Source organism: Notamacropus eugenii, chromosome 1, assembly GCF_028372415.1.
Source record: "Notamacropus eugenii isolate mMacEug1 chromosome 1, mMacEug1.pri_v2, whole genome shotgun sequence".
NCBI classification, from domain to species: Eukaryota; Metazoa; Chordata; class Mammalia; order Diprotodontia; family Macropodidae; genus Notamacropus; species Notamacropus eugenii.
The window spans coordinates 654,792,968-654,937,146 of NC_092872.1; the positions used below are offsets into that span (position 1 = coordinate 654,792,968).

The following is a 144,179-nucleotide window of genomic DNA, read 5'->3' on the forward strand; positions in this document are numbered from 1 at the left end:
AAGAAAATCATGAAAAGTGGATCAACACCTTGCTAAAGGAGACCCAAAAAATGCTGAAGAAAATAATACCTTTATATATAGGCTAACTCAATTGGCAAAAGAGGTTCAAAGAGCCAATGAGGAGAAAAATGCTTTAAAAAGCAGAATTAGCCAAATGGAAAAGGAAGTTCAAAAGCTCACTGAAGAAATTAGTTTTTTTAAAAATTAGAATGGAACAGATGGAAGCTAATAACTTTATGAGAAATCAAGAAATCACAAAAAGAAACCAAAAGAATGAAAAAATGAAAGATAATGTGAAATATCTCCTTGGAAAAACAACTGACCTGAAAAATAGATCCAGGAGAGACAATTTAAAAATTGTGGAACTACCTGAAAGCCATGATCAAAAAAAGAGCTCAGACATCATCTTTCATGAAATTATCAATGAAAACTTCCCTGAGTTCTAGAACCAGAGGGCAAAATAAATATTCAAGGAATCCACAAAACACCACCTGAAAGAGATCCAAAAAGAGAAACTCCTAGGATCATTGTAGCCAAATTGCGCAGTTCCCAGGTCAAGGGGAAAATATTGCAAGCAGCTAGAAAGAAACAATTCAAATATTGTGGGAATACAATCAGGATAACACAAGATCTAGCAGCTTCTACATTAAGGGATCAAAAGGCATGGAGTATGATATTCCAGAAATCAAAGGAAATAGAACTAAAACCAAGAATCAGCTTACCAACAAAACTGAGTAAAATGTTTCAGAGAAAGAAATGGTGTTTCAGTGAAATAGAGGAGCTTCAAGAGCTGAAAAGAAAATTTGAATTTCAAACATAAGAATCAAGAGAAGCATGAAAAGGCAAACAGCAAAGAGAAATCATAAGGGACTAACTGAAGTTGAACTGTTTACATTCCTACATGGAAATACAATATTTGTAACTCTAAAACCTTTTTCAGTATCTACACAGTTTGTGGGATTACACATACATACACACAGACAGAGAGAGAGAGAAAGAGGGCACAGTGTGAGTTGAATAGGATGGGATCATAACTTTAAAAAATGAAATTAAGGGGTAAGCGAGAAATATACTGGGAGGAGAAAGGGAAAAATGGAATAGGGCAAATTATCTCTTATAAAAGAGGCAAGTAAAAGACTTTTCAGTGGAGGGAAAAAGAGGGGAGGTGAGGAAAAAACATGAAGCTTACTCTCATCACATTTGACTAAAGGAAGGAATGAAATGCACACTCATTTTGGTATCTTACAATACAGGAAAGTGGGGGAGAAGGGGAAAAGCAGGGTGAGGAGGATGATGGAAGGGACAACAATGGGAGGAGGAAGTAATTATAAATCAACACTCTGGGGGAGGGACATTGTCAAAAGAGAGAATAGAAGAAATGGGGGGCAGGATAGGATGAAGGGACATATAGTTAGTCTTACACAACACAACTATTATGGAAATCATTTGCAAAACTACACAGATATGGCCTATATTGAATTGCTTGCCTTCCCAGTAAGTATGGATGGGGAAGGAAGGAGGAAGAGAAGTTGGAACTCAACATTTTAGGAACAACTGTTAAGTATTGTCCTTGTGTACAACTAGGAAATAAGAAATACAGATAATAGGGTGTAGAAATTTGTCTTGCCCTATGGGACAAAAGAGAAGATGGGGATAAGGGAAGGGAAGGATGTTAGAAGGGAGAGCAGATTGGTGATAGGGGTAATTAGAATGCTTGGCATTTTGGGGTGGGGGAGGGGAGAAATGGGGAGAAAATTTGGAACTCAAAATTTTGTGGAAATGAATGTTGAAAACAAATTAAATATAAAAACTTTAAAAAAAAAACTAGGCCAAATGTTAAAAAAAAAAAAGGTAGAAAAAATCATTGAGAAAAGACATTCCTTAAAAATTAGAAATAGTCAAATGGATAAGGAAGACCAAAAGCTCACTCAAGAAAATAATTGGGAGCCAAGACAGTGGAATGAGAACAAATACTCCTACTGTAAGACAAAGTCTTCAGATACCTCTAAGAACAGAATATGAAGGAATTTTAGAGTGGCAGAAAACAACAGGAGATAGAGTGTGACAGATCTCCAACCCAGTACAGACTGGAAGGTTGACAGGAAGGATCTGCTTCAGAGAGCTGGAGAAGCACACAGCACACAGGCTGTAATGGAACAGACCCCACAATAGCAAAGCAAAAGAGGAAGCCTCAGGTCATCTGAAGCAGCAGCAGGTCTGTGAATTCTCAAACAAATCAGGCAAGGCCTGGAGTCTCGTGAGAGACAGAGAAAAGTGCAGAACCCCAGGTAATGGCAAAAGCCACCCCTGAGTCTATCAGCCAACAAATTAAATATTTGTAGTCACCCACTTGAACTTGCCAGAGCCAAGATGCTGGAGTGATCTGTATATGCTCTACTCCTCCCCTTGTTGACCTTGAAAAACCCAGGAATATTTCCCCAGAAAAAATCCTGGAATGGTGGGATCAATCAAAGGGGTAAATTCTCTTAGCCCTTGAGGCTAGGAAAACCACAAAGGAGGATCCCTCTTACAGTGGCTGCAAGGGACCATTGTACAAGCACAGTTGTCCCAGACATCTCCACTTCAGTGAATCAGATCCTGAGACTCGGGGTGTGGGGCCCATAGTTACCAACACCAAGACTCCAGGTTTCCTTCAGCACAGCCAGGGGAATCAGGAATACACTAGTGCAGCTGGGGTTCACCAATAACTGAGTTTACCTATGCTGTAGTTCAGGAGAGGAGATCTCCTGCAGCCAGAACACCCCTCCCACACACATAACACATCAAGCTCCAAGGTAACTCCAGGGAAACTCAGAAAAACTTCAACTGGCTTCTGATTTGGCACATCAGATAGCTCAGCACCAGGTAAGCTACAGCATTTTAGCTCCTAGCAGAAAGAACCAGAGGCCACAATACACAAAGCTTCAAGTTCCAAGCACAGGAAAGATGTGACAGAGCCCCCTATGTCCCAGAAGCAGAGATTCACTTTAAAAGTCAGGAAAAGGGTGAGTATCATGAACAAGAAGAAAACCAGAAAACGAATGACCATAGAATCTTTCTACTGGGACAAGGACCAAATCAGGAATACTAAAGAGGTCAGCATTGAGACTATGTTTGCAACTAAACTCCAGAAGGGAATATGAACTGGTCTCAAGCCTAAAGAGCATTCTTGGAAGAGGTCAAGAAGGATTTTAAAAGCCAAATTAGAGGAGAAGAAAATCTGATCAATGATTATAAAAGTATGAAAAAAGAAATCACAAAAGAATTTAAAAGGAATATTGGACAAATGGAAAAGGAAGTACAAAAACTAACTGGGGAAAATAACTTCTTAAAAGGAATAATTGGTCAGATAGAAAAGGAGATGCAAAAGTTAACTGAAGAAAGCAATCTATTAAAATTAGAATTGAACAAGTAGAAACTAATGCACCTATGAGACATCAGGAATCAGTCAAGCAGAATCTAAAGAATGACAAAGAAGAAGAAAATGTAAAACATATCATTGGAAAAACAACAGATGTAGAAAATAGATTTAGGAGTGAAAATCTAAGAATTATTGGTCTACTGGAAAGCCATTATCAAAAAAGAGCCTGTACACTATATTCCAAGAAACCAGAAAGAAAAACTGCCCAGAGGTCTTAGGCTCAGAGGGCAAAATAGTCATTGAAAAAACCCACCTATCACCTCCTCAAAGGGAAACCAAACTGAAAATACCAAGGAATATCATTGGCAAATTCCAGACCTATCCAGTGAAGGAGAAATTACTGCAGGTAGCCAGAAAGAAACAATTCACATATCATGGAACTACAGTCTGAATAAGAGGGGACCTTGCAGCTTCTACAATAAAAGGTCAGAGGGACTGGAATATGATATTCTGCAACTCAAATGAGGGGGACTATAAACAAGGATCAATGACCTAGCAAAATCGAGTATAATATTTCAGGTAAGGAGATGGGCATTCAAAGAAATAGAGGATTTCCAGACCTTTTTGATGAAAAGGCCAGAGCTCAATAGAAAATCTGATCATCAAACACAAGTCTCTAGAGAGGGATAAAAAGGTTACGGGGGAAAAAAGCAAAATTACTTGTTTTTCAATACGGGCAAAACTTTACACCCATATAAGGGAAGATGATACCTGCTAATCTTGAGAACTGTATATTTATCATGATATTTAAAAGGGATAGATAGATAGATAGATAGATAGATAGATAGATAGATAGATAGATAGATAGATAGGAGTGGGTATAAACTAAATGATGTGATGATAAAAATGTGATTTGAGGGTGAAAAGGGATTGTGATGGAAGATGTGAAAAATGAGGAGACAGAAAAAGGTAAATTACATCACAGGAAGAGGCATAAAATCATATTACAGCAGAGGGAAAGAGGAGAGGGAGATGAGCACTGTTGGATATTTACTCTCATCTGATTTGATTCAAGGACGGAACAACAAACTCAGATAAATATAGAAATCTAACTAGTTCTATAGGCAGTAGGAGGGCAAAGGTGAAAGAAAAGGGAGGGGTGGCTAAAGGAGAGGGAATAAGTAGTAAGGGAAAAGAGGAGTAAAAGGGAGAGGGGCTGTAAAAAAAGAGGGAAGACTGAGGGAGATGGTGGTCAAAAACTAAAACTCTGTTGTGGAGATGAAGGGAGAAGGGAGAAATTAAAGCATAAGTGGGGGTAAAGAGGATGCAGGGAAAGAAATAGATAGTGATTATAACTGTGAATATGAATGGAATGAACTCCCCATAAAACGGACGTGGGTAGCAGAATGAATTAAAAACCATAATACTACAATATGCTGTTTACAAGAAGCAAATTTGAAATATGGGAGATACACATAGGGTAAAGGTAAAAGGTTGGAGCAGAATATGTTATGTTTAAACTGATGTAAAAAAAGCAGAGATCACACTGCTTATCTCAGAGAAAGCAAAAGCAGAAATGTATCTAATCAAAAGAGATAAAGAAGGAAACTATATTCTGCTTAAAGGAACCATAGACAAAGAAGCAATTTAATTACTAACCATATATGCTCCAAGTTATATAGCATCAAAATTCTTAGAGGAGAAGTTAAGGGAGTTACAAAAAGAAATATGCAGCAAAACTATACTAGTGGGGGACCTCCACCCCCACCACCCCCGACCATTGCTGAACTTGATAAATCTAACCGCAAAATAAAGAAGAAAGAAGTTAAGGAGATGAATAAAACTCTGGATCAGGTAGATATGATAGATCTCTGGAGAAAATTGAATAGATATGGAAAGGAATATACTTTTTTCTCAGCAGGACATGACACATATACAAAAAGAGCTAATCCCATTCACATTCACAGTTCTTATTACTATCTGCTTTTTCCTCCATCCTCTTTCCTCTTTTTTATGCTTTTAGTTCTCCTTTCTCCCTTCCCCTCCACAATAGAAAACTAATTTTTGACCACTGCCTCCCTCAATCTTCCCTCCTTTCAACCACCTCACTTTTAATACCCTTTTCCCTTACTACCTCTTCCCTCCCTTTTAGCCTCCCCTCCCTTTTCTTTCCCCCTTCCCTTCCTACTGCCCATAGAGCTGGTTGGATTTGTATACTTAATTGTGTTTGTTGTTCCCTCCTGGAACCCAATGAGATAAGAGTAACTCTCAAACAATACTCATCTCCATCCCCTCTTTCCCAGTATTGTAATATATTTTGTGCCTCTTCCTGTGATGCAATTTACTTGTTTCTGACTCCTTCTTTTACACATCTTCTTTTACAAACCCTTCACACTCTTAAATCACATTTTTATCATGACATCATTTACTTTATAGCATTCCCTCTACATATGTGTATATATATTTATATTTATATATCTTTTATGTATCATAATAAATATGCCATTCTCAAGACTGACAAGGATCATCTTCCCTTATAGGGAAGTAAATAGTTTTTCCATATTGAATAATAAGTTATTTCCCCCTGTTTACCTTTTTATGCCTCTCTTGAGATCTGTGTTTGAATATTGAATTTTCTATTGAACTCTGGCCTTTTCATCAGGAAGGTCTGTAAATTCCTTATTTCATTGAATGTCCATCTCCTTGCTTGAAATATTATGCTCAACTTTGTTGGGTAATTGATCATTGGTTGCATACCCTTTGACCCAGCAATATCACTTCTAGGACTCTATATCAAAGAGATCATAGGAATAGGAAAGGGTCCTATATGTAAAAAAATATTTATAGCAGCACTCTTTGTGGTGACCAAACACTGGAAATCAAGGAAATGCCCATCAGTTGGGGAATAGCTAAACAAGTTGTGGTGTATGACTATAATGGAATACTATTATGCTATGAGAAATGATGAATAGGAAGACTTTCAAGAAACATGGAAAGACCATTATGAATTGATGCATAGTGAAAAAAGCAGAACCAGGAGAATTTTATACACTGCAACAACCACAGTGTGTGAAGAATTTTTCTGTTAGACTTAGTACTTAATTGCAATGCATGAACTTAAAAAATTTCCAGTGAACTCTTGAGGCAAAATGCCTTCAACATCCAGAGAATGAACTACGGAATTGGATCCCTGAAAGAAAAAGACTATTTTTTTGTACTATATTTTGTTATGTTTTATGGTTTCTCTCATTCATTTTAATTCTTCTATCTATCATGTATTTAATAGGAATGTATGTGTAGAACCTATGTAAGATTGTACATTGTCTCAGGTATGGAGTGGGGAGGGAGGGCGTAAGAAGGGGGAGGGGAAAAATCTAAGATATATGGAAGTGATTGTAGAACACTAAAAACAAATAAAACAATTTAATTTTTTAAAATGTGCATACCCTTTGACCCAGCATTATCATTTCTAGGACTGTATTCCAAAGAGAGCATAAAACTTGGTAAGGGTCCCATATGTATAAAAATATTTATAGCAGCTTTCTTTGTGGCAGTCAAGAATTGGAAATCAAGGAATTTCCCATTAATTGGGGAATGACTGAGTAAGTTGTGGTATATGAATATAATGAAATACTATTGTGCTATAAGAAATGATAAACAGGAAAACTTTACAGAGGCCTGGAAGGTCTTATATGAATTGATGCTGTGTAAAAGGGGCAGAAACAGGAGAACTTTGTCCACAGTCACAAACACAGTGTGTAAGGAATTTTTCTCCTAGACTTGGCCCTTCAAAGCTATGTAAGTACCTAAAAATATTGCCAATGGACTCTTGAGGAAAAAACCTTCCACATCCAGAGAAAGAACCTTGCAATTAGATTGCAGAATGAAGCAGACTATTATCTCTTGAGTTTTATTTTGTTTTCTTTTGTTTTTCATGGTTTCTTCCATTCATTTTAATTCTTCCCTGCAATATGATTAAGGTGAAAATGTATTTAGTAAGAATTGCACTTTGTCTTAGGGAGAGAAAATATTAGATTTATGGAAGTGATTGCAGAAAATTGGAAACTAATTAATTTCAAAAATGTAAATCATATCTTAAAAATTAGAATTGAAAAAAATGAATTCAACAAATGGAGACAAATTATATCATGAGAAATCAAAAAACAATAAAGCGAAACCAAATGAATGGGAAAAATGGAAAATAATGGGAAATATCTCATTGGCAAAACATCTGCCTTGGAAAATCGATACTGAGAGTGGGAATTTAAAAATTATTGAACTTCCTGAAAACCATGATCAAATAAAGAATGTAGATATCATCATCCTAGAAAGTATCAGAGAAAACTGCTCTGATATTCTAGAACCAGAGAGCAAAATAGAAATGGAAAGCATCCACAAAAAAATCTCCTGAAAGAAATTCTAAAATGAAAACTCCCAGTAGTAGTATATCCAAATTCCAGAGTTCCCAGGTCAAAGAGAAACATTGAAAGAAGCTAGAAAAATAATTCAGTTATCCTTGAGCCACAAACAGTTTAACATAGGCTTAAGCAGTTTCTCCACTAAGGAATCAGAGAGCTTGAAATATGATATTCCACAGGGCAAAGGAACTAGGATTACAACCAAGAATCATTTGCTCAGCAAAACTAAGTATAATACTTCAGGGCGTGGGGGCTGAATATTTGATGAAATAGTGGACTTTCAAGCATTCCTGATGAAAAAAACAGAGCTAAGTAGAAATTTTGATTTACAAATACAAGAATCAAATGAAACATAAAAAGGTAAAAAGAAAAGGGAACTCATAAGATACTTAATAATTTTGAACTGCTTACATTCCTACATGGGAAGGTTATACTTGTAACCTATAAGAACTTTCTCATTAGTAGGGTAGTTAGAAGGAATACATATATATGTACATGTTTCCATATGTGTATACACACAAAGCACAAGTGTGAGTTGAAAATTCAGGGATTATATCTTAAAAAATAAAATAAATTATTGATATAGGAAAGTGTTGGGAGAATTACAAAGGGAGGTATAGAATGGGATAAATTATCTCATATAAAAAAGACAAGAAAATGCTTTTACAGTGTCAGGGAAGAGGGGAAGATGTGAGGAGGGGTAAGTGAATCTTACTCTCATTGGAATTAACTCAAAGAGGGAATAGCATACTCACTCAATTGAATTAAAAAATCTCTCTTACCATACAGGAAAGTAGGAGAGGAAAGGAATAAGAGAAATGGGGTGATAACAGAAGGGAGGGAAGATTGGGGGAAGAGTTTTGAGCATGGGCATTGTTAAGGAGTGAGAGAATATAATAAACATGGGGAAATAGAATGGAGGGAAATACAGTTAGCAATCATAACTGAAAACATTTGAAACATGTTTGTCTGAAAAAGGCCTTGTTTCTCAAACATATAGAGAAAAAAGTCAAATTTATAAAAATAAAATCCATTCCTCAATTGGTAAATGATACAAAGGTATGAACGGTTTTCAGATGAAGTAATCAAAGTTATCTATAGCCATATGAAAAAAAAACTAACTCACTATTGATTATAGAATTGCAATTTAAAATATTTTACGTACTATCTCAAACCTATTAGACTGACTAATGACAGAAAAGGAAAATGACAAATATTGGAGGGAATGTGGGGAAAATGAGATGTTTATTCATTGTTGGTGGAGTTGTGAAGTGATTCACCCTAGAATAATTTAGAACTATGCCCAAAAGGCTATAAAACAATGCATACTTTTTGACCTAGCAAGACCACTGCTAGTTTTATATCACAAAAGAAATACAAAACAAAAAGGAAAAGGACTTCTATGTACAACACATTTATAGATACTCTTTTCTGGTGGCAAAGAATGAGAAATTTAAGGCATGTCCTTCAATAGTGGAATGACTGAACAAACTGTGGTATGTGATTATGATGTGATATTATTGTGCTATAAGAAACAATAAGCAGAATGCTCTCAGAAAAACCCGGAAAGAGAAGAGAGTATGTAAAGCAAACTGCTGTATACAAAGTAACAACAATATTGTGATATGATCACCTGTGAATGACTTAGCTATTATCAGTAATACAATGATCCAAGACAACTCTCAAGGACTTATGATGCAAAATGCTAAGAGAAAGAACTAATGGTATTTGAATACAGATTGAAACATACTTTTTTAAAACATTTTTTCTTTAGTTGTTTTCTATCTGTGTTTTCCTTTACAACTTGACTTGTATGAAAATGTTTTGCATGACTGTACATGTATAGCCTATTTAGAATTGCTTGACTTCTTAATGTGAGTTGGGGTGGGGAGGGAGGAAGGAAGAAAATTTAGCACTCAAAGTGTTAAAATGAATGTTAAAAATTGTTTTTACACATACCTGTGGAAAAATAAAATATTAAATAAATTTTTAAAAAATCAATAAAAATCCTCCTATGGGAATAAACTTCTAACATTTTTAAGAGCATATAAAACACTATCTCTTACCTGAAATTGTCTCTGTTATCCTTTCCTTGGGCTACTATTTTGCTTTGTTTGTTTCATGATTTCTTAACCATTACAACACTTCATTTCTTACCCCTCATTTTACCTTTACTTATTCCACATTTATTCATTAATTTAATACGTTAATTATTAATTTATTTATTCTAATTGTTGCATTAATAGAGGGTCTTATTTATTCTTCTGTGCATTCAAGTTTCTTTCATACTCTGAAGATTCTAGTAGATTTTGGAACTTCCATCTTAGAAGTCTTCTAGCATGTCAGCTTCAGAAGCTAAGAACTCCCTATACACAGATTTCCTATGTAGAAGAATAATTTCTTGAACACCCTGCTGTAATACCAAACATAGCAGCACACCTGAGGACTGCTGCTGTGAATAATTTCAGGGTCTAATAGCATAGTATGATGTAGTGTCTGTTCAGCAATGAATTAAACATTATTCAATAAAGTAAGAATAACATTCATAGGAACATTGCTAAGACTGTCTCATAACATGCAGTATGTCATATGGCACATAGCATATATCACTGCATTCGGCAGCATTCCTCAAAATACTTGTTTATACAATCAGGGAGTCATAGGCTAAGGTCTTCCCTAGCATGATGCATCCATAAGGGGTAGCAGAAAATACCACATCTTACACCCCTAGGTCATAGTAAGAAGAATCTCCATCCTCCTTCATCTTAATTTGTGGTTGACTTCCATGCCTTTTCCTCTTTGGACTGACCACTCTTGACTCTTGCTTAGATTCACATGCAGGCAACTCTGCTCCTGCTCCATGTGTCAGCTCATAGGGACTGCTCTAGTCCAAGCTCTCCCAGCTCCTGCCCATGGCTTCTGCCCCTGGAAAAACAAAGGTAAACAGGCCAAGAATACTGACACATCATCAGCACCATTATCTCAATTCACATCGAAGGTTCAGAGACTCAGTGATAACAGTTCAATTCATTTTAACGGTTCTCAAAAGAGGCTTGTAGAGAACCATGAGGGGTTTGAAAGAGCCCCTTATCAAGAGTTCCCCTCCTCCAATGGAGAATAATAGCTGACTTAAGAAGTTAAGTGATATATTGTTCTCAGGTGCATGTCCTTGAATTCAGGTGTTGAAGTTCCATGAAACAAGGCTCCTGCTATACAGGATAACATTCTGATAAAGAGGCTTTGAGGCCTCCCTTTCTACTTGTCACGATCTGTTCTATTTCATGCCTCAATCGCTACCCTTATGGTTTTTTACTATTTAAGCACCCTGATCCCCTGATTTAGTGACTCAGTATGTCTAGAATAAACTCAGCTTGTTCAAACTCCTGTGTCCCACCTGTTTTTTTCATTCTCACTCTGTGAGCCCCTCCCTTACCTGCCGGTTTGTGTGGCAAGACCAGAGGAGGACCCTCGGAGCTGAAGGGGAAAGTAATGTGCAGGAAAAAGGTGAGGGAAAGGCCTGAAAGGGGCCAGTTCTTTGGTGTGGTCACTTTCGCTTTGAGTTTGGCGAAATTAGTTTCACTTTAGCAATAGGCTAGAGCTCCAGCGTTTAAAAGAGACAGGTGAAGTAATCATGGGGTCATGAAGTAATTCATGAGGTGAAAGGCATGAAGGACCCAGAGGAAGGGACTATAAATCTTGAAAAGTGGAAAACAGTAGGCAATCCAATGAGTGAGTATTGTAGAGAGGTCAGACCAAGTGCTTCTCCTACTACAATATTTTCAATTTGGAATGTACGTAAAATATGTCTACAGAAACCCGAACAAGTACCATTACCACAATAAAGGTAAATGCAGCCTCTAGTACTAAAGAGAAGGAAGACGTGATGGAATGTGTCACACAAAAATATGCAAGAGAGTCTCCTCCTCCCACTGCTCCTCCATTATACAGGTCCAGATCACAAGTTTGTGAAAAAAATCCAGGAGCCTGAAGGGATTATACAAAAAATCCTTTGGCAAGCCACAGAAAGAGGAGAAGGAATACTTTTGGAAAAGAGGCTAACATTGGCATTAATAGAAACCCCACATCCCTATAACCCAGGAGCAGCTTATAAGAGATTTTAAATTCTCAAAGAAATTAATCAGTTATGGACCAGACAGTCTTTACATTCAGTCTCTTCTAGACAGCATTTCTCAGACAGCCCTATACCCCACTGACTGGTGCAATATAGCTAAACCACTCTTGAAGGATGACATTACTTAGTTGGAAATCTGAATTGTATGGAAGATGTTTGGAACACAGTGATAGAAAGTAAGCCAAAGGTATAATTTGTGCAGATAATTTCTGATAATTTTTTCTCAGTTTTTGGATTCTTTTTTTATTGTCTGTATATATGTTCTATCTTTACATGTTCTGTATGCCTGTGTTTGTGAGTTATTATGGCCAGCTCCATTGTAGCTGGAATTTGGAATGTTATCTCTTTCCCTCCCCCTCGTCCCTTTTCTCTGATGGCTGCAGCATCAGGAAGGAGAATGGGAGAGAGAAAGAGAGAAAACTAATTTTATATTATTTAGTTTATATGATTGCTAAATGCAGTTTTAGATAAGAAATAAAAGGAAATAATGTATGTCCAGTTTTAAAAGGGTTTTAATCAAAGCCCACTAGGAGAACAACATGGGTACAAAGTTTAAGGAAAGCATAAAAATTTTGGAAATTGTTGGAAAGTTGTTGGTAAAATTCTCTCTCACTTTCTACCTTCTAACCCTGGGCAGGTTGTGAAGGTGGAGAGAAAGAGAAGAAGAAATTGGGGAAATTTTCCCTCATATCAGAGAGGCAGATTGATTCACATTTTAATTATTTCATGCCTCTCCTAAAAGAGAAAAGTTTTTGTATAATGGGGTACAACCAAAAGGTAGTTCTTCTGGTCATATTTTAAGTGAAATATGTCACTCCTAATTCAATGTTTAAGATGGGTCAGAATTTTCTACATTATTTAGCACTAAGGCAAATTGAGAAAATGCATAAATCTGAAAATGAAAAAAAGACACCTCAGAGATAAAGCTTTGAACTCCTAAGTGGAAAGGAGGGGACTAGGCACCACTGGACTTTATTCCAGGGTCTCCCTCACTTCCACTTGCAGTTTCACAACTTTTTCTTTCAAAAACTTTTTTTAAGGAGTGGACACAGACGTGAAATTTTCTTGAGTAAAAGTTAGAACCACTAAGATTTTTATTTTACTCTGTAATCCAGAAATGGTGTTAGGGAAAGCAATGTGTAATCTGAATTTTGTTGAAACTAAAAGATGTTGGAAAAATTGTGTAAAGCCAGTTATGTTATTTAAAATTTTATAAGTCCTACTAACCTTATCTTAAAATGTTTTATAATTGCCATTTAGAAAACCAGGTATTTTCACCTTTGCCTGTTAAGGAAGTTATAGCTAAAACAATTTGGCTATCATTTATAAAAGTTGTAAGATTGTTAACTAAGGTTTTGAAGTTGCTGTTTTAATGCTACACCTAAAATTGTTAATTGATTACTGTGTGTGGAAAGAAATGAATGCAGTAAAAATTTTATTTAGACTGGTTCTGCCCATTCAGAGCAGTCCTCCTGTATGTTTGGGAGTTGGCAGGCATGGGATCCATGCCAATTCCTTTTATTTTGTAAAACTGCCAAGGCCCCTTTCATGTGGACAAGGTCATCAGTCCTAAGAAAGAAATTTGTTTGGCTTATATAATTCATAAACAATGAATGTGACTTGCTCAAAAGTTGTAATAGATAAAAAGGATTTTTAACAATTGACTTTTATATCAGGACAAGTTTTAAATTTGAGAAGGAAGGATGTTAAATGGCATCCCTTATGTGTGTGAGTCCTGTTAATCTTCATTGTTTATTGCAACTCCAATGGCAATACAAATAACTATATTTGGCTTTAAGTTGTGATTAGTAAAATTTGATGTTTAAGGTAAAAGCATTTGGGACCATAAATATTTTTGTTTAAGTTTGAATTTGGGTATAGTTGTTGGCATTAAATCAGTGTCTGAGAGAATATGCCACAAGGTACTCAGAGGATCTGTGATCCTGCATCCTGTACTGTTATCAGGTGAAATTTGTATCTGTAGAGGAAATACCGAGGGGACAATTCTAGACTCAATCTAGAATGGGATCCTCCTGGTCAGTTTCCCCATTGTGTCCTTTTTAAAAAGGAATGTTTCCTACCTCACTATTCCTGAGTCTGGCTATAAAACAGATACTGCATGATTGGAAAATTTCACTCCTATCTGAATTCAAGCAGAGTCAAAGATGTTTTATCCTGTCATATTTGCTATATCTCATGTCCCTACTTTTTCTTTCTATAGCAAACTTCTATAATAAGTTACAAGTAGTTAGTATAACAAGTGAGCACTTTTGTGTAATCTTACTGGAAAACTTAATATTATTTTTATCTGAAATTGGAACATGTTCAGAAATTTATGTAAATGACTTAAGACTCACTTTAAGATGTCCCTATTGTTTAAAAGGATTTTAAAAGCAGTAATTTTTTTTTTCTGTAATCAGTCTCTTACTGTTACCAATGTGAGATTCTATTATGCACTTTTACTAAAGCATTTTGTGATATCTAGGAATTCTGTAATACCTAAGAATTTGGTTTGTTACAATACTTTGGGAATTCATATTACTTAAGGACATTTTTATACCAACTAAGTTTTAATAAATTTTAATTTTAAAAGGTTTATTTTTGTTTCAAAGTGAAAAGACAACTATCATTTTAAGAGGTTTCACCTAATCTTCTTTATAGAAGTTTAGTAACTCTTTTAACATCAGGATAAAATTTCAACTGTTTTAAAAAGAACAAGAAATATTTTTAGAAGAAATGTTTTTGAAAATAAAGATAAAGCCTACTAAAATTTTCATTTTCAAGATAATGTATTGCTAATTAATATGTAATGATCAATAAGTCAGAAAAGATCTTGCTGTTTTAATAAGTAAAAGTTAAAATATATGTGAGAACTTATTAACAACTTAATTTCTAAAGTTTTTTCTTCCAGAGTGAATATAATCAGAAAAAGACAAACAAATTGGTGAAACAACGATGAACATCTGTTCAGTTGTGAGATTCAACTTAGAAATCTCTTTTGTTTAGGACAATACAGCTATGCTAGTGAACAGTAATAACTTATGCGCTATCTTGTCTATGGTAGAAATATAATAGAATATGAAACAGTCTAAATGATCAGTTCTAGAGGTTTGGAAAGCTAAATACAAGCTTGAACCAAAAATATAGGAAGCAGATAAGGAGGTTGAGGACAAATGAGAATCATCCAAGCCCCTCCTATCCCTAGATAGTTACTAAGTATGTCAAGAGAGGGTGAAGAAGTATGACAGTATTCTCACACCCAGCTCACTTCTAGCTATTTTCTTCTTACTCCTTTTTGGCCCTTATTTGTTTAATCTCTGTGTCATAACTGTGTCATATAGGTCTCTTTGTCCAAGACCATCACCTATCACCCTCTAAATTGTCAAGTTCCTCATACTGGCTAAAGACCCAACCCCTCCAATGTTGGGACCCTGTGAGTCAGGGTCAGTTCTATGTCCAGTCTCAGCAGGAAGCAGTTTCAGAAGCTGAGACCTTCATCCCTTACCCCAAATTATGTTGGGTCCCATCTGTTTAAAGGGGGACAGGTGGGGTGTTTGAGTATATGTACAAGGGCCCCAGTTCAAATATTACATTTCTCTTTACAAATCATTCATATTTCAGGAATACCATATAACCCTACAGGTCAGGCAATAGTAGAAAGGAAGAATAAAACTCTCAAACTCTTCCTTCAAAAACAAAAAGGGGGCATGCTTTGTAGGTCCCCTAGGGAGCAATTGGCACAGGTTGCATATACTATTAACAACTTAACCTTAGACTATGACAACCTTACTCCTTCAAAAAAATTCTTTTCATTTTTTGACTGTAATGGTATCAGAATTATTAGTGAAAAGCAAATTGCACCCCAGCAACAACAGGTGTTGTGGAAGGATGTCAATGAGGTGTGGAGAAGACCTGACAGGGTGTTAACTAGAGGGAGAGCATTTATTTCTGTCTTCACAGATGGTGGGGTCATCTGTGTCCGAGAAAGGGATACGAGATCTGTCCAAGCAGATACAGAAGCTGTGCCTGCACAAAAAGACCCGCCAGGGGTGCAGAAGAAGATGAAAGGCTAAAGGAGACACCAAACATACTCTCATAGGGCTCCTCTTTTTACTGAATTCACTTAACCTGGCTAAGGCTGACAAAAAGTGGGTTTTATGAAGAAATTCCCCCCTGGGTGGAAGTAGTGGGCATGGATCAATTTATGCCAGAAGTCATATTGCATGGTAAGGGTAATGGTTTCTTTTTCCTTAATCAGGAGTTTGCAACCTCTGATGAAGGGGGCTTCCCAGTCCTAAATAAGTCCATCCCCTTCAATTTTAGTGGTCTTGTAGAGACTCCTCCAGCTGGCTTCAGCTGCCAGCTGAGTAAAAGCACAGACTGTTTTTACCTACAGAACATTACTTATAGATATGTTGCTGACACTTACTTTCATTTTAATGAAATTGGCAGTCAACTATCTCTCAGGAGATTCGGCAGTAGCAACAGTAATGATGGATACCAACACTTCCAAAACTTGACCACCACCTTCCTAGGACTCCAAGGGGATGTGTGTAACACAACCCAAGGAGCATCTCAGACATATTGCACAGACAGAGAATTTTGGCCTGAGGGCATCACTGATCCACCATTCTTGGACTGTAGGGGTAATTCTCCCCAATGTGTACAATATTGGAATGCAACCTGTGTATCTTGGCATAATGACTCCTCATGTACTCAACATGGGTATATACAGAAAGCATGTTCTTATGGGGGATACCCCAAGACTAATTGGATAAGGTCTAAGGGGTGGCAAAATAAGCAGTTGTGAAAAATAGCAACAGCTCTAGGTCCAGTCAATGGCAATTATAAAGTAGGACCTAGAACATTAGCATATAATACGATGTTTGTTGGTTGCTTGGAAGGAGAGAATGCATTTCTGTGAGGTAATGGGACTGTGACAGCATGAGGGGACAACACTTTCTTTTTTTTAATGTATTTTTAACACAGTTTATAAAAGATAAAGCAATTCAAACTTTTGGTCAGGTGATACATCTTTTTAAAGCATTTACAATATGGACCACAAAAGGATTTCTTTTTTTAAACGTTAACCAACTGGGACACAGATAATATTTATGTTGTTACCTCACAAGCTGTTGACCTAATTCTCTCCACAGTATTACTAAGAATTAAAGGACCCTAACTTGATGTTGTTGGTCTAAAGTCCTGTGCCTAATAGCTTCATTTTAGATAACCTCAGATGTTCCCCTACCTATAATCTATAATTGAATAGATCTGGTATTAAGCGTAAAAACCTTTTGACTATAGGAAATTGCCACTAATAGTAAGGGTATTTCAGGGATACAGCATCTCCCCAACTTCATGTCAATCCCACTCAGGATTAGATTATCCACTTGCATTCAGTCAGGCTTAAAGTCTTCCAGGTGTCATTGGGGAAACTGAGTCAGGAGAATCCCACCTCAGCCCATGCTGAACAGTCGCTCTCCCACCCTTCCCTTGAGATCACCTATGCAGTTCATACCAGCATTTCATCAGCTTACTGGCATCATGTATTGGAGGCTCAGATTACCTTTCTTGCTTCCCATACCTGGAGTTAGACTCAGAAGAACAGTCACTTAATAGTCCCATAGCATCTAAAAATGGCAAGTTCCAATAACCAGGTTTCAAATATGATTATAGTTTCACTTTGGCTAAGGAACATCTTTTGAGGCAAGTCTTAAGTGACTTACATGTCTCTCTATACATGTTCTAATTCCTGATTAAGTAGCAATCATAAAATCTGATTTACCATTAAAACCTTGACTTTTCCATCAATGCCAAATTTTACCCAAGGTTACCTTCCTCTTGGAAATTTAGACTGAAATTCTTTTCTCCAAACTAAAGATGTCACTGATTTATTCTCAATAATTAATTCAGTCTGTGGTTTCAATACTAATTGCTTTTACCTCCCTTTGTAACATGTCCAATTGTTCTCCCCATCACTCCCCTCCCCCTGCTTCCTAATACCTTGCATTCTGATGACTCCTTCCCTCAATGTACCCTCCCCTCCATCACATCCCACCCCTCTCCTATCCCCATCTTCTCTCTTTTCTTGCAGGGCAAGATGAATTTCCATACCCCTATCCCTGTAGTTCTTATTTCCTGATTATATGCAATAAAAATTCTCAACATTCGTTTCTAGTACTTTGAATTCCAACTTCTGTCCCTCTCCCCCTCCTTCTCCAGCCCCACTGAGAAGGGAAGCAATTCAATACAGACTAAATATGTGCTGTTTTGCAATCATGTTGTGCAATACTAATTATATTGCCCTCTGACCTATCCTCTCCCCTCTTATTTTTCTCCCCTACAATTGACCTTGTCCCTTCTTGAAAGTGTTTATTTCTAGTGACTCCCTTCTCGCATTTGTCGTCCCTTCTAACATTCCCTTTACTCCACTTGTCGCCTCCTCTCCTACTGTCCTGTGGTGTATATAAATTTTCATATCAGATTTAGTGAGTGTGTTATTCCCTCCGTCAGGAACATGTGGGGAGAGTAGCTTTATTTCCCCCCTCCCCTTCCCCCTTATCTCCTCCATTGAATAAGGTTTTCTTTATCTCTTTTATGAGTTATAGCCTGTCCCATTCCATTACTCCCTTTCTCTTCCCGGAATTTTCCTCCTTCACCTCTTAATTTTTATTTTATTTTTTTTGTGCGTGGATGTGGATATCATCTCTTCTGATATAACACACCCTGTACTCTCTATCTATCTGTATGTGTGTGTGTGTGTGTGTGTGTGTATGTAGAATCTCTCCAACTACCCAAATACTGAGAAAAAATTCAAGACTTAAAAATATTTTCTTTCCGTGTAGTAATGTAAACAGTTCAGCTTTAGAGAGTCTTTTAAGATTTTTCTTTTCTGTTCATCTTTTCATGCTTCTCTTGATTCTTGTCTTGGAAAATCAAATTTTTAAATACAGATCTGGTCTTTTCCTAAACTTGAATTCTTGAAAGTCATGTATATCACTGAATGACCATTTTTTCCCTTGAAGTATTATATTCAGATTTGCTGGGTAGGTGATGTTTGGTTTCAGTCCCAGTTCCTTCAACTTCTGATATATCCCAATCCAAGCCTTCAATCCCTTAATGTTGAAGCTGCCAGATCCTGTGTTATCCTGATTGTATTTCCACAGTACTCAAATTGTTTCTTTCTAGCTGCTTGTAATATTTTCTCCTTGATCTGGGAACTCTGAAATTTGGCCACAATATTCCTAGGAGTTTCTCTGTTTGGGTTTCTTTCAGGAGGTGATAGACAAATTCTTTCAATATTGATTTTGCCCTCTGATTCTATAACATCAGGGCAGTTTTCCTTGATAATTTCATGGAAGATAATGTTTAGGCTCTTTTTTTGATAATGACTTTCAGGTAGTCCAATAATTTTTAAATTATTTCTCCTGGCTCTATTTTCCAGGTCAGTTGTTTTTCCAATAAGTTGTTTCACAGGATCTTCTATTTTTTCCAATGTTTGGTTTTGTTTACTAACTGCTTGGTTTAACTCATAGTCATTCATTTCCCTGATCTCAATTCTCTCTTTCAACAAATTATTCAGTTCAGTGAACTTTTGAAACTTCTCCTCCATTTGGCAGGTTCTGCTTTTTAAAACTTCCTTCTCCTCATTGGCTTTTTGGACCTCTTTTTCCAATTGAATTAGCCTCTTTTTAAAGCTGTTATTTTCCCTAGCATTTTTTTGATTCTCCTTTAGTAAGCTGCTAACTTGTTTTTTAAGGTCTTCTATTACCTGAGACAAGTTTAAGTCTCCTTTGGAGGCAGGGGCCTTGACTCCCTCTGTCAGTATGCCTTGTTCTTCCTCATCTGAAAGGATCGGGGTAGACACCTGTTCCCCAAGGAAGTAATCTTCTATGGTCTTATTTTTTTCCCCCTTTTCTGGGCATTTTCCCAGCAAGTCACTTGACTTCTGAGTTTCCTCTCCACTACCACCTCACCTCCAGTTCAGCCCAGCCAGCGCTTTGGGGCTGTGATTCCATGCTGCTCCCAAGCCTTAGGGGCTTTTGGTGGGGGTGGGGCTTCTATTCAGTGTGAGATTAAGTTCAGATTCTCAGGTGGGGGCAGGGCCACCACACCTGATTCAGTTTCCTCAGGGGTTTACGAGGAGACCTTGAAAAAATGGATCTGGGCTCCTGCCTCTTTTGGGAGCCTTGTCTGCTGCTGCCTCTGCTGCTACCTCCCGAGGGGGCCTGAGTCATGCGGAGACCCCACTCCCCTCTTGGTCAGCTGAAAAGACCCTCTCCCTGACCTTTGGAGCCTGTGGGTTGAGGGACCTGCGCTGCTGCTGGAGATTCTGTCCCTCAAGCCTGCATGGATCACCTCCTCTTGGTTCCCAGCGGCCAAAGCAAGACCTTTCCAGCAGGTTTTTCAGGTCTCTCTGGAACAGAAATCTCCTCTACTCCATTGTTCTGTGGCTTCTGCTGCTCTACAATTTGCTGAGATTTCTTCTTTACAGGTGTTTTATGGGCTCTGGGGTAAGAGTTAAGTGTCTGTGTATCTTTCTACTCCACTATCTTGGCTCCTCCCCCCAGGACAACACTTTCAATGTCACTTGTTTGAATTGCTCTGTGAATGCTTGCATAAATAAAGAGTAGGAGGCCAAAAGGTGTTTGTCATTAGATGGAGCCCATTTGCTCTCCTTCTGGTGGAGGAGACTCAATGGTATGAAACTCCAGGAAATCAGACTATCGATTTGCTTTGCAGAAAATTGCTTTCTTGTAAAAAAAATATATATATATTTTCTGTATTATTTTTGTAATTATTGCTTTAGCAAACAATATTGCTGGTAGTGTAGCTTTAACAGAAGGTATTATGAGTGTACAAACAGAAGTTAAACAAGCCAAATATTTAGACCAATTTGTCCAAAATATTACAAGGGCATTTCAAGTACAAGAAAAAAATTAATAAGTATTTTTATCAAGTCATTGATGAATTGCAACAGGATGTAATAGAAATTAATGAGCAAGTTGAGATACACACCTTATATAGTAGAGTAAAATGTGATTATATGTTTACCCATTTTTTTTTGGTAAATGTGAATCATAATGATATCCTTTACATTTTACCAAAATTGTCAATCGTTTAAGAGGATTATGGAATGTTAATAATGTTGCCGTGGATATAGATGATTTGGAACAAATTGTTCAGATTATTGATGATGCCAGAAGTCATAGAGACTTGGATCCACTGGAGGCTGCATAACAGATTGCAGATGTGATAAATAGAGCACAAGAGTTTTTAAGTGGCCTTGCATAAGACCTCAGGCTATTGGTCATAGACTTTGTAGGAATATTTTGTATTTGTACCTGTGTTCCTACTCTGCTGTCCTTGATCATCAATACTATACAAAACCTGACATTCAACATTCAGATGAACAAAAAGGGGGAGATGTAGAGAAACTTGAGGGGTTTGAAAGAACCCCTTATCAAGAGTTCCCCTCTTACAAGGGAGAATAATAGCTGACTTAAGAAGTTAAGTGATATATTGTTCTCAGGTGCATGTCCTTGAATTCAGGTGTTGAAGTTCCAGGAAACAAGGCCCCTGCTCTACAGGATAACATTCTGGTAAAGAGGCCTTGAGACCTCCCTTTCTACTTATCATGACCTGTTCTATTTCATGCCTCAATTGCTACCCTTATGGTTTTTTACTATTTAAGCACCCTGATCCCCTGATTTAGTGACTCAGTATGTCTAGAATAAACTCAGCTTGTTCAGACTGCTATGTCCCACCTTTTTATTCATCTTCACTCTGTGAGCCTCATCCAGACCTGCCAGACTGCGCTGGCTACAGCAGGGCATATACTTAAGCCTGTTTCACATAGGAAGGTTTCTTCCATACAGTTCTATTCACTTTCAAAGTTTCAAGACTCTTTCAGTAAGTCTCTGCCATCAGAGGCCACCATGTACGCTTGCCAAAAAGACTATTTTATAGAGAATTTGCATGGGGCAGGCGATCACATGGTAGCCAGAAGAAATAATAAAAGGACACTCTCAAGGTCTCTCTCATGAACTTTGGATCTGACTGTGCAACATGGGAGGCACTGGCGTAGGACTCCTCAGCATGGTGCACCCACATAAGAAAAGGTATTGTGCTCTTTGAGCAAAGCAGAATTAAGACAGCACAAAGCAAATGCAATATGAGCAAATTTGAGATATTCACCCCAAATATTCAAATGGACTATCTGTGCCCCATCTGTGGTAGAGCATTCAAAGCTCATATTGGTCTGATCAGCCACAGTTGGACACACTGAAATTTCACTTTACAATGGTGATGTCATTTTGGTCCTCTTCGAAGATGAAGGACAACAACCATGCCATCACAGCTCTCCTCTCTATTCTTAGATATCACCTCTATTCTCTCAGAAGTCTCCTCTCAGCTCGCAGACATCTTCTCTCTGCATACTCTTCTTCTCTATGCTGGTTCACCCTTTCAGTGTTCACTCTCTTAATGTTTGCTTTCTCAACCATGGCTCTCTTTACATACAGTTCTACTCAGCATGTGATTGGCTAGAGTTCACATGCACATATCTGATTGGCTAAAACTCAATCCAGAAAAAAAGTGAAAGATCCTACTAGTTTGATATTACGCCTCTAGATGGGATAAAATTACTCTTGAAAAGCAGGAGCTCTGAATTATTGCTTTATTACATTTGTTTTCTAATCTTACATCCACTTTCCCAAAACTGTGATGAAGATATTTTTTTCTTCCAAGTGTCCTTAATTCTTTCTACAAATTAAGGCTGGCTGATTATTATGATTCTACAATGATAACATTTGGGAAAAGAACAACAATTTAGCCTCAAAATGATACCATTACATAATTATTCCAAGATATGTCTGGGATACACCTAGGAATTTATAGAAGGAGAAGGGATTTAGTCAAATTTTGGAGGCTAAGTCTTCTTTAGGAATGAGAACTTGGATATTAAATTTAGAATGTACATGATCTACATTACATTCCACATTTTAGAAATGAGAATATCAAATCTGAGAAGTTACTGGCCATGGTCACAATATGCCTAAAGAGGCAAGCAGGTTTCAGAATTAGTATTTTTATTTAGAATCCTAGATCATGTGACACTCTCAAGATGCTGACTGTTGAAAATAAAATTTAAATTTGTGTGTAACTTTTATTTTTCACATTTCACTTGCCATGTCATAGCTAGATTTCTTTTTAATGCAAAAGATGTACCTGGTGAAGAAAATGAATTACATAATTTGTGTGTGTGTTTATTTATGTGTGTATATGTACATATGCAAAAATCCATATGTGTGTCACACATATAAACTTTGAAATCATATATATATGTATACTATTATGTATGCATATATTCATAAATGTAAGTTAATATTGTAGTTTCTAAATGCATATGACATATATCCAATACATGGTGGTGCCTTTTAAGCTCCTGCCAGGTTTAATCTAAAAGTACAAAACGTTTTGTTGCTTGGAAACAAAAAGGCAGTAAAAATGTAGATAATTCCTTCATTTTTATTTTCATTCTTTCATGCAGTTAGAAAATAGAGAGGCAAATTTTCCCCCACTCTCCTTACACAAGTTCTTTCAGATGCCAACATTCTGTACCAATCATATTCAGTAGGGATTAAAATTGTGTGTCTGACCAAAAACCCCTGAAACTGGTTAGGATGAAAACAATGCATGTTATTAGTTAACACAGTGTGAACAGTGTGACTATAATGTTTTGTTGACCTAACAATGAGATTGAAAGTCAGATCAAATGAGGATACTTAAGCAGCTATGAAATCCAAATAATAAAAGACACAAAGCTTGAATTTGTGGAGAAAGAAGATATGATATACGAAGACCTATCTATCTCTGTTTACAACAAAACTTTAACAAATTATAGATTCAATACAAATAAGTATTGTGGATAATACTTTTTTATAAGCCATGAATTCTTAATCTTCACCAGCCATCCTTTACACCAGAAGATAAAAGATTTTTATTTCTAACTTTGCTATTTTATTTATTTTCAGTGTTTTACAGTTACTGCCATGTAACTTAGATTCTTTTTCCCTCCCTCCTCCTCCTTTCCCCTACATCCCCCCTCCCCACTGAGACAGCATACAATTTTATATAGGTTCTACATATACATTACTGTTAAATACATTTTCACCATAGTCATGTTGCTTAGAAGAATTAAAATGAGTGGGAGAAATAATATAACAAACCAAAATGTAATATATAAAAAAATAATCTGCTACATTCTGTGATCGAATTTCATAGTTCTTTCTCTGGATGTGGAAGGCATTTTGGCTTAGAGACAACTGGGAATTTTTTAAGTCCTTGCATTGCAATGAAGTACTAAGTCTACCAGAAAATAATCCTCATACACTGTGGCTGTTGCTGTGTACAAAGTTCTCTTGGTTCTGCTCCTTACACTCAGCATCAGATCATATAGGTATTTTCAGGCCTCTCTAAAGTCTTCCTGTTCATCATTTCTTATAGCACAATAGTATTGCATGATACTCATATACCATAATTTATTCAATCATTCCCCAATTAATGGGTATCCCCTTGCTTTCCAGTTTTTGGCAAGCCACGAAGCATACTGCTATAAATATTTTTGTACATGTGCCACTTTTATGATCTTTTGGGGATACAGTCGTAGAAGCAGTATTCATGGGTCAAAGGGTATGCATATTTTTGTAGCCCTTTGGGCATAGTTCCAAATTGCTCTCCAGAATGGTTGGATCAGCTCACAGCACCACCAACAACAAATTAGTGTTCCAATTCTTCCACATCTTTTTCACCATTTATCATCATCCTGTTTCATCATGTTAGCCAATCTGTTAGGTGTGATGTGGTATCTCAGAGTTGTTTTGATGTGCATCTCTCTAATCCATGGTGATTTATAGTATTTTTTCTTATGACTATAGATATCTTTAATTTCTTCTTCTGAAAAGTGCCTGTTCATATCCTTTGACCACTTATCTATTGGAGAATGACTTGAATTCTTGTACATTTGACTCAGTTCTCTACATATTTTAGAAATAAGGCCTTTATCACAGACACTGGTTGCAAAAATTTTTAGCCATTTTTCTGCTTCCCTCCTACTCTTGGTTGCATTGGGTTTGGCTGTGCAAAACTTTTTCAGTTTAATGTAATTAAAATTATTCACTTTGCACTTCATAATGCTTTCTATCTCTTATTTAATCAAAAATTCTTCCCTTTTCCATAAATCTGATACATACACTATTCCTTGCTCCAAAAACTTGTTTATAGTATCAATCTTTTTACCTAGATCATGTACCCATTTGGACTTTATTCTTGTGTATGGTGTCAGGCATAGGTCTATGCCTAATTTCTGCCACAGTGTTATCCAGTTTTCCCAGCAATTTTTGTTGAACAGTGAGTTATTATCCCAGAAGCTGGAGTCCTCTTGTTTATCAAACAGTAGATTGCTATATTCATTGACGACCGTGTCTTGAGTACCTAACATATTCCACTAGTCTAACCTTCTCTTTCTTAGCCACTACCCAGTGGTTTTGATAGTTGCTGCTTTATAATAGAATTGGAGATCTATTAGAGCCAGGCCACCTTTCCTAGCATTTCTTTTCATTAGTTTCCTTGATATTCTAGGCCTTTTGTTTTTCCATAAGAATTTTAATACTAATTTTTCCAGCTCTAGAAAACAATTATCTGATGGTTTGCTCCATAGGAAATTAAATAAGCAAATTAATTTAGGTAGAATTGTCATTTTTATTATATTACCTCAGCCTACCCATGAATAGCTGATGTTTTTCTACTTACTTAGATCTGAGTTTATTTGTGTGCAAAGTATCTTGTAATTGTGTTCGTATAGTCTCTGGATTTGTTTTGGCAGGTGGACTACCAAATATTTTGTAGAGTCTACCCTTGTTTTAAATGGGATTTCTCTTTCTATCTCTTGCTGTTGGGTTTTGTTAGTAATAAATAGAAATGCAGAAGATTTTGCAACTTTGCCAAAGTTGTTTATTATTTCAAGTAGTTTTTATTTGAATCTCTGGGATACTCTAAGTATATCATCATGTCTTCTATAAAGAGTTATAACTTAGTTTCTTCTTTGCCTATTCTAACTCATTCAATTTCCTTTCCTTCTCTTATTGCCACAGCTAACATTTCTAGTACCATATTGAATATTAGTCATGATAATGGACATCCTTCTTTCTCCCTTGGTCTCACTGGAAATTCATGTAGCTTATTGCCTTTGCACATAATGCTTGCTGAATGTTTTAATTAGATACTCCCTATTATTTTATGGAAAGTTTCATTTATTCCTATGCTCACCAGTGTTTCTAATAGGAATGGGTATTGTATAATGTCAAAAGCTTTTTCTGCTTCTATAAAGGTAATCATGTGGTTTCTGCTAGTTTTGTTGTTGATATGATCAATAATGTTAATAGTTTTCCTACTATTGAACCACTCCTGCATTCCTGGTATGAATCCTAACTGATCCTAATGTATTATTCGCATGATAAGTTACTGTATTCTTTTTGCTAAAATCTTACTTAGAGTTTTTCCATCTATATTCATTACAGAAATTGGTCAATGATTTTCTTTCTCTGTTTTGGCTCTCCCTGAGTTATGTATCAAAACCATATTTGTATCATAAAAATAATTTGGGGGGATTCCTTCAGCAATTTTTTCCAAATGCTCTGTATCATATTGGAACTAGCTGTTGTTTAGATATTTGATAGAATTCATTTACAAATCCATCTGGGCCTGGAGATTTTTTCCTAGCGAGTCCATTGATGGCTTCTTCAATTTCTTTTTCTGAGATTGGGTTATGTAAGTATTCAACTTCCTCTTCTGTTAATCTAGGCAATTTATATTTTTTGAAATAATCGTCTCTCTCATTTATATGGTCGAATTTATGAGCATAAAGTTGGGCAAAGTAATTTATAAATATGGTTTCAATTTCTGCCTCATAGAAGGTGAGTTCACCCCTTTCATTTTTGATATTGGTAATTTGGTTTTCTTCTTTCTTTTTTTAAATCAAATTGACCAAAGGTTTATCAATTTTATTGTTTTCTTTTCATAAAATCAACTCTTAGTTTTATTTATTAGTTCAATAGTCTTCCTTAATTTCAATTTTGTTAATCTCGCCTTTGGTTTTCAGTATTTCTAATTTCATATTTACTTGTAGGTTTTCATTTTTTTTCTTTTTCAAGCTTTTTCAGTTGCATGTCCAACTCATTGGCATCTTCTTTCTCTATTTTATTCATCTAGGCATTGAAAGATATAAAGCTTTCCCTAAGAATTACTTTTTCAGTATCCTATAAGATTTTGTAGCTTGTCTCATTACTGTCATTCTCTTAAATAAAAATGTTGATTCTTTCTATGATTTTTTGTTTAACCCACTCCTACTTTAGGATTAGATTGTTAAGGTCCAATTAATTTTTGGTGTATCTTTCCATGGCCTTTTATTACATAAAATTTTTATTTCATTATGATCTAAGAAGGATGCATTGACTATCTCTGCCTTTCTTCCCTAGATTCTGAGATTTTTGTGCCTTACTACATGGTCAATTTTTGTATATGTGTCATGTACCATTGAGTAAAAGGTATACTCCTTTCTGTCCCTATTCAATTTTCTCCAGAGATATAACATGTCTACCTTATCCAAAATTTTATTCACTTCCTTTTCTTGTTTTTTGTTTATCTTAAGGTTAGACTTATCAAGTTCTGAGAGGGAGAAGTTGAGGTCCTCACTAGTATAGTTTTGTTATCTGTTCCATCCTTCAACTCCCTTAACTTCTCCTCTAAGAATATGGATTATGTACCACTTGGAGTATATATGTTTAGTAATGATATTGCTTAATTGTCTTTGGTGTCTTTTAGCAAGATTATAGTTTTCTTCCTTTTATCATTTGATTAGATCTATTTCTGCTTTTGCTTTGTCTGAGATTAGGATTGCTACTTTGTTTTTCTTATATCAGCTGAAGCACAAAATGTTCCACTCAAAACTTTTACTTTTACCCTGTGTGTATCCCCCTGTTTCAAATGTGTTTTTGTAAACAACGTATTGGTGGATTATGGCTTTTAATCCATTCTGTTATCTGTCTCCATTTTGTGGGAGAGTTCATCCCATTCACATTCACAGTTAGGATTGCTATCTGAATCTTTCCCTCCATCCTCTTTCCCACTGTTTGTGCTTTTAGTTCTCCCTTCTCCCTTTCCCTCCACAATAGAGTTTTATTTTTTTTTACCTCCACCTCCGTCAGTCTTCTCTCCCTACTTTCAACCCCCTCTCCCTTTGACTCCACTTTGCCATTATTATTTCTTCCCTCGCTTTTAGAAGTCCCTCCCTTTTTCTCCCCTTCCCCTGCTACTGCCTATAGAGCTAGTCAGATTTATATACTTAGTTAAGTTTGCTGTTCCCTCCTTGAACCAAATTCAATGAGAGTACATCTCAAACAATGCTCATCTCCCTCCCCTCTTTCCCTCTACTGTAATATAATTTTGTAATTCTTCCTGTGACATACTTTACCTTTTTCTGCTTCCTCCTTTTCACATCTCCTGTTACAATTTCTTCACATGATTAAATCACATTTTTATCATCACATCATTTACTTTATACCCACTCCCTCTAGCTATGTATATATCTTTTCTACTTGATAATAGATATAGAACTCTCAAGAGTGACAAGAATCATCTTCCCTTATAATGAAGTACAGTTTACCCCAATTGAGTAACAACCTTTCCTTTTCTACTGTTTACATTTTTTTGCCTCCCTTTAGACCTGGGATTGAAGATCCAATGTTCTGTTGAGTTCTGGTCTTTTTGACTGGAAGGTCTTGAAATTCCTTATTTCAGTACATGTTCATCTCCTTGCCTGAAATGTTATGCTGAACATTGCTGAGTACTTATTGGTTGCAGTCCCAGCTCCTTTCCTTTATGGGATATCATATTCCAATTCCCTTGATCTTTTAATGTAGAAACTGTAAGTTTCTATGTGATCCTGACTGCTGCTCCTCAATATTTGAATGGTTTCTTTCTGACTGTGGTATTTTCTCCTTCACTTGATAGTTCTGGAATTTGGCTACAACATTTCTTGACGTTATTAGTTTGGGATCCCTTTCATGAAGAGAACAGTGGATTCTTTCAATGACTATTCTGCCCTCTGGATTTAGCACTTCTACACAGTTTTCCTTAAAGATTTCTAGGAAGGTATTGGCCAGGCTTTTTATTCATCTTGGTTTTTTGTTAGGCCAATAATTCTTAAATTTTTCTCCTGGATCTATTTTCCAGGTCAGTTGTTTTTCCAATTATATATTTTACATTTTTTTCTATCTTTTCATTCTTTAGATTTTGTTTGACTGATTATTGATGTCTCATAAAGTGATTAGTTTCACTTGCCCAATTCTAATTTTTCTCAAATTGTTTTCTTCAGTTAAATTTTGCATCTCTTTTTCCATCTGTCCAAATATTCATTTTAAGGAATTATTTTCTCCAGTTAGTTTTTGTACTACTTTTCCATTTGTTCAATTTTCCTTTTTAATGAGCTATTCTCTTCAGTGGATTCTTTTTTCCTAATTTTAAAATCATTGGCCAGTTTTTCTTCTCTTTCCTTCTTCAGCTCTTCCAAGAGTGCTCTTTGTACATGCAAGTAGTTCATAGCCCATCCTGAAGTTTCAGATTAGAGTACAGTCTCAATACTGACTTCTTTGGTATTCGTGTTTTGTTCCTTGTCTACACAGAAGGAGTCTATGATCTTTTCCTTCCTGCTTTGCTTCTTACTCATGATGATGACACTTTGTGTGTTGTGGTCTCTGGTTCTTTCAGCTAGAACCTAAAGAACTTTGATCTGATCTGGCTGGTGTGAGAAAGCAGAAGCCAGGTGAATTCTTTCTTTTTGTGTTTCCCTGGATTAGCCCTGGAGTTAGCTTCTTAAATGTGAGGGAGGAGTGGTATGGTCAAGGGAGATCTCCTCAGCTAAGCTAAAGCAAATGAAAACTCAGTAGTTGGTGATCACGGCTGCCCTATTGTCTTCCCATTTCCCCTGGAGTTCTGAGGCATGCCTGGGGTCCTGGTGTTGGTGGTTGCCTGGCTTCACCCCGCTGCAGCTCCAGATCTCCTCCTAGTTGACTGAGGTGTGCTGTCTGGGACAACTCTAGTCCTCCACCACAGCAAAAGTAATACTCCTTTGTGATTTTCGTAGCCTTACATGCTATGAGACTATCCCTTCTGTTGATCCCAGTGATCCAGGACTTTTCTGGAGAAATATTTTATAGTTCTTTCCAGGTCAACAAGGAGAGGGGGAGAGAGCATTTCTCAATCACTCTGCCATTTTGGATCCTGGAAGTTCAAGTAGGTAACTTACAGACATTTAATCCACCAGTTGATTGTCTGAGGAGCAGCTGCAGTTGATACTTGGGGCACTGTCACTGTCATCTGCTTGACTCTGCTGCACTTCCACCCTGGGCTGCTATTCTGCTGTGATGCTGTTGCCCAGGTCTTTCCTGCTTGGCCTTGCCATGGACACACTGCACTGTACACTGTATTCTCTTCCAGTCCTGTGGAACAGATCCTTCCCATTAACCTTCCAGTCTGTCCTGGTTTGTGAATCTGCCACAGTCTGTCTCCTATCGGATTCTGCACCTCCAAAATTTTGTCAGATTTTCTTTGTAGAAGTAACTGAAGGAGTTTGTCTAAGAGCTTAGGTGACTAGTTGCTCTCACTCAACCATTTTGGTTTCACCCCTCCCCCAAATATTTTTATTTTTACTTTTCTCCAACAAATAAGTTATTTTTTAATTAAAACTCATGATTTATTAGCTTGAGATTACCTAGATTTTCTTCATTGGTACTCCCCCTCTTCAGTTTGATCAGAGAATTCAGAGGATTACCAATTTGATTCGATTTTATTATAAAGATGACTCACCAGTTTTACCTTTTTTTCTGGTTCCTCACAAGGTGACAAAAAACTGAACTAAAAGGGATGGCGTGGATCCCCTAGTCTAACCTTTCCATTTTGTAGAGTTGGAAACAGAATCAGAGGCAGTTGAAATAGCTTTCTAAGATCACAAGGCTGATAAACACCAGAAGTAATCCTCACATTTAGCTTTTTTTTCTAATTTCAAGTCAAGAACTCTTTCTTCTACTGGATTCCAACATGAGTCATTTCATTTTCAAGTCTTAGAATATGTAATATTTTCAAATTAATACATTTTAAAATTAAATATATAAATAATAAAAGAAAAAAGAAACATTATAAACTTAAATACCAAAAATTAAAAAAAATAAGAAAAAAGCATTGCCATGTGCACAGCAGGACATGAGAGGATGCACAATATATAGTAATAAATTTGCATTTCAAGAAAGCATATACAATAAATATTAAACATTGTGTTCAGAGCTGCCCATCTTTGCTTCCTCTTGAGTTTTCTTTTGTTGTCTTTTTGCACTTATTGTTCTTTTTCTCCTCTGTTCTTCCCCACAAAAGCTACAGTTAACCATGGATACACACCCACATACAAAAAAAAAACACATATACATATAGATAGAGTCTACATACACTTACATACACATCAGATATCTACAATTGCACTCATATATAGACATATAAATTCATATGTATCTATGTAAGACCATACTATACTTGTTAGTCTTGTTTCTTTGATGGTGGATCATCTCTTCCTTCATAAGTTTAAGTCTCTCCCTTTTTTTTAGGCCCACAAATTCATCATTTTCTACACCACAACAATATTCCAACTTTATACTTTCTAGTTCTTTTAAATAGTCTGAAAGAATATTGGTTTCTATGGCTGGCATATAGTGTAGTTTCCCTATTTTTCTCTTTTGATTAAATCTATTTTAACTTTTACTTTGCCTGAGATCATGATTACTTGACATGTCTTTTTCCTCTAATAAATTCTATTCCTGATCTTTTTTTTTTATATTTGTGTGTATCTCTTATTTCCTATCCCTCCTGACTCTTCTACTTTACTTCTACTTTCTACATTGCCCTGCTATTATTTAGCTTACCCCACTCTAGAGATCCCTCTCTTATCATCTCCCCCCATCCCTTCCCCCTTGCCCTCTTGCTTCTATCTAAATTTAGAAGACTTTTATACTCTTCGGGATATATGTTATTGTTCCCTTCTTTTTTCCCCCTCTTTAACCCATTCCTGATAAGAGTAGTGTTCCAGAGCTACCAGTCCTTTTTCCCCATGTAGTTCCTCTGTGTTAGTTCTTTCACACCTTATTTGTATAACATAATTATTCTTTGTACATTTTCCTAGATGTCATCACATTTTATAATCACATCATACTCAACTCTACTCCAATATTTCTTTCAAACTACCAAAATACTAACGAAAATCTTAGACATACAGTTTACATTTCCTTGTATAAAAAGGGAACAGTCTGGCCTTACTGAGTTCTTTGTAATTAATCTTTGATATTTGCCTAATATTTCTCTCTGATCATTTATGTCAAATTTTCTACCGAGCAGATCTTTTAGCAATAAAATCCTGAAAGTCTGCCAGTTCATTGAATGTCCACTTTTTTTCATTAAGGATTATGCTTACCTTTACTGCATGATATTTTTGGCCACAGCCTCAGTTCTTTTGTTATTTCATTGAAGTGTTCCAAAACCTATGGTTTTTTAGTATAGCTGCTGCTATGTCTTCTGTGATTCTAAATATGGCTCTGCCATATTTGATTTTTTTTCTTCTTTGTTGCAATATTTTATCCTTGAGCTGGAAATTTTGGAATTTAGCTATAATATTCGTGTAGGTTTTCCCCATAAGATCTCTTTCAGGTTGTGATCAGTGGATATCATTTTCTATTTCTTGTTGTAATACTTCAGGGTACTTTTCTTTCTTATATTTTTGTTTCAAGATTCCTTTTTTAATTATACTTTTCAGGTAGTCCCATTATTCTCATATTTTCTCTTCTTGATCTGTTCTCTAGGTCAGTTGTTTTTCTTATGATATGCTTCATACTGTGTTCCACTTTTTTCATTTTTTATATTATATTTTATTATTTCTTAGTCTCAACTTTATTGGCTTCCCCTTACCCAATTTTAATTTTCAAAGAGTTTTCTTCCTTAAGATTCTCAATCCCCTTTTAAAATTGGTAAACATTCTTTTCATGATTTTTTTTTCTTGAATTGCTTTTTGTTTTAAAAAATTGATTTTTAAAATCTGTTTTAAGTTCTTATAAGAATTATTTTGGAGTAAGTGACCATTTGATATTATTGTTAAGGGTAGGAGAGGGTTGTGCTGGTTCCTCCTTGTCCAGGGCAATGTTTTGACAACAAAACTGGGACTAGCATCCCTTATTAGCAGAGGTACTTTGCTTTCCTTGCACAGATGCCAGAATCTCCACACTTTCTGGGAGCTGGGGCTGTGGATATTTCCCAAACCAGCTGGCCCTAGTATTTGTGCCTTGCTGTTTCAACTGAACTAGCCTGGATTCATTTACACTTCAGAGGTTTTCTTCCAATCTTCTCAGTTGTCCCAAGAGACTACTGTTCTGCACCAAATTTTGCTAATTTTTGCAACTCTGCTTTTGCCGTGAGAATATTATGTCTTGTTTGTGGGGTCAATCTGGAGAACTTGATATTTTTAACTTGCTCTTCCATCTTCCAAGAATCTTGCTGTTAGAATATCTTGTTTGAGGCTATACATTACTTTAAAATGGCTTGATTTTGTATTTGTTTTTCTTGTTCTTGTCTGTTGTTTGTTTTTAACTGAAACTCTTTATATAACTTTATCTATAATTTCCATATAGATAATAGCTTGTACTGAGTAACCAAAATAGATGGTACTATTATTCATTTCTAAGTTACCACAGAGTGAAAGACTGAATATTAGACAAATGGGAATAAAACTCTTTTGGGGTAATAGACAAAGGTCATAACTTGTAATGAGGTCTTTACATGTTACAAAATGATTTAAAAGTAATTAGCATTAAAAATAATTGACTGAATTAATTACTGAGACTAAATCAGAGACATTTTCAGTTTGGGGGAAAGAATTGCAGTCTAATTTTCTTAGAGGCAGGTAGCTTCTGGTAATATCTGACATTGATGGAAAAGTTAAATGCTTGTTTTGATTTGAATTCACTTCATGAATGTAAAAGTTCAACTTAGTGTTTGAACTTATCACACGTGTAGCTCATTCTTTTAGATTGAGCAGGGTTAGAAAGTGACAAAGTAGTTTGGGAAAGAGATATAAATCTATCAGAGCAATGACTTATGATTGTTATTCAGTCATGAATTAGAACATGCATAGAAAGGCATGTAAGCTACTTAAGACTTGCTTCAAAAGATGTTCCTTAGCCAATGTGAAATTATAGTCATATCTGAAACTGATTATTGGAGCTTGCTATTTTACAATTTTTATGGGAGTATTAACTGACTGTTCGTCTAAGTCTAACTCTAGGTGTGAATAGCAAGAGAAGCGGTCTGAGCCTCTGATCCATGATGCCAGTAAGCCTGTGAGATGCTGGTATGAACTGCAAAAAGATGATCTCATGGGAAGGTTGGGAGAGCAGCTGTTCAGCCTGGGCTGAAGTAGGATTCTCCTGACTCAATTTCTCCACTGACACCTGGTAGACTCTAAGTCTGACTGAATGCCAGTTGACAATCTACTCCTGCCTGGAATTGACATGAAGTTAGGGAGATGTTGTTTCCCTTCAATGTTCCTACTCTTAATGGCAAATTCCTAAAATCAAAAGTTTTGTAAGCATAATACCAGATCTGTAGAATAATAGATTGTTGGTAGGGGAACATCTGAGGTTAAGTCTAAAATTAAGCTATTAGGCTTAGGACTTTAGACCAAAAATAACTTAGGGTCCTTTAATTCTTAGTAATAGTGTGGAGACAATCAGGCCAAGGGCTTGTGAGGCTAGCATGCATAGTTATTATTTTGTCTCAGTTGGTTAATGTTAAACAAAAATGGTTTGTGGTCTATATTATAAATGCTTTAAAAGAAGCATGACATGACCAGAAGCTGGAATAGTTTTATGATGTAATATGTACTGTGTTAAAAGTGATTATTTATTGTATTTATGTAAGTACTGGAGCCTGGTATTGACTCCTTAGTGAAATCTCATCTCCTTAATGTGGGAAATGAATAGTGAATTAATGTAAAATGTAGAAGCTGCATTTTAATGTGATTTTTTTTAAACATGACGATTGGTCAAAGTTTCAATTTTGATTTTTGTAAGAGTGATAGGAATGGTAGTCTAAAATTGTATTAAGTCCAGTTTTGTAGGAGAGTGGACATCTGGATTTCTACAAGAAGATAAAGGGAAGAAGATGCTGAGATGCTGTGCTGAAGACTGCTTGAAGGAGCATTCAGACCAGAAAACTGCATGAGATGATATTCCTCCCCAGATTGCTGTATGAGATGGAACCTCTAAATGGAAAGTTCATTAATTTGCCTTTTCCTTTGAATCTCTGTATCTGTACTTATAACAAGGGAAATGCCCCCTGTAATTTGCCAATGTGTCAATCAACTTTGCTCCCTTCCCATATTCATATAAAAAGGAGATAGATGAAGGGAAGAATTCATAGGGGAAAGAATTTGAGGAGGTATTTATTGATTGGATTTAGGTGTGGAAACAGGAATAAAGTAAGAAGAGGGGAAGAATATGGATGGGATATGCTTGAACCTTGTACTACCTATTCTCCCATCCCAATTCAGAAAATATTTAGCAAGATTGGGAAACCAGTAGACAAAGTTATGGAAGGTTATTGCATTTAAAAATTTTAAAGTTTACTGTCATTTGTAATTATTACTATTAGTTAGTAAGCTCCAAAGCCTCATGCTTGGAAGTCACACTTTGTCAGTATTAAATTATTTGGGCCTTTTTGCTTGGGCAGGGAAGGAGGGTGGGTGCCAGTGGAGAGATGACAGAGATGATCCCAATGATGCGAGAAAATAGATAAGCAATGTGAGACTGTGTTACAGGAATATGAACAAAACTTCGGTTGAAAGCTAGCATGTGAGAAGTCTTCAAAGGAATAAAATAAGAGGAGGGATTGAATGGGAACAGATTTAGTGAAGACTTCTCAGGGATATGGAGTCTTCTTTCTGGAGTAGAAAAGACCTTAGGCCCAGGTTTCCATTCCTCCAGAGTCAGGTGATTTCCATATAAGACTATGTATTGCATTAGTATCAATGATTGGATATGACTCGCCAGCTCCTCAATACCTAATCTTCATATGCTCAGGCAATCTGCAGTCCTCACAAAGGTCCACCTGATTTCCAAAGTTCTCAATACCCAATTTGCATGAGTCGTCAATGCTTCATTTGCATATATTTTCAATGCCTAATCTGCATATAATGATGTGTATTTTCGCGGGCTTTGTAACACCCGGGGAGCAGGAAATTTGAACCAGGTTTCCAAAGGGATTGGTTAGATTTCACGCCTAGAATGTAAGACTGTGCTTCTCAGCCAATGAGAATAACGGTCAGCTGTGGGAGGGAGATTTCCAAGTCAGGGTCTATATAAATTGCCATTCTGCTTCTGTAAGGCACCTCCCGACTCCAGCTTTACTGGTGAAGGGATTGCCTGTTTCTCTCAAGAACTTAATAAAAGAGATTTACTATTTAAAAACACAAAACAAAACAAAACACAAAAACTATTTGAACTGTAGTTTTCCCTAACATAAAATGAAGATTGTAGTATCTACCTCTTAACTTTATACTTTTTAAATTTTCTTTGCTCTAATAAGAAAATAAATGTGTACTGAAGGGGGGAAATATCTCAGTTAGGTATCAGCAAAAGCTGGAAGTGTACAGAGAAAGAGGTAAAGGGGAAAGATTTAAGACAGAAAATAGAAATACCTTACCCTAGAGAGGGAAGAGGAGTATACATAGCTTAATTGCATAAGGAAAGGCCAGGAAGACAATAATTGTTATTTCCTATATACACAACTTTTTCTTTAGTCATCCATCTACAGAGGATTTCCAAAAGTTTATGGGAAGGGAAAATAATCACATTAAGGCTACCTGGAGTAGCTTATGTTGGGAAGAGACTTGTGAGCAAGAAGAAATCCATTAAACACGTATAGCTCCACACCTTAGATGAAGTAATCATAATGCCCACCTCCAGCCCATCCTATTACTGAAGGTGACAGACAGACTTCAAGCACTCACGAAGCAAGTTAATGAGACTAGTACATGGTAGTACTAGTAGTGGACTTGTACAGAAGAAACATCAAACTTTAAAAAGAGTGTGCTCATTAAGCAATGTGCTTGGTACAAACAGATGCAGAAGCTGGAGACAAGCTAGCACAGCCAGCAAGTGACCTATCTGCCTCTGAGTGGAGTCTGGTGAGGAGCCTAAAAATTAGACAAAGAAGATTGGCCCAACCAAGACACTACACCCTAGTAGTAGGAACAAACTAGCTGAGAAGCAAGTCTAATAATAAAAAGAAAGACAACAACAAAAACTAAAGGCAAGCCAAAAACAATAACAAACCTGTATTCTCTAAAAAGAGAGCTCATCTTAGCACTAGAGTATCTTTTAGCACTCTCTGTGTGAAATTTCTGGTAAGAGAAAGGAGAATAAGTCCTTACAGTACCGGAGTTTGAGTTGCCTTGGCTATGTCTACTAGAAATAGGTGCCTCACTCTCATTGTACTATTAATTTGTGCTCAATTTCCCATCACATGTATAGTGTGGTTATTTTCCTGATTTTTAAAGAGCTTTGTAAGTATTGTTCTTGCTAAAGACAACTGGTCTTATTGTGTATACAACACTGGGTCTAGAATTAGGAATGCTTGAGTACAAACAAGGTTTATACACTTCCTAGTTCTGTGATCCTGAGCAAGTCATTTAACTTCATTGCCTCAGTTTTGTCAAATGTCAAATGTGAATAATATAAGCAACTACTTCCCAGGGTTGTTGTACCAGTGAAATTATACTTGTAAAAACCAAAAAAAAAAATAGTATAGTTCCTGGCACGTTGAAGGTGCAATAAAATGCTTACTACTCTCCTTCTCCCAAAGTCATGCTATTTTAATAAATACATTTGCTAATGAATGAACTTAGTCTACTGCCTGATTTAGGGAAAGTACAACAGTGGGAACTCCTGAGCTTCTATCTTAGAGGATATTCACCCACAGGGTTTACCCTAGATCTAGCCCTATTCTGGGGATCCAAATTTCCATGATAGTGGGAGTCAATACTGAAATATAAACAGGCAATATTTTGGCCATGATAAATAATGTGTTGGGCAAGTATTGCTCATTTTGCATTATAATAAGCATATGGGCCATAAAATGAAGTCTTAACCATTAGGATCTATTAATCCTTACCTTAAAGGTGAATGAAACTGACTACAAAGAACATATGAGGAGAGATAAGACTTAATAGTGTGTATATAATTGGAAATAGAATACTTTATTTCTAGATTAAAGTGTTTAGTTAATTTAATTTATATTATGAGATAATTTGCTTAGTTTAGGGTCAAAAATCCAATTCTATCTTGGTGTCAATACTACTCAATTTAACTCTTGAAAGAGGTTATGTTAATTGGACAGAGCAAATATTCATCTGTCGTGTGCAAACAGCCAAAGAACAGAGAATGTCTCTTGCTCAAGTCTAGACATTTTTAGAACTTTTATCCAAGGAGTGCAGGATGATGGAATTTAGCCAAAAAAGAAAAGGAGATAGTTAATTCTATCCAGTAAATCTGATATATCTACATAATTTTTCTCCCCTGTGCTCCACCTATGCATTCCTGATCAGAGATTTCTCATAGGTCTCTCAAACTCAAATACAAAACAATTTTCCGCTTTCCCCTTTTCCCCACCTTCTGCTCACAGAGTCTAGAGTAAACCCCTTCTCATGTTCAGACCTCTTTGTGTCCTATGAGAATGGTGTTAACTTTCCAGTTACTCATTTACAATGACTAAACCATCTAGACTCTTTCTTCTTCCTCTTCCTTCCATTTCCAATCAGTTATAAAATCTTCGTGATTCTATTTTCATAGCATTTTCCCATTCATTTTCTTATCTCTATTCATTTGGCTATAACCTAAATTTGGGTCATCATTTCTTCTTCCTTTACCTTTTACAATAACCTCTTAATCTGATCACTATCTTCCCAGATTTGCCATCCCTGATCCATCCATGACACTATGAGTAAAATAGGTTCTCTTAAGCATAAGTTTCACCATTTCACTTCTCTCTCAAGAACTGTAAGTGATTCTGGAATAAGGGTTTCTAATCTGAAATTTTTAAATTTATTTTATTTTATTTTGCAAAACATCTTTTTATTTATTGTATTTTCAAAACATGTATAAAATTTAACATCAGTCTTTTAAAATTTTCAACTCCAAAATTCTCTCCCTCACTCCTGAATGCTCCTTCTCCTTGAGTATGAAACCAGCAAATCCCTATGTGAAGCCATGCAAAACGTGTTTCCATATTAGCCATGTTGCAAAAGAAAACAGACGCCTCCCAAAAAAGGAAGAAAACCTTTTTTAAAAATGTTTTGATCTTCATTCAGAAGCCATCAATTATTTCTCCGAAAGGGGACAATGTTCTTTATCATGGGTCTTTTGGAATTGTCTTAAATCATTGTCTTGATCATATTGTCTTTCACAGTTGATCATTCTTGTAATATTAGTATTACCTCCAATAAATTTTTAATTTGATAATTAAAATTAAATATTTAGTTTCCTTTGAAATTGACTTATTTTTGTGTATTTTAAAAATCACTATACTACAAAGGTCTCCATAGACTTTACCTCACTGCAAAAGATGTCTACAGTATAATTTTTTTTAAAAAAATAGAACCCTTATTTTTCTTAAATATAAATTTCTTCAGTTCATATTTTACCTTTCCATTTATCTCCAGACTTATTATGCCTTTGCTAGTCCCTAAAACCAGCACTCTATTATTTATATCTTTGCCTTTCTGAAGACCTTTCCCCAAATATGCAATGCAAATGCTCATCATTTTTACCCCTTAGAATTATAGCTTAGTTCAGCACTCTATTCATAAGTATGTGGTATAAGAAGACTTTCTGTCTCCGTAGTTATTGGTTATCTCCACTTCTACAAGACCTTCTCAGACTTAGCACAGTGCCTGGTACAAAATAAGCAATTAATAAATGCTTGATGACTGCTTGAAGACTGATATAGATAGATAAAAGGACTTGGGTTTAGAGAGGTAAAATAATTTACCCACAAAAGTGTTTGCAGCAAAATTTGAACTCCTGTTTTCCTATTTCCAAGTCTAGTTCTCTATTCAATATCGTCCAATAACAATACATTTTTTTTGGCATTCTTAATTGTTGAATCTAATAGATTTGTGATGTCTTCATAATTTTTAACTCTGTATCCTATGACATGATCAGTATTATTTTATTGGTATTCAGTTGGGGATCTCAAATTAGGTGATCCTTTAGGCATCTCAAAGTCAAAATATTCAAAACAGAACTAGCTATATTTCCTTCCACATCTTCCACTCTATCCAATATTCCTAATACTGTGAAGAGCACCATTATCCTTACAGTCATAAAGGTTCAGATGCACAGTGTTATCTTTGAATAATCATTTATACTTGCTCAATATTTCCAATCTGTTTTTTCAAATCTTGTACTTTTAACTGCACAAAATTTCTTGTATAAATCTATTTTCTCCAGCTCACACAAACTACACAAATTTACGGACCCTTGATACTTTTTGACTGGACTGCTGGACTAGCCTTCTAGCTGACCTTTATTTCTCAAGTCTCTTCTCCAATCCATTCTCCAGACAGCTTCCACATTTATGACCTAAATAATGGGTCCACCCACAATTCATCTAGTAATCAAATATAAGTTTTTTTTTGGCTTTTCTGTCTTTCCAGTTTTCTTATGTTATACCACTCTACTCAACCAACAATGAATTTGTCCTAGACTACTTGATATTAAACATACAAATCACTCTGCCTCTTGACTCCAAATACTTTCATTGGTTGTCCTTTAACCCTAGATTCCTTGAAAAATAGGCTCAGATCTCACCTTGTGAAGCAGGTGATTTTAGTCCCTCCTATTTCTAGTTCTTTACTAATGAAATTGCCTTAAAATTTACATAATATAAAATCTATGTGAACATAATTATTTCTGTATTTTTTTCCCTTTTTAGAATATTTGAGATATTTGAGAGCAGGCACCAGGGTCATGGCTATTGTTGCTTTTGTATTTGACCTTTCTTTGGAGTCCCAATATTTAACATTATGTTTGACAGAAAGCAAATACTTAATAAATATTTGCTGACTAGATGACTTATCATTTCAGGCTTCTTATTTTTACATATTGTCAAAACAGCTGTAAATTCCTCTACTTCAAGAGGATAATTCTCCTTCTAGGGTTTTTATGAGGATTTGGAAGGACTGTAGAACTTATTCAAAATTTCATTTTGTTGGTCAAGGGTCTAGAAACACTCCCAGTTTCCATTTAATGGACAAAAGCATTCTATTTTACTGATTTGAGCTGAATTTGTACTTATTATCTTATTATAACCTGTATAGATTTAACGATACCCCTTTTGTTCAATAGCATCTCCACTGAACAAATAAGAAAATTAAAACTTAAGAGAGTTGAAAATTTTCTTCTACTTCATGAGGTCATTTGCAGAGAATGTAAAAGTAGATATAACTTCTATCAGATTGTGATATCTTTTGAAAGAGTAAACTTGATAATTATGTTTTTCCATTTTTTCTCAATTAACTGTTTTGCTCATTCATTCAACAAGTATTATTAAGGTTATACTAAGCATCAATCAGTATCCTACTCTCTAGATATTCAAAGATGAGATTAATATTGTCTATATTCAAGCAACTAAGATTTTTTAGGGCAGGAGTGGGGAACCTGTGACCTAGAGGCCATATGTGGCCTTCTAAGTCCTTGGCTGGAAGCCTTTTGACTGAGTTAGACTTTTACAAGACAAATCCTTTTATTAAGGGAATTGTTTTCTATAAAGTATGGATTAAATCAAAGCGATGCACTTGAAATCCTAGAGGGTCACAGGTGACCTGGAGACTGCAGGTTTCTCACCCCTGCTCTAGAGGGTTAAAGGGAGAAACAAGAAGGGAGAAGGAACAACAAATGCAATGATAGTTAAGTACAAAATTCTTAACAAGTGATTTCTGTGGGAAAGGTAGTAGTAAACTGGTGTATTTACAATAAGCTAATGTATAAATATTTGAAAATTAATTTACTTATTCAATGAAATGCTAATCAAAATTACTCTTTAGAACAAGATAAATCTAGTGAGGTCTGTATGAAAAGAAGAAACAAATATATATGAAAGAATATCAAGCATTATGTATAGGGAAGGGAAAAAAGCTAATGAAGTTGCACTTCTACTACCAGGCTTCATTTTACTTTCAAATAGTAATTATTACTACCAAATTCTGTTATTAAAAATTAGTAATAAATGGAAAATTATACACACAGTAAAATGGAAGCAAAAACAGCATTTTACATGAAACTGCAAATTAACATATAATTGATTTTATATATATATATAATTTTTTTATTTTTTATTTTTATTTTTTAATTTAATTTTATTATTATTATTTTTTAATGTTTTACAATCACTGCCATAAGATTAAGATTTTATTCCCCCCCACACCTACCCCCCATTAACCCCCTCCCTCCCCACGACAGCATACAATTCTGTATAGATTCTACATATACTTTCCTATCGAGTACGTTTTCCCTATAGTCATGCTATGTAGTCAAACTAAAATAATTGGAAGAAATCATATAACAAATCAAAACTTAATACACAAAAACACGCACATATAAACATGATCTACTACATTCCATGAATGACTTCCATATTTCTTTCTCTGAGTGTGGAAGGCATTTTACCTTAGAAAACCACCATTGGGATTTTTTTTTTTAAATAAGTTCTTGCGTTATTGTGAAATTCCAAGTCTACCAGAAAAAACTCTTGCACACTGTCATCGTTGCTGTACACAAAGTTCTCCTGGTTCTGCCCCTTTCACTCAGCATCAGATCATATAAGTCCTTCCAGGCCTCACTCAAGTCTTCTTGTTCATCATTTCTTGTGGCACAATAGTACTCCATTACATTCATATACCATAATTTATTCAGCCATTCCCCAATTGATGGGCATCCCCTTGACTTCCAGTTTTTGGAAACTACAAAGAGAGCTGCTATAAATATTTCTGTACATGTAGGACCCTTTCCCATTTTTATGATCTCTTGGGGATACAGTCCTAGTAGCGATATTGCTGAGTCAAAGGGTATGCACATTTTGTCACACTTTGAGCATAGTTCCAAATTGCCCTCCAGAATGGTTGTATCACCTCACAGGTCCATCAACAGTGAATTAGTGTTCCAACTCTCCCACATCCTTTCCATCATTTATCATTTTCTTGTTCTGTCATGTTTGCCACACCATATAGGTGTGATGTGGTACCTCAGAGTTGTTTTGATTTGCATCTCTCTAATCAATAGTGATTTAGGGCATTTTTTTCATATGATTACAGATATCTTTAATTTCTTCCTCTAAAAATTGCCTGTTCATATCATTTGACCATTTATCAATTGAGGAATGAATTCTATGGTTACACATTTGAGTCAGTTCTCCATATATTCTAGAAATGAGGCCTTTATCCCCGAGCTTAGCTGTAAAAATTCTTTCCCATTTTACTACATCCCTCTGAATTGTGATTGCATTGGGTTTGGTTGTGCAAAAACTTCTCAGTTTAATGTAATCAAAGTTATCCATTTTGCATTTCATAATGCTTGCTATCTCTCCTTTAGTAAAGAATTCTTCCCTTCTCCATAGATCTGATAAATACACTATTCCTTGCTTCTCCAGTTTATTCATGGTATCAATCTTTATATCTAAATCATGTACCCATTTGGACTTAATTCTTGTGAATGGTGTCAGGCATGGGTCTATGCCTAATTTCCACCACACTGTTATCCAGTTTTCCCAGCAATTTCTGTCGAACAGTGAGTTCTTATCACAGAAGTTGGGGTCCTTGGGTTTATCAAACAGGAGGTTGTTATATTCCTTGCCTACTGTGTCTTGAGTGCCAAGTCTATTCCACTTGTCTACCTCTCTGTTTCTTAGCCAATACCAAGTGGTTTTGATAATTGCTGCTTTATAGTACAATTTGAGGTCTGGTAGCACTAGGCCACCTTCCCAAGCATTTCTTTTCATTAGTCCCTTTGATATTCTGGACCTTTTGTTCTTCCAAATGAATTTTGATATTATTATATCCAGCTCTAGAAAATAATTATCTGATAGTTTAATTGGTATGGCACTAAATAAGTAAATTAATTTAGGTAGAATTGTCATTTTTGTTATATTAGCATGGCTTACCCATGAGCAACTGATGTTTTTCCACTTACTTAAATCTGACTTTATTTGTTCAAAAAGTATCTTGTAATTGTGTTCATATAATCCCTGGGTTTGTTTTGGCAGGTAAACTCCTAAGTATTTTATAGTGTCTACCCTAGCTTTAAATGGGATTTCTCTTTCTTTCTCTTGCTGTTGGACTTCTTTGCTAATATATAGGAATGTGGAAGATTTCTGTGGGTTTATTTTGTAACCTGCAACTTTACCAAAGTTGTTTATTATTTCAAGTAGTTTCTTACTTGAATCTCTGGGATTCTCTAAGTAAATCATCATATCATCTGCAAAGAGTGATAACTTAGTTTCTTCTTTGGCTATTCTTATTCCTTCAATATCTTTTTCTTCTCGAATTGCTACAGCTAACATTTCTAACACCACATTCAATAATAGTGGTGATAATGGACATACTAGTTTCACCCCTGATCTTATTGGAAATGCATCTAGCTTATCTCCATTGCATATAATGCTTGCTGAAGGTTTTAGATAGATACTGCTTCTTTTTTTATTGAAAATTCCCTTTATTCCTATGTTCTCCAATGTTTTTAATAGGAATGGGTGTTGTATTTTGTCAAAAGCTTTTTCTGCATCTATTGAGATAATCATGTGGTTTTTGTTAGCTTTGTTGTTGATATGATCAATAATGCTAATAGTTTTCCTAATATTGAACCAGCCCTGCATTCTTGGTATGAATCTTACCTGATAATAATGTATCAATCTCATGATAAGATGCTGTATTAGTTTTTCTAAAATCTTATTTAAAATTTTTGTGTCTATATTCATTAGGGAAGTTGGTCTATAATTTTCTTTCTCTGTTTTGTCTCTTCCTGGTTTGGGAATCAAAACCATATTTGTATCGTAGAAAGAATTTGGGAGGATTCATTCTTCCCCAATTTTGAAAAATATTCTATGTAGTGTTAGAATTAAATGTTCTTTAAATGTTTGATAGAATTCACTTGTGAATCCATCTGGTCCTGGAGATTTTTCCCTAGGGAGTTCATTGATGGCTTCTTCAATTTCTTTTTCTGAGATGGGGTTGTTTAAGTATTCAACTTCCTCTTCTGTTAATCTGGGAAATTTGTATTTTTTAAAATATTCATCCATCTCACCTGGATTATCGAATTTGTGGGCATAAAGTTGGGCAAAGTAATTTCTATTTATTGTTTTAATTTCCTCCTCATTGGAGGTGAGTTCACCTCTTTCATTTTTAATATTAATAATTTGATTTTCTTCTTTTTTTTAAATCAAAATGACCAAAGGTTTACCAATTTTATTAGTTTTTTCATAAAACCAACTATTGGTTTTATTTATTAATTCAATAGTTTTCTTGATTTCAATTTTATTAATCTCTCCTTTGGTTTCCAGTATTTCTGATTTGGCATTTACTTGGGGATTTTCAATTTGTTCTTTTTCCAGCTTTTTCAGCTGCATGCTCAAGTCATTGATCTCCTCTTTCTCTATTTTATTTATGTAGGCATTGAAAGATATAAAAGTTCCCCTAAGAACTGCTTTTGAAGTATCCCATAAGATTTGGTATGTTGTCTTATTCTTGTCATTCTCTTGAGTGAAATTGTTGATTGTTTCTATGATTTCTTCTTTAACCCATTCCTCCTTTAGGATTAGATTATTTAGTTTCCAATAGATTTTTGGTTTATCTTTCCATGGCCTTTTATTTCATGTAATTTTTATTGCATTATGACCTGAGAAGGATGAATTGATTATCTCTGCCTTTCTGCACTGGATTGTGAGGTTTTTATGTCCTAGTACATGGTCAATTTTTGTAAATGTTCCATGTACCTCTGAGAAAAAGGTATATTCCTTTCTATTCCCATTCAATTTTCTCCAACGATCTATCATATCTACCTCATCCAGAGTTTTATTTACCTCTTTACCCTCTTTATTGTTTATTTTGAGGTTAGATTTATCGAGTTCAGAGAGGGGGAGGTTGAGGTCCCCCACTAGTATAGTTTTGCTGTCAATTTCTTCCTTCAGCTCCCCCAACCTCTCCTCTAAGCATCTGGATGCTATACCACTTGGAGCATACATGTTTAGTAACGATATTGCTTCATTGTCTATGGCGCCGTTTAGAGGGATATAGTTTCCTTCCTTATCCCTTTTGATTAGATCTATTTCTGCTTTTGCTTTGTCTGAGATTAGGATTGCTACTCCTGCCTTTCTTACATCAGCTGAAGCACAATGTATTCTGCTCCATCCTTTGACCTTTATCCTATGTGTATCCCCCTGTTTCAAATGTGTTTCTTGTAAGCAGCATATTGTTGGATTATGACTTTTAATCCATTCTGCTATGATTCTCCGTTTCATGGGATAATTCATTTCATTCACATTCACAGTTATGATTACAATCAGTGTATTTCCCTCCATCCTCTTTCCCACCATTTGTGCTTTTAGCTCTCCCATCTCCCTTCCCCTCTTCAATCGTATTCACTTTTCACCACCTCCTCCTGCAGCCTTCCCCTCCCTCTTTTAGCCCCCTTCCCTTTTACTCCCCTTTACTCTTGTTGCTTCTTCCCTCCCTTTTAGCCTCCCTCCCCTTTCTTCCCCCTTCCCCTCCTACTGACTATAGAGCTAGTTAGGATTATCTACTTAAGTTTATTGTTCCCTCCTTTAAACAAATCAGATGAGAGTGCCTCTCAAACAATGCTCATCTCCCTCCCCTCTTTCCCTCTACTGTAATTTTGTACTTCTTCCTGTGATGTACTTTGAATATATACAAACTTTGTATTTAAGTTTCAAAGTGATTTTGCTTGTTTATGTTAATTTCTGACCTTCCTTTGTCTTCATTGTTTAAAAAAAAATATTCTTGGATGACTTTTTTTCTCCATTCCTTCCTTCTTCCTTTCCATTTATCCTTTCTTCTTTCTTTTTTCCTTCCCCTTACCCTATTCCTTCCTTCTTTTCTTCTGGGTTTCCTCTTTCTCTCCTTTTTCTCTTTTACTCTCCATCCATTCCACTTCTCCTGCCCTCCCTTTCTTCTACCTTTCCTCCCTCCCTCTTTCCATTCTTCCTGTTTCCTTGTTTCCTCTCCTCTTTCTTACTTTCTTTCCTTCCTTTTCTTCCTTTCTTCCTCCCTTTTTCCTTGCTCTCTCCATTCATCCCTTCCTTCCTGCTTCTCTTTGTTTCTTTCTCTCATCTTCTCTAGGATTATTTCACTTTGCCTTTCAACACTATATCTGGGGCGGGGACAAATAGATAAATAGAAGAGACAGATAGATAAATAGATAGATAGATGGATAAAGAGATAGATAGAGAGAGAGAGAGATAGATAGAATAATGATTATTGTTGTTGAGTTCAAGCATTTTGATTTCAGTCTTTAAATTTCATGTAAATCTAAATATTGCAAATATGTTATTGATTTTTTCTCTTTTCCAACCCATTCTTCCCTCGTATTCTGGTTTATGGGTGAGTTCATATCATTCACATTCAAGGTTATATGTTTCTTTCCTCTCTTCTAGTTTTCCCTCCTTGTTTCTACCCATTCTTTTTCATCTTCTTTAAAAAAAATTGACGTATACTAAAACTTACAATATAGGAAAGGAAAAATAAACATATCCTAAGTCTAGATATTAAACAAATATAAATTAAGAAAAGAAACAAAAACCATGTCATTTGCACAGTAGAATATAGGGGAGCATTCAACATACATAACAATAACTTTTTATTTCAAGAAAGCCTATAAATTAAATACTATATCATGTTTTATTGTATACTACAACACAATGTTGACAGCTGTCCATCTTTTTGCTTGGATATTTTTTTTTCTGCTGTATATTTTTTACTTTCTCCCCCCCCCCTTTTCCCCTCATTCCCTCCAGTCCAGCCTACAATTTAGTGTGCATATATTTACATAGAGATACAGATGTATAAGTACACATATGTACATATACATATACATACATCTATACATGCACATATACATATATAAATATGTTTCCCTAGAAGATTCTACTCCTAATCTTTATTTTTATACTTGCATGTCTTTCCCCCTATCTCTTCTATGTCCTCTAATTTATTTATATCTGTGACCTTGCATTCCTATCTTACTTCACCTACGCCCCACAACAATCTTGCCCTGATCCTCCCCTTCCCATAAATCAAAACACCCTTATGTACAACCCTTTAACCTATTTCCTCACCCTCCCCTCTAAACATCTGTTCCATATCTTCCCCAAAATCTCTCTCTTATCCTCCCATTTCCTTTGATCTAAACACCCTTCTATATTCCCACACCCTTCCCTGTCTCCCTTAGTTATCCTCTTAGAGTTTTATCCTATCCCCTTAGAGTTTTATTTCTTTCTAAATTTAGAAGAATTTTATACTATTCTAGATGAATATGCTATTCCTGATGAAAATAGGCTTATAGAACTAATAGTCCCTTCCCTCATCTAACTGCTTTCTATTGGTTCTTCCTTTTACATCTCATATATATAATTAAACTTTTAGCTCTTCTTGAATAGTTTTAATTTGTGAAATCAAACATACATCTGGCCCAATTTTTCTTATAAGCTACTTAATTACTAATAACAATCTAGACATAGGTTTTACATTTTAAATACAAAAAGGTATATAGTCTATCTTTCTTGAGTCTGTAGTAATTCATCATTGATATGTACTTTTAAAATTTCTTTTGGCTCTTGAAAGTCAAATCTTTATTAAGTTCAGGGTTTTTTTTAAACCAAGTCCCACAAGTTTGATATTAAATATCTATGTTTTTTCATTTAGAATTACGCTTAGTTTTGCTGGATAGATATTTTGGCCAGAAACCCAGTCTTTGTTGTCGTTGTTGTTTTCTGCTCTTTGATATGTGGTGTTCTAAGACCTTTTATCGTTACCGATGCTTAATCTTGTGTGATTCTAATTGTGATACCAGTGGAAATATTTTTTTCTTGTAGATCAAAATATTTTGTTCTTGAGATTAGAATTTTGAAATTCAGTTATAACGTTCTTCTGAGTTTTCCTCAGAGCATCTCTTTCAAGTGGGGATTGATGGATTTTTCTTTTCTACGTCTACTTGCCCCTCTTGTTCTAATATTTCAGGACAATAAGTTTTAATCATTTCTTGTATAATTATGTCAAGGTTCTTTTTTTAAATCAGAGCTATCAGTTAGTCTCATTATTCTTTTGTTGGTCTATTCTCCAGATCAATTCTTTTGCTTTTTAAAAAATTTCTCTTGTATAATTTATGTCTTAGTTCTAAATATTCACTTCCACAAGAATTTGAATTCAAAGTTTTCTCACCATCTCTCTCCAACCACCACCCCAGGACAACATGCACTCCATCCACCCTTTCCTCCAGTCTGTCCTCCTTTCTATTACCCATAAGTCTTCAATCCCCTTCAACTCTATTTTTTGAATTGAAAACCTGAGCAGGATAATTTTCTCTTTTTTACAAGTTTATGTATTTATTTTTAATTTCCAATATTTATTTCCACAAAAAATTTGAAGTTCCAAGTTTTCTCCCTATCTCTCCCCTCCCCCAATTCAACAACGTTTTGCGTTCTGATTAATTCTTTCCTCAATACACCCTCCCTTCTGTCACACCCCATCCTTCCCTTATTCCCATCTTCTCTCTTTACTTGGAGGGCAGGATAGATTTTTATACCCCATAACCTATATTTCTCATTTCCCAGTTTTATGCCAAAACAACTTTCAACAGTCGTTTCCAATACTTTCCAACTTTTCTCCCTTCCTCTCTCCCCACCCATCCCCAATGAGAAGGCAAGCAATTCAAGATAGGCTACATGTGTCTTTTTGCAAAAGACTTCCATAGTCACCTTGTGTTAGACTAACTATATTTCCCTACATCTATCCTGCCCCCCATTTATTCTATTCTCTCATTTGACTTTGTCCTTCCCTAAAAGTGCTTGATCTAATTACTCCCTTCTCCCATTTACCCTGCCTTCTATCACCCCCCTCACACCACTTGTCCTCTTCTCCCCTACTTTCCTGTAGTGTAAGATAGATTTTTCATACCAAATTGAGTGAGAATCTTATTCTTTCCTTAAGCCAAATGTGAAGAGAGTAAGCTTCACTTTTTCCCTCTCACCTCCTCCTTTTTTCTCCTCCACTGAAAAAGCTTTTTCTTGTCTCTTTTATGAGTATTAATTTGCCCCATTCCATTTCTCACTTTCTCCTCCAAATATATTCCTCTCCCATCCCTTAATTTTATTTTTTAAGATATCATCCTTTCTAATTCAACTCAGCCTGTGGTATCTGTCTATATGTGTATGTGTTTCCGTGTGTGTGTTTGTGTGTGTGTGTGTGTGTTTGTGTGTGTGTGTGTGTAATCCCTCCAACTACCTAAATACTGAGAAAAGTCTCAAGAGTTACAAATATTATCTTGCCAGGTAGGAATATAAACAGTTCAACTGTAGAAACTCCTTTATGATTTCTTTTTCCTGTTTCCCTTTCCATGCTTCTCTTGATTCTTACGTTTGAAAGTCAAATTTTCTCTTCAGTTCTGGTCTTTTCATCAAGAATGCTTGAAACGTCTCTGTATCATTGAAGGATCAATTTTTTCCCCTGAAGTATTATACTTAGTTTTACTGAGTAGGAGATTCTTGGTTTTAATCCTACTTACTTTGACTTCTGGAAATCATATTCCAATCCATTCCATCCCTTAGTGTAGAAGCTATGTTATCCTGATTGTATTTCCACAATACTTGAATTGTTTCTTTCTGACTGTTTTCAAAATTTTCAGGAGGTAATAGATAGATTCTTTCAATATTTATTTTCCCCTCTGGTTCTAGAATATCAGGACACTTTTCCTTGATAATTTCATGAAAGATGATGCTTAGGTTCTTTTTTTTTTTTTTTTGATCATGGCTTTCAGGTAGACCCACAATTTTTAAATTGCCTCTACTGGATCTATTTTCCAGGTCAGTTGTTTTTCCAATGATATATTTCACATTGTCTTCCATTTTTTCATTCTTTTGGTTTTGCTTTGTGATTTCTTGGTTTCTCATAAAGTCATTAGCTTCTATATGCTTCATTCTCATTTTTAAAGAACTATTTTCTTCAGTGAACTTTTGAACCTCCTTTTCCATTTGGCTAATTCTGCTTTTTAAAGCATTCTTCCCCTCAATGACTTTTTGGACTTCATTTCCCCATTAAGTTAGCCTATTTTTCAAGGTATTATTCTCTTCAGCATTTTTTGGGGTCACCTTTAGGAAGCTGTTGACTCCTTTTCATGATTTTCTTGCATCACTCTCATTTCTCATCACAATTTTTCCTTGACCTCTCTTACTTGATTTTCAAAATCCTTTTGAGTTATTCCATGGATTGAGACCATTGCATATTGTGGTACTATGTGGTGGCTAAGTCTAGGTCCTACATTTCTTAGCAAATGTCTGGTCATTTCTCTTGCTGTGATTTGAGCATTGACTGAGTATTATATTTGTTTTTTACTCCTACTAACTGACAGAAATGGGGTAACTCAGGCTGCCCTGTATTGAGAGTTGGGTACTGTTGTAACCTTCTATTATGCCACATATTGAGCCTTTGAATTGTTCCAAATCAGGTATTAATCTGGCACAGACTTGACTCCTGGATTTCATATGGTGGGTTCTGGCCTGCTTTATCGGAGATTAATAAACAAGAAGTTATCAACATCTATCTATCTATCTATCTATCTATCTATCTATCTATCTATCTATCTATCTATCTATCTGTCATCTATCTATCTATCTATCATCTTTTTATCCATTTATCTATTTATCTAACTCTGTCAATTAATCATCTATTAACATATATCCACATATCCCCATGCACATACATGTAAATATTTTCAACTATTGAAATATCTTTCTCTTTTAATTAATTAATTTATTTTAAGTTTTCAACACTCATTTCCACAAAATTTTCAGTTCCAAATATTCTCCCCCTCTCTCCCCTCCCCCACCCCAAAATGTCTTGCATTCTGATTGCCCCTTCCACCAATGTGTCCACTCTCCTAACACCCTTCCTTTCACTTATCCCCAACTTCTCTCTTGTCCTGTAGGGCAAGATAAATTTCTATACCCCTTTACCTGTATTTCTTATTTTCTATTAGTACACAAAAGAAATTCTCAACATTTGTTCCTAAAACTTTGAGTTTCAACTTCTCTTCCTTCTTCCCTCCCCACCTATCCTCACTAAGAAGACAATTTAATATTGGCTATACATGTGTAGTTTTGCAAATGACTTCCATAATGGCCATGTTGTGTAACACTAACTATATTTTCCTCCATCCTGTCCTGCCTCTCATTTCTTCTATTCTCTCTTTTGACCTTGTTCCTCCCCAAGAGTGTTTACTTTTAATTGCTCCCTCCTCTCACTAGCCCTCCTCTCCATAGCCCCCCCCCCCACTCTGCTTATCCCCTTCTTTCCTGTGATGTATGACAGGTTTTCATAACAAATTGAGAGTGCATTTTGTTCCTTCCTTGAGCCAAATGTGATGAGAGTAAGCTTCACTTTTTCCCTCTCACTTTCCCCCTTTTTCCCTCCATTGGAAAAGCTATTTCTTATCTCTTCTATGAGAGATAATTTGCCCAATTCCATTTGTCCCTTTCTCCTCTCATTCTATTCCTCTCTCACTCCATACTTTTATTTTTTTTATATATGATCCCTTCCTATTTGGCTCACCCTGTGCTCTCTGGCGCTCTCTCTCTCTCTCTCTCTCTCTCTCTCTCTCTCTCTCTCTCTCTCTCTCTCTCTCTCTCCCTCCCTCTCTGTGTCTGTCTCTGTCTCTCTCTGTCTCTGTCTCTCTTTCTCTCTCTCTCTTTCTCTCTCTATATATCTATATCTATATCTATCTATCTATCTATCTATCTATCTATCTATCTATCTATCTATCTATATCTATATATCTATCTATCTCTCTCTCTCTCTCTAGAGAGAGAGAGTTGTATAATCCCTGCAACTCCACAGATACTGAGAAAAGTTTCAGGAGTTGCAAATGTTTTCTTTCCATGTAGGAATGGAAACAACTCAACTTTAGCAAGTCCCTTGTGATTTCCTTTCCTGTTTACCTTTTCATGTTTCTCTTGATTCTTGTGTTTTAAAGTCAAATTTTCTTTTTGCTTCTGGTCTTTTCATCAAGAATGCTTGAAAGTCCTCTATTTCATTGAATGACTATTTTTTCCCTTGAAGTATTATACTCAGTTTTGCTAGGTAGGTGATTCTTGGTTTTAATCTCAGTTCCTTTGACTTCTGGAATATCCTGTTCCAAGTACTTTGATCTCTTAATGTTGAAGCTGCCAGATCTTGTGTTATCCTGATTGTATTTCCACAATATTCAAATTATGTCTTTCTAGCTCCTTGCAGTATTTTCTCCTCGACCTGGGAACTCTGAAATTTGGCCGCAATATTCCTAGGAGTTTCTCTCCTCAGGTCTCTTTCAGGACGTGATCCGTGGATTCTTTCAATATTTATTTTTCCCTCTGGTTCTAGAATATTAGGACAGTTTTCATTGATAATTTCATGGAAGATAATTTCATGTCTAGGCTCTTTTTTTGATCATGGCATTCAGGTGGTACCATAATTTTTAAATTGTCTCTCCTGGATCTATTTTCCAGGTCAGTTGTTTTTCCAATGAGATGTTTCACATTATCTTCCATTTTTTCAAACTTTTGGTTTTGTTTTTTAACCACTTGGTTTATGTCATAGTCGTTAGCTTTCCTGAACTCAATTCTCTCTTTTAAGGAAATATTTTGTTCAAGGAATTTTTGAGCCTTCTCCTCCATTTGGCTAATTTTTCTTTTTAAAGCCTCCTTCTCCTCATTGTTTTTTTGGAGCTTTTTTTCCAATTGAGTTAGCCTCTATTTAAAGGTGTTATTTTCCTCAGCATTTTTTTGGTCCTCCTTTAGCAAGCTGCTAACTCGCTTTTCAAGCTTTTGTATTGCCTAAACCCATTTTACATTCACTTTGGAGGCACTGGAGGCAGGGGCCTTGACTACCTGTGATAGTGTGCTTTGTTCTTCCTCATCCAAAACGATGTGAAGAGACACTGTTAACCAAGAAAGTAACCTTCTAAGGTCTTATTTTTTTTTCCCTGTTTTGGGCAGTTTCCCAGCCAGTTACTTGACTTCTGAATTCTTTGTCAAGAGGAGGGTCCTATTGCCCCTCCTCTCCCCAGTACTGTCTTCAAGGCTGAGATTCAACTCAGCTGCTTGATTTCACGGGGCTTTGGGTGGGGGTTGGGGCATAACTGAGGGCTGAGGTTTAGATCAGCTGCTCCCTACCTACAGAGGCTTTAAGTTGAGCTGTCAGGAAAATGGACCCAGGTTGCTTCCCAGCCCGCCTGGGGCTTTTTCTGGAGGAACCCTGTTCCCCTCTTGGCCAGTTGGGAAAGCCCTCCCACACTGACCTTTGGATCTTTCTTTGTTGCTTGCGGGTTGAGGGATCTGTGACTCTCTCTGCTGGGAACTTTGCCCTGGAGGTCTGTTCAGGTACTGTTCCTTCCAGTGCTGCATGGCTAGGGCTGTGCTCTGCTCTGCTCAGTATCCCATGAGATAGACCTTTCCTTTCAGCCTTCCAGGTTACCTTTGGCTGAAAACTTCTTTCACTCTATTGTTCTGTGGATTTTGCTGCTATAGAATTTGTTGAGAGTCTTTCTTTAAAGGTATTTTATGGGCTGTGGGGGGAAGAGCTCAAGCTCAAGCTCAAGCTCTGCCATCTTCTCTCTGCCCCCCCTTGAAATATCTTTCTTACAGGTTAAGCAAATATATATGTATACACTTACATAATGGATCCTTTAATACCTATTATATAAATACTCATACATATATTCATATGGACATATACATATGTATGTATATAAACACAAACCATATACTCACATGTCCGCACATACACATATATGTGCACACACACATATACACACATATATTAGATGTAGGTGAACAGAATAGGATCACAAAATCAATGAAGAATTTTTTTTTGAGAAAAATCTAAAAGGTAAAACCTGAAAAAATAAGAATAATTCCAGAACATATCCAAGTAGAGCCTTAGAGAATATAATATAATAGTCTTAGGAACCTTTAAAAATATTCAGACAAAATAAAATGAGATTAAAAGATAATGGCAAAAAATGATACAGTTATAAAAAAATCCATTAGAACCGACCTTTATAAACTTTCTTTAGTGAAGAATAGATTTTCTATGTTCAAATGCTTCCAAAATCTCCTCAATTTGACTCTTCCATTCAACAAAAGTCAAATGACACTCCAACTGTGCCTTCACATTCTGTCCCTTCACATTCTGTGCCTTCACATTCTGTGCCTACATACCTCTCATTCATACCCTGTAAGAAAATCTCACACAGTATATCCATTCAATATTTGGGGCACCTTTATACCATTTTGTTGCTATTTCATGGATATATGTAGAGAGTATGAACTGTACATTGGTCATTTCTAGTTCTTGCTACATGGACTGCCTACCTTTGTTTCCAGTGATACATTTTTCTGGTTATCTCATTCTCAAATGACATACATTTTGCTATTTCATCTACATAATCCCCCTTTATAATCGCTTGCACCCTGTTCATGTTCCCCACCTTGTCCCTTTACAATCCTTGACATAAATTGATTGAATACTCTAATATTCCTGTAGTATTCCATAACCTTCATGTACTGAAGGATGATTGAGGCAGCTTAGTGTCACAGTGGAGAAAGCACTGGATCAAGAGTAAGGCAAGCCTTATTTCAAATCTTGCCTGACACCTACTAACTGTGGGACCCTGGGAAAGTCATAACCTCTGTTTGCTTCAATTTCCTCAACAGTAAAATGAGCATAATAATAGCACTTAGCTCCCAGGGTACTTGTGAGGATCAAATGAGATAATATTTATAAAGCAATTAGCACAGTGCCTGACACATCATAAGTCGCATGTGGACAAATTTTCCCTTTCTTTCTTCTTTGCTTCCATTCCCACATGTAGTATCACTAAATGCATATGAAGTGGCTAGGTGCGCAATGTATTGGGTTTTGGACTTGGATGTAGGAAATTTCATTTTCCTGAGTTTCAATCTGACCTTAAATACTAACTGTGTGATCCTGGGTAAGTCATTTATCCATGTTTACCTCTTTCCCTTATCTGCAAAATGAGCTTGAGAAGGAAATGGTAAACCCTATCTAGAATCTTTGACAAAAAAACAAAAAACAAAACAAAAAACACACACAAAAAAAAACCCAACCCAAATTGGATTGTGAAGTCAGACATAACCAAAACAATCCAGCCACAACAACAATTACAAGATGAATGTGATGTAAAAGATTGGTCTTTGTTTCAAGGAGAAAGCTTGGGTCATTGAAAGAACTATGCCATTTCCCATAGGCAAACTAGTCTGTTCTCCTGCTCATTTAACAAGCTAGAAGGGAAGTCTAACTTCAACACTTTCTTCCCTGTAAATGTGTCAAGAATAGCATTAAAATGGAAAATAAATGGGGCTTTAACTGAGTATAGAGATTCAACATCCTAATTCTGTACAAGGTAAACAACCTAAGCAAAGGCAGAGAAGGTAGGGTTAAACAGTTTGTCCTGGGAATGCCCGATAATTTTAGTATCATCAACTATAAAAGGAAAAGCAGATTTGAAGAAAAAAGAGACATTATCAATGACATAAATAATGAAGCTTACCTTAGGGTAAGATATAAAAAACAAAAAAGTTGGATTTGATTTTTTGCTTTTTTCTAGATTGTGTTCAGACAGTGAAACTATGCTGCATCTAAAAATGTAGATGTTTCCTTAGATTGGCATTCATCTCTTCTTTCGGTAGAAATATAGTTCAGTAGCTATGAGAATAGTAATCTGAAAAGTGTCATATGAGTGACAGGATTGAGAAAAAGCATGTATTCACTAACTAAATGATATTCAGATATTTATGGGATGACAAAGTGGTGTGCACATATAGATACCACCTAAAAATTCAAATAAGAGAAGATTGTGTTCTTTTTTTATGAGACAATCCCAAAAATGTTTGAAATTTCTTATAAGACATTGAAAACTTCATCTAATTATAGTATTTCTGATGTTTATGTTTTAATAAAGCAGTGGTCTTACTACTGTGGGTAGCATAACACTTTGCTAGGAATAGGTTATTAATGTTTGTAAATAGAATGGAATTGAGTAGTCACCTTGTATGTCCAGAGGACAATTCTTCCTAGTACTAGGTAATTCTTTTATTCAAATTTTGCTGCAGATACTTTATATATGATCTAGCCAATATGATAGATACCTTCATCTGGTTCTTTTGATGGTTAAACTGTAGTATTTTAACAAAGGGTTTTCTAATTGTTCTTCCATCCTCTTAATACATGACTAGACCAAGTCTTATTTAGTCATTCATGTCCATGATGATGTATCTTTTTCTCAGTTCTTGAAAGTATATCACCATTTTTAGTGTATAGGGGCTCATTTTAATAGTTTAGAGAGGCAAGGATTTATCATCCAGGTGGTTCATGAGTCAAGTTAGTTAATAAATTGTGTACTGATTACCTACAATGTATAAAATTTGCTTCTAGGCCAGAAAGAATTTCAACAATTCCATTTCATGCAAATATATGTGAAATATATCAATGAATATTGATATGGACTTGGATATACACACATAAATATATGAATATATAGATATGTGTATAAATGTATGGCTATAACAGATATGTGTGTACATATAGAGATTAAATTATACTCTCTATTTCTGTGTGTGTATGTGCACATGTGTTTGTATGTGTCTAAGTATATAGGTGTTATCATTTCATTTAATTTGATATAATAATGAAAAAATTTTAATGAAAAGTTCTTTAATTTTTCTATCGTACTGCATATTTTATACATTACCTTTAATTAAGGTCTAGAAAATATTTGGTGACATTTTAAACTTTATATAGTTTTTTTCCTATCTTAAATTTTGAATACATTAATGAGAAAGTAAACAGATTGTTCCAGTTTCTTTTCATCTTTTTTTAATGACTATGACAAAGTCAAATACTGAAGTAAAATGACCAAGAAAAAGTGATTCTTATTCCAACACACGCACACACACACACACACACACACACACACACATGCACACATTGAATCTATATTTTGTGAAATACACAGTGAAAGCAATATCAGGATTAGATTTCTGTTTACTAGGTAAACTAGATAACCATGTTGCTTTCAACTTGAATTTTGCCTGATTCAAGTCATATGACAATATCTACAACATATGATTGTAAAAATGCACACATATTGAACAAGTGTTAAAATAATGCTAGTGAAATGATAAAAAGAAACAAACAAAGAAATGAAACAATGATTGAACTTAGTGGGGAGAACCAAGATGGAAGAAAAGAGGGAGCACTACAGTTGATTTTTCCTCTCCAAAGAATTTTAGAATAGCAAATCCAAATCTAATTCTGGAGCAGCAGATACAACAGAACGTGAGGCAAAGCACTCTTATGGTCCAAGACAACTTAAGATATCAGAAAAAAACAAACAAACCATGACACAGGAATAGAGGCTGGCACAGAGGCCAAATGGATGCAACACCAGTGGTGACAAAGTATGAAGGCAACAGCAACAGCAGTTTTGGAGCTTCCAAGCCAAAGACAGTAATGATATCATGCAACTGAGGAAAAAAGCTAAAGGGTTGCCTTTTTTGGCACTGAGTGGAGGACCAAATACCACTTTGAGCACCTTAGAGTCTAAGAGAGTGCGGGCCTGTATTGATAATTCATTTTTGCTTAATGTAATTTTGCTTCTTAATGGGAAGACCTTTCCCATTCATTAATAGACCTATGTGACCTGTTTAAGTCACCTGGAAAACTGAGTCACATGACTCAAGTGACATGGATCAGGAAGGGATGGAGAAGGAAGCAGAGAACTAGGAAAACTTTGAAAAGCTTAGAATGCATAGAACACAACAGAGTTAAAAGAAGTCAGGCAGAGAGCACAACTGGGTGAGAGGGGAGTGTTGTCTGGCCCCAGCCCTGGACCCAGCCTTGGCCCCAGGGTGGTGGCAGTTACTGCAGCAGCAGAATCCACTTTCAGAGCCCTTGACCTAAAGACTGAGGGAATCAAGTAGCTGATCTGGATCTCAGTCCAGAGTGGTGGTCCTGTGGTGAGGAGGAGTGCTGCTATGGGAGAGCTGGTGGTAGCTGTGAAGAAGGAACCCTACTTGCAGTTCAAGGGCAGAAAAGACTGCTTCTCGTTGTTCACAGACTAGAGGGCAGGCCAGGAGAGGAGCAAACTCCTCTCTCTTGATTGTGCCAGCTTGGAGGAACTGAAAATTTACAGATCCCTAGAGTACACCCTCCACTTGACAAAAGGCTCAAAACTCAAGAAACTGGCTGGGAAACTGCCCCAAAAAAGGGAAAAATAAGACTATAGAAGGTTACTTTCTCTGTGAAAAGATATTTTCTGCCATCCTTTCAGATGAGGAAGAACAAAATGCACCATCACAGGAAGATATTAGAGTCAAAGCTTCTACATCCTAAACCTCCAAAAACAATATGCAATAGTCTCAGATTATGGAAAAGCTCAAAAGCGATTTTCAAAATCAAGTAAGAGAGGTGGAGGAAAATTGGGAAGACAAATGAGAGTGACACAAGCAAAATCATGAAAAGCGAGTCAACAACTGTCTAAAGGAGATCCAAAAAATGCTGAAGAAAGCAACCCTTAAAAATAGACTAACATAAATGGCAAAGGAGGTCCAAAAAGCCAATGAGGAGAAGAATGCTTTAAAAAGAAGAATTGTCCAAATGAAAAAGGAGGTTCAATAGTTCATTGAAGAAAATAACATTTTAAAAATTGGAATGGAGCAGATGGAAGTTAATGATTTTATGAGAATCTAAGAAATTATAAAACAAAAACAAAACAATGAAAAAATAGAAAAATGTGAAATATCTCATTGGAAAAACAACTGATCTGGAAAATAGATCCAGGAGAGGTAATTTAAAAATTATTGGTCTATCAATAACTTGGAAATAGCAACTGAGTACAGTATATAATCTACCTATTTGATATTAAGTGGAGGGGTGGAAGTAAATGAGAAAGACTGACATGGTACAATATCTTGAAACTCAAGAATTTTTGAATCAGGGAAAAATGAAGCTATTTGTAGGTAAGTGTAGAAGTAACCTGAAAAGCAAGGATTGTTAACATGAAATAATAGAACTAGAAGGTGTCTGTGGAAAGATTTCACAGGATTCATGAACAGAGCCAAGGGTACGGGTGGGGAGTATATATTTATTTAAATTAATCTCTAACTGAAAATTATTATTGCCTTAAAATGCAAACATAAGCAACACACCACAGGAATATTATTGGAAGATGTGATTTTGCCACTCACAGAAATAACAATTATTTCCATAATCACATTTCAGTTGCACATTATTTGGAAATATTGTTCAATTCTTCAAAATTTCTGTATCAATTAGACTTGTTGCTATATATAATTTTACATCAGAAATTTGTTTTGTTTTTTTTTCTTTTTTTAAATTGATTTATTTAACTTTTAACATTCATTTTCACAAAATTTTGGGTTCTAAATTTTCTCCCCATTCCTCCCCTCCCCCCACCACAAAACACTGTGCATTCTAATGGTCCCTATCACCAATCTGCCTTGTCTTCTAAAATCCCTCCCTTCCCTTATCCCCATTTTCTCTTTTGTACTGTAGGGTCAGATAACTTTCTATACCCCATTATCTGTATTTCTTATTTCCTAGTAGCAAAAACAGTACTTGACAGGTGTTCCTAAAACTTTGAGTTCCAACTTCTCTTCATCCCTCCCTCCCCACCCATTCCTTTTGGGAAGGCAAGCAATTCAATATAGGCCATTTCTGTGTAGTTTTGTAAATGACTTCCATAATAGTCATGTTGTGTAATACTAACTATATTTCCCTCCATCCTATCCTGCCCCCCCATTGCTTCTATTCTCTCTTTTGATCCTGTCCCTCCCCAAGAGTGTTGACTTCAAATTGCTCCCTCCTCCCATTGCCCTCCCTTCCATCATCCCCTCCCACCCTGCTTATCCCCTTCTCCCCCACTTTCCTGTATTGTAAGATAGGTTTTCATACCAAAATGAGTGTGCATTTTATTCCTTCCTTTAGTGGAATGTGATGAGAGTAAACGTCATGTTTTTCTCTCACTTACCTTCTTTTTCCCTCCACTAAAAAGCCTTTTGCTTGTCTCTTTTCTGAGAGATTATTTGCCCCATTCCATTTCTCCCTTTTTCCTCCCAATATATTTCTGTCTCATGGCTTAATTTCATTTTTTAAAGACATGATCCCATCCTATTCAATTCACTTTGTGATGTGTGTGTGTGTGTGTGTGTGTGTGTGATCCCACCCAGTACCCAGATACTGAAAAGTTTCAAGAGTTACAAATATTGTCTTTCCATGTAGGAATGTAAACAGTTCAACTTTAGTAATTCCCTTATGATTTCTCTTTGCTGTTTACCTTTTCATGTTTCTCTTCATTCTTGTGTTTGAAGGTCAAATTTTCTTTTCAGCTCTGGTCTTTTCATCAAGAATGCTTGAAAGTCCTCGATTTCATTGAAAGACCATTTTTTCCCCTGAAGTATTATACTCAGTTTTGCTGGGTACGTGATTCTTGGTTTTAGTCCTACTTCCTTTGACTTCTGGAATATCCTATTCCACTCCCTTTGGTCCCTTAATGTAGAAGCTGCCAGATCTTGTATTATCCTGATTGTATTTCCACAATATTTGAATTGCTTCTTTCTAGCTGCTTGCAATTTTTTCTCCTTGACCAGGGAACTCTGGAATTTGTCCACAATGTTCCTAGGAGTTTGTCTTTTTTTGGATCTCTTTCAGGAGGTGATCAGTGGATTCCTTGAATACTTATTTTGCCCTCTGGTTCTAGAATCTTAGGGCAGTTTTCTTTGATAATTTCATGAAAGATGATGTCTAGGCTCTTTTATTGATCATGGCTTTCAGGTAGTCCCATAATTTTTAAATTGTCTCTCCTGGATCTATTTTCCAGGTCAGTTGTTTTTCCAAGGAGATATTTCACATTATCTTCCTTTTTTTTCATCCTTTTGGTTTTGTTTTGTGATTTCTTGGTTTCTCATAAAGTCATTAGCCTCCATCTGTTCCATTGTAACTTTGAAAGATCTATTTTCTCCAGTGAGCTTTTGAACCTCCTTTTCCATTTGGCTAATTCTGCTTTTTAAAGCATTCTTCTCCTAGTTGGCTTTTTGAACCTCTTTTGCCAATTGAGTTAGCCTATTTTTCAAGGTGCTATGTTCTTCAGCATTTTTTTGGTTCTCCTTTAGCAAGGTGTTAACCTCTTTTTCATAGTTTTTCTTGCATCTCTCTCATTTCTCTTCTCAATTTTTCCTCCACCTCTCTTACTTGATTTTCAAAATCCTTTTTGAGCTCTTCCATGGCCTGAGCCCACTGAATATTTATTTTGGCTGTTTGGGATACAGAAGCCTTGACTTCTATGTCTTTCCCTGATGGTAAGCATTGTTCTTCCTCATCTGAAAGGATGGGAGGAGATATCTGTTCCCCAAGAAAGTAACCTTCTATGGTCTTATTTTTTTCCCCTTTTCTGGGCATTTTTCCAGCCAGTTGCTTGATTTTTGAGTTTCCTCTCCACATCCACATTGCCTCCAGTTCCACCCAGCTAGCACTTAGGGGCTGAGATTCAAATGCTGCTTTCCAGCCTCAGGGCTTTGAGCAGGGGTGGGGCTGCTAATCAGTGTGAGATTAAGTTCAGGTGCTCAGGTGCTGGCAGGGCTGCCACATGGGGCTTAGTTCCCTCAGGGGGGTTATGTGGAGACCTTCAACAATGGATCCAAGCTTCTGCCTGCTTTGGGAGCCCCTGTCTGCTGCTTCCTCTGCTGCTGCTTCCTGAGGGGGGCTGAGTTATGGAGACACCCCACTCCCCTCTCAGGCAAGCTGAAAAGCCCCTCTCACTGACCTTTGGCACCTGTGGGTGGAGGGAGCTGCGCTGCTGCTGGAGATTCTGTCCCTGCAGCCTTCTAGGATCTGCTCCTCTTGGTGCCACGTGCCCGAGGCAGGGCTGGTCTCTGCTCTGGGTCTGGTGCACGATGGACCTTTGGTGCTTGTTTTTCAGTTCTCTCTGCTACAGAAATCTCCTCTACTCCATTGTTCTGTAGCTTCTGCTGCTCCAGAATTTGTTGGGAGTTCTTCTTAACAGGTATTTTATGGGCTGTGGGTTTCAGATCTAGCATACGTGTGTCTTTCTACTCCACCATCTTGGCTCCTCTTCCCAGAAATTTGTTTTGTAAGTGACATCGACGTATGGGCTGTTAAGAAAAGACTGGTACCTCCGAAGTAAAGGTTGCAAAGTCCTTTTCAGGGCTGCTTTCTAGCTTTGGTGTCCACCTGCTACCTCAATCTCACGTGTGACTCCAAGAAGCTGTGTAATGTACAAGAGTTGAAGCCCAGTAAAACCAGTTTGGCAGATTAACTAAACCATGTTAAGAGTAACTGATGTGTCTCAAAATCAACAGATAGTTAGTGTCTGTTTACTCCATATGAATACTTACATAGCAGAATCAGCAGATGAAAATACTTTGATCAGACAGACAACAAAGGTGGTGGAAGCAGATGCTATGGAGCATTTAGAACTTGGTTAGACCTAAAAGATGCCAAGGCCATCAAATGCAACTGAAGACATTCACAGTTCATTTGACTTTTTCTTGCCAATGGACTTCATTGACTCTGGAAAGGAGAGTGAAGACAATGACTTTGAGAAACTCTGTCTCATTTAAATCCAATCCACTGATAAGTCAAAAGATACCATCCATAACATTTTGCCATTTTTCCCTACTTCTGTGTGCAATGCTAATGGTGAAAGAACAGGTGTGCATACTAGCAGCTATAGTCACAAACCTGTACATAGGTGGTTCTAGCAATAAGATTATCTTTTTTCACTCTACTGCAGCATTTTTCACTGCAGCAGTAGGATTGAACAGCTTCCTGAGTGTCTGAGCAGCCTTTTTGAAGGACTGAACTACTCATCTGATGGTACGAGAAACACCGTAGAAAAGATGCCATAAAAATTGTCTGTTTCATCTAACCTGACACTGGACTGCTTACTGTAGGAGGCAGGGATGCCATTTCACAATTCAAACACACACACACATACAACTTCTTGTCTTATTTTACATTGTTTTACTGTTTTATTTGTTTTCAGTGTTCTGCAATCACTTCCACATAATGTAGATTTTTCCCACTCCACTCACCTTCCCCCCTACCTCCTCCCTCCCTCCCCAAGTCGGCATACAATTTTAAATAGGTTCTACACTTATATATCTATTAAATACATTTTAACCTTAGTCATCTTGCATAGAAGAATTAAAATGAATTAAAGAAATCATAAAACAGATCAAAACATAATAGAAAAGAAAAGCATCTGCTATGTTCTATGATCAAATTCTGAAATTCTTTCTCTGAATGTGGAAGGCATTTTGCCTTAAGAGATCATCGGGTACATTTTAAGTCCTTGCATTGAAATGAAGTTCTAAGTCTACCAGAAGAAGTCCTCAAACACTGTGGTTGTTGCTCTGTACTAAGTTTTCCTTGTTCTGCTCCTTTTGCTCAGCATCAGTTCATATAAGTCTTTCCAGACCTCTCTGAAGACTTCCTGTTCATCATTTCTTACAGCACAATAGTATTCCATTATATTCACATACCACAATTTATTCAAACATTCCCCAATTAATGGGTATCTCCTTGATTTCCAGTTTTGGGCTACCACAAAGAATGTTGCTACAAATATTTTTGTACATGTGGGACCCTTTCCCATTTTTATTTTCTCTTAGGGATACAGTCCTAGAAGTGGTATTGCTTCGTCAAAAGGTATGCATATTATTGTAGACGTTTGAGCATACTTCCAAACTGCTCTCCAGAGTGGCAGGATCAGGTCACAACTCCACCAACAATGAATTAGTGTTCCAACTCTCCCACATCTTCTGTAATATTTATCATCATCCTGTGTTTTCATGTTAGCCAGCCTGATAGGTGTAATGTGGTATCTCAGAGTTATATTGATTTGCATCTCTCTTATAAATAGTGGTTTACAGTATTTTTTTATATGACTATTGATGGTTTTGATTTCTTTCTCTGAAAACTACCTGTTCATGTGCTTTGACTATCTGTCAATTAGGTAATGACTTGCATTCTTGTGCCTTTGACTCAGTTCTCTATATATTTTAGAAATGAGGCCTTTATCACAGACACTAATTTCAAAAATTCTTTCCCAGTTTTCTGCTTCCCTCATAATCTTAGTAGCATTGGGTTTGTGCAAAAAGGTTTCAATTTAAGGTAATCAAAATTAACCATTTTGGATTTCACAATATTTTCCATCTTTTGTTTAGTCAAAAATTCTTCCCTTCTCCATAAATCTGATAAAGACACTATTCTTTGCTCCACTAATTTGTTTATAGTATCAATCTTTATACCAAGATCATGTACCCAATTGGACTTTATTATTGTGTACAGTGTCAAGTATTGGTCTATGCCTAGCTTCTGCCACACTTTTATCCAGTTCTCCCAGCAATTTTTGTTGAACCGAGAGTTCTTATCCCAGAGCTGGGATTCATAAGTTTGTCAAACAGTCGATTTCTATGTTCATTGACTACTGTGTCTTCAAAACTAACTTATTCCGCTGGTCTACCCTTCTGTTTCTTAGACGCTACCAAGTGGTTTTGATAATTGCTGCTTTATAATGCAATTTGAACTAGGCCACTATCCCTGGCATTTCTTTTCATTAGTTTCCTTGATATTCTGGAACTTTCGCTCTTCCAGATGAATTTTGATATAATTTTTTGTAGTTCTACAAAATAATTTTATGATAAGTTGATTTGTACACCACTGAATAAGTAAATTAATGTAGGTAGAATTGTCATTTTTTTAAATTGACTTGGCTTACCCATGAGCAACTGATATTTTTACACTTACTTAGATCTGACTTTATTTGTGCAAAAAGTATTTTGTAACTGTGTTCATATAGTCCCTGGGGTTGTTTTGGCAGTTATATTTCGTATATTTTGTAGTGTCTACCCTAGCTTTAAATGGAATTTCTCTCTTTATCTCTTACTCTTGGGTTTTGTTACTAATGTACAGAAATGCATAAGATTTGTGTGAGTTTTTTGTAACCTACAAGTTTATCAAAGTTGTTCATTATTTCAAGTAGTTTTATACTTGATTCTCTGGAATTCTCTAAGCACATCATTATATAATATGCAGAGTAATAACTTAGTTTCTTCTTTGCCTATTCTAATTCCTTCAATTTCTTTTTCTTCTCTTATTGCAACTGCTAATATTTCTAGTACCATATTTAATAATAGTGTTGATAATGCACATCATTGTTTCACCCCTGTTCTTACTGGAAGTGCAGCTAGCTTATCCCCATAGATACTGTTTATACTTTTATGGAAAGTTCCATTTACTCCTATGTTCTCCAGTGTTTTCAATAGCAATGAGAGTTGTATTTTGTTAAAAGCTTTTTCTGCATCTATTGAGATAATCATGTGGTTTCTGTTGGCTTTGTTGTTGATACGATAAAAAATGCTAATAGCTTTCCTAATATTGAACCAGCCGTACATTCCTGGTATGAGTTCTACCTGATCATAATGTGTTATTCTCATGATAAATTACTGTATTATTTTTACTAAAACCTCATTTAAAACTTTTATATCTATATTCATCAGAGAAATTGGTCCACAATTTTCTTTCTCTGTGTTGGCTCTTCCTGGTTTTGGTATCAAAATCATATTTGTGTCATGAAAAGAATTTTGGAAGATTCATTCTTCAGCAATTTTTCCAAATAGTATATATCATATTGCAATTAACTGTTCTTTAAATGTTTGATAGAATTCACTTCTGAATCTATCTAGCCCTGGAGACATTTTCCTGAGGATTTCATTGATGTCTTGTTCAAGTTTTGTTCTTTTGTTTTGTTTTTCTGAAATGGGGTATTTAAATACTAAACATTCTTTTCTGCTAATCTGTGCAATTCTTATATTTTTTAAAATAACCATCCATCTCATTTAGCGTGTCAAATTTATGGGCATACAGCTGGGCAAAGAAATTTCTAATTATTGTTTTAATTTCCTCCTCATTGGAGGTAAGCTTAACTTTTTCATTTTTCATGTTGTTAATTTGGTTTTCTTCTTTCTTTTCTTAATAAAATTGATCAAAGGTTTATCAACGTTATTGTTTTTTCCATAAAATCCACTCTTAGTTTTATTTATAAGTCAATAGTTTTCTTAATTTCAAGTTTGTACTCTGTCCCTTGAATTTTCGTATTTCTAATTTGGTATTTATAGGGGATTTTCAATTGTTTTCTTTTTTGAGCTTTTTCAGCTGCATATCCAAGTCACTAATCTACTCTTTCTCTATTTTATTCATTTTTTTAAATTATTTTTTACTGTTTAACAATCACTGCCATACAATTGAGATTTTATCCCACCCACACCTACCCCCCACTAACCCCCTCCCTCCCCACAACTGCATACAATTCTGTATAGGTTCTACATATACTTTCCTACTGAGTATATTTTCACTATAGTCATGCTATGTAGTCAGACTAAAATAAATGAAAGAAATCATATAACAAATCAAAACATGATACACAAACACATACACATACACAAACATGATCTGCTACATCTTGTGAATGACTTCCATATTTCTTTCTCTGAGTGTGGAAGGCATTTTGCCTTGAGAACCACCTTTGGGATTTTTTTTTTATAAGAAGTTTTTGCGTTATTACAAAATTCCAAGTCTACCAGAAAAAACTCTTGCACACTGGGGTCGTTGCTGTGCACAAACTTCTCCTGGTTCTGCTCCTTTCACTCAGCATCAGGTCATATAAGTCCTTCCAGGCCTCTCTGAAGTCTTCTTGTTCATCATTTCTTATGGCACAATAGTACTCCATTACATTCATATACCATAATTTATTCAGCCATTCCCCAATTGATGGACATCCCCTTGACTTCCAGTTTTTGGCAACTACAAAGAGTGCTGCTATAAATATTTTTGTACATGTGGGACCCTTTCGCATTTTTATGATCTCTTGGGGATACAGTACTAGTAGCGATATTGCTGGGTCAAAGGGTATGCACATTTTTGTAGCCCTTTGGGCATAGTTCCAAATTGTTCTCCAGAATGGTTGGATGAGCTCGCAGCTCCACCAACAATGAATTAGTGTTCCAACTCTCCCACATCCTCTCCAGCATTTATCATTTTCTTGCTCTGTCATGTTTGCCAATCTTATAGGTGTGACGTGGTACCTCAGAGTTGTTTTGATTTGCATCTCTCTAATCAATAGTGATTTAGAGCATTTTTTCATATGATTATAGATATCTTTAACTTCTTCCTCTGAAAATTGCCTGTTCATATCCTTTGACCATTTATCAATTGGGGAATGACTTGTATGATTATACATATGAGTCCGTTCTCTATATATTCTAGAAATGAGACCTTTATCCCCGAGCTTAGCTGTAAAAATTCTTTCCCAATTTACTACATCCCTCCGGATTTTGGTTGCATTGGGTTTGGTTGTGCAAAAACTTCTCAGTTTAATGTAATCAAAGTTATCCATTTTGCATTTCATAATGCTTTCTATCTCTCCTTTAGTAAAGAATTCTTCCCTTCTCCATAAATCTGATAAATACACTATTCCTTGCTTCTCCAGTTTGTTCATGGTATCAATCTTTATACCTAAATCATGTACCCATTTTGACTTTATTCTTGTGTACGGTGCCAGGTATGGGTCTATGCCTAATTTCCACCACACTGTTATCCAGTTTTCCCAGCAATTTTTGTCAAACAATGAGTTCTTATCCCAGAAACTGGGGTCCTTGGGTTTATCAAACAGAAGGTTGCTATATTCTTTGCCCACTGCATCTTGAGTGCCAAGTCTATTCCACTTGTCTACCTTTCTGTTTCTTAGCCAATACCAAGTGGTTTTGATAATTGCTGCTTTATAGTACAATTTGAGGTCTGGAAGCGCTAGGCCACCTTCCCAAGCATTTCTTTTCATTAGTCCCTTTGATAATCTGGACCTTTTGTTTTTCCAAATGAATTTTGATATTATTTTATCCAGCTCTAGAAAATAATTATCTGATAGTTTAATTGGTATGGCACTAAATAAGTAAATTAATTTAGGTAGAATTGTCATTTTTATTATATTAGCACAGCCTACCCATGAGCAACTAATGTTTTTCCACTTACTTAAATCTGACTTTATTTGTGCAAAAAGTGTCTTGTAATTGTGTTCATATAATCCCTGTGTTTGTTTTGGCAGGTAGACTCCTAAGTATTTTATACTGTCTACCCTAGCTTTAAATGGGATTTCTCTTTCTATCTCTTGCTGTTGGACTTTGTTGCTAATATATGGGAATGCAGATTTGTGTGGGTTTATTTTGTAACCTGCAACTTTGCCAAAGTTTTTTATTAATTCAAGTAATTTTTTACTTGAATCTCTGGGTTTCTCTAAGTAAATCATTACATCATCTGCAAAGAGTGATAACTTAGTTTCTTCTTTGGCTTTTCTTATTCCTTGAATATCTTTATCTTGTCTAATTGCTACAGCTAACATTTCTAGTACCATATTGAATAATAGTGGTGATAATGAACATCCTTGTTTCACCCCTGATCTTATTGGGAATGCATCTAGCTTATCTCCATTGCATATAATGCTTGCTGAAGGTTTTAGATAGATACTGCTTATTATTTTATGGAAAGTTCCCTTTATTCCTACATTCTCCAGTGTTTTTAGTAGGAATGGGTGTTGTATTTTGTCAATAGCTTTTTCTGCATCTATTGAGATAATCATGTGGTTTTTGTTAGCTTTGTTGTTGATGTGATCGATAATGCTAATAGTTTTCCTAATATTGAACCAGCCCTGTAATCCTGGTATGAATCCTACCTGATCATAATATATTAATCTCGTGATAAGATGCTGTATTCGTTTTGCTAAAATCTTATTTAAAATTTTTGCATCTATATTCATTAGGGAAATTGGTCTATAATTTTCTTTCTCTGTTTTGTCTCTTCCTGGTTTGGGTATCAAAACCATATTTGTATCATAGAAAGAATTTGGGAGGACTCCTTCTTCCCAATTTTGAAAAATAGTCTATATAGTATTGGAATTAACTGTTCTTGAAATGTTTGATAGAATTCACTTGTGAATCTATCTGGCCCTGGAGATTTTTTTCTAGGGAGTTCATTGATGGCTTGTTCAATTTCTTTTTCTGAAATGGGGTTGTTTAAGTATTCAACTTCCTCTTCTGTTAATCTGGGCAATTTGTATTTTTTAAAATATTCATCCATCTCATTTAGATTATCGAATATGTGGGCATAAAGTTGGGCAAAGTAGTTTCTAATTATTGTTTTAATTTCCTCCTCATTGGAGGTGAGTTCACCCCTTTTATTTTTAATTTTAGTAATTTGATTTTCTTCTTTATTTTTTTTAATCAGATTGACCAAAGGTTTATCAATTTTATTAGTTTTTTTCATAAAATCAACTATTGGTTTTATATATTAATTCTATAGTTTTCTGAATTTCAATTTTATTAATCTCTCCTTTGGTTTTCAGTATTTCTAATTTGGCATTTACTTGGGGATTTTCAATTTATTCTTTTTCTAGCTTTTTCAACTGCAAGCCTAAGCCATTGATCTACTCTTTCTCTATTTTATTTATGTAAGCATTCAAAGATATAAAACTTCCCCTAATAACTACTTTTGAGGTATCCCATAAGTTTTGGTATGTTGTCTCACTATCGTCATTCTCTTGAATGAAATTGTTGATTGTTTCTATGATTTCTTCTTTAACCCAACCCTTCTTTAGAATTAGATTATTGAGTTTCCAATTGATTTTTGGTTTCTCTTTCCATGGCCTTTTATTACATGTAATTTTTAATGCATTATGATCTGAAAAGGATGCATTGATTATCTCTACCTTTCTGCACTGGATTGGGAGATTTTTATGTCCTAGTACATGGTCAATTTTTGTAAATGTTCCATGTACCACTGAGAAAAAGGTATATTCCTTTCTATTCCCATTTAATTTTCTCCAAAGATCTATCATATCTACCTTATCCAGAGTTTTATTTACCTCCTTAACCTCTTTCTTGTTTATTTTGAGGTTAGATTTATCGAGTTCAGAGAGGGGGAGGTTGAGGTACCCCACTAGTATAATTTTGCTATCAATTTCTTCCTTCAACTCCCCCAACTTCTCCTCTAAGAATTTGGATGCTATACCACTTGGAGCATACATGTTTAGTAAAGATATTGCTTCATTGTCTATGGTGCCTTTTAGCAGGATATAGTTTCCATCCTTATCCCTTTTGATTAGATCTATTTCTGCTTTTGCTTTGTCTGAGATTAGGATTGCTGCTCCTGCCTTTCTTACATGAGCTGAAGCACAATATATTCTGCTCCATCCTTTGACCTTTATCCTATGTGTATCCCCCCGTTTCAAATGTGTTTCTTGTAAGCAGCATATTGTTGGATTATGGCTTTTAATCCATTCTGCTATCCGTCTCCGTTTTATGGGAGAGTTCATTCCATTCACATTCACAGTTATGATTACAATCTGTGTATTTCCCTCCAACCTCTTTCCCATCATTCGTGCTTTTAGCTCTCCCATCTCCCTTCCCCTCCTCAATAGTATTCACTTTTCTCCCCCTCCTCCTGCAGCCTTCCCCTCCTTCTTTTAGCCCCCCTCCATTTTACTTCCCTTTACTCTTATTGCTTCTTTCCTCCCTTTTAGCCACCCTCCCCTTTCTTCCCCCTTCCCCTTCTACTACCTATAGAGCTAGTTAGGATTATCTACTTAAGATTATTGTTCCCTCCTTTAAACAAATCAGATGAGAGTGCCTCTCAAACAATGCTCATCTCCCTCCCCTCCTTCCCTCTACTATAGTTTTGTACTTCTTCCTGTGATATAATTTGCCATTTTCTGCTTCCCCCTTTTAACATCTCCTATTACAATCCCTTCTCATACTTAAATCATATTTTTGACATTACATCATTTACTTTATACCCATTCCCTCTACATATATCCCTTTTATCATAATAGCTGCACAGTTCTCAAGATTAACAGGTATCATCTTCCCTTATAGGGAGGTAAACAGTTTGCCCTAATTGAGTAGCAAGTTTTTGTTTTTGTTTTTTCCCCCGTTTACCTTTTTATGATTCTCTGGAGACCTGCATTTGAAGATCAAATTGTCTATTGAGTTCTGGTGTTTTGGTCAGGAAGCTCTGGAAATCCCTTATTTCGTTGAATGACTTTCTCCTTACCTGAAATGTTATGCTGAACTTTGCTGGGTAGTTGATCCTTGGTTGAAGTCCCAACTCCTTTGCTTTACGGAATATTGGGTTCCAATTCTTTCGATCTTTTAATGTAGAAGCTGCAAGGTCCTGTGTGATCCTGACTGTATGTCCTTGATATTTGAATTGTTTCTTTCTGGCTGCTTGTAGTATTTTCTCCTTCGCTTGATAGCTCTGGAATTTGGCAACAATATTTCTTGGGGTTTTGAGTTTGGGATCCTTTTCAGGAGGGGAACGGTGGATTCTTTCAATGACTATTTTGCCCTCTGGGTCTAGTACTTCTGGGCAGTTTTTCTTGATGATTTCCTGGAAGATATTGTCCAGACTCTTTTCTTCATCATGGGTTTCTGCCCGGCCAATAATTCTTAAATTTTCTCTCCTGGATCTATTTTCCAGGTCAGTTGTTTTTCCAATTAAATATTTTACATTTTCTTCTAGCTTTTCATTCTTTAGATTTTGTTTGACTGACTCTTGTTGCCTCACTGAGTCATTAGTTTCTACTTGCCCAATTCTAATCTTCATCGTATTGTTTTCTTCAGTTAATTTTTGCATCTCCTTTTCCATCTGACCAATTTTTCCCTTTAAGGAGCTATTTTCTCCATTTAATTTTTGTACTTCTTTTTCCATTCGACCAATTTTCCCAGTTAGGTTTTGTGTTTCCTTTTCCATTTGATCAATTTTCCCAATTAGGTTTTGGGTTTCCTTTTCCGTTTGATTAACTCTTCCTTTTAGGGAATTATTCTCTCCAGTTATTTTTTGAACTTCCTTTTCCATTTGTTCAATTTTCCTTTTCAAAGTGATGTTTTCATCAGTGAATTCTTTTTTTATAATTTTAAAATCATTGGCCAGTTTTTCTTTTATTTCCTTCTTCAGCTGTTCCAGGTAATCTAGTTGAGATTGCGAGAAATTCATAGTCCCTTCTGAGGTTTCAGATGGAAGTATAGTCTCAGCTCTGACCTCTTTGGTGTTTGTGTTTTGGTCCTTATCCCCATAGAAAGATTCTATGGTTTTTTCACTTTTCGTCTGCTTTTTCCGATTCATGATGTTGGCTGAATGTTGTAGCTTCTGGTTCTTTCAGTCAGAAGGTACTGATCTTTGTGTTGAGCTGATGTGTGTCGAGGCTAAAAGCAGGTTTTTGTTTTTTGTTTCTCAGATCAACCCTGGGGTTAGCTTGTTAGGTGTGTGGGAGGGGTGGTCTGGTCTCAGGAGATCTCCTCAGCTGACCGAAGTTTAGTCTTCAGGCTGAAGGTTTCAAGGGCTGCTGCGCTGATATCTGGTGCTCAGCGGCTCTCACTGGCTTGGTTTGGCTTGTCTCCTGCTCTGCTGGTTTCGCCCGCCACTCTCCTCTATTTTATTCATGTAGGCATTCAAAGATATAAAACTTTCCCTGAGAACTGCTTTTGCAGTATCCCATAAGATTTTGTAAGTTGTTTCACTATTGCCGTTCTCTTGAAATAAGTTGATTGTTTCTTCAATTTGTTGTTTAACCTACTCATTCCTTAGGATTAGATTGCTTAATTTGCAATTAGTTTTTGGTTTATATTTCCGTGGCCTTTGATTACATAAAAGCTTTATGGCATTATGATCTGAGAGGGATGCATTGACTATCTTTGCCCTTCTGCACTGGATTGTGAAGTATTTATGGCATAGTACATGGTCAGCTTTTGTATATGTTCCATGTATCACTGTGTAAAAGGGATATTCCTGTCAATCTCCATTCAGTTTTCTCCAAAGATCTATCATATCTACCTTATCCAGTGTTTGATTCACTTCCTTAACTTCTTTCTTATTTATTTTGAAGTTAGATATATCAAATTCAAAGAGGGGGAGGTTGAGGCCTCCCACTAGTATCTACTTCTACCTGTAACTCCTTTAAATTCTTCTCTAAGAATATGGATGCTATACCACCTGGAGCATATATGTTTAATAATGAAATTTCTTCGTTGTTTATGGTGTCTTTCAGCAGGAAATAGTTTCCTTTCTTATCTCTTTTGACTAGATATATTTCTGCTTTTGATTGTTTGACATTAGGATTGCTACCCCTGCTTTTTTTACATCAGTTAAAGCATGAAACATTTTGTTCCAACCTTTTACCTTTACCCTATGTGTATGCCCCATTTAAAATGTTTTTATTGTAAACAACATATTGTTGGATGGTGGTTTTAAATTCATTATGCTATCTGACTGTTTTATGGGAGAGTTCACCCCATTCAAATTCCCAGTTATGATTACTATCTGCCTTTCCCTCCATCCCCCTTGCCCCCGATTATGCTTTTAATTGTCCCTTCTCCCCCTCCCAAATAGTTTCAATTTTTGACCACCACTTCCCTCAGTCGTCCTTTCCTTCTTTCAGCCTCCCTCCTTTTTAATCTCCCTTTCCCTTACTATTTCTTTCCTGCCTGTTAGCTTGTCCTCCATTTTCTTTCCCCCTTATCCTCCTCGTGTCTTTACATATAATTGTATTTCTAATCTTAACTGAGTTTGTTGTGCCCTCCTTGATTTCAATCAAATGAAAATACTTCTTAAACAATGTTCATCTCCCTCCTCTATTTACCTCTATTGTAACATATTTTTGTACGTCTTCCTGCGATGCACTGTATTTTTTTTCTTCTGCCTCCTTTTTCCATCTCCCATTACAATCCTTAAATCACATTTCTTATCACCACATCATTTCCTTCATACAGACTCCCTCTATCTAGGTATATCCCTTTGATATTTCATCATAAATATACAATTCTCAAGATTAACAAGTATCATCTTCCCTTATAGGGATGTAAAGAGTTTGACCATATTGTGTGACAAGTTTTTTTTTTTCTTTTACTTTTTTATGTCTCTCTTGATACTTGTGTTTGAAGATCAGATTTTCCACTGAATTCTGACCTTTTCATCAGATAGGTCTCGAAATCCTTTATTTCATTGAATATCCATCACCTTGCCTGAAAGATTATGCTCAACTTTGCTGGGTAATTAATCCTTGGTTGTACGCCCAGCTCCTTTGCCTTAAGGAATATTGCATCCTAATTCCTTCAGTCTTTTAATGTAGAAGCTGCAAGGTTCTGTATGATCCTGATTGAAGCTCCTCGATATTTGAATTGTTTCTGTTTGGCTTCCTGCAGTATTTTCTCTTTCACTTCATAGCTCTGGAATTTAGCAATGATATTCCTTGGTGTTTTTAGTTTGGGTTCCCTTATGAGAGATGGGCAGTGGATTCTTTCGATGACTATTTTATCCTTTGGGTCTAGGACTTTTGGACAATTTTCCTAGATGATTTCTTGAGTGATATTTTCCAGGCTCTGTTTTTCATCATGGCTTTGTGGTAGATCAATAAGCCTTAAATTTTCTCTGCTGGATCTATTTGCCAGGTCAGTTGTTATTCCAACTGGATATTTTACATTTTCTTCTACCTTTTTCATTCTTTAGATTATGTTTGGCCAATTCTTTGATGTCTCATATATTCATTAGCTTTCTACTTACCCAATTCTATTTTTTATCAAATTATTTTCTTCACTTAACTTTTGCAGCTCCTTTTCCATCTGTCCAATTGTTCCTTTCAAGGAGCTATTTTCTCCAGTTAGGTTTTGTCCTTCCTTTTCCATTTGTCCTGTTTCCCCATTAGGCTTTGTACTTTCTTTTCCATTTCTCCAGCTGACGTTATGAATTGTTCTGCTATTTCTTTTTTCATACTTTTATAGTAATTGGCCAGTTTTTCTTCTATTTTTCTACTTTGGGTTTTTTTTTTAATTCTTCCTGAACTCTTTCAAGAAAGTTCTTTGTTTAAGTATTCAACTTCCTCTTCTGTTAATCTGGGCAATTTACATTTTTTAAGTACTGGTCCAACTCATTTAGACTGTGAAATTTATGGGCATAAAGTTGAGCAGAGTAATTGCTATTTATTGTTTTAATTTCCTGCTCATTGGAGATTAGTTCACCCCTTTTATTTTTGATATTGGTAATTGGTTTTCTTCTTTCTTTCTTTTAATCAAATAGACCAAAAGTTTATCAATTTTATTAGCTTTTTCATAAAACCAACTATTAGTTTTATTTATTAGTTCAATAGTTTTCATAATTTCAATTTTGTTTATCTCTCCTTTAGTTTTCAGTATTTCTAATTTGGTATTTACTTGAGAATTTTTAATATGTTCTTTTTCTAGCTTTTTCAACTGCATGCCCAAGTCATTGATCTCTTCTTTCTCTGTTTTATTCATGTAGGCATTCAAAGATATAAAGCTTCCCCTAAGAACTGCTTTTTCAGAATCCTATAAGATTTGGTAAGCTGTGTCATTATTGTCATTCTCTTAAATGGAACTGTTGATTGTTAATATGATTGGTTGTTTTACCGACTCCTTCTTTAGGATTAGATTATTTAGTTTCCAATTAATTTTTGCTTTATCTTTCCATGACTTTTATTACATATAATTTTTATTGAATTATGATCTGAGGATACATTGGCTATCTCTACCTTTCTGTACTGGATTGTGAGGTTTTTGCACCCAAGAACATTGTCAATTTTCTATATGTCTCGTGTACCACTGAGGAAAAAGAATATTCCTTTCTATTTCCATTCAGTTTTCTCCAGAGATCTATCATGCCTATTTTATCCAGAGTTTTATTCACCACCTTACCTTTTCTCTTGTTTTTTTTAAAGTTAATGGTATCAAGTTCAAAGAGGGAGAGACAGAGGTCATGCACTAGTATAGTTTTGCTGTCTATTCCTTCCTGCAACTCCTCCAACATCTCCTCTAAGAATATGGATGCTATAGCAATTGAAGCATACATGTTTAATAATGACATTGATTCGTTATTTATGGTGTCTTTTAGCAAGGTAGAGCTTCCTTCCTTACTCTTTTGAGTAAATTTGTTTCTGCTTTTGCTTTGTCTGAGATTAGGATTGCTATCCCTGCTTTTCTGACATCAGCTGAAGCTCAATATATTCTGCTACAAACTTTTACCTTTACCCTCTGTGTATGTACCCATTTAAAAATTGATTCAAATTTGTTTCAAATGTGAAAGTTGAATGCTTAAACAACCCCATCTCAGAAAAAAGAAATTAAACAAGCTGTTGTTGAACTCCCTAGGAAAAAATCTCCAGGGACAGATGGGATTTACAAGTGAATTCTATCAAAATTTTAAAGAACAGTTAATTCCAAAATTATATAGACTACTTGGGAAAATTGGGGAAGAAGGAGTACTCCCAAATTCTTTCTATGACACAAAAATTGTTTTGATACCTAAACCAGGAAGAGGCAGAATAGAAATTTGTAGACCAATTTCTCTAATGAATATAGTTGCAAAAAACTGAAGTAAGACTTTTAGCAAAAAGAATACTGCAAATTATCACGAGAATGATACATTATGATCAGGTAGGATTCATACCAGGAGTGCAGGAGTGATTCATTATTAAGAAACCTATTAGTATTATCGATCATATCAACACTGCAAACTAACAGAAAACCACATGAATATCTCAACACATGTAGAAAAAGCTTTTGACAAAACACAACACCCTTCCCTGTTAAAAACATGGGAGACCAAAAGAATAAAGGGAACTTTCCACAAAATAATAAGCAGCATCTACCTAAAACTGTCAGCAACCATTACATGCAATGGTGATATGCTAGATACATTTGCAATAACACCAGGGGTGAAACAAGGATGTTCATTATCACTACTATTATTCAATATTGTACTAGAAATGTTAGCTATAGCAATTAGAAAAGATAAAGAAATTGAAGGAATTACAATAGGTAAAGAAGAGACTAAGTTATCACTCTTTGCAGATGATGTGATGATATACTTAGAAAATCCCAGAGATTCAAGTAAAATACTACTTGAAACAATAAACAACTTTGGCAAAGTTGCAGGTTGCAAAATTAACCTGCAAAAATCTTCTGCATTTCTATATATTACTAAGAAAGCCCAACAGTAAGAGATAGAAAGAGAAACCCCATTTAAAGCTATGGTAGACCCTATAAAATATTTGGGAGCTTACCTGCCAAAACAAATCCAGGGACCATGTAAACACAACTACAAGATTCTTTTCACACAAATAAAGTCAGAACTAATTAAGTAGAAAAACATCAGTCACTCATGGGTAGGCTGAGCCAATACAATAAAAATAAAAATATGTAAATTAATTTACTTGTTTACTTCCATACTAATTAATCTATCAGATAATTATTTTCTAGAGCTGGAAAAAAATAGTATCAAAATTCATCTGGAAGAACAAGGTCTCCAGAATGTCAAGGAGAGTAATGATAAGAAATGCTATGGAAGGTGGCCTAGTGCTACCAGATCTCAAATTCTATTATAAAGCAGCAATTATCAAAACCGCTTGGTATTGGCTAAGAAACAGAATGGCAAACAAGTGGAATATGCTAGGTACTCAAGACACAGTAGTCAATGAATATAGCAATCTACTATTTGATAGACCCAAGGACCCAGCTTCTAGGATAAGAACTCACTGTTCAACAAAAGTTGCTGGGAAAACTGGATAAAAATGTGGTGGAAAGTAGGAATAGATCAATGCATGACACTGTACACAAGAATGAAATCCAGATGGAAACATGGTCTAGGTATAAAGATTGATACTATGCACAAATTGGTGGAGCAAGGAATAATGTATTTATCAGATTTATGGAGAAGGGAAGAATTTTTGACTAAAGAGGAGATAGAAAGCATTATGAAGTGCAAGACTGATAATTTTTATTACATTAAACTGAAAAGTTTTTGCACAACCAAATCCAATTCATCCAATATTAAGAGGGATGTAGGAAACTGGGAAAGAATTTTTACAGCTAATGTCAGTGATAAAGTCCTCATTTCTAGAATACAGAGAGAACTGAATCAAATGCACAAAAATGTGATTCATTCCTTAATTGATACATGGTCAAATATATGAAAAGGCTATTTTCAGAGGAAAAAATTAAAGGTATCTATAGTCATATGAAAAAATGCTGTAAATCACTTTTGCTTAGAGAGATGTAAATCAAAACAAATATGAGGTACCATATCACACCAATCACATTGGCAAACATGACAGAACAGGAAGGTGATAAATGTTGGAGAGGATGTGGTACATTTTGAACACTAACATATTGTTGGTGGAGCTGTGAGGTGATCCAATCATTCTGGAGAGCAATTTGAAACTCTGCCCAAAGGGCTACAAAATATGCATACCCTTTGACCCAGCAGTATCGCTTCTACAACTGTATCCCCAAGAGGTCATAAAAATGGGAAAGAGTCACACATGTACAGAAATATTTATAGCAGCACTCTTTGTGGTAGCCAAAAACTGGAAATCAAGGGGATTCCCATCAATTGGGGAATGGCTGAATAAATTTTGGCATATGAATGTAATGGAATACTATTGTGTTGTGAGAAATGATGAACAGGAAAAATTCCGAGAAGCCTAGAAAGATTTATATGATTTGATGCAGAGTGAAAGGAGCAGAACCAGAAGAACTTTTTGCACAGCATGACCACAGTATGTGATAGTTTTTTTCTGGTAGATTTAGAACTTAGTAGTAATGCAAGGACTTAAAAAAAATTCCCAGTGGTCTTCTAAGGCAAAATGACTTCCACATCCAGAGAGAGATCTATGGAATTCAATCACAGAATATAGGAGATCATTGTGTGTGTGTGTGTGTGTGTGTGTGTGTGTGTGTGTGTGCGTGCGTGCGCGCGTGTATTGTGTTTTCCTTTGGTAGATGATTTATCCCATTCATTTTAATTCTTCTACACAGGATAATGGTTAAAATGTATTTAATAAGAATGTATGTATAGAACTTACATAAAGTTGTATGGTGTCTCAGGGAGGGAGTGGGGAGAGAAGGGGAAGTAATAATCTAAATTATATGGTAGTGATTTTGCAAAACTGAAAGCAAATGCAATTAATTTTAAAGAATTAATAAACAAAATTTAAAAAAATACAAAAAAATATACAAGAAAGGTCTTTGTGCCACAGACCAGTTTATATTCCTTTCTGAAGTTTCAGATGGGAATATAGTCTCAGTGCTGACCCCTTTGGTAAATGTGCTTTGGTCCTTTTCCCCATTGAATGATTCTATGGTCTTTTCTTTTCTGCTATGCTTCTTATTCATGATAACGACCCATTTCCTGGCTTTTGAAGTTAAGCTCTGTCTTACAGTTCTTGTTTCTAAAAGGCATGTTTTGTTGTGATCTCAGGTTCTTTCAGCTAGAAGCTAAAATGCTGCATCTTACCTGATGCTAAGCTGGCTGTTATTGGAAAACAGAGGCCAGGTGAAGTCTTTTTGGGTTTCCCTCCAGTTAACCTGGAGCTAATTCATTAAGTGTTGGTGAGGGCTATTCTGGCCATATAAGTTCTCCTCTGCTGAGCTAGAACAGAGGCAATCTCAGTGGTTGTTGATCCTGTCTGCCCTAGTGCCTTCCTGATTCCCTTAGGGGCTGAGACATGCCTGGCATCCTGGTGCTGGCAGTTTCTCTCTTCACCCCCTGAAGTTCTGGATCTTCTCATTCTTTGAAGTGGGACTGTCTGAGACACCTCTGATCCTGCACTTATCCCCTTGGTCACAGCAAGATGAACACTCCTTACCAATCTTTCTATCCGCACGGGCTAAGATTCTGTTTACCCCTCCTGCTGCTCCCATTGTTTCAGGGTTTTTCCTGGGGAGATATTCCCTGGGATCATCAAGGTCAACAAGAGGAGGGTGATAGTGATTACCTATCACTTCATCATCTCTGCTCCCAAAACCAGAACTTGCAAATTAATTTCTAATTATTGTTTTAATTTACTCTTCATTGGAAGGGAATTCAACTTTTTCATTTTTGATGCTGGCAATTTGATTTTCTTCTTTTTTTTAATCAAATTGGCCAACGTTTCATCAACTTAACTTTTTTTCTTTCATAAAATTAATTACCATTTTTATTTTTTACAGCAATAGTTTTCTTAATTTCAATTTTATTAATCTCCCCTTTGATTTTCTGTAATTCTTATTTTGTATTTAATTGAGGATTTTCAGTTTGTTATTTTTCTAACTTTTTTCAATTGCATGTCCAATTCATTGATAATCTCTTTCTCTATTTTATTCATATAAGTATTCATAGATATAAAACTTCTCCTAAGAAATGCTTTTGGTGTATCCTGTAAGTTTGGTAGATTGTATCACTGTTGTCATTTTCTTGAATGAAGCCACTGATTGTATCTATAATTTCTTGTTTAACCCACTCATTCTTTTGCATTAGATTATTTGGCTTCCAATTAGTTTTGGTCAATCTATTGCCCTTTAATATATATAATTTTTATTTATTATGATCTTAAAAGCATCAGTGACTACTTCTGCTTTTCTATACTGAATTGTGAGGGTTTTATGTACTTGTACATGATCAATTTTTGTATATGTACCATGTACCTCTGAGAAAATGGTATATTTCTTTCTATCCCCATTCAGTTTTCTCCAGAGGTCTATCAAAAATACCTTTTGTAGAATTATATTCACCTCCTTACTTCTTTCTTTTTTTATTTTGAGGTTCAATTTAACAACTTCTGTGCAATCTCTGGCTTTGCATTCTATGTTACCCAACATCTCCATATCCATTCAGTGGTCAGATCTGTCACTTCTACTTCCACTTCTCCCACCTACTCCATTTTCTCAATTTTTCCATTCTCTCTACTTGTATAAGTAGTATCCTTTGTAGAGTGCTGGCCCTGGAATCATGAAGACTCTTCTTTGTGTGTTGTCCAACACTTACTATCTGTGTGACTGTGAGCAACTCAGTAAATTCAGTTTTTCTCATTTTCTTCCCTTGTAAATTGACATGCAGAAGGCAACGACAGACTGTTCCAGTACCTTTGCAAAGAATATACCAAATGGGATCATGAAGAGGTGGATATGACTGAAAAATATTATTTGTCTCTGCTTCACTGTCTCTCCTCTAAAATCTACCCTCTATAACATTCAAATTGTTTTCCTAAGCTTCTGTTCTGACTCACCCTAATAAAAACTCTACTGTCTCCCTATTAAATTTATCATTGGGTTATGTAGGGTGTTCATAAAGGACTAACACTTGTGGTCTGAAGGACTGCTGAGTCCTTTCCAGAACTGTTTCACAATTTTGGTGGCCAGCTGGCCTAGAACTATCACCTGGAGCTCTAAGCTGCTATAACATTCCCAGCAACCACATGCTGGTAAACTCTCTCAGCTAAAACTAATCAGAGTGTTACTAAGAGCTCTCACATCCAACTGAGAGTTTTGGGCTGTATATTTATGACTAGCATAAGAAGACTTTCCCCGGCACAATGGGCAAATGAGAAAAAATTTTTTCCAAAAGCCACAAAGGTGCTCAAGCAGGTACTATAGAGGACTAAACATTTGTTTAGACATTGACGTTTTCAAGGTTATTCCCTGTATGCCAAGCCATCACCAGTTATCCTGATTTTTTTCTTATTACAGGACTTTAATGACTCTGAAAATGACTTTTTGCAACTCCAATTCATGTGCAAATCAAGATATAACCCAATGATATCATTGGTTCTCTTCAAAAATGAAATTTTATGATCAACTATTAATTCATTTTTTAGCTCACTTTATAAAACGTCTATGTGAAAATTTATTTTAATTTATTTTACTAATTGTTTGCTACCACAGTAGATGGAAAGTCTAAATCAGAATCATCAAGAAAATTTTGTTTTAACCTCCACATCTGATGAATAATGGTGATATAACTCAAGATGAGTCACTTAACCTGTCAGTACTCCAAATAACTCTTTAATATTATAAGTTAAAGAACTGGTTTCAACCTGGATAGTAGAAGAAATATTTTAAGGGGAATTGTTATCCTATATCAATGAAATCACAGACAGGAAAAATATAAACAATACAAAAGTTAACAGAGGAAAAAAAATGTTCATTTATAAACTATTAAAGATTATTGCAGGTAAAAGGGCTGAGACTTAAAACTAAGGAGTTGAAATCTGCTGTTCTTTGAAAATTAACTAAAATTTAAGAAAATGTCTCTAAATGAAAAGTCAATGAAATTAAATTTCAACTTATAACCTTTCAGAAATGCATTTCTTATATAATGTGAAGTACTCTATAAAATAAGACTAAAAAATTGTATTGGTGTTTAAAAATACACATATGCCATTCCAGCTTCTTAAAGAGTGTTGAGAACATTCTGAAAAACAGATTCTTGAGAAATGAAGCTATTATCTATAGCTGAAGAATTTGGCATATTTCCCTTCATATTAACATTTTCGATTACAGATGCTGTTTTCACCATAATAGCATTATATGCTACGAAACATGACTTGATGTTGTCATTTAACAAAACAGAAATGTAAATGAGGATACTACTGGTATTTCTCATTCTACAAATTGCCATGCCTCCTGAATATGTGAATTCAAATTTTGTAAATCAAATCAACATACGCAAAGAAAATTTTTTCATCATGGAAATAATTGCCTTCTGATTTAGTACTTCTAAAAATTCTGGCTTTCAGTGTATCAATTTATTTTCTTGAGGGAATAATTGATTTACTAAAAAATGACAAATATGTGTAGTTTCCCTTTTTATGGATCTCTTAGCATCTCATTTGCTTATCTCAATAACAGTACACTTTTTTATCTTCAAGAATAATGAAAACATTTCTCCTTGAAACTTCTGCTCTCAAAATTCATCAAGTGTTTTCTTTTTTTCTAAGTCATACATCACTGAGTGAACATGCTGCTGTGAAATGGAAAAAGAAATTTCTAAGGCAGTTGGACAAAAGCACTTTTATTCATCTCTCATTTAGTAAAACCAGGGAAATAAAACCATGTTCTCCCATTTTTTTTACTATGAATTCTAATGTTATCTACATAATTATCAGAATATACACATACTACATTCAATTATATACATATATACCAAATCTCGATATATGTATATTTATATATGTATTTATGTAGGTGTGTACACAAATACACATATATACACAATATACTGGCAGTGCAATATATGGGACACAAATTATTTCTTTAATGAAAGTTAAATGAATTCATTTTAATTTCATTTGAAACTGAGAAAGCTTTATTGTTACATAATTAAAATACAAAATTTCATTTTATTTAAGCTGGCAGACTTGACTAACTGTTTTAAAAATTATCAGTCATTAGGGGGGATTTTGAGTTTATAAAATTAAAATATCAAGAGACAAAGAGTACTAGATTTGGAATTTGGTGCTTTGGAACCTTAGGTTTCTGATACCTAGTGTCTATAGGATCATTGGCAAGTTAATTAACATCTCTGGGAAGGTTCTTTATTTTAAAATGTTGGGGTTAAAACGGGAGCCAAGATTGTGGAGTAAGGCAAGAGCTCAAATCTCCCTCAAATCCCTCTAAATACCTTTTAAAAATGTTTCTAAACAAATTCTAGGGCAGGAGAATCCACAAAACAAATTCCCAAATAAAGACAACTTGAAAGGTAGGCAGGAAAGGTCTGTTGTACCAGGGTGAGAGAGGAGTGCAGTTCAATGCAGGCCCCACAGTGCAGACTGGGCCACAGCAAAGAAGGAGCAGAATTTAGGAGTGACTGAATCAGGAACTGCAGCTATAGTTTTCAGATCTTTCAGCACGCAGATGCCAAAGGTAACTTTAAAGGTCAACAGGAAAGTTCTGTCACACTCAGGTGAGAGTGGAGCTCAGTCTAGCCCATGTCATGCCTGTGGAGCCTCATGTCCAAGAAACCAGAAGCATGCCTTGGGAGACACTGACTTAACAGCAGCAGAAACAACAGCAGTCATGGTTGCTTCTGAAGCTCTTATGTCTCAGATAGTAAGGAGTTGAATAATTGGTTAGGAGGAGTTTACAGGGTGTTTTTTGTTAGTACTGACAAAGGACTTTCTTACTTTGCCCATAATTGAATCTGAGTCCCAGTCCTGGGTGGCAGTCCCAGGGAAAAGAAGGCACTCACATGGCAGAGCTTGGTTCCACAGTGCAGGGGGATCCTCTTCAGAGTTCAAAAACTGGGTTTTTGGTCCAGAAGCCAAGATGGGAGTCATCAGTAATTACTATCTCCCTTACCTTGTTGATCTTGACGAGACCAGAGAATATTTCCACAGGAAAAACCCTGTAATAGTGGGAGTAGCTGAAGGGCTAATAGAGTCTTAGAACATGAGCCTAGGAAGATCACTAAGGAGGGTCCCTCTTGTTTTGGTTGAAGGGGGCCAGTACAGGATCAGAGCCGTCCCAGATGGTCCCACTTCAACAAACCTGGAGAAGATCTTGAGCCCTAGGAGGAGTGAATCCAGCAACTGCCAAAACCAGGACCTCAAGTGTACCTCAGCACTCCACAGGAATTGGGAAGACACTAGAGCCAGCAGGATCACCTATCACTGAGCTTGACAATTCTCTAGCTCAGCAGAGGGGAACTCCTGTGGCCAAACTACCTCTCCCTCACACTTAACGAGATAACTCCAGGGTAACTGCAGGGAAACCCAAAAAGACCTCACCAGTCCTCTGTTTTCCAACACCAGCCAGCTCAGTAACAGGTAAGTTGTAGCATTTTAGCTTTTAGCTGAAAGAACAAGAGGCCACAACACAAACAACCTCAAGTTTTATGAACAAGAAGAGTGGGACAGAGCCCCTTGTGCCTCAGATGCAGAAATCTAATTTAAAAACCAGGAAAAGTATGATTTTTATGAGTAAGAAGCAAAGCAGAAAATTAAATAAAAACATTCACTCTTACTATGGGGACAAGGAAGAAAACACAAATACATTTTGTGGTCAACATTGAGACTGTACCCGCATCCGAAACTTCAGAAGGGAATATGAATTGATCTGAAGCAAAAAGGGTTTTCAAGGGAGACCTCAGGAAGGATTTTAAAAGCCAAATTAGAGAAACAGAAGAAAAACTAACCAATGACTATTAAAAGATGAAAAAAATCACAGAAGACTTTAAAAGGAAAATTGGAAAAAATGGAAAAGGAAGTACAAAACTTAACTGGAGAAATTAACTGCTTAAAAGTAACCAGTGGGTACATGGAAAAGGAGATGTAAAAGTTAACTGAAGAAAAACATTTGATAAAAATTAGAATCGGGCAAGTAGAAGCTAATGACTCCATGAGACATAAAGAATCAGTTAAACAGAATGAAACGATAGAAGAAAATGAAAATATCTAACTGGAAAAATAACTTATCTGGAAAACAGATCCAGGAAAGAAAATCTTAGGATTATTGGTACTCCAGAAAGCCATGAGAAAAAAAAAAAAGAGCCTGGACAATATCATCCAAAACATCACCAGGTAAAATTTCCCACAAGTCCTAGATGCAGAGGGCAAAATATCATCAAAAGAATCTATCATTCACTTCCCTGAAAGTAACCTCAAACTAAAAACGCCAAGGAATATCATTGCCAAATTCCAAAACTATCAAGTGAAGGAGAAAATATTGCAGGCATCCAGAAGGAAACAATTCAAATATCAAGGAGGTACAGTCAGGATCACACAGGACCTTGCAGTTTCTACATCAAAAGATCAAAGGAATTGGAATACAACATTCCATAAGGAAAAGGAGCTGGGACTACAACCAAGGATCAATTACCCAGAAAAGGTGAGCATAGTCTTTCAGGCAAGGAGATGGACATTAAATGAAATAAGGGATTTCCAGACCTTCTTGAAGAAAAGGCCAAAAGTCAATAGAAAATTTGATCTTCAAACACAGGTCTCAAGAGAGGCATAAAAAGGCTAACAAGGGGGAAAAATGTTACTGAATATGGACAAATTGTTTACATCCTTGTCAGGAAGGTGTTACTTGTTAATCTTGAGAATTGTATATTTATTATGAAAAATAAAAAGGATGTACATAGGTACTGGAAGTGGGTGTAAATTAACTGATGAAATGAAAACTAATGTGATTTCAGTGTGCAAAGGGATTGTAATGGGAGATGAGAAAAAGGAGGAGGCAGAAAAGAATAAATTGCATCACAGGAAAAGGCACAAGATTATATTAGAGTAGAGGCAAAAAAGAGAGGGAGTTGAACACTGTTTGAGCGGTACTCTCATCTGCCTGAATTAAATGAGGGTACAAAAAAAATCAGTTAAGTATAGAAATACAAGAAACTCTATAGGTAGTAGAAGGAGAAGGGGAAAGAAAGGACATTGAGACTGAAAAGGAGGGAAGAAGTAGCAAGAGAAAAGGTGATTAAAAGTGAGAGGGGATGAAAGAAGGGAGCTAAGACTGAGGGAGGCAGCGATCAAAAATTAAAACTCTATTTTGGAGGGGATGGGAGAAGGGAGAACTAAAAGAATAAACAAGGGGGAAAAGAATGGAGGGAAAGATATAGATAGTAATCATAACTGTGAATGTAAATAGGATGAATTCTCCCATAAAATGGAGGCAGATAGCAGAATGGAATAAACTATAATCCAACAATATGTAGTTTACAAGAAACATATTTGAAACCACAGCATACACTCAGGGTAAAGGTAAAAGAATGGAGCAGAATAGCTTGTGCCTCAGGTGATGTTAAAAAGCAGGCACAGCAATCCTAATCTCAGGAAAAGCAAAAGCAGAAATAGATCTAATCAAAACAGGTAAGAAAGGAAACTATATGCAGCTAAAAGGCACCATAGACAAGAAAGAAATTTTATTACTAAACATATATGCTCCAAGTGATGTAGTATCCAAATTCTTAGAGGGGAAGTTAAGGAAGTTCCAGGAAGAAATAGACAGTAAAACCATAGTAGGGGGGACCTCAAACTCACCCTCCCTAAACCTGGTAATTCTCATCTCAAAATAAACAAGAAAGAAGTTAAGGAGGTGAATAAAGCTCTGCAAAAATAGACATGATAAATCTACGGAGAAAATAGAATGGGGATAGAAAGGAATATACCATTTTTTCATTGGCACATTGTACATATACAAACATGGACCAGGCACTAGACCATAAAAACCTCACAGTGCAGTGCAGAAAGGCAGAGATACTCAATGCACCCTTCTCAGATCAAAATGCAATAAAAAAAAATATATGTAATGAAAAATCACAGAAATATAAACATAAAACTAATTGGAAACTCAACAATCTAATCCTAAAGAGTGAGTGGGTTTAACAACAAACTATAGAAACCACTTCTTTCAAGAGAATGACAGTTATGAGACAATCTACTAAATTCTATGGGATACTGCAAAAGCAGTTCTTAGGGTAAGTTTTACATCTTTGAATACCCACATGAATAAAATTGAGAAAGAGGATGAATTGGGCATACAGCTGAAAAAGTTCCAGAAAGAACAATTTGAAAATCCCCAAATAAATTCCAAATGAGAAATACTGAAAACCAAAGGAGAGATTAAGAAAATTAAAATTAAGAAAACTATAGAACTAATAAATAAAACTAATAGTTGGTTTTATGAAAAAAACAATAAAATTGACAAATCTTTGACCAATTTTTATTTTAAAAAAAGAAAGCAGAGCACCAAATTACCAATATCAAAAATGAAAAAGGTGAACTCACCTCCAATGAGGAAGAAACTAAAACATTATTTAGAAATTACCCATAAATTCGAAGAAATAAATGAGATAGAGGATTATTTAAAAAAAAAACACACATTAAATTGCCCAGATTAACAGAAGAGGAATTTGAGGATTTAAATAGCCCCATCTCAGAAAACGAATTTGAAAAAGTCATCAATGAACTCCCTAGGAAAAAAAAAATCTCCAGGGCCAGGTGGAGTTACAGGTGAATTGAATCAAACATTTAAAGAACAATTAATTCCAATACCATAAAGGCTATTTTGAAAAATTGCTGAAGATGAGGTCCTACCAATTTTTTTTTGATACTAATATGGTTCTGATATCTAAGCCAGGAAGAGTCAAAATAGTGAAAGAAAATTATAGACCAATTTCTCTAATGAATATAGATGCAAAAATTTTAAATAAATTAAAGAAAGAATACAGCAACTTATCACATGAATAATACATTATGATCAGGTAGGACTTATACCAAGAATGCAGGGATGGTTCAATATTAGAAAACCTATTAGCATTATTGATCATATCAACAACAAAACTAACAGTCGTTTGATTATTTCAACAGATGCAGAAAAAGTTTTTGACAAAATACAATGCCCATTCCTTTTTATTATTATTATTATTATTATTATTATTATTATTATTATTTTAATGTTTAACAATCACTGCCATACAATTGAGATTTTATCCCCCCAACACCTATCCCCTACTACCCCCCTCCCTCCCCACTACTACATACAATTCTGTATAGGTTCTACATATACTTTCCAATTGAGTACATTTTCACTATAGTCATGCTATGTAGTCGGACTAAAATAAATGGAAGAAATCATATAACAAATCAAAACATGATACACAAAAACACATACACACACAAACATGATCTGCTACATTCTGCGAATGACTTCCATATTTCTTTCTCCGAGTGTGGAAGGCATTTTGCCTTAAAAAACCACCATTGGGATTTTTTTTTTTAAGAAGTTCTTAAGAAGTTTTTAAGAAGTTCTTTTAAGAAGTTATTATGAAATTCCAAGTCTACCAGAAAAAACTCTCGCACACTGTGGTCGTTGCTGTGCACAAACTTCTCCTGGTTCTGTTCCTTTCACTCAGCATCAGGTCATATAAGTCCTTCCAGGCCTCTCTGAAGTCTTCTTGTTCATCATATCTTATGGCACAATAGTACTCCATTACATTCATATGCCATAATTTATTCAGCCATTCCCCAATTGATGGACATCCCCTTGACTTCCAGTTTTTGGTAACTACAAAGAGTGCTGCTATAAATATTTTTGTACATATGGGGCCCTTTCCCATTTTTGTGATCTCTTGGGGATACCGTCCTAGTAGCGCTATTGCTGGGTCAAAGGGTATGCACATTTTTGTAGCCCTTTGTGCATAGTTCCAAATTGCTCTCCAGAATGGTTGGATGTGCTCGCAGTTCCATCAACAATGAATTAGTGTTCCAACTCTCCCACATCCTCTCCAGCATTTATCATTTTCTTGTTCTGTTATGTTTGCCAATCTTATAGGTGTGACGTGGTACCTCAGAGTTGTTTTGATTTGCATCTCTCTAATCAAAAGTGATTTAGAGCATTTTTTCATATGATTATAGATATCTTTAATTTCTTCTTCTGAAAATTGCCTGTTCATATCCTTTGACCATATATCAATTGGGTAATGACTTGTATGATTATACATTTGAGTCAGTTCTCTATATACCCATTCCTTTTGAAAAGATGGGAAAACTTTCCATAAAATCACGAACAATATTTACCTAAAATCATCAGCAAGCAGTATATGCAATGTGGAAAAGCTAGATGCATTTCCAAGAAGAGCAGGAGTGAAACATGAATTTCCAATATCACCACCATTATTCAATATAGTACTAGAAATATTAGCTGTAGTGATAAGCAAAAAAAGAGAAAGAAATAGAAGGAATTAGAATAGCCAAAGAAGAAACTAAGTTACCACTCTTTGCAGGTGATATGATGATATACTTAGAGAATCCCAGAGAATCAATTAAAAAACTACTTGAAGTAATAAAGAACTTTAACAAAGTTGCAGGTTACAAAGTAAACCCACATAAATCATCTGTACTTCTAAAAATTACTAACAAAGCCCAAAAGGAAGAGATAGAATGAGAAATCCCATTTAAAGGCAAAGCCGACTCTGTAAAATATCTTAGAGTCTACCTCTCCAAGCAAACCCAGGGACTATATGAACACAATTACAAAACACTTTTCACACAGAGAAGGTCAGATCTAAGGAAGTGGAAAAACATCAGTTGCTTGTGAGTGGGCTGAACCAATATAATAAAAATGACAATTCTGCCGAAATCAATTTACTTATTCAGTGCCATACCAATCAATCTATCAGATAACTATTTTGTAGAGCTGGAAAAAATGATATCAAAACTCATCTGGAGGAACAAAAGGTCCAGAATACCAAGGGAACTCATGAAAAGAATTGCTAGGGAAGGTGGACTAGCTCAATTAGATTTCCAATTATATTATAAAGCAGCAGTTATCAAAACCATTTGGTACTGGCTAAGAAACAGAAGGGTAGAACACTGGAATAGTTTAGGTACCCAAGTCACAGTAGACAATGAATATATTAATCTACTGCCTGATAAACCCAAGGATCCCAGCTTCTGAGATAAGAACTCACTATTTGACTAAAATAGCTGGAAAGACTGAAAATATTGTGGTGGAAACCAGCCACAGACCAGTGCCTGACACTGCGCACAAGAACAAATTCCAAATGGACACATGGTCTAGGTATAAAGATTGTTACTGTAAACAAATTAAGAGAGAAAGTAATAGTGCATTTGTCAGAGTTATGGAGAACTGAGAAATTTATTATCCAACAAAAGATAGAGAACATTATGAAGTGCAAAATGGACAATTTTGATTACATTTAACTGAAAAAATTTTGCACAACCAACCCCAATGCAACCAAGATTAGGAGGGAAGCAGAAAACTGAGAAAGAAGTTTTACAAGTAGTATTTATGATAAAGGCCTCATTTCTAAAATACATAGAGAACTGAGTCAAATGTACAAGAATACAAGTTATTCCTCAAATGAAAAATGGTCAAAGGATATGACCAGGCAGTTTTCAGAGGAAGAAATTAAAGCTATGTATAATCATATGAATATATACCCTAAATCACTATTGATTGGAAAGATGCAAATTAAAACAACTCTGAGGTACCATATCATACCCAATAGAGTGGCTAACATGACAAAATAGGAAAATTATAAAGGTTGGAGAAAATGTGGGAGAATTGGAACACTAATTCATTGTGGTGGAGCTGTGAGCTGATCCAACCATTCCGGAGAGAAATTTGAAACTTTGCCCAAAGGGCTACAAAATTGCACATACCCTTTGACCCAGCAATATTGCTTCTGGGACTCTATCCCAAAGAGATCATAGAAATGGGAAAGGGTATCACATGTAAATATATATATATATATATATATATATATATATATATATATATATATATATATATATATATATATATATATATACACACACACACACACATGTATAGCTGTTCTCTTTGTGGTGGCCAAAAATTTTAAATCAAGAGGATGCCCGATAATTGGGGAATGGTTCAACAAGTTGTGGTATATGAATATAATGGAATACTATTTTGGTCTGGGAAATGGTGAACAGGAAGACTTCAGTAAAGATTTTTATGAACTGGTGCTGAGTGAAAGGAGCATAATCAGCAGACTTTTGTACACAGCAACAATCACAGTGTGGGAGGAATTTTTCTGGTAGACATAGTACTTCATTGAAATACATGAACTTAAAAATTTCCAATGGACTCTGCAGATAAAATGCCTTCCACATCCAGAGAAAGAACTGTGAAACTGAGTTGCAGATAAAAGCAGGCTTTTTTCTTTTTGTATTATGTTTTGTTTTGTTTTATGGTTTCTCCCATTCCTTTTAATTCTTCTATGCAACATTCATTTAATAGAAATGTATGTGTAGAATCTATATAAGATTGCACAATGTCTCAGGGAGGGAAGGGGAAGGTGAAAATGAGGAGGAGGGAGTAGAAAAAATCTGAGATATATGGGATTGTCGAACACTGAAAACAAATAAAACAATTTATATTCAGTATTTCTGTTTAGGTCATTTTTGGTTATAATTCTAGTCCCTTTGCTCTGTGGAATATCATATTTCAAGACCTCTGATCCCTTCATATATAAACTACTATATCTTGTTATGTCCTGATTGTGACTCCACAGTACTGAAATTGTTCCTTTACGACAGTTTGTAATATATTCTTCTTGATCTGGGATCTCTGAAATTTGGCTATAGTATTCTGGGGAGTTTTCCTTTGGGCATCTTTTTCAGTAGGTGGTGCAACAGAGGACTTTCAAGTATTCTTGATGAAAAGCCCAGAGCTGAATAGAATATTGTATGCTCAAAAGAAGGCTTAAGAGAAGAATAAAATGGTAAACAGGACAGGGAAATTATGAGGGGCTTAATAAGATTAAACTACTTACATTCCTATACATAAAGATGATATTTGTAACTCATATGATCTTTATTTTTAATAAGTTATTTAGAAGGAGTATATATGAACGGAGGGCAGAGGTGTGAGTTGAATATGAAGTGATAACATCTAAAAATAAAATTAAGGGGTGACAAACACATGCCCTGGGAGAAAGAGATAAGGAGAGTTAGAAAAGAAGCAGGAAAAATCTTTTAGAGTGGAGAAGGATAGAGGGGAAGTGAGGAGGGGGTGAATGAATTTTATTATTATCAGAATTGAGGGAAATAATGTATACACTCAAAGAGGGAATATGTATACACTTAATGGGATATGGAAATCTATCTTTCCCTAAGGGAAAGTAAGAGGGAAAGGGAATAGAGAAGGGATGGTGTTAGAAAGGAGGAGAGATTGTTGGAAGTGTAGTCAGAAGCAAAATACTTTCGAGTAGGGGCAACGTGAAAGAAAAGAGAGAATAGAATAAATAGGAAGGTAGGACTGAGGGAAATAGAGTTAGCAATAGTAAAGGAAAAAATGAAGCAAGTTTATCTGGTAAAGGCCTCATTCCTCAAAAATAAAGAAAACTGAGTTAAATTTATATATAAAAAAACTAGCTGTTCCCCAATTGATAAATGATTAAAACATATGACTTGTTTTCAGGTGAAGAAATCAAAACTATATATAGCCATATTAAAAAAGCTCTAGCTCTTTTTTGATTGGAGAAATGCAAATTAAAACAATTCTGAGGTACTGCCTCAAAACTATTATATTGGCTAATAGGAGAGAAAAGGTAAAAGACAAATATTGGAGGTGATGTGGGAAAAATGAGAATTTACTGTAATACTGGTAGAGTTGCGAACTAGTTCAAACATTCTGTAAAGAAATTTGGAACTATGCCCTAAGGGCTATAAAACCATGCACACATTTGAATTTACCAATGCCACTACCTGGTCTATATTCCAAAAGAGATTTAAAAAAAAAAAAACAGGGAAAAGAACCTATATGTACAAAAATACTGGTAGCAGCTCTTTTCTGGGATTAAAAAATTAGAGGCTGAGGGGATGACCTTTAATTAGGGAATGACTGAACATGTTGTGGTATGTGATTATGACAAGACATTAATGTATTAGAAGAAATGATAAGCAGATAATCTCAGAGAAAACTGGAAAGCTTTGCATGGACTGATGCAAAGTGAAATGTACTGTGTACAAAGTAACAGCAATATTGTAAACTGATCAGCTGTGAATGACAGCTATTCTCAGCAATACAATGATACAAGGCATCCTTGAAGGATATATGTTGAAAAATCCTATCCATCACCAAAGAAAAACTGATGATGTCTGAATATAGATTAAAGCATACGTTAAAAAAAATTGGTAGGACATGACTATATGATCTAGAAGCTCCTCTCTACTTCTAAATCTATGCTCCCTGGAAGATTAAACTAATTGTAATGTCACTCATTATGGTTAATTTTGATAAATTCAAAAAAAGGGAAAAATTCATAATTGGTATAGAGTGGACCTCAGAGGCAAGATAACTTGAATCTAATCATTACCTCTCACATATATTGGAAAAATGATCCTAGGCATATCACTTAACCTCCCTAAGAATTTAAGATACAGAAAAGTTATGAATCTGCACATTTTGAGGGAGTTTTTACCCCCACATTTCTTAATATCTCTTAATATCACAAATTAGGAAGAGGAAATATGTATACATACACATACACACACATATAGATAGATAGATAGATAGATAGATAGATAGATAGATATACATACATATATACATACATACATACATACATACATACATACATACATACATACATACACACATTTTTACCTTAGATCAGCACATCTTGGGGGTTGAACTTGGGATCATCAAAACAAAATGAGCATAACATCTCCCTTTTGTGCTATGGATTTTGTTGATTATGTTTGCTGGTTTTCAGTTGTGTCCATCTTTTATTATGACAGTGTTGAGTAATCATAGTGAGAGAACACTTCATGAATATTAAACAAAGCTTTTATAGTGGTCAAAGAATTTGCTTCCTTTAGAAAGGCACAGCCTTTGATTTTACTATTGTAAAAAAATTATATTCTAAGGGAAAAAAGTAATTTCATAATTAGGGGTTTAGATGATGCTTGTGGTGTTTGCACATGTTACCTCCATTGTTAAGAAAACAACTACTTTGAAGCATAATTGAACAATGCCCCTGTGTGTTTGTAGATTTTTAATCACTAGGTAAAATTTATTGTCCTGATCTTGTCTAAATATAGGAAATATTTCCCCTCAAGTTCAGATAGTATAAAATGTAACAATTGTTCCACTTATCTTCACTGTATACATCCAAAGTACCATTGGCAATAAACTGAATTTTGACTTAAAGACAACAGTATAGGACATGACCTGAATTCCTTGTTTTAAGTAACAAATGGAAACGATTGCTTTTAGTGATAAATATCAGTATAGTTTCTGTAAGCTAGATACTTATAGATTTGTATTTGGCGTTGAGAGGGTAAATAAGTTGTACAGGGTCACTGTCCCTATATGCATTAGAGTTAGAACTGAAATCCAAGCTATTCTGAGTCCAAAACTAGTTTTCCATTTCCTTATCTACTGAGTCCCCATTTCACAAATGGGGAAGAGAGGCAAATAAGTTTTAAGTGATTTGCCTAAGTTAACCCAGCTAGTAAGTGTCTGAGGCTACATTTTAATTCAGATTTTGTTGGGTACAGGCCCAATGCTCTATCTATTCCACCATCTAGCTGACTTGCCAAGGGTCACATAGATAATAAGGTTCTGAGGCCAAATTTGAAATCACAAAGATGAATCTCCTGGTTTCAAGTCCAGTGCTCTTTCTATTCTGTCATCTAGGTGCTCCCCCTACTCTTCCCTAATCCTTCCTTTAGCCCTGTCTTTTTCTCTGTTCCTATGTTTACACTGTACAAAATTGTGAAGTACTATAAATATACAAAAATTAAAATACTCCATGTCCCTCAAGAAGCATATCCCATTCTAATGGGGAAAGAAATTCAAAAATAAGCATATAAAGGACACCTACAACATCTTAGAGAAGGAAGTTATAGTCAAAGTCACTTAGGACAACAAATTGTTAACTAATTTGGTCAAAGTTGGCAATTACCAGTTGAAGGTACTCCTCTAAGACACTTGCACAAAGTGTGCATGGAGAAGAATGTTAAAGAATTCAAGGAAACTAAGAGAATGAAGTAACAATGAAGAACATTTAAGGAATAGCTAGGATAAAGGAATAGAGGTAGAGATGAAATGTGATGTATGGTGAACAGCATGTATACCAGGGTAGCTTCATAAAACAGTGCACTGGGGAAAACAGAATATAAGAAGATTAGAAAGGCAGGAAGGGACCAGATGGTTAGAGCTTTCAAAACAAAACAAATGATTTTAAATTAGATGTTGAAGATAATGGGGCGACTTGAGTTTATTGAGCAGGAGTGTGACACAGTCAGACCTTGTTTTAGAAATATCACTTTGTCAGCTGAGTGGTGAATGTATTGCGGTGGGGAAATATTTGAGGCAAGGAAACCAGGAAAACACACACACACAGACACAGACACACACACACACACACACATAAATAATAGGTGATATTTTAGAGAAAATAGTTTCTTTTGGGAAAGGATGGAAGAAACACAAACACAAAGCTCAAGGGAGGATTGCAGATATGGATATATACACATGCACAGATACATCCATATACATGATCATGTATCTCATATACACACAGATAGACAGACATATATATTTATATTCATGTATGTATGTGCATATATATGTATAATATATGAATTTGCATACATATATGTGTGTGTTTGTGTGTATGTATGTATACATATGTATGTATGCATTGTGATTTTACATTCACTGTCTATGACTTCTTCCTAATTTAGCTACAATCTTTCTCCATTGTCATACAGTTCTACTCCTTCCAGTTATCGTGTCATAATACAGAAAAAATTTGTGCCTTGTCCTACAATTATCCCATCTGAAATGCACTCCAACTCCTTGAGTAAAAGAGTGCTGCACCTGTGATGTGAATTTGGAATTATGTTTGAAGTACCTTGAGAAAAATGGCTGTGTTTTGTGGGGGAATTTTTTGTTCATTTGTTTGTTTGGGGAGGGAGGGTTTATGGTGTTTTCTTGCTGTTTGTGAGAGCTGAAGTTAGAGATTCAATAAAAGTTGCCATATTTACTGAGTTAGCTAAGTGAATAGGATACTTGACCTAGACTCAGAAAGATGATTTCAAATCTGGTCTCAAACACTTAATATTTCTATTGCCTTGGCGGCAGAGCATGGACTTGCTTGAACTTTCCCCCTCCCTGCCAAACCCTTGAAATGCATGTAAAAATGAATCTAAATAAATTCTACATCAGCAGAACCCACAAAATGACAGAGTGAAAAAAATTTCCAGTCCAAAACAACATGGAAGATCAACAGGAAAGTCCAGCTACATAGAGCAGGGAGAACATCTCAGTCAAGCTTGACCACACTGGCACAAACTGGGCCTGAGAAGGCCTCAGGGCACTGGATCACAAGCAGCTGTTGCAATGTACAGACTTCTCAACCCCAAAACACCAAGAAAATCTTGAAAGTTCAGTAGGAAAAGTCTGTCAGATATGTGTGAGCTCAAAGGTTGGGCTGACCTTAGACCAGAGGAGGTGGCAGTGGTGGTAGCAGCAGCAGCAATGGAGGCAACAGTTGTTTCCAATGCTCTCAGGGTCAGAGATGATTGGGGTTGAAGTGACTGATCAAAAAGTAATTTCAGGGATCTCTTTACCAATGCTGAGGCAGGATTTTCTTGGTTTTGCCCTGCTTAGATCTGAGTTGAAGTCCTGGGGCAAGGATGTGTACAGGCATGGCAGAAGTTGCAGCAGCAGTGAAGAGGGAATCCTTCTCACAGATCCAAGGCAGAAAAGAGTGCTTGAAGTCACTCACAGACCAGACCACAGACCAGAGAGGAATAAACAACTCTCCTTTGATCATAAAACCTTGGAAGAGCTGAAAATTTACAGGTGCCTAGAAGCATCTCTAAAAACATCTGCACAAAACTCATAAAGCTTAGAACGATACATACCCACCCTTCACCTGACCCCACCCCCATTGGAAGCAGAGGCCTTCCTTGACAAAGAGCTAAAAAGTCAAGTAAATGTCTGGGAAAATGAGCAAAAAGCAAGAAAAAAATCAGACTATGGGATCTTACTTTGGTGACAAAGGAGATAAAAACATGTAATGAGAAGGCAAAAAAGTTAAAGCTCTTACATACCTAACAGGAAAAACAATTGACCTGGAAAATAGATCCAGGAGAGAAAATTTAATAATTATTGGCCTAGCAGAAAGACATGATGAAAATAAGAGTCTGGACAATATCTTCAAGAAATCAAGGAAAGCTGCCCAGAACTGCTAGATCCAGAGGGCAAAATAGATATCTAAAGAATCCACCATTCACCTCCCAAACTAAAAACACCAAGAAATAATGTTGCCAAATTCCGGAACTATCAAGTGAAGGAGAAAATACTACAGACAACCAGAAATAAATCATTCTAATATCAAGGAGCTACAGTCAGGATCACACAGGGCCTTGCAGCTTCTACACTAAAAGACTGAAGGCATTGGGATATGATATTCCGTAAGGCAAAGGAGCTGGGGTTGCAACCAAGGATCAATTACTCAGCAGAGTTCAGCATAATATTTCAAGCAAGGAGATGGACATTCAATAAAATAAAGGATTTCCAGACCTCCCTGACAAAAAGGCCAGAACTCAATAGAAAATATGATCTTCAAAAGCAGGTCTCAAAAGAGACATAAAAAGGTAAACAGGCAAAAAGAAAAACTTTTACTCAATTAAGACAAACTCTTTACTTCCCTATAAGGAAAAATGAAACTTGTAAATCTTGAAAATTGTACATATGTTATGAAATATAGAAGGGATATGCATAGATAGAGGGAATGAGAATAAAATAAATGATGTGATTATAACAATGTGATTTAAGAATGCAAAGGGATTGTAACAGGAGATGTGACAAGGAGGGAGAAGAAAATGGTAAGTTAGATCACAAGAGGAACTACAAAATTATATTACAGAACAAGGAAAGAGGGGAGGGAGATGAGCATTGTTTGAGAGGTACTCTCATCTGATTTGGTCCAAGGAGGAACAATAAACTTAATTAAGTATATAAATCTAAGTAGCTCTGTAGGCAGTAGGAGTGGAAGGGGGAAAAGGGGGAGAGGAGGTAAAAAGGGAGATAAGAAGCAGTAAAGGTAAAGGGGAGTAAAAGGAAGGGGGGCTGGAAGAAGGAAGGGAAGACTGCACGAGGTAGTGGTCAAAAGAGAAAATTCCGTTGAGGAGAGGAAGCAAGACGGGTACAACAAAAAGCACAAATGGTGGGAAAGAGGATGGAGAGAAAGACACAAACTGTAATCAAAACTGTGAATACCAATGGAATGAACTCTCCCATAAAATGGAGACACTTAGCAGAATGGATTAAAAGGCACAATCCAACAATATATTGCTTACAACAACCAGATTTGAAATGGGGCAATGCACACAGGGTGAAGGTAAAAGATTAAAGCAGAATATATTGGGCTTCAGCTGATGTAAGAAAAGCAGGGGTAGCAATTCTAATCTCAGACAAAGCAAGAGCAGAAATAGATCTAACCAAAAGAGATAAAGAAAGAAACACTATATTCTGCTAAAAGGCACTATAGACAATGAAGCAATGTCACTACTAAACATATATGCTCCAAGTGGTATAGTATCCAAATTCTTAGAGGATAGGTTGGGGGAGTTGCAGGAAGAAATAGACTGCAAAACTATACTAGTGGGGGACCTCAACCTCCCCCTCTCTAAACTTGATAATTCTAACCCTGAAATAAACAAGAAAGAAGTTAAGGAGGTGAATATAACTCTGAATAAGGTAGATATGATAGATCCCTGAAAGGAAAATACCTTTTTCTCAGCAATTCATGGCACATATACAAAAATTGATCATGTACTGGGGCATAAAAAACTCACAATCCAGTTCAGAAAGACAGAGATAGTCAATGCATCCTTCTCAGTTCATGATGCAATAAAAATTATATGTAATCATAGGACATGGAAGGATAAGTCAAAAGTTAATTGGAAACTACATAATCTAATCCTAAAGAAGGAGTGGGTAAAACAACAAATCAAAGAAACAATCAACAACTTCATTCAAGAGAATGACCATAATGAGACAACCTAACAAATCTAATGGGAGACTGCAAAAGCAGTTCTTAGGTGAAGCTTTATACCTTTGAATGCCTACATGACTAAAATAGAGGAAGAGGAGATCAATAAATTGGGCATGCAGCTGAAAAAGCTCGAAAAACAATAAATTGAAAATCCCCAAGTAAACACCAAATTAGAAATATTTAAACCAAAGGAGTGATTAACAAAATTGAAATTAAGAAACTATTGAACCAATAAATAACATAAATAGTTTGTTTTATGAAAAACCTAATAAAACTAATAAAAAGTTGGTCAATTTGATTTAAAAAAAGAAAGAAGTAAAACAAATTACCTATATCAAAAATGAAAGGGGTGAACTCACCTCCAGTGAGGAAGGAATTAAAATAATAATAACAAATTACGTTGCCCAAATGTATGTTCATAAATTTGACAATCTAAATGAGATGCATGATTATTTTAAAAAAAATATAAATTGCCCAGATTAACAGAAGAGGAAGTTGAATACTTAAACCACCCCATCTCAGAAAAAGAAATTGAATAAACCATCAATGAACTCCATAGGAAAAAAATCTCTAGAGCTGGATAGATTTACAAGTGAATTATATCAAACATTTATTTTTTTTAAAGCCAAAGAAAACAAAGTTTATTAAATATTCGCCATCTTGGCTTTGCTCTTAAGGAGCCTATGCATTTATAATGCTTGTATTCATAAGTGGGCCAGAAAGAACTCAGCTAGACAGAGTCTGAGCTGGATTGAATCTGAGCACCTTCATGGAGGGGAGATTGAACTTAAATACAGAAAAGACTATGGGAGGGATATGGGGTGGTCTGGTAGGGAGGGTCTTGAGGAGAACTTCAAGGAGGGATTGAATGGTCAAGCATTGGAAATAGCTGAAAGCAATCAGGAGATATCAGAAAATGGAGTGTTTGGGTCGGAAACAGGTGGGGTAATCAAGAGGTAACAGATAAAGGCCACAAATTTGTGTATGAAAGGCCGGGTTAAGTGGGGAGATTTAAGGAGAATTCAATTTGAGTGTGAAAAGCCAGATTAAGTGAGGAGATTCAAGGAGAATTCAAGGAAGTTTCTAGAGTCTGAACTCCATCATTCCCCCCTCAAACAGATTGGACCCAAATTCTTTTGCAGTAAAAGATGAAGGTCTCAACTTCTGAAACTGTTTCCTCCTGGCAAAGGGTATAGAGCTGTCCCTGCCATGACGGATCCTGTTCAAGGGCTCAGATTTCAGAAACTGGGCGGTGCCAGGTCCAGTGGGCTGGGGACCTCAAATTCAGTCTAAGGTTGGTATATAGCCTGGGCTGCCATCTTGAAGTTGATGGTTTGGACCCTGGAGGAGACAAATCTGGCCAAGAGGTTAAGCAGACAAGGACCAAATAGGCACAAAAAGATTATAATGAAAAGACAATTTCCCTGGCATAGAAGATAATTTCTCTGGAAAGAATAAAAGATGACTATGGCAAGGCCAAAACATAGAAGGGCATGTTTGATAGGGAAGTTTTCTGCTGTCAGATATCCTCTTTCTTTCCAGACTGATCCATGGGCATGTAGAACAAGGAAAATATATTTTGAGTAAATAAAACCATGAACTGGCCTGTGGTCAGGTCCTAAGAAGTCGGTTAAGACTCCCAAAGCCTGTCCTTTCCTTTTCTCAAAATATAGAGTGAAAGGTTGTCCCCAATTGGGTAGGTCCAGTGATGGGGTGGTGGTCAAATTAGTTTTCAGAGTCTCAAAAGCTTTAGCCTGGTCTGAGTCAGTGCTCTGAGTAGGGTCATAAAGGGGATGAGCAATAAAACCAAAATTAGGAATCCAGAGTCTACAAAATTTAGCCATGCCTAAAAACACTCCAACTTGCTTCTTAGTGACTGGAACAGGCATAGACAGAGTTATCCTTCTCTCAGAGGTTAAGGAGAGAGAGGTGGACATGAGTTCATGGCCCAGATACTTTATGGACAGGCATGCTATCTGGACTTTGTTCCAAGAGACCCTTGGCCATGAATAGCCTCAAATGCCTGAGAAATTAAGGGCTTCTGTGGCAGCAGCCAAAGAACCTGACTGGGTGGGGCTACAAACAAGAATATTATGCACATACTGAATTAATCTACTACCTGAAAGTTTCAGGTGCCTTAAATCCCTTCCCAAAGCCTAGCCAAATAAATGAGGGTTATCTGGAAATCTTTGGGGCAAGACTGTCCATGTTAGCTGATATGGACTTGATTGCCCAGGAAAAGTACATTCAAAAGCAAAAATAAATTGTGAGTATTCTCCATTAGGCTTTTTTGTAGGAAGGATTGCAGTGTTATATGAAGGTGAACAAGGGACAAGGATTTTATACTTAAGGAATTTTTGAATTAATGGTTGTAGTCCTTCCCAGATCTCAAGCTTAATCAGATACTGGTTGAGATGGGGGAGCACTTTAGAGTCTGGGAGGCTAACAAAGGCTGAGGTGGCAGAAGTAGCTTTCCCTGGAATTCCCATATCCCAAACAACTTGCTCTACTGTCTCCCACGCTCTCAAGCAAACATGGGGAGATTTAGTGAACAGAGGGGAAAAAGGAGATGGGAGGATTAACTAGAGAAAACTGGCTCCCCAAGTTCACCATCAGGTTCCTTTCGAGCAAGGGTGCAGGGCTAGAGAAGTGCATAAAGAAGGAGTGTTTAAACAACAGATCCTCAAGTAGTCTGGGGAGGGGGTATGTCTGGAGACATTCCTTAGTGTCCCCTTCAATGCCTATGGCCCGAGGGGTCAGGGGGTGGGTAGGGCTAGAGTAACCTCTTAAAGCAGAGAACTTAGCCATGTTAAAGTGGGTAAGCTTACCTTCAGCCTTCAGTTTTATGAACACAACTACAAAACACTTTTTGCACAAATGAAGTTAGATACAAGTAAGTGGAAAAACATAAGTTGTTCCTGGTTGGGCTGAATCAATACAATAAAAATGAAAATTCTACCTAAATTAATGTATTTATTCAGTGCAATACCAATCCAATTATCAGATAATTATTTTGAAGGGGTAGAGGAAATAATTTTAAAATTCATCTGGAAGAACAAAAGGTCCAAAATATCAAGGGAACTAATGAAAAGAAATGCTAGGGAAGATGGCTTAGCTCTAATAGATCTTAAATTCTATTGTAAAGCAGCAATTATCACAACCACTTGATACTGCCTAAGAAACAGAAGGGTAGACCAGTGGAATAGGTTAGGTACCAAGAAGGAGTAGCCAAAGACTACAACAATGTACTGTTTGATTAATCAAAGGACTCCAGCCTCTGGAACAAGAACTCACTGTTTGACAAAAATTTCTGGGAAAACTGGATAACAGTGGGCAGAAACTAGGCATAGCCTAATATCTGACACTGTACAAAAGAATAAAGTCCAAATGGTACATGACCTAGGTATAAAGATTGATACTATGGACAAATTACTGGAGCAAGGAATAGTGTATTTATCAGATTTATGGAGAAGGGAAGAAGTTTCTACTGTAGTATAGATACAAAGCATTATGAAGAGCAAAACAGATCATTTTGATTACATTAAACTGAAAAGGTTTTGCACAACCAAACCCAATGAATCCAAGATTAAGAGGGAAGTAGAAAACTGGGAAAGAATTTTTGCAGCAAGTGCCTATGTTAAAGCTTCATTTCTAAAATATATAGAGAAGTGAGTCAAATGTAAAAGAATACAAGTCATTCACCAATTAATAAATAGTCAAAGGATAGGAAAAAGCAGTTTTCAGAGGAAGAAATTAAAGATATCAATAGTCATATGAAAAAATACTCTATTTCACTATTGATTAGAGAGATACAAATCAGAACAACTCTGAGGTATCACATCACACCTATCAGATTGCCTAACAGAACAGAACAGGAAGTTGTTAAATGGTAGATGGGATGTGGGAGAGTTAGAACATTGTTGATGGAGCTGTGAGCTGATCCAACAATGCTGGAGAGCAATTTGGAACTATGTCCAAACGGCCACAAAAATTTGCATACCTTTGACCCAGCAATATCGCATCTAATACTATATCCCCAAAAGATCATAAAAATAGGAAGGGTCCCATATGTAAAAAATATTTATAGCAGCATGTCTGTGGTGGCCAAAAATTGGAAATCAAGAGGATGCCCATCAATTAGGGAATGGTTGAATAAATTATGGTATATGAATGTAATGGAATACTCTTGTGCTTGAAGAAATGATGAACAGAAAGAATTCAAAGAGACACGGAAATGCTTACATGATGTGATGCTTAGTGAAAGCAGTGAAACCAGGACAACTTTGTGCACAGCAATGCCCATGGTGAGCAAGAGGTTGTTTTTGGATTTTTGTTTGTTTCTTTGTTTTGGTTTTCTGGTAGACTTGGAAGTCCATTGCAATGCAAGGACATAAAAAAAAAAAAAAAAGTCCCAAAGGACTTTTAAGGCAAAATTCCTTCCATTTCCTGGGAAAGAACTATGGAATTCATTTGGAGAATGTAGCAGATCATTTTTTTTTTGTATTATGTTTTGGTTTGTTATGTGACTTTTCTCATTCATTTTAATTCTTCTATACAACATGTCTATAGTGAAAATGTATTTAATAGGAATGTGTGTGTAAAACCCATATAAAATTGCATGCCGTCTCAAGTAGATGGGGGAGGTAGGACGAGGGAAAGGAAAAAATATCTAAGTTCTGTGGTAGTGATTGTACAGCACTGAAAAAAGTAAAATTAATTTTAAAAAAGAGTGTGCAGAAAGAATTGGACATATTAATCCAGACATAGTCTGAACAAGGCATAGTAGTACAACAGGAACTATCACCTCCCTTAATAAACAAACATCTATTAAGTGTCAGAAAAAAAGAATGGAACTAATGAAAGGTAATGACATTATGAAAAATTAAGAAATCATAAAATAAAATTAAAGATATGAAAAATAGCAGATAATGTGAAATATTTCATTGGAAAAACAACTGATCTGGAAAATAGATTAAGGAGAGAAAATTTTAAAATCACAGGACTACATGAAAACCATTACCAAAAAAACTAGCCTAGATATCATATTTCATGAAATGATGAAGGAAAACTGCCCTGATGTTCTAGTAGCAGAGGGTAAAATAAATATTGAAAGAATCCACCTATCACCTCCTGAAAGAGATCTGAAAAGAAAAACACCTAGAAATATTGTAGCCAAATTCCAGTGTTCCTAGATCAAAGGGAAAATGTTCCAGTCAGCCAGAAAGAGACAATTCCCATATTTTGGAAATACAATCAGGAAAACTCATGATCTACTAGATTCATAGTAAGGGATCAAAAGGCTTAGAATATGATATTCCCGAAGTCAAAGGAACTAGGATTAAAGCCAAGAATCACCTACCCAGCAAAACTGAGTATAATACATCAGGGGAAAAATAATTATTCAATGAAATAGAGCACTTTCAAGCATTGTTGATAAAAAGACCAGAGGTGAATAGAAAAATTTGTCTTTTAACTGCTAGAATCAAGATAAGCATGAATAGGTAAACAGGAAACAAAAATCATATGGTATTTACTAAAGTTGAACTGTTTACATTCCTACGTGGAAACATAATACTTCTAACTCGAGACTTTTCTCAGTATTAGGGTATTTGGAGGGATTATATACATATACATGGAGGGCACAGGGTGAGTTGAACAGGAAGGGAAAATATCTTAAAAAAACAAGACAAAGGGGTGAGGGAGAGATGTATTGGGAGGAGAAAGGGAGAAATAGAATGGGGTGAAATATCTCTTGCAAAAAAGATGCAGGAAAAGGATTATTCAATGGAGTGGAATGGGGAGGAAAGGTAAGAGGCAAAAATTGAAGCTTACTCTCACATTTGTCTTAAGGAGGCAATAACATGTACACTCAATTTGGTATGAAAATCTGCCTTACACTACAGGAAATTAGGGGAGAAAGGGATAAGCGGGGTGTGGAGGGATAATATAAAGGAGTATAAAGAGAAGGAGAGGGTAATTAGAAGTAAACACTTTTGGGGAGGGACCAGAGCAAATAGAATAAATGGGGGTCTAGAAAGGATGGAGGGAAATACAGTTACTCTTTCACAACATGATTATCATGGAAGTGTTTTGCATAACTACACATGTATAGACAATATTGAATTGCTTGCCTTCTCAGTGAGGATAGGTGGGGAGGCAGGAAGGGAGAGAATTTCAGACTCAAAGTTTTAAAAACGAATGTTAAAAATTGTTCTTACATGCAACTTAGAAATAAGAAATACAGTTTACAGGGTATAGAAATCTAACTTGCCCTACAAGTAAATAGAGAAGATAAGGATAAGTGAAGAGAGGGGTCTAATTAGAATGGAGTGCAGATTGGGGGAAGGTCTAATCAGACCTTGGTGTCTTGATATGGGGAGAAAATTTGGAGCTCAAAATCTTGTGGAAATGAATGGTGAAAATTAAAAATAAAAAAAAAAGAAGTAAAGAAGAGAAAAAGATAGCAGACAATGTCGAATATCTTACTGGAAAAACAACTGCCCAGGAAAATAGGTACAGGAGAGACAATTTAAAGATGACTAGACCACCTGAAAGAAAAGATAAAAAAACAGCCTAGACATCATCTTTTAGTAAATGATCAAGGAAAACTACCCTGATATTCTAGAACCAGAGAGTAAAAATGGATATTGAAAAAATTCACTGATTACCTCCTGAAAAGACATCCCAAAAGGAAAACTCCAAGGAATACTGTAGTCAATTTCCAGAGTTTCCAGCTCAAGGAGAAAATATTTCAAGCAGCCAGATAGAAACAATTCGAGCACTGTGGAAGCAAAATCAGGCTAACACAATATCTAGCAGCTTCTTTAATGGATGGAAGAGTTTGGAATATGATATGCCAGATGTCAAAGGATTAAAACCAAGTATCATCATATGTAAAACATTTTCGGGGGAAAAAATGCTCATTCAGTGAATCAGAGGAAGTTCAAACATCCTTGATGAAAAGACCAGATTTGAAGAGAAAATCTGACTTTCAAACACAAAAATCAAAAGAAGCATGAAGGAATGGAGCCAAGATGGTGGAGTAGAAACATGTACATATACTAGCTCTTCCCCCACAGCCCATAAAATACCTGTAAAGAAAAACTCTCAATAAATTCTAGAGCAATACAAGCCACAGAACAACAGAGTGGAGGAGATTGCCAGCCCAGGGTGACCTGAAAAGCTGACGGGGAACGTGTGCCACCAGCTGCAGAGAGCAGGTGAGCCCAGCCTTGGCAGCGCAGAGTGGCGTGGCTCTGACAGGAGGACGAGAGCAGGCCCTGGAGGCAGAATCCCTACTTGCAGTAGCAGCAGTTCACAGATCCCTCAACCCACAGGTGCCAAAGGTCAATGACAGGTTTTCTTCAGCTGGCCGGAAAGGAAGAAAGACCTTCCCATAGCTCTGGCTTCAGGCAGTGGCTTCAAAGGCTGCTTTGAGTGGGCTGTGACAGCTTTCACAGCAACCCCTACAGGTGTCCGCATCCATTGTTGGCTCATAAAACCCCTGGGGGCACTGAGTAGCTGATTCTTACCTCAGTCCTGTGTAGAAGCCCTGCCCCCAATTAACATCCCTGGGGGATTTGAGCAGCTGATCTGTACCTCACACTGAATGGCAGCCCTGCCCCTGCAACTTATCTGAATCTCAGTCCCCAGTACTGACTTGGCTGAACTGGAGGCAAGGTGGTTGTGAAGAGGAAACCCTATTACTGAGATTTGGGGCACAAAAATTTCTTCTTGCTCCTGGACCAGTGTACAGGCTTGACTATACCACTTTGAAGGAACTGACATCTTACAGACCCCCAGAATATACCCTAATCTTGACAAAGGACCCAAAAGTCAAGTAACTGGTTGTGTGTATATGTATATATGTATGTGTGTGTGTATATATATGTATATGTATATATGTATATGTGTATATGTATATATGTATGTGTGTGTGTATATATATATATGTATATGTGTATATGTATATATGTATGTGTGTGTATATATACATATGTATATATATATATATATGCAGTATTCCTAAAGACTTCCCTAATAATCATGTTGTGAAAGACTAATTATATTTCCCTCCATTCTATCCTGCTCCTCATTTATTCAGTTCTCTCCTTTCACCTTATCCCTACCCAAAATTGTTTACTTCCAATTACCCCCTCCTCCCATTTACTCTCCCTTCTATCATAGCTCCTCATCCCACTTTTCCCCATATCTCGTACTTTCCTGTGTTGTAGGAAAAATATTCATACCAAATTGAGTGTGCATGTTATTCCCTCCCTAAGCCAAATGGGAGGAGCATAAACTTTGCTGTTTCCCTCTCACTTCTGTCCTTTTCCTCTCCTTTGAAAAAACTTCCTCTTGCCTTTTCCATGAAAGATAATTTCCCTATTCCATTTTTCCCTTTCTCTTCCCAATATATTCCTCTCACCCCTTAATTTTATTTTCTAGATATCATCCCCTGCTGTTCAACTCGCCCTGTGCCTTCTGTCTATATATGTGTGTACAATCCACCAACTATACAAATACTGAGAAAAGTTTCAAGAGTTACAAATATTGTTTCCATGTTGGAATGTAAACAATTCAGTTTAGTAGGTCCCTTATGATTTTTCTTTCCTGTTTACTTTTTCATATTTCTCTTGCTTATTGTGTTTGAAAGTCAACTTTTCTATTCAGGTCTGTTCTGTTCATCAAAAATGCTTATAAGTCCTCTGTTTCAGTGAACGACCATTTTTCCCTTGAAGTATTATACTCAATTTTTCTGGGTAGGTGATTCTTGGTTTTAATCCTCGTTCCTTTGATTTCTAGAATATCATATTCCAAGCCCTTTAATTCCTTAATGTAGAAGCTGCCAGATCATGTGTTATTCTGATTGTATTTCCACAATGCTCGATTTTTTTTCCTTGCTGATTTCAATATTTTCTCCTTGACTTGGGAACTCTGTAATTTGGCTACAGTAATCCTAATAGTTTTGTCTTTTTTGGATCTCTTTCAGGAGGTGATTGGTGAATTTTTTCAATATTTATTTTATACCTTTCAGCTTTTCTTCCAAGCTCGGTTCCAGGATCAGCTACTTCAGTCGCATCCCTGAAACAAGGTAGTGAAGGTCATAGTCAAGGGATTTGGCTGTATTGGGCTGTATTCACCTCAGGTGGAATAGACATCTTGGCCATCAAAGACCCCTTCATTGCCCTCAGCTATGTGGTTTATATGTTTCAATATGACTCCACTCATGGAAAGTTCAAGGACACTGTAAAGGCTGAGAATTGGAAGCTGGTGATTAATGGAACAGCCATTACCATCTTTCAGGAGAGGGATCCCACCAGTATGAAATGTGGAGATGTTGGAGTCGAATATGTTGTAGAGTCTACTGGGGTCTTTACCACGATGGAAAAGGCTGGGACTCACTTGAATGGTGGAGCCAAGAGAGTCATCATTTCTGCCCCTTCTGCTGATGCCCCAGTGTTCATGATGGGGGTAAACCATGAGATATATGATAATTCTCTTGAGATTATCAGTAACTTATCCTGTACTACTAACTGCCTGACCCCCTTGGCCAAAGTCATTCATGACAACTTTTGCATTGTGGAAGGACTCATGTCTATAGTCCATGCCATTACTGCTACCTAGCAGACAGTAGATGGCCCCTCTGGTAAATTGTGGCCTGATGAGCATAGAGTTGCCCAAAACATCATCTCTACTTCCACTGTTACTGCTAAGGCTGTAGGCAAGGTCACCCCTGAGCTGGATGGGAAGCTCATAGACATGGCCTTCCATGTTCCTACTCCCAACATATCTGTTGTGGATCTGACCTCCTGCCTGGAGAAATCTGCCAAATATGATGATATCAAGAAAGTGGTGAAGCAGGCATCAGATGGACGCTGGAAGGGTATCTTGTGCTGCACAGAAGACCAGGTTATATCCTTTGACTTTAACAGCAACACACACTCTTCCACCTTTGATGCTGGGGCTGGTATTGCCCTCAATGACTATGTTGTACAGCTCATTTCTCGGTATGACAATGAGTATGATTACAGCAACTGTGTAGTGGACCTCGTGGTCTACATGACCTCCAAGGAGTGAAGTGGAAAGACATGGATCTTCATTTCCAGACAAAAAAAGGAGTTCCACAGCAGGGGAGCCTATATTCATAACTTATGTTCCTGTACTGGGGATATCATGTCTCATTCACATCCTTGTCCTAATACACCCCTATAGTAGGGGGGAGAAGCCTAGAGTCCTGTATTGTGTACCATCAATAAAGTGACCACATTCAGTAGAAAAAAAAAATTATTCTCCCCTCTGGTTCCTGAATATCAGGGCAGTTTTCCCTGATAATTTCACAAAAGATGATGTCTAGGCTCTTTTTTGGTAGTCTTATAATTTTTAAACTGTCTCTCCTGGATCTATTTTCCAGGACAGTTGTTTTTCCAATTATACGTTTCACATTGTCTTCTATTTTTTCATTCTTTTGATCTTGTCTTGTAATTTCTTGGTTTCTCATAAAGTCGTTAGCTTCCATCTGTTCCAAACTAATTTTTAAAGAACTGTTTTCCTCAGTGAACTTTGAACATAGTTTTCCATTTGAATAAGTCTGCTGTTTTAACCATTCTCCTCCTCATTGGCTTTTTGGGTCTCTTATGCCAATTGACTTAGTCTGTTTTAAAAAGTGTCAATTTCTTCAAAATTTTTTGGGTCTCCTTTAGGAAACTGTTGACTTGTTTGTCATGATTTTCTTGCATTGTTCTCATTTCTCTTCCCTATTTTTCCTCCACCTCTCTTACTTGATTTTAAAAATCCTTTTTGAGCTCTTCCATTGCCTGAGACCATTGCATATTTATTTTGGAGGTTTTGGATGCAGAAGCCTTGAGTTTTAGGTCTTTCTCTGATGGGATGCATTGTTCTTCCTCATCAAAAAAATGGAAGAAAATACCTGCTCACCAAGAAAATGACTTTCTATTTTCTTATTCTTTTTCCTTTTGGGGTATTTTCCCAGCCACCTACTTCAATTCTGATTTCTTTGTCAAAAGGAGTGCCTTCTCTGGGGACTTGTAATTTATCAGGTCCTCCAAGGTGGCACAATCAAGGTAGAGGAGTTTATTCCTCTCCTGACTTGCACTGTCGTCTGTGAGCAGGTTTCTCTCTTTAGACCCTCCACCAGCTCCACCACACCAGTCAGCACTACACCTCATCCCAGGGCTGCCACTGAGAGCTGAGGTGCAAATCAGCTGCTCAATTCCCCCAGGGACTTTAGGCCAGAGATCCATCAGTGAAAGCTGCTGCTGTCTGGGGCCAGAGATAGACTGCTGAGTTCCCTTCTCACCCAAGTAAAAGAGCTTTCTCACTGACGTTTCAAGCTGCATTGGCATTTGTGTGTTGAGGAATCTGTTACCCACAGCTGCTTCCAGTGGCACTTTGAAGCCCACTCCAGTCTTGTCCTTGCCATGGTGCAGCCAAGACTTGGCTCAACACCACTTCACACCTGGTGTGATAGACCTTTTCCGTTGGAGCAAGAGATCATTATGTTCAAGCATATTTTTATTTTGTCTTTGTACAGTTGTTTCAGTCATGTTTGACTCTTTCTGACACCGTTTGAGGTTTTCTTGACAAAGATACTGAAGTGGTTGTCATTTCCTTCTCCAGATCATTTTACCTATGAGGAATTGAGGCAAACAGGATTAAGTGATTTGTCCAAGGACACAAAGCTGGTAGGTGTCTAAGGAGAGATCTGAACTCAGGAAGATGAATTTTCTTTAACCCAGAATAATGTTCTATCTCCTTGGCCACCTAGCTGGCTGTGTTTTGTAACAGCAATGTAATGATGATAGACTTTGAAAGATTTGGCTACTCTCATCAATAAAAAGATATAAGACAATTCAAGATGACTGGTGATGAAAAAAATGTTATCCCCCTGAAGAGAAAGAACTGACAAAATTTGAATGCAAATGCAAGAATCATTTTCTTGCTCTTGTTTTTTCCTTTGTTGCATTATGGCTAATGTGGAAATGTTTTTTGCATGATTTCACATGCATAATTGTTTATAATTTTTTTATAATTTTACATGACATAATTTTGCTTGCCTTCTCAATGGGTGGGGAAATTTGTAGAGGATAATTTGCACCTCAACTTTTAAAAATAATATAATATTAAAATAAATCACAAATTCTAAGAAAGTAAAAAAAAACATTAACAGAGATCATGGGTTAATATTATACTTGTAGAAGGGAATTTGGATTAATTGAACATATTACCCAATTTCTTCTAATTACAGATAATGAAACTGAGGTCCAGAAGAATTAATGTACCTGCTCAAAGTCAGATAACTAGTAAGGGGTGGGGATGGAACTCAATCCCAAGTCCTTTGACCCCAAATATCGATTAGGAATATTTAAAGTGTATAACAAGGTTAACTATTACTATGATTATTATTAATCAATGGAAGTCAGTATTCCTTACTTTCTGACTGTACATGCCCATGTAATTAATGCATCATACAAAAGAAAAAAGGATAGCTAAACTCTTATTTTAAAAAAAAGCTGATGATTTTTACTATAGAATTTATAACTGAATTCAAACAAATTCTATTTAGAATAACAACAGGCAAATTGGTGACTATTTAATTAGCCCCAAATTAAGATGGATAATAAGTGTAATTTGAAATCAGGGGTTGATTACTTTTTTCAGGGGAAGGAAAGGAATTGAGAGAAGATAAATATTAACACAGCATGTGTACTCACAGGCAATCTTTTATCCTATTCCATCTCTTTTTGTGTTTCTTTCTCTTTCTTCTTCCTTCATGATTCTCAAAAGCCATATCAGCCCAATGGCTTCCAAATACTGCTTTGAAATCCTAATATGCCATGATCCCTTTCTTGTTTCATAGTCTTGCTGCATATTTGCCCATCTGCACTGGTAAACATGAAGGTAATATAAAGGCTTCTTAAAGTTTACCTCACCTTTACACTATGAGATTCAACATATATAGATATGGGTTGAGTTTCACTAATGAAAGGTGACCTAGGAATAAAATATATTCCATATTATTTCAAAACAAATCATATTGGTGAAGCAGAGAGTTTCAATCTCCTTAGTGTGGGAAAATCTCTGCATTTTGTAGGAACTCTAATTCACTTGCCAAAGGTCCTACAAACTTAGAAATCCATTGTAACCAAGAGGGTAATGTTATGTGATATATTCAGTAAGTCTATGATTGATTATGATTGATTTTTAAACTGATTTGTAAAAAATAAAAAGATCCCTGGGCATGCCTCTTCTTTTTGCTACTTTTCTGAAATATTTTTCTATAACAGCTATGAATGTGTTCATGATGCAAGAAATGGATTTAGAAGCCATCAAGTAACATTGAAAGGTAGGAGAAAGAGAGGATATGTAAATGCATGGCAGAAAAAATCAACTTTCTTTTCAAAAGAATCAGAATATTGTCTGGGGTACTGATACTAGGAGGATACTTTTGAGGCTGTATTTTGACTCACACCCTGATTACATACATTAAAACATGCTAAAATATTCATTCAATTTTCTACTTTATACTAAGAATATTCTGAGGATGTATTTTTCTTTCTCATCTTTCCTGCTTAGAGTAATTGCTTGGTTTAATGCGGGATTCTAAGCTTCAGAATGGGATTAAGTCAATCCGGTTTGGCTTTTATTGATTATATGGCAGTCTCACTATGCAGCAAATATTAGCTTCTTTTTCAGAAAATTTAGAATACAATCTCCGGGCAGTTAGGTGGTGCATTGGATAGAGCACCAGTGACCTAAGTTCAAATCTCACCTCAGACACTACACTTACTAGCTGTGTGACCTTGGGCAAGTCACTTAACCCCAACCACCTCATTCTGGGTCATCTCCAGTCATGCTTATGAATATCTGGTCACTGGATTCACATGGGTCTGGAGGAGAAGTGAGACTGGTGAACTGCACAGCCCTCCCTTACTCAAAAATAAAGTCAAGTACAAATCATGTCTCTGATGGCAAGGTCTTCTTTGGCAACGAAGGATGAACACACACACACACACACACACGCAGTACACTCTCAATAGCTCTCTTTTACCTATGACATTCAATTGCTTTTTTGTAATGGTTATGCAATATGCATGAAACTTTTCTTAATATTCAGAACAGATACTTTAGGAGTCAAAAATAATGCCAGTTACAGTATGTAAAAGAGGTGTTGATAACACCCATTGTCTAGTTAAGCTAATGTATGACTTTTAAGTTCTTTCTAATCAAAGGTACAGACTACATTTATTTAAAGGTGCAGTCAGAATGAAATACTATTCTCAACTAGGGTCATCAATTTGTCTACATTGGAAAGCAACGTAAAGCAAAACATGTAATATATTCAATTTTCATGAAATCTTTAAATCATCTATGTGTGTTAGATTCAATAAAAGTTAATAAAAACAATATATGTTGAAACTAAAATTGCTAACTTTTTTAAACCTTTCCCAGAGTACACCATAATGCAGAAATGAAATACCTTGGAAGGCAGAGCCAAATTTTCATGTTCCAAAAATATTCATTTTCCTTACCTCTATAGAAGAAATAAAAACTGTTGCCTTAATTTAAAATTTGTTTTCTCTTCTATGAAAATACTGTTTATCAAAGATTTTCCCCATCACATGGAATGCTTCATATTTGTATATCATCAAAATCATCATCTGATAAATGAAATACAAAAACACTTTGAATTAAATATGTTACCAAGAAAATTAAATCAATATTAAATAAAGAGTAGGAAACCTATAGAATCTGTATCAGTTTACATATTAAACAAAACATTCTTAAATGTTACAGTAATTTATCTACAGAATATTCTAGAAGTATTACTCACTTAGGTCCCCATAAAAGTAACTGTGGACATTCTGTGGATTCTTGTGACATCTAGTTAAATGTATAAATCACTTAGAGTTAAAAATAGTCAGCTTCTGTGCTAACTGTGTGAGAGACAGCAAAAAATTAAGTTTCCAGAGGAGTTGCTATTCTCTGAAGTCATTACGAATAAGTCAGATAATAAGAAAGCTAGTAAACTTCAGGAAGGTGTAACCAATCGGGAGACAGACAGTGGCCTTTAGAAAGTCACAAAATTTTTGATAGGAAGGTCCATGTCTGAAATAGACCTGAACCAGTCAGGGAATATGACCAAGGATAACCAGAAGAAAGCTTTTATTCTTTGTGCTTGCTTAATAAGTTACTTGCATATTAATTTTTCCACCCAAGGGGTGGGATAGCACAGAATTAGAAACAATTCATATGTTAAGGGGGGGAACATATCAAGAAAATATGTAGTAGGCATATAGAGAAGATGGCGACCCAATCAAGAATGGATCAATCTGTCTGCTGGTGGGAGGATCTGTCTTGAACTAATGGTATATAGGTCATCTTGCTTCTGTACACACTGCTCTTCCTTCCTAAAGATGGATTAACTTGCTTTTGGCCAGATGTGATCAATTCCTCTGTAACCTGCTGTAATAAATTTTCCTTGATACTTATTAATGTCAAGTTTGTTTCTAACATATCCTTTAGACAGTTTGTATTTCAAAAGTTCATTTGCATATTGTTAAACATGCAGCACATATTTTACATGAAAAAAGAAAATCTATTGAAACAAATATTCAGTAGTCATCTTCATAGATGAGGTAGACAAAACTCAGAGACTGAATAAGATTATTTAAAGGGAATATAAAGAGAAAAAAGCCTATAGAAAATGCACATATTAAGTTATCTGAAAGAGGATAAAGAAGTAGCAAAGGAGTTAGAGGAATTCATAAATGAAAAAGACTCAAGAGTGTGTTGTCTCTGCTATCAATGTAAGAGATTGCTTCCAGTAACAGAGGAGATAATAGGTTCTATATTTTATGAGAGGAGAAAAATGACTGAATGTGGTCATTGGATTAGATAAGCTGCTTATTTTTGGTTTTACCTGAGAGAACAACTTTGGTAGAGTGGCATGGGAAAGTAACAGAACATAAGAAACTGAAGAGACAGAAGACAGTGCAAACTAAGCATATCTGGTCTTTACAACTTCTTTTCCCCAAGAAATTAAATACTTAAAATGCAGATATAAGGTATCAGAGTAGTTGGACAAGATAAGTCTAGGGCAGAGGTTCCCAAACTTATCTGGCCTAGTGCCCACTTTTCATAAAGGAAAATTACTCGATACCCTTCCCTCCTGGGAATCTACTTTCTTTCATCCTTTAATAGTTCCTTTTAAAATTGTGTCATCTCAAAAATTATATATGAAATATATATATATTTTAAATAACACATCTTAAATTTAATAATTTATTGTAAATTTTGGAGTGTCTTGCATTGAAATTATGATGATGCAATGTTGCATCATATAACTGCATAATATCCTATTGTAAATAAGTCATTACACACACATGTTTCTACTGATGCATCCTGGACTTCTTGACAATACAGGACATATGCACTTGCTAATACTTGCTTGTTAAGACCTGTCAGTGGACTTGACCACTGATAGGTTATAACCTGCATTTTGTGTGTTTATTTGGAAAATAAATGTAATTGCTATGACTTTAACTCTGGTACACAATAGATGAAACATATGCAACATGGCCTTTCCAAATTTTCTTGTGTTCTTTCCTTATGCTTCCACTGTCCCCTTATTTTTATTCAATACCTCCCAGTTACACCTGAGGCCACCAGCACCCACCCACCCCCTGATCTTTCCAGTATTCACAGGGGGTGGTATAATCCACTTTGCAACCTATGGTGTGGAAATATATCTTTTTTAAGATTGAGGAAACTTGAGCATATTTGTAGACATGTGTGACAAAAATCAGTCAAAAACAGAATGAAGAAATATAATCAAAGAAGTGTGTGTATAGCTGGAATAATACAATAGGATTGAAAGCACACCCAAATGGATGAAACTTGTGATTTCTCACAAAATAGAAGGTCAGACATCTTCTAAAAATCGGAAGGGTAGTGTGTCTGGTTAGAGAAGAGAAAAGTAGAAAAGGTAATGAACAGTTGCAAGAAATAAATTATGATGTCAGGAGAGGTCCAGGTTTTATCTGACAAAACATCAATGGAGCCTTCATTGGGTGATTGACATTAGGAAACCAGACACATATCCATCCTACACATAATTACAATGTCTAAATGTTCCTCCTCATCATTCGAGTGCCAGTGAAAGATAGGGTTTCTTCGTCTTGCTAGTCTACCTGCTATCTAGATTAATCAGTCAATTATTATCTGTTAATCACTTGCTCTGTGTGAGGCACTGTGCTAAGGTGCTAAGTGCTGGAGATATAAAGAAAAGTAAAAACAAAGTAACCAAAAAAAAATCATGCTTACAAGAAGCTCACAGCTGAACATTAGAACAATTATTTACAAACAAGATCCATACAGGATAAATTGAGTGAAATTTCGGAAGGAAGCTATTAAAATTAAGGAGGACTAGGAAAGGCTATTTGCATTAGCTAAGGAGTCAGCTAAGAACTCAAAAGACCAATGAATCTAGAAGAAAGAGATTAGGAAGGAGAATATTCCAGGTATTGAGAAAGAAAGGAAATCTTAGTCCCACCTCCACAAAATGAGATGCCACTCCCCAGATTAATTGAATATCAGAAATCTCCTCAGCAAGTTATTTAAATAGACCTTGGATATATTCAACGTCATCCCAATTCAACCATCTTCCTCTCTTTTATTATTGGAGGACTGGAGAATGGAAGACTAAACTCCACTTAAAATGTGATTTTGTGGTTCACTGCAGTTTGCATCACATCTCTGCTTGGTATTAATTTCATGGAACAAGATAACCCCACAATTACTAATCCTTGGTGTCCTTCCCTTCACCTTTCCTGCTTCCCTCTTGGATGTCACCTTCCCCCATTAGAGTATAATCTCCTAGAAGAGAGAGACTGTATAGTTGTTGTTTTTCTTATTTGCATGCCCCTAGTTTTGCACAGTGCTTGAAACATAGTAGGAACTTAGTGTTTTTTATTTAATTTTTAGTTTATATAAGAATTTAATAACATAGTACAATAAAAAGATGATCATACATGAAACTGCAAATCTACTGTGCATAACTTGCTTTTCCTTTCAAATATACAATAAAATTGTCATGTACATTTCTTTTTTTCCTTGTTCTTCATTGCTCCCCTCAGAGATGGTTACCATTTGATGGAAAGATAGATACATAAATAGATAGATAGACATATATATATATATATATATATATATACACACACACATATATGTGTATATATATATACACACACATACATATACACCTATGTGCATGTAAAGTATTTCTTTTTATTACATATCTTTTTGCTACGTATTTCTCTTTATTTGTTCTTTCCGTGGAGACAGCATCTTTTTTTATACGATAATTACAGATAATTTTGATACTTATAATAGACAACTTATTCACTCAAAATCTTTCTTCAAAAAATATTGTTACTTTATACAATGTTCTCTTGGCTCTGCTCATTTCAATTTTCATTATTTTGTTAAAATCTTTCCATGTTTTCAAAAATTGCTAAGTTCATCATTTTAATAGCACAGTAGTATTCCTTAATAAATTTGTATAGAATTGAATTTAAAGTGAATTTTAAAGAATGTTCAGAGTCAGGAGATGGAGTGTCTTTTATGAGGAATTTCAAACAAGCCAGGGTGAGTGAGTCACAGAATACTTAGAGGAGATTAAGGTCCAAGAAAACTAGAAAAGTAGGAAGGGGCCATTTTATGAAGGGCTCTGATAGTCACATATCAATTGCCTAACTGATGTGGTCAAAGGATATGAGCAAATAGTTCTCAAAGAAGAATTGTAATCTACTAATAACTTTAATCTATTAACAACTTCAGGAAAAAATTCTCACAATCACTAATAAGAAAAAAAATGCAAATGAAAATAATCTTGAAATTTGACTCTATGTCCTGCAAATTGGCAGGGATGACAAAATGTGGAAATAGATGACACTTAAGGGATGATAGGAAGGTAGGCACACTAATGCATAGTTGATGGAGTTTTGAATCAATATAATCTTTTTTTTAAAGCAAGCTGGAATTATGCAAAGTGATTAAAATGTCAACACACTATGCAGTTTCCATTATTGAGTTCATACTTTAAAAGCTTATTCAAAGGAAGAAAATGCCCATATACAAAAAAAATTTATAGTATAACTTTTTTGATAGTAAAATTAAGAAGCAAAGTAGCTGTGTATCTACTGAGGAATGGCTAAGCAAAGTGTGGTATATGAATATAATGAAATATTATTGTATTGTAAAAAATAATGAATGTAATGAATATAGAAAAGCATGGAAACCTTTGCATGTATATTGTAAAATGAAGTAAGCAGAGGCAGGAACATATTACACAAAATAATTTGGATGTAAATGGAAATAACCAAAACACACAAAATCAAAAGTAAAAATTGCAAAAGTGTAAAGAACAAGCATGGTTGGAAAGAGATGAGAAGATACTCTAATCTTCACTGTTTACAGAGATAAAAGGTTCAAAAGCCTGGAATATTGCATATATTTTCAGACTTTTTGTATGCATTGATAAATTATGATAATTTTATTCTCTTCTCCTTTTGGGATTTTTTTCCGATTTTTTTATTTATTTAAAATAACCAATAACAGGGAAAAGGGAGGGGGCTGCAAAGTTTATCCTGAGAAAGTGCCAGAGCCTCTGACCTTTCAAGGCCCAGTCAGGGCAGGGGGCAGATTGTTTTTGGAAACAAAGATTTAGAAAGTCTTCCGATAAATTGTCACACAAAACACTCATGAGAACAAAGAAAATCCTTGGTCATTGAATTACCTGGCCAAGAATTGCCTGTGGAACACTTTCTGGAAAAGAACAGACTCCAGAATGAGCAGTGCCCAGGGTTGGGGAATGCAAGAATAATGGTATATAACGTTTTTCCTGCCTATTAAAAGACCTCAGATGGAACCCTGGCACATAGCCAATTAGGTTCTGGGCCACTTCTCCTAGGTCTCTATCCCAAAAGAGATTAAAAGAAAACAAAAAAGAAAGAGGCCTATATGTACCAAAATTATTTATAGCAGCACTTTTCTGGTGGCCCCCAGCGGTAAAAAATGAGAAATTTAAGGGATGTTCATCAATTGGAAATAGGTTAACAAGTTGTGATATGATTGTTATGATATTGTGGTAAAGAAATGACAAGGAAGGTGTTCTCAGAAAAACCTAGAAATACTTATATGAACTGATGCAAATTGAAATGAGTAGAAGCAGGACAACATTATACACAGTGAAAGCAATATTATAAGTTTAGCAACTGTGAATTCCTTAGGTATTATCATCAATACCATGATCAAAGATGACTTTGAAGGACTTATGATGAAAATGCTATCATTCACCAGCGACATAATTAATAGACTCTGAATACAAATTAAAATATTTTTAACTTGCTTTTAGTGTTTATGTGTATATATATATATATATATATATATATATATATATATATATATATATATATATATATATATATATATATATATATATATATATATATATATATATATATATATATTGCATCATGACTGACACGCAAATGGTTTGTATGACTGCACATGTATAACCAATTTGAAATTGCTTGCCTTCTCATTGGGTAGGGGGTGAGGGAGAGAATTGGAAATTCAAAAATTTAAAAGAGTGCTAATATTTACATGCAATTGGATTAAATTTTAAAAAATAACCATTATAAACATTCAGAATAAAAAATACTGTTTACTCTCTGATGCAGATTTTTGAGCAAGGGAGAATGAGGTACATCAGGTGACATAAAATTAAAATAAATCAATGCATGCCAATTTTATTTTTTTAAAGCTAGGGCAACTAATACATGATCCCACAGGTAATAGTAACATTTTATGCCAGGTAATTTTGGAGTTAGAAAGAAGTGATTCTAAATCCTGCATCAGTGAGCATCAAGTTGTAGATGAAATCTGCCAGTTTGCACTTGCCCTTTGCTCCCCTGTAGCACCAATTGATATTTGCTTTCCTTCATAACTACAGTTATCACTTAAGCTATACCTAAGTTCATGCCTAGAATGAATGTACTCCTTTCTCAATTGTACCTCTTGGACTTCTTAGTTAACCTTAAGTTTCTCATCTTCCTTCCCTCTTTTTATTTTTATTTCTACTTATTTTCTCTTCATTCATTCATTACTTCTCTTCTTTCTTTCTCTCCCTATTTTGTCTTCTCATTTTTTCAAGGAATGCAAACCTATCTAATGGATAAATTCTGTCTTATTCAAGCTTTAACAACTTTCTTTAAGGTGGCTTGGAGTTTTTCTCCAGTCCTGGCTCATTTTTTTTTTTTGATCTGTACAATTTTTATTGTGAATTACTAAACTTGCAATGTGTCTTTTGTTGATTACTCATTTAGCATGAAACCCCAACTCCACCTTATGAAATAATATTTATATAATAAATCAGGGAAATATTTTTGTTATGTATTTTCTCATCTCTTTCTATCTGACCTACCTCATCTTCAAGGTTTATGTAAACACAGCCAGTGTTTCTACTATGATAAATTAAAAATACGACCAACAATGTAACAAAAAGCTCAAATCAATATTTACAATAGGTCAGGTGTAGGAAGATTCGTGCCAAAGTCACCTTTAATCATTACTGCAACTAATAACTTCTTAATTCTGGAAACATTCCTATGTTTCAGTTATCTGAGGATATACAATTTGTTCTCAATGATTCTTTTGACGTTTCTTTTAAAGATGGGGTTAGATGTAATTTTGTCATTACATAAGTTCTATTAGTCCTTTTTTTCTTTTCTTTCTTATTTTATTCATTGTTTTGTTTTCAGTGTTCTACAATCACTTCCATATCACTTAGGTGTTTCTCCTCCCTCCCCCTCCTTTCTCACTTCCTCCCCCCTCCGTCCCCAAGACGGCATACAATTTTACTTGGGTTCTATACATACATTCCTATTAAATACATTTTCAACTTACTCATGTTGCATAGAAGAATTAAAATGAATGAGAGAAATCATAAACAAACCAAAATGTAATATGAAAGGAAATGATCTGCTACATTCTGTGATTGAATTCTGTACTTCTTTCTCTGGATGTGGAAGGCATTTTGCCTTAAGAGATCAATGGGAATTTTTTTAAGTCCTTGCATTGCAAAGAAGTTGCAAATCTACCAGAAAAAAATCCTTGCATACTGTGGTTGGTGCTATGTACAAAGTTCTACTGGTTCACCTCCTTTCACTCATCATCAATTCAGAGGTCTTTTCAGGCCTCTCTGAAGTCTTCCTGTTCATCATTTCTTATAGGACAATAGTATTCCATTACGTTCATATGCCACAATTTATTCAGCCATTCCCCAATTCATGGGCATTCCCTTGATTTCCAGCTTTTGGCCACCACAAAGAGAGCTGCTATAAATATTATTGTACATGTGGAACCCTTTCCCGTTTTTAGGATCTCTTGCAGATACAGTCCTAGAAGTGGTATTGCTAGGTTAAATGGCATGCACATTTTTGTAGCCTTTTGGGCATGGTTCCAGATTGCTCACCAGAACTGTTGGATCAATTTATAGCTCCACCAACAATGTGTTCCAACTCTCCCACATCTTCTCAAATATTTATCATCATCCTGTTGTGTCATGTTAACCAATCTGATAGGTGTGATGTGGTATCTCAGAGTTGTTTTTCTTTTAATAGTTGTGAGGAGAACTTTTTAAGTTTTTCTTTTATTTATTTTCATTGTTCTACAATCACTACCATACAACTTAGATTTTTTCCCTCCCAATGCCCTCCCTCCCCTAGATAGCATAGAGTTTTACAGAGGTTTCACATATACATTCCTATTAAATACATTTTCACTATAGTCATGTTGTATAGAAAAATTAAAATGAATGGGAGAAATCATATAACAAACCAAAACGTAACACAAGAGAAAATGATCTGCTACATTCTGCTATTGGATCCCATAGTTCTTTCTCAGGATGTGGAAGGCATTTTGCCTTAAAAGACTATTAGGGAAATTTCTGGGTTCCAGGAGCCAAGATGGCAGAATGATAAGTAACTATTATCTCGCTCCCTTTGCTGACCATGACCAGCCCAGCAATTATCTCCCCAGTCAAAATCCTGGAACAGTGGGAGCAGCAGAAAGGATAAACAGACTCTCAACACAGGAGGCTAGAAGGATCACTAAGGAGGGTTCCTCTTGCTGTGGCCAAAGGCGAGCAGTGCAGGACAGAGCTGTTCCAGAAGTCCCAACTCAAAAAACTGGGAGAAGATCCTGAACCCCTGGGAGGTGAAGCCAGAAACTGCCAAAACCAAGACCCAAGGAATGCCTCAGGACCCTGGGGAAATCAGGAAGACATTAGAACAGAAAGCTGAACTTGACTATGCTCTAGGTCAGCAGAGGAGCCTCCAGTGTCCAGACCACCTCTGCCCTACGTTTAACCAGCTACCCCCAGGGTAACTTCAGGGAAATCCCAAAAGACCTCACCTAGCCTCTGCTTTCAAACAGCAACCAACTCAGCACCAAGTAAGTTGCATAATTTAATTTTAAGCTGAAAAAACCAGAGGCCACAACACACAAAGGCTCGAGTTTTAGACACAAGAACTGTGAGACAGAGCTTCCTGTGCCACAGACACAGCAATCTACCCTAAAAACCAGGAAAACGGTTATTATCATGATTAAAAAGCAAAGCAGAAAAGAAAAGAACATAGAATCTTTTTAAGGGGGCAAAGATCGAAACTCAAATACCAAAGAGGTCAGCATTGAGAATGCATTCCCATCTGAAACTTCAGAAGGTAATATGAACTGGTCTGAAGCACAAAGAGCCTTATTGAAAGAGCTTTGGAAGGACTTTAAAACGCAAATTAAAGAAATACAAGAAAAACTGGACAATGATATCAAAAATATGAAAAAAGAATTCACTGAAGAGAGCAGCTCCTTAAAAAGGAAAACTGGAGAAATGGAAAAGGAAGTAACTGGTGAAAATAACTACTTGAAAGGAAGAATTGGACAGATAAAAAGGGAGATACAAAAGTTAACTGAAGAAAATAATTTGATTAAAAATAGTATAGGAGAAATAGAAGCTAATGAATCTATGAGACATCATGAATCAGTCAAAGAGAACCTAAAGAATGAAAAGATAGAAGAAAATGTAAAATATCAAATTGGAAAAAAAAACTGACCTGGAAAATACATCCTTGAGAGAAAATCTAAGAATTATTGGCCTATCATAAAGCCATGATGAAAAAAAGAGCCTGGACAATCTTACCCAAGAAATCATCAAGGAAAACAGCTCAGAAGTCCTAGATCCAGGATGCAAAATGGTCACTGAAAGAACTCACTGATCACCTCCTGAAGGGGACCCCAAACTAAAACCACCAAGGAATATCATTGAGAAATTCCGGAACTATCAAGTGAAGGAGAAAATACCGCAGGCAGCCAGAAAGAAACAAATCAAATACCAAAGAGCTACACTCAGGATCACACAGGAACTTGCAGCTTCTACATTAAAAGATTGAAGGAGTTGAAATATGATGTTCTGTAAGGCAAAGGAACAGAGACTACAACCAAGGATTAATTATGCAACAAAGTTGACCATAATATTTCAGGAAAGGAGATGGACATTCAGTGAAATAAGGGATTTCCAGACTTTCCTGATGAAAAAACCAGAACTACAAAGAAAATCTGATCTTCAAACAGAGGTCTCAAGAGAGGCATAAAAAGGTAAACGACGAAAAACACTTGTTACACAATATGGGCAAACTGTTTACATTCCTATAAGGGAAGATGATACATGTTAATTTTTTTTTTTTTTGCCCTTCGTTCTTTTTTTTTTTATTTAATATTTAACATTTATTTTCACACAATTTTGGGTTACAAATTTTCTCCCCTTTTCTCCCCTTCCCCCCCCCCCAACCCGAGCTTTCTAATTGCCCCTGTGACCTATCTGCTCTCTCCTCTATCCTCCCTCCCAGCCCTTGTCTCCGTCTTCTCTTTTGTCCTGTAGAACCAGATAAATTTCTTGACCCCTTAACCTGTATTTCTTGTTACCCAGTGGTAAGAACATTACATTTGGTCCTAACACTTTGAGTTCTAACCTCCTTAGCTCCCTCCCTCTCCACCCCTTCCCCTTGGAAGACAGGCAATTCAATAGAGGCCATATCTGTTTAGTTTTGCAAATGATTTCCATACTAGTTGTGTTGTATAGGACTAACTATGTTTCCCTCCATCTTATCCTGTCCCCCTTTACTTCTATTTTCTTATGGTCCTTTCCCTCCCCATGAGTGTTGACCTTGTATTGCATTCTCCTCCCCATGCCCTCCCCTCCATCCTCCCCCCCACCCTGCTTGTACCCCTGTCCCCCACTCTCCTGTATTATGAGATAGGTTTTCCTATCAAAATGAGTGTGCATTATATTCTTTCCTTTAGTGGAATGTGATGAGAGTAGACCTCATGTTTTTCTCTTGCCTCCCCTCTTTATCCCACCACTAATAAGTCTTTTGCTTGCCTCTTTTATGAGAGATAATTTGCCCCATATAACTTCTCCCTTTCTCCTCCCAATATTTCTCTCTCACTGCTTGATTTCATTTTTTTTTAATATATGATCCCATCCTCTTCAATTCACTCTGTGCACTCTGTCTCTATATATGTGTGCGTGTGTGCATGTGTGTGTGTGTATGTACTCCCACCCAGTGCCCAGATACTGAAATGTTTCAAGAGTTATAAATATTGTCTTTCCATGTAGGAATGTAAACAGTTCAACTTTAGTAAGTCCCTTATGATTTCTCTTTGCTGTTCGCCTTTTCATAGTTCTCTTCATTCTTGTGTTAGAAAGTCAAATTTTCTTTCCAGCTCTGGTCTTTTCATCAGGAAAATTTGAAAGTCTTCTATTTCATTGAAAGACCATTTTTTCTCCTGAAGTATTATACTCAGTTTTGCTGGGTAGGTGATTCTTGGCTTCAGTCCTAGTTCCTTTGACTTCTGGAATATCCTATTCCATTCCCTTCTATCCCTCAATGTAGAGGGTGCCAGATCTTGTGCTATCCTGATTGTATTTCCACAGTACTTGAATTGTTTCTTTCTAGCTGCTTGCAATATTTTCTCTTTCACCTGGGAATTATGGAATTTGGCCACAATGCTCCTAGGAGTTTCTCTTTTTGGATCTCTTTCATGCGGTGTTCTGCGGATTCCTTGAATATTTATTTTGCCTTCTGGTTCTAGAATCTCAGGGCAGTTTTCCTTGATAATTTCATGGAAGATGATGTCTATGCTCTTTTTTTGATCATGGCTTTCAGAGAGTCCCATAATTTTAAAATTGTCTCTCCTGGATCTATTTTCCAGGTCAGTTGTTTTTACTATGAGATATTTCACATTATCTTCCATTTTTTCATTCTTTTGGGTTTTTTTTTTTTGCATGTGATTTCTTGGTTTCTCATAAAGTCATTAGCCTCCATCTGTTCCATTCTAATTTTTGAAGAACTATTTTCTTCAGGGAGCTTTTGAACCTCCTTTTTCATTTGGATAATTCTGGTTTTTAAAGCATTCTTCTCCTCATTGGTTTTTTGAACTTCTTTTGCCAATTGAGTTAGCCTATTTTAAAAGGTGTTATTTTCTGCAGCATTTTTTTGGGTCTCCTTTAGTGAGGTGTTGACCCACTTTTCGTACTTTTCTTACATCTCTCTTATTTCTCTTCCCAGTTTTTCCTCCACCTCTTTTACTTGATTTTCAAAATGCTTTTTGAGCTCTTCCATGGTCTGAGACCATTGAATACTTATTTTGGACATTTGGGATACAGAAGCCTTGACTTTTATGTCTTTCCCTGATGGTAAGCATTGTTCTTCCTCATCAGAAGGACGGGAGGAGATATATGTCCACCAAGAAAGTAATCTTCTATAGTCTTATTTTTTTTCCCCTTTTTTGGGCATTTTCCCAACCAGTAACTTGACTTTTGAGTCCTTTGTCAAAAGTAGGGTATACTCTGGGAATCTATAAGATATCAGTTCCTCCAAGGTGGCACAGTCAAGTGTGTACACTGGTCTGGGAAAAGGAAGAGGTTTTTTGTGCCCAGAATCCTAGCCGTTACCTCTCCACGCCCACCTGGTCTCCAGTTCAGCCAAGACAGCACTGGGGACTAATTTTCAGATAAGCTGTATGGGCAGGGCCATCATTCAATGTGAGATAAAAATCAGTTCCCTCAGGGTCTCTACACAGGGCTGAGGTAATATTCAGCCCCTCAGTGCCTCCAGGGATTTTTATTCTCCAGCAATGGATGCAGGTGGCTGTACAGGCTGAGGTAGGAATTGCTGCCACCTGCCAGATGTGGCCTCTTCAGCAGCTGCCTGAGGCCGGAGCTATGGGAAGGCCCTTCTCCCTTCCTGGTCAAATGAAAAAAAACCCAGTCACTGACCTTTGGTGCCTGTGGGTTGAAGGATCTGCAAACCCGCTGCTGCTGGGACTGGGGATTTGCTGCTGCGGAGCCTGGAGATTCTGCCCCTGAGGTGTCCGCCTCCCAGAGTAGAGGCCAAGGCTGGGCTGGGCTCAGCTCTTTGTCCAGTGCAACCAGCATTTCCTGTGGACCTTTCAGGTCACCCTGAGCTGGAAATCTCCTTCACTCTGTTGTTCTCCACTCTTCTGCTCCAAAATTTGTTAAGAGTCCCTTTCTACAGATATTTTATGGGCTGTGTGGGGATAGCCTCTGTACGTGTGTCTTTGTACTCCGCCATCTTGGCTCTACCCCTTTACTTGACTGTGTTTTAGTGAGTGTGGGTTGTGCAGGCCACCAGCCTCATTTCTCCTCCAGAGCCATCTGAATACAACTAGCAGGTATTCATAAGGATGACTGGAGATGACCCAGGATGCACCGGGAGGCCTTGGGCCCTTTAGGCCAGTGTCTTTGCAGATACTCACATAGAGTCAGGCAATGCTTATTCATTCAATAAGCCTGTTTAAGAAGCAGCCAGGGCATGGCCCCTTTAATGAGGTCAAGAAAAAGAAAGACATCAGGCTGTGTGGGAAACAGCAAAAAATATCGAGCAGTGACAATCAAGATCGCAGAAGACCTTGCAGTTTCTACATTAAAAGACCAAAGGAACCGGAATAAGATAGTCCCAGCAAAGGAGCTGGCAATTCAGCCAAAGGCCCAGCAAAATTCAGCATAATATTTCAAGCAAGGAGACGAACATTCAGTGAAATACGGTTTTTCCAGACCTTTCTGATAAAAAGGCCAGAACTCAATAGAAAATTCAGTCTTCAAATGCAGGTCTCAAGAGAGGCATAATCAGTTAAACAGGGGAAAAGAAAACTTGTTACTCAATTTGACCAAATGGTTTACCTCCTTATAAGCGAATATGATACTTGTTAATCTTGAGAATTGCATATCTATTATGAAATATAAAAGGGATACATAGAAAGAGGGAACGGGTATAAAGTAAATTATGTGATGATAAATATGTGATTTATGAAGGGATTGTAACAGAAGATGTTCAAAGGAGGAAGCAGAACATGGCAAACTGCATCACAGGAAGAGGTACAAAATTATGTTGTGGTAGAGGGAAAAAAGTGAGGGAGATGAGCATTGTTTGAGAGGTACTCTCATCATATTTGGTTCAAGGAGGGAACAACAAACTGAATTCAGTATATCAATCTACTAGTTCTATAGGCAGTAGTAGGGGAAGGGGAGGGGAGGCTAAAAGTGAGGGAAGAAGTAGTGAGGATAAAGAGGGATAAAAGGGAAGGAGTTTGAAAGAAAGAAGGGAATACTGTGGGAGGTGGTGGTGAAAAATTAAAACTTTATTGTGGAGGGTAAGGGAGAAAGAAGTAAAAGCACAATCGGTGGGAAAGAGGATGGAGGGAAAGACACAGACATTACTAGTAACTGTGAATGTGAATGAAATGAATTCTCTCATAAGAGATATGTATAGCTGAATGAATTAAAAGCCATAAACCCACATGTTATTTACAAGAAATACATTTGAAACGGGGCCATATACACAAAGAAAAGGTAAAAGTTTGGAGCAAAATATATTTTACTTCAGCTGATGCAGGGGAAGAAGGGGTAGCAATTCTAATCTCAGACCTAACAAAACAAGAAATATACCTAAGCAAAAGAGATAAGAAAGGAGACTATATCCTGCTAAAAAGCACCATAGAAAATGAAGCAATGTCATTATTAAATATATATGCTGCAAGTGGTATAGCATCCAAATTCTTAGAAGAGAATGTAAGGGATTTATAGGAAGAAACAGACAGCAAACTATACTAGTGGGGGACCTGAACCTCCCCCTCTCTAAACTTGATAAATCTAACCTTAAAATAAATAAGAAAGAAGTTAAGGCGGTGAATAAAACTCTGGATAAGGTAGATATGAGAGATCTTTGTAGAAAATCGAATGGGAACAGAAATGAATATACCCCTTTCTCAACAATACATGAAACATATACAAAAATTGACCATGTGCTCGTGCATAAAAACCTCACAATCCGGTGCAGAAAAGCAGACATAGTCAATTCATCCTTCTCAGATCACAATGCAATAAAAATTATATATAATAAAAGGCCAAGAAAAGATACACCAAAAATTAATTGGAAGCTAAATAATATAACCCTAAAGAAGGAGTGGATTAAACAACAAATCATAGAAACAATCAACAACTTCATTCAAGAGAATAACAATAATGAGACAATGTGTCAAATCCTATGGGATACTGCAAAAACTTTTTCTAGGAGAGGCTTTATATCTGTGAAGGTTTACATGAATATAATAGAGAAAGAGAAGATCAATAAATAGGGCATGCAGCAGAAAAAAATTAGAAAAAGAGCAAATTGAAAATCTGCAAGTAAATACCAAATTAGAAATAGTGAAAACCAAAGGAGAGATTGATAAAATTTAAATTGAGAAAACTATTGAACTATGAAATAAAACAAAGAGTTGGTTTTATGAAAAAAAACAATAAAATTGATAAACCCTTGTTCAATTTGATTTAAAAAAAGAAGAAAAGCAAATAACCAATATCAAAAATGAAAAGTTTGAACTCACCTCCAATGAGGAGTAAATTAAAGAATAATTAGAAATTACTTTGCCCAAATATATGCCCATAAATATGACAATCTAAATGAGATGTATAATTATGTCAAAAAATATAAATTGCCCGGATTAACAGAACAGGAAGTTGAATACTAAGCAACTCCATTTCAGAAAAAGAAATTGAACAAGCCATCAATGAACTCCCTAGGAAAAAATCTCCAGGGCCTGATGGATTTAAAAGTGAATTCTATCAAACATTTAAGGAACAGTTAATTTCAATACTGTATAGATCATTTGGGAATATTGGTGAAAAAAAACTCCTACCCAATTCTCTTGATGTTACAAATATGGTTTTGATACCTAAACCAGGAAGAGACAAAATAGAGAAAGAAAATTGTAGAACAATTTCTCTAATGAATATAGATGTAAAAATTTTAAATAAGATTTTAGCAAAAAGAATACAGCAAGTTATCATGAAAATAATACATTATGATCAGGTAGGATTCATACCAGGGATGCAGGGCTGGTTCAAAATTAGGAAAACTATTAGCATTATTGATCAAATCAACAACAAATCTAACAAAAACCACATGATTATCTCAATAGATGCAGAAAAAGCTTTTGACAAAATACAACACCCATTCCTATTAAAAACACTGAAGATCGTATGAATAAAGGGAACTTTGTATAATAAAATAAACATTATCTACCTAAAACCTTCAGCAACCATTATACGCAATGGAGATAAACTAGATACATTTCTAATATGATCAGAGGTGAAACAGTGGTGTCCATTAACACCACTATTATTCACTATACTAGAAATGTTGGCTGTAGCAATTAGAGAAGATAAAGAAATTGAAGAAATTAAAATAAGCAAAAAATAAACTAAGTTATCACTCTTTGCAGATGATATGATGATACACCTAGAGAATCCCAGAGATTCAAAGAAAAAACAACTTAAATAACTTAAATAAAAAACTTAAATAATAAACAGCTTTGGCAAAGTTGCAGGTTACAAAACAAACCCACGCAAATTTTCTGCATTTTAATGTATTACTAACAAAGCCCCATACCAAGAGACAGAAAGAGAAATCCCATTTAAGGCTAAGGTAGACAATATAAAACATTTGGGAATCTACCTGCCAAAAGAAATACAGGGATTATATGAACACAATTGCAAGACACTTTTCACATAAAAAATGTCAGATCTAAGTTATTGGAATAACATCAGCTGTCCCTAGGTAGACTAAGGCAATATAATAAAAATGACAATTTTATCTAAATAAATTAATTTATTTAGTGCCATACCAATCAAACTATCAAGTAACTGTTTTCTAGACCTAGAAAAAATAGTATCAAAATTCATCTGGAAGAGAAAAAGGTCCAGAATAGCAAGGCAACTAATGAAAAGAAATACTAGGGAAGGTAGTTTAGCTCTACAACATCTCAAATTGTATTAAAAAGTGGCAATTATCAAAACCACATGGTACTGGTTAAGAAACACAAGGGTAGACCAGTGGAATATGTAAGGTACCAAAGACGCAGTAGTCAATGAATACAGCAATCTACTCTTTGATAAACCCATGGATCCCAGCTTCTTGGATAAGAAATCAGTGTTCAACAAAAATTTCTGGGAAAACTGGATATAAGTGTGGTGGAAACTAGGCATAGACCAATTCCTGACACTTTACACAAGAAAAAAGTCCAAATGACTACATGAACTAGATATAAAGATTAATATTATAAACAAATTAGTGGAGCAAGGAACACTTTATTTATCACATTTATGGAGAAGGGAAAAATTTTTGACTAAAGATAACATAGAAAACACTATGAAGTGCAAAATAGAAAATGTTGATTACATTCAACTGAAAAGATTTTGCACAAACAAATCCAGTGCAGCCAAGATTGGAAAGGAAGAAGAAAACTGGGAAAGAATTTTTGCAACTAGTGTCTGTGATAAAGGCCTCATTTCTACAATTGACAGATAATTGAGTCAAATGTTCAAGAATACAAGTCATTCCCCAATTGATAAAAGGTCAAAGGATTTGAACAGGTAGTTTTCAGAGGAAGAAATTAAAGATATCTACAGTCATATGAAAAAATGCTCTAAATGAGTATTGATTAAAGACATGCAAATCAAAACAACTCTGAGGTACCACATCACACCTATCACATTCGTTAACATGACAGAATATATAGATGATAAATGTTGGAGAAGATGTGGGAGAGTTGGAACACTAATTCATTGTTGGTGGAGCTGTGAGCTGATCCAACCATTCTGGAGAAGGTATTTGGAACTATGCCCAAATGGGTACAAAAATATGTATACCCTATGGCTCAGCAATATCACTTTTAGGACTGTATCCCCAAAAGATCATAAAAATGGGAAAGGATCCCGCTTGTACAGAAGTATTTACAGCAACACTTTTTCTGGTGGCCAAAAACTGGAAATCAAAGATATGCCATTAATTAGGAAATGACTGAATACATCATGGTATATGAATGTAATGGAATACTGTTGCACTACAAGAAACGATGAACCAGAATACTTCTCAGAGGCCTGGAAAGCCTTATATGAGCTGATGCTGACTTAAAGAAGCATAACTAGGAGAACTCTGTACACAGCAACAACCACACTGTGTGAGGATTTTTTCTGGTAGACTTAGAACTTCATTGCACTGCAAGGACTTAAAAAATTCCAAGTGGCTTTTTTGGCACAATGCCATCTATACTCAGAGAAAGAATTATGGAATTCAGTTGCAGATTGTAGCAGATCATTTTCTATTATATTACATTTTGGATTGTTTTATGATTTCTATCATTCATTTTAATTCTTCTATGCAACATAAGTATGAGGAAAATGTATTTAGTGAATATATATACAGTGAAGTATTTAGGGAATGAATGTGTAGAACCTATGTAAAATTCTACATCTCACAGAGGGAAGGGGCAGGTGGGAGGGAGGGAGGGTGAAGGAGGGAAAGAAAAATTCTAAGTTGTATGGTTCTGATTTTGGAACACTGAAAATACTCAAAAAATAAAAAAAAAATACAAAGCAGAATTAGCCAAATGGAAAAGAAGGTTCAAAAGCTCAGTGTAGAAAATAGTTCTTTAAAACTAGAGTGGAAAAAAGATGGAAGCTAATGACTTTATGAGAAACCAGGAAATGAAAAACAAAACCAAAAAATTAAAAAATAGAAGATACTATGAAAGGTCTCACTGGGAAATCAACTGACCTGGAAAATAATCCAGGAGAGACAAATTAAAAATTATAAGACTACCTGGAAGCTGTGATCAAATATAAAGAGCCAAGACATCATCTTTCCTGAAATTATCAGTGAAAATTGCCCTGATATTACAGAACCATAGGGTAAAATAAATATTAAAAGAATCCAAAGATCACCTCCTGAATGAGATACGAAAAGACAAATTCCTAGAAATATTGGAGCCAAATTCTAGAGTTCCCAGGTCAAGGAGAAAATTTTCAAGTTGCCAGAAACAGAAAGCTTGAGTATTGTGAAAATACAATCAGGATAAGACAGGATCTGAATTAAGGGATCAGAGGGCTTGGAATATGATATGTCAGAAGTAAACGAAACTGGGATTAAAATCAAGAATCACCTATACTGCAAAATTGAGTATAATACTTAAGGGCAAAAAATGGTCATTCAGTGATACAGAGTACTTTCATGAAAAGACCAGAAAAGAATAGAACATTTGACTTTCAAATCCAAGAATGATGAAGAGAAGCATGAAATGATTAACAGGAAAGAGAAACCATAAAGGACTTTCTTTTTTTTTTTTTTAATAAATTTATTTAACTTTTAACATTCATTTTCACAAAGTTTTGGGTCCCAAACTTTCTCCCCATTTGTCCCCTCCCCCCAACCCAAAACACCGAACACTCTAATTTCCCCTATCACCAATCTGCCCTCTCTTCTATCATCCCTTCCTTCCCTTGTCCCCATCTTCTCTTTTGTCCTGTAGGGCCAGATAACTTTCTTTACCCCATTACCTGTATTTCTTATTTCCTAGTAGCAAGAACAGTACTTGACAGGTGTTCCTAAGGCTTTGAATTCCAGCTTCTCTTCATCCCTCCCTCCCCACCCATTCCCTTTGGGAAGGCAAGCAATTCAATATAGGCCATATCTGCGTAGTTTTGCAAATGACTTCCATAATAGTCGTGTTGTGTAAGACTAACTATATTTCGCTCCATCCTATCCTGCCCCCCATTGCTTTTATTCTCTCTTTTGATCCTGTCCCTCCCCAAGAGTATTGACTTCAAATTGCTCCCTCCTCCCATTGCCCTACTTTCCATCATCTCCCCCCCCCCACTTTGCTTATCCCCTTCTCCCTCACTTTCCTGTATTGTAAGATAGGTTTTCATACCAAAATGAGAGTGCATTTTATTCCTTCCTTTAGTGGAATGTGATGAGTAAAGTTCACGTTGTTCTCTCACCTCCCCTTTTTTCCCTCCACTAAAAAGTCTTTTGCTTGTCTCTTTTATGAGATATAATATGCCCCATTCCATTTCTCCCTTTATCCTCCCAATATATTTCTCTCTCACCACTTAATTTCATTTTTTTAAGATATGATCCCATCCTATTCAATTCACTCTGTGATCTCTGTCTCTGTGTGTGCATGTGCGTGCGTGCGTGTGTGTGTGTGTGTGTGTGTGTGTGTGTGTGTGTGTGTGTAATCCCACCAGCTACCCAGATACTGAAAAGTTTCAAGAGTTACAAATATTGTCTTTCCATGTAGGAATGTAAATAGATTCTGCCCCTGAAGCCTGCTGGGATCTGCTCCTCTGAGTGCCTTACGGCCAAGGCAAGGCTGGGCTCTGCTCAGGGTCCGGTGCATGACAGACCTTTGGTGTTGGTTTTTCGGGTCCCTCTGGAACAGAAATCTCCTCCACTCCATTGTTCTGTGGCTTCTGCTGCTCCAGAATTTGTTGGGAGCTCTTCTTTACAGGTATTTTATGGGCTGTGAGTTAAGAGCTAGCATATGTGTATCTTTCTACTCTGCCATCTTGGCTCCTCCCATAAAGGACTTTCTAAAGGAGACCTGTTTACATTCCTACATGGAAAGATAATATTTGTAACTCTTGAGACTTTTCTCAGTACTTGGGGAGGTGGAGGAATTATACAAAAACACACAGATACACACACACAAATACACAAAGAATGCAGGATGAGTTGAATAATAAGGGAAGATATCTAAAAAAAATAAAATGAAAGTGATAGGAGAGAGGAATATATTGGGGGGAGAAAGGGAGAAATGGAATGGGGTAAATTATCATGCATGAAGGAGGTAAGAAAAAGATTCAGTGGAGGATGTGAAAGGGAAAAAAGGTACCTTATTCTCTTCAAATTTGGCTTGAGGGAATGAAATGCTCACACAGTTTGGTATGCAGGTACATCTTGTACTTCAGAAGAGTAGGGGCAAAGGGGAGAAATGGTGTGAGGGAGATGACAGGAGGGAGGGGACATAGGAGAAGGGAGCAATCAGAAGTAAACACTTTTGGGGAGGGAGAAGGTCAAAAGAGAGAATAGAATAAACAGGGAGCAGGATAGGATTGAGGGAAATATAGTTAGTCTTCTGCAACATTATTATGGAAGTCTTTTGCAAAATTACACTTATTCAGCCTGTATTGAATTGCCTACCTTCTCACTGAGGATGAGTAGGGAGGGAGTAAGGGAGAGAAGTTGGAATTCAAAGTATTAGGAATGAATGTTGAGAATTGTTTTTGCATACAACTGAGAAATAAGAAATACAGGTAATGCTGTATGGAAGGTTATCTTGCCCTAGAAGTAAAGAGAGACGTGGATAAGGGAGGGGAAGGGTGTGATATAAAGGAGGACATATTGAAGGAAGGGGTAATTAGAATGCAAGGGTTTATGGGGTGGAGGCAGGGGAGAAACGGGGAGAAAATTTGGAACTCAAAATTTTGTGGAATTGAGTGTTGAAAATTGAAAATAAATAAATAAATATTTAAAAAAGGAATTACTTTGCCCGACTTTATACTCACAATTTCAACAAACTAAATGATATGGATGATTATTTTAAAAATTACAAATTGCTCAAATTGACAGAAAAGGAAATCTATGAAATGGAAATTGAGCAAGATATAGATGAACTCCCTAGGAAAATATCTCCAGAGCCAGATTGATTTGCAAATGAATGAATACTATCAAACATTTAATTAACAGTTAATTCCAATACTATATAACCTATTTGGGAAAATTTCCAAGAAGCAGTACTCCCAAATTCTTTCTATGATACAAATATGGTTCTGATACTTAATGAGGAAGAGCAAAAACAGAGAAAGAAAATTATAGACCAAAATCTCTAATAAATATAGATGCAAAAGATTTAAATAAGATATTAGCAAAAAGAATATAGCAATTTTCAGGACTTATGATCAGGTAAGATTCATACCAGAAATGCAAGGCTGCATTAATATAAGAAAAACTATCAGCATTATTTATCATATCAACAATAAAACTAAAAGAAACCACATGATTATCTTAATAGATGCAGAAAAAGCTTATTAAAAATGCAAAGCCCATTCTTTTGAAAACACTGAAAAGCATAGGAAGAAATGGAACTTTTCATAAAATAATGAGCAATATCTACCTAAATCCATCACCAAGCATTTTATGTAATGGGGACAAACTAGATGCACTTCCAATAAGATCAGGCATGAAACAAGGATGTTCTATATCACCACTGTTATTCAATATAGTATTAAATTACTAGCTGTAGCAATGAGAAGAAAAAGAAATTGAAATTAGAGTATGCAAACAGGAAACTATGTTATCACTCTTTGCAGATATGATGATATACTTAGAGAATCCCAGGGAATCGACTGAAAAACTACTTGAAATAATAAAGAACTTTGGCAAAGTTGCAGGTTGCAAAATAAATCGACACAAATCATATGCATCTCTATATATTACTAACAAAACCCAACAGCAAGAGATAGAAAGAGAAATCTCATTTAAAGCTACAGTATAAATAAAATATCTGTGAGTCTACTTGCCAAAACATACTCAGGGACTACATGAACACAATTGCAATACACTATTCACACAAATAAAATCAGATCTAAGTAAGTGGAAAAACATCAGTTACTCAAGGGTAGGCTGAGCTAATAAAATAAAAAGGACAAATCTATCTAACTTTACTTACTCAGTGCCATACTAATCAAACTATCAGATAATTATTTTCTTTTTTTTAATTTTTTATTTTCTTTAAAACAAATTTTTTTTAAATCTATTCACCTAATCTTTAACATTCATTTCCACAAAACTCTGGACTCCAAATCCTCTCCCCATCTGTCTCCTCTCCCCACCCTGAAACACCCAGCACTCTGATTGCCCTCACCACCAATCCGCCGTCTCCTCCACCATTCTCCCCCGCCACACCCATCCCCATCCCCTCCTCCATCCTGCAGGGCCAGACAACCCTCTACACCCCATCACCTGCACCCCCAACTTACCAGCAGCAAGAACAGCCCTCGACAGCCTCTCCCAAAACCCAGAGTTCCATCCTTTCTCCATCCTTCCCCCCCCCCACTCACTTCCCCTGGGAAGGCAAGCAACTCAGTACAGCCCACACTTGTGCAGCTTTGCAAATGACCTCCACAATAGTCGTGTTGTGTAAGATTAACTATATTTCCCTCCAACCTATCCTGCCCCCCATCGCTTCCATTCTCTCTTTTGATCCAGTCCCTCCCAAGAGCATTGAATTCAAATCACTCCCTCCTCCCACTGCTCTCCCCTCCATCATCCCCCTCCCCCCACCTATCCCCTTCTCCCCCATCTTCCTGCACTGTAAGATAGGTTTTCATACCAAAATGAGTGTGCAATGAGTCCCTCCTTTAATGGAATGTGATGAGAGTAAACTTCATGTTTTTCTCTCACCTCTCCTCTTTCTCCCCCCACTGAAAAGTCTTTTGCCTGTCTCTTTTATGAGAGATAATTTGCCCCATTCCATTTCTCCCTCTCTCCTCCCAATACATTTCTCTCTCACTGCTTAATTTCATTTTTTTAAGATATGATCCCATCCTATTCCATGCACTCTGCACTCTCTGTCCCTGTGTGTGCACGCATGTGTGTGTGCGGGTGTATATGTAATCCCACCAACTACCCAGATACTGAAAAGTTTCAAGAGTTACAAATATTGTCTTTCCATGTAGGGATGTAAACAGTTCAACTTTAGTAAAGTCCTTCGACAATGGATTCGAGATTCTGCCTGCTTTGTGAGTCCCTGTCCACTGCTGCCTCCCCAGGGGGTCTGAGCTATGGGGACACAACACTTCTCTTTCAGGGAGCCAAAAAGACTCTCTCACTGACCTTTAGTGCCCGTGGGTGGAGGGACCTGCGCTGCTGCTGGAGATTCCATCCCTGAATCTGTTGGGATCTGCTCCTCTCAGTGTCGCATGGCCAAGACAGGGCTAGGCTCCTGCTCCAGGTCTGGTGCACGACGGACCTTTCACATTGGTTTTTCAGTGGTCTCTGGAATAGATATCTCCTCCACTCCATTGTTCTGTGGCTTCTGCTGCTCCAGAATTTGTTGGGAGTTCTTCTTTACAGGTATTTTATAGGCTGTGGGTTTGGAGCTAGCATATGTGTGTCTTTCTACTCCGCCATCTTGGCTCCTCCCCCCTAATTATTTTCTAGAGCTAGAAAAAACAATATCAAAATTCATTGGGAAGAACAAAAGGTTCAGAATATCAAGGGAACTGATGATAAGAAATGCTTGGGAGAGTGCCTTAACCTTATGAGATCTCAAATTGTATTATGAAGTTGCAATCATGAAAACCACTTGGTACTGCCTAAGAAACATAAGGATAGACCAGTACAATAGGTTAGGTAGTCAAGACACAGTAGTTGTTGAATATAGCAAACTACTGTTTGATAAACCCAAGGACTTCTTCTGGGATAAGAACTCACTGTTTGATAAAAATTGCTTGGAAAATTGGATAACAGTGTGGCAGAAACTGAGCATAGAACAATGCCTGACACAAACAGAAGAGTGAAGTTCAAATGGATACATGATCTAGAAATACTGATTAATATGGTAAACAAATTAGGGTACCAAGAAATAGTTTATTTGTCAGATTTATGGAGAATGGAGAAATTTAAGATCCAACAAGAAATAGAGACCGTTATGAAGTGAAAAATGGATAATTTGATGACATTAAATTGAAAAATTTTTGCACAAACAAACCCAATGCAACCAAGATTAGGAGAGAAACAGAAAACTGGAAAAGAATTTTTGTAAATAGCGTTTGTGATAAAGGCCTCTTTCTGAAACATATGGAGAACTGAGTCAAATGTGCAAGAATACATCTTTTCCCAAATGATAAAGGTCAAAGGATATGAACAGGCAGTTTTCAGAGGAAGAAATTAAATATATCTGTAATCTCATGAAAAATCGGAATCTCAGACCACAAACACGGGCTGGGAGGATCAGGAGGTGAGGTGGGTGTGAGGAAAATATTCAGAGGTCAAGTCACTGGCTGGGAAAATGCCCAGAAAAGGGAAAAGAAATAAGACTATAGAAGGTTACTTTCTTGGCGAACAGGCATTTCCTCCCTTCCTTTCTGATGAGGAAGAACAATGCTTACCATCAGGCAAAGACACAGAAATCAAGGCTTCTGTGTCCCAGCCCACCCAATGGGCTCAGGCCATGGAAGAGCTCAAAAAGAATTTTGAAAATCAAGTTAGAGAGGTGGAGGAAAAGCTGGGAAGAGAAATGAGAGACATGAAGTCAGAGCATGAACAGCAGATCAGCTCCCTGCTAAGGGAGACCCAAAAAAATGTTGAAGAAATTAACACCTTGAAAACTAGCCTAACTCAATTGGCAAAAGAGGTTCAAAAAGCCAATGAGGAGAAGAATGCTTTCAAAAGCAGAATTAGCCAAATGGAAAAGGAGATTCAAAAGCTCACTGAAGAAAATAGTTCTTTCAAAATTAGAATGGCACAGATGGAGGCTAATGACTTTATGCAAAACCAAGAAATCACAGAACAAAGAGAGAAGAATGGAAAAATGGAAGATAATGTGAAATATCTCATTGGAAAAACAACAGACCTGGAAAATAGATCCAGGAGAGACAATTTAAAAATTATGGGACTACCTGAAAGCCATGATCAAAAGAAGAGCCTAGACATCATCTTTCATGAAATTATCAAGGAAAACTGCCCTGAGATTCTAGAACCAGAGGGCAAAATCAATATTCAAGGAATCCACAGAACACCGCATGAAAGAGATCCAAAAAGAGAAACTCCTAGGAACATTGTGGCCAAATTCCACAGTTCCCAGGTCAAGGAGAAAATACTGCAGGCAGCTAGAAAGAAACAATTCAAGTATTGTGGAAATACAATCAGGATAACACAAGATCTAGCAGCCTCTACATTAAGGGATCGAAGGGCATGGAACAGTATATTCCAGAAGTCAAAGGAACTAGGACTAAAACCAAGAATCACCTACCCAGCAAAACTGACTATAATACTTCAGGGGAAAAAATGGTCTTTCAATGAAATAGAGGATTTTCAAGTATTCTTGATGAAAAGACCAGAGCTGAAAAGAAAATTTGACTTTCAAACACAAGAATGAAGAGAACCATGAAAAGGTGAACAGCAAAGTGAAGTCATAAGGGACTTACTAAAGCTGAACTGTTTACATTCCTACATGGAAAGACAATATTTGTAACTCTTGAAACATTTCAGTATCTGGGTACTGGGTGGGATTACACATGCACACACGCTCACATACATAGAGACAGAGTGCACAGAGTGAATTGAATAGGATGGGATCATATCTTTAAAACAAAATGAAATCAAGCAGTGAGAGAGAAATATATTGGGAAGAGAAAGGGAGAAATTGAATGGGGCAAATTATCTCTCATAAAAGAGGCAATCAAAAGACTCATCAGTGGAGGGATAAAGAGGGGAGGTGAGAGAAAAACATGAAGTCTACTCTCATCACATTCCACTAAAGAAAAGAATAAAGTGCACACTCATTTTGATAGGAAAACCTATCTCACAATACAGGAAAGTGGGGGATAAGGGGACAAGCAGGGTGGGGGGGATGATAGAAGGGAGGGCATGAGGAGGAGAGTGCAATTCGAGGTCGACACTCATGGGGAGGGATAGGATCAAAAGAGAATAGAAGTAATGGGGGACAGGATAGGATGGAGGGAAATATAGTTAGTCCTATACAACACAACTATTATGGAAGTCATTTGCAAAACTACACAGATATGGCCTATATTGAATTGCTTGCCTTCCAAAGGGAAGGGGTGGGGAGGGAGGGAGGAAGAGAAGTTGGAACTCAAAGTGTTAGGATCAACTGTTGAGTAATGTTCTTGCCACTAGGAAATAAGAAAAACAGGTAAAGGGGTATAGAAAGCTATCTGCCCCTACAGGACAGAAGAGAAGATGGAGACAAGGGCAGAGAGGGATGATAGAAGAGAGAGCAGATTGGTCACAGGGGCAATTAGAATGCTTGGTGTTTGGGGGGGAGGGGATAAAAGGGGAGAAAATTTGTAACCCAAAATTTTGTGAAAATGAATGTTAAAAGTTAAATAAATAAATTTAATAATTTAAAAAAAAAATAAAAAAAAAAATCTCATGAAAAATCCTCTGAATCACTCCTGATTAGAGAGATACAAATCAAAACAACTGTGAGGTACCACATCACACCTATCAGATAGGCTAACATGACAAATAAGGAAGATGATAAAAGTTGGAGAAGATGTGGGAGAGTTGGAACACTAATTTGTTCTTGGTAGAGCTGTGAACTGATCCAACTATTCTGGAGAGTAAGTTGGAACTATGCCCAACAGGCTACAAAAATGTGCATACCCTTTGACCCAGCAATATCACTTCTGCAACTGTATCCCGAAGAGTTCATAGATATTGGAATGGGTCCCACATGTACAAAAATATTTATACCAGCTCTCTTTGTGGTGGCTAAAACCTGGAAATCAAGAGGATGCCTATCTTTTGGAGAATGACTGAACAAGTTTACTTATATGAATGTAATGGAATACTATTGTGCTCTGAGAAATGATGAACAGGAAGACTTCAGAGAAGCCTGGAAAGACCTATATGAACTTATGCTAAGTGAAAGGAGCAGAACCCGAAGAACTTTGTACATAGCACTAACCACAGTGTGGGAGAAATTTTTCTGGTAGACTTAGTACATGATTGAAATCCATGGACTTAAAAAACTTCCAGTTGTCTCTTGAGGCAAAACACCTTCCCTATCTAGAGAAAGAACTATGAAATAGGCTTAGAGACATAAACAAACCATTTTCTTTTGTATAATGCTATGTTATGTTTTGTTTTATGTTTTGACCCATTCATTTTAATTCTTCTGTGCATCATGCATTTAATAGGAATATATATGTAGAATATATATAAGATTTAATGTGATCTCAGGGAGAAAATGGGAGGAAGGGGGGAATAAAAGGGAAGGAGTGGAAAAAATCTAAGATATATTAAAGTGATTGTCAAACAATAAAAATAAAAAAAATTCAATTACAAATAAAATAAACAAAAAATAAAATAAAATGGAAGTCTCTTATCTGTGCAAAGACAGAGTGACTTACAACAGCATAGCCCTGGGATGGAGCCATGATGGTGGAGTACAAGGATGGATGTGTAGAAGCTCTCCCCTGTATCCCATAAAATACCTGTAATAAATGACTCTAAAGAAATCCAAGAGCAATAGAAGCCACAAAATGACAGAGTGAAAGAGATTTCCAGCCCAAGCAGACTCTACAGTGGACAGAAAAGGTCTATCACACCATGCTCAGCCAAGTACAGTCAGCAGAATGCAGCCCAGTCTTGGCTACATGGCACCAGCAGAAGCAGGACTGGAGCAGGCCTCAGATGGTTGAATCCACAGCAACTGCTTCAGTTCCCAGATTGCTCAACCCACAAACACCAAAGACAACTTCAAATATCAGTGAGAAAACTCTCTCACCTGGATGAGAATGGAACATGGTTTGGCCCCGCTGGCAGCAGCAACTGCAGTCACAGCATCCATTTTTGAGCCCTCGGTCTAAAGATCCTGATGAATTTAGCGAATGATCTGGATCTGAGCCCTGAGTGACAGTTCTGGAGTGAAGAGGAGCACTGACTGGTGGAGCTGGAGATGGTTGTGGAGAGGAAAACATATTCACAAATTCTCAGCATAACAGAATGCTTGTAGTTGCTCACAGATAAGAGAGCAGGCCAGGAGAAAAATAAA

General features: G+C 36.2%; 1 pseudogene; it reads left to right on the top strand.

Annotated features, from left to right (window-relative positions):
• Window positions 1-16,103: 16,103 nt before the first annotated feature.
• Window positions 16,104-111,129, top strand: LOC140519488 (glyceraldehyde-3-phosphate dehydrogenase-like; annotated as a pseudogene).
• The last annotated feature ends 33,050 nt before the right edge of the window (window positions 111,130-144,179 follow it).